Here is a 144,179-nt window from a genome sequence, read left to right on the forward strand (position 1 = left end):
CCACCCAGCGTCCCCCCAAGTCTTCCGATAAAAATGATACCTCATTTGTGTGGGTAAGCCTAGTGCCCGCAACAGGAAATACCCCAAAACACAACGTGGACACATCATATTTTTCCACTGAAAACAGAGGTGTTTTATGCAAAGTGCCTACCTGTGGAGTTTGGCCTCTAGCTCAGCCGGCAGCTAGGGAAACCTACCAAACCTGTGCATTTGTTACAACTAGAGACCCAGGGGAATCCAAGATGGGGTGATTTTTGGGGCTCTCACCAGGTTCTGTTACCCAGAATACTTTGCAAACCTCACAATTTGTCTAAAAAAACAATTTTCATCACATTTCGGTGACAGAAAGATCTGGAATCTGAGAGGAGCCACAAATTTCCCTCCACCCAGCGTTCCCCCAAGTCTTCCGATAAAAATGATACCTCATTTGTGTGGGTAGGCCTAGTGCCCGCAACAGGAAATGCACCAAAACACAACGTGGACACATCACATTTTTCCACAGAAAACAGAGCTGTTTTTTGAAAAGTGCCTTTCCTGTGGAATTTGGCCTCTAGCTCAGCCGGCACCTAGGGAAACCTACCAAACCTGTGCTTTTGTGAAAACTAGAGACCTAGGGGAATCCAAGATGGGATAACCTGTGGGGCTCTCACCAGTTTCTGTTACCCAGAATCCTTTGCAAACCTCTAAATTCGACTAACAAAACACTTTTTCTTCACATTTCGGTGACAGAAAGTTCTGGAATCTGAGAGGAGCCCCAAATTTCCTTCCAACCTGCTTTCCCCCACGTCTCCAAATAAAAATGATACCTCACTAGTGTGGGTCGGCGCAGTGCCCATGACAGGAAATGCCCCAAAACACAACGTGGACACATAAAATTTTTCCACAGAAAACAGAAGTGTTTTTTGCAAAGTGCCTACCTGTGGATTTTGGCCTCTAGCTCAGCCAGCACCTAGGGAAACCTACCAAATCTGTGCATTTGTGAAAACTAGAGACCAGGAGAATCTAAGATGGTGTGATTTGTAGGGCTCTCACCAGGTTCTGTTACCCAGAATCCTTTGCAAACCTCTAAATTTGGCTAAAAAAACACGTTTTCCTAACATTTCGTTGACAGAAAGCTCTAGAATCTGAGAGGAGACATACATTTCCTCCACCCAGCGTTCCCCCAAGTCTCCCAATAAAAATGATACCTCACTTGTGTGGGTAGGCTTAGTGCCCGCGACAGGAAATGCCCCAAAACACAACGTGGTAACACCAAATTTTTCCACAGAAAACAGAAGTGTTTTTTGCAAAGTGCCTACCTGTGGATTTTGGCCTCTAGCTCAGCCGGCACCTAGGGAAATCTACCAAACCTGTGCATTTCTGAAAACTGGAGACCTAGGGGAATCTAAGATGGCATGACTTGTGGGGCTCTCACTATGTTCTCTTACCCAGAATCCTTTACAAACCTCTACATTTGGCTAAAAAAACACTTTATTGTAAAATTTTGGTGAGAAAAACTTCTAGAATCTGATAGGAGCCACAAATTTCCTTCTACCCAGTGTTCCCCCAAGTCTCCCGATAAAAATGATACCTTACTTGTGTGGGTTGGCCTAGTGCCCACTACAGGAAATGCCCCAAAACACAACGTGGACACATCACATTTTTCCACAGAAAACAGAGGTGTTTTTGCAAAGTGCCTACCTGTGGATTTTGGCCTCTAGCTCAGCCAGCACCTAGGGAAATCTACCAAACCTGTGCATTTTTTAACACTAAAGACCTAGGGGAATCCAAGATGGGGTGACTTGTGGGAATCTCACCCGGTTCTGTTACCCAGAATCCTTTGCAAACCTCTAAATTTGGCTTACAAAAACACTTTTCCCTCACATATCGGTGACAGAAAGATCTGGAATCTGAGAGGAGCCACAAATTTCCTTACACCTAGCGTTCCCCAAAGTCTCCTGATAACAATGATACCTCACATGTGTGGGTAGGCCTATTGCCTGTGACAGGAAATGCCCCAAAACACTACATAGACACATCACATTTTTCCACAGAAAACAGAGGTGTTTTTTGCAAAGTGCCTACCTGTGAATTTTGTCCTCTAGCTCAGCAGGCACCTAGAGAAACCTACAAAAGCTGTGCATTTCTGAAAACTAGAGAACTAGGGTAATCTGAGATGGTGTGACTTGTGGGGCTCTCACCAGGTTCTGTTACATTCAATCCTTTGCAAACCTCTAAATTTCGCTAAAAAACACTTTTTCCTAAAATTTCGGCGACAGAAAGACATGGAATCTGAAAGGAGCTAAAAATTTCCTTCCACCCAGCGTTCCCCCAACTCTTCCGATAAAAATGATACCTCATTTGTGTTGGTATGCCTAGTGCCCGTGACAGGAAATGCCCCAAAACACAACGTGGACACATCACATTTTTCCACAGAAAACAGAGGTGTATTTTCCAAAGTGCCTTCCTATGGATTTTGGCCTCTAGCTCAGCCGGCACCTAGGGAAACCTACCAAACCTGTGCATTTTTTTTAACTAGAGACCTATGGGAATCCAAGATGGGATGACCTGTGGGGCTCTCTCCAGATTCTGTTACCCAGAATCCTTTGCAAACCTCTCAATTCGGCTAAATAAACACTTTTTCCTCACATTTCGGTGACAGAAAGTTCTGGAATCTGAGAGGTCCACAAATTTCCTTCCACCCAGCGTTCCCCCAAGTCTCCTAATAAAAATGACACCTCACTTGTGTGGGTAAGCTTAGTGCCCGAGACAGGAAATGCCCCAAAACACAATGTGGACACATCACATTTTTCCACAGAAAACAGAAGTGTTTTTTGCAGAGTGCCTACCTGTGGATTTTGGCCTCTAGCTCAGCCAGCACCTAGGGAAAGCTACCAAACCTGTGGATTTCTGAAAACTAGAGACATAGGGGAATCTAAGATGGTGTGACTTGTGGGGCTCTCATCAGGTTCTGTTACCCAGAATCCTTTGCAAACCTCAAAATTTGGCTAAAAAACACTTTTTCCTAACATTTCAGCGACAGAAAGTTCAAGAATTGGAGAGGAGCCAAACATTTCCTTCCACCCAGCGTTCCCCCAAAGCTCCCGATAAAAATGATTCCTGACTTGTGTGGGCAGGCCTATTGCCTGCGACAGGAAATGCCCCAAAACACTACGTGGACACATCACATTTTTCCACAGAAAACAGAGTTGTTTTTTGCAAAGTGCCTACCTGTGAATTTTGACCTCCAGCTCAGCCGGCACCTAGGGAAACCTACCAAAGCTGTGCATTTCTGAAAACTAGAGACCTAGGGGAATCTAAGATGGTGTGACTTGTGGGGCTATCACCAGGTTCTGTTACCCACAGTTCGTTTTAATGGGAAAACAGGAGTTAGCTTAGCCTCTGGGTTGCAGACTCGTGCCCCCGTCACCCAGTGACTTTTATCGTACTTAGCTTTCTCTGTCTTAGCTCAATTAATTATTTAATTCTTCTAAGATGGCTGCCTTGTTTATAGTTAGGCCACTTGCTATGAGTTCCATTATCAGAGTCACTGCGCTAAGGCGTCAAGATCAAGCACCAAAGACAAACAAACAGTAGGTGTTCACACTTAGGGACTTTCCCTCTCTATACTTTTGAGGGATTGTTTATATTCATTGCCGTCCCAAGCATGTCTGTTATCTATTGTTTGGGAACACACCTACGTCAGGGGTCCTTGTAGATCTGTGTAAATACATTGCACATTAGACTGATAATCCGAGGGATTCAGACCAGAGGGCATCGCCACCATCGCTGATATAGATGCTGCACGTCGTCTTGAGGATGACCCAGTCTTCGTGTCCCTGCAGAGTCTGAGATAGAGACCTCATTCCAAGGTAACAAGGGTTGGGGGCTCCTCTCATGGACATGGCATTGCAGTTTAGGTTTAGCAAACCCAGCTCTCCCTTAGGTACGAGGTTAGGCCTCTCATATTAGGGTATTAGGGCATGTGACATCTCCTATGTCTTGTTATGCATTGCAAGATAGTGGGGGTCTTTGTAATAATGACTCTCGTCTTCATAATTCTGTTTCTTGCATTATTCATTCTCCTAATCATTGCAGCCCATGCAACTTATCGCAAATTGCAGTTATGTTAAATAAAAACTATTGAAACTTTACTGCATCTTTGTCATTGCCTGTGTTTGTATGAGACATGATATATCTGTGAGAAAGGGGTAATCTCCGTTTAACCACGACATTCCCTGAGATGTCTTATTCTCGAGTCCATGCGTAAAGGCTGCCACAAATCACCTTTTACTATTGTGTTTCTGGTGAGGTGCTGCTAGTGAGCAGGTAAGGTTGGAACAACAGTTGCGACTTGTTGTAGGAAAGGCGTAGTAGCCTACAAACAAAAGTACTGTCATCCTTTAACCAGCAGTCTTGCCCAGAACAAGAGTCCAAACTACGACAAAAGAAAATACAGGAAAATATGCTTTTTTGAAGTTTGCAGAGGAGTCTGGGTAAGAAAATGTTGGGGGATCCTCACAAGCCACACCTCCCTGGACTCCTTGGGGTGTCTAGTTTTTAAAAATGTCTGGGTTTGTAGGTTTCCTAAGATTAAGGCTTCACCCAGTACCAAAAACATAGGTGCCCCCTAGCCCCAAACACAGGTAGTTTTGTAATATATCATTTTGATGTGTCCACGTACGTCTGTGATGTGCCAAACATTACAATTGTGAAAAGAAACGCACTTAGGTTATGTGAAAAAGACCCCTCACCCACGAACCAAATTGGTGGTATGCTTCATCATCGGGGTCCAACCTGAGAAACCTAGCGTGTCACAAGTGTGCTGCGATGCCTGATTACAGCGGAGCAGGTTTTGACATATTCACCACACATACTGGTTGGATTTGGCACGAGGGTAAGTGATGGTTCAGTCGATCAAATTGTATTAACAGGAGATTTTACAAAAGTGAAGTGCACTGTTAATAACTGAAAGGCCAAAAAACTGAACTAATGACTCACAGCTCGTGAGTTGTAAGGCCGCGTCAAGGCACCAACCGTTTTACAGTCCATTCCCACACGTTTCGTACATGACATGCACAAGACCATTCACGCCGCCAGCCACGGGCCCAGCACATTACAACACTCGCATCGACAGACAGTGCCACTCAAGGGCCCATCACTTACACACGCCCACATGCCTGATACAGCAGTCACACTAGCTGATGGGAGTGTGTGGACTGACGTTTGGCTGGCACCGCCAGCCAAACACCACTCCATGCACACCGCCAGCCAAGTGCCACCCTCAGCACACCGCCAGCCAAGCGCCACCCCACGCACACCACCAGCCAAGCGCCACCCCAAGCACAACACCAGCCAAGTGCCACCCCACGCACACCACCAGCCAAGCGCCACCCCACGCACACCGCCAGCCAAGCGCCACCCCAAGGACAACACCACCCAAGTGCCACCCCACGCACACCACCAGCCAAGTGCCATCCAAGCACACCACCAGCCAAGCGCCACCCCACATACACTGGCAGCCAAGCGCCACCCCACACACACTGCCAGCCAAGCGCCACCCCACACGCACCATCAGCCAAGCACCACCCCAAGCACATCACCAGCCAAGCGCCACCCCATGCACACCACCAGCCAAGCGCCATCCAAGCACACACCACCAGCCAAGTGCCACCCCACGCAGACCACCATCACTTACATACACCCACATGCCTGATACAGCAGTCACACTAGCTGATGGGAGTGTGTGGACTGACGTTTGGCTGGCACCGCTAGCCAAGCACCACCCCATACACACCACCAGCCAAGTGCCACCCCAAGTACACCGCCAGCCAAGCACCACCCCACGCACACCGCCAGCCAAGCGCCACCCCAAGCACACTGCCAGCCAAGCACCACCTCACGCACACCACCAGCCAAGCGCTATCCAAGCACACCACCAGCTAAGTACCAACCCACACACCCTGCCAGCCAAGCCCACCCCAAACACCCCACCAGCCAAGCGCCACCCCACACACACCGCCAGCCAAGCGCCAACCCACACACACTGGCATCACTTTTTTTGTACATAAACAACAAAGAAACCACTAACTAATTATAAAATAACTACAAATACAAAAGCTCCAACTAAATACATAACAGTAATGCCAACCATGAAACTGAACATATGAAAATATAAAACAGGCAGTTTACGCTCACGGTATTTCCCAATAATGTTTCTTTGTGTAGTAACTTCTAAAACAGCCGGCGACACACAGCCCATACTTTGAAGGGCAATCAGGGCAGTACATCCGTCTCGCCCTCCGAATACCTCTTCGGGCACATACTCTACATTTCTTTGTGGGCAAGTATTTTTGGGGAGTGGGAGGAATGTGATGTGGAAAGTGGTGATCTTTCAATCTAGCCACATCAACCACCACTGCTACTCTAGGAACTCTTGCCTGTTCCACCACAACAAGGCTCTCTATCACTGACTCCTGAAATTTAACAAATTTAACAGGTGAACAATCCTTGAACACAATAAAAGCATTAAAAGTTGCCAAATGAAATAAATGTAGGGCCAACTTTTTATACCACACGTAAGACTTACGAAGAGCAGTGTAAGATTCCAACCTCTGATCTACTCTATCAACACCAGCCATGTGGCTATTGGAGTCCAAAATGCACGCAGGTTTGCGCACTTCGGCAACCTGACCCCAAACAGTCACAGGGAAAGTACTCTGATCATGGATGGTAGATAGCATGTACACACCCCTCCTGTCTGAAAATTTCAGAGCCAGCAGCTCGTTATTCCGCAAGGCAATTCATTGTCCCCTCTCAAGTTTTTTACAGACAAGCTCTCTTGGATAGCCTTTCCTGTTAGAATAGACTGTGCCACAAGCAAAAGTGTCTACTCTAAACAACTCCTTGAACAACTGCACTCCAGTGTAGAAATTACCTACGTACAAATGGTGACCTTTGTTGAACAGTCATCTACCAAGTTCCCACACAATTTTTTCGCTAACTCCAAAAGTGGGCGGACAACCAGGAGGGTCAATACTGTAATCCCTAATAGTGTAGACCTGGAAATTATACACATATCCTGTACTACTTTCTGACAGCAAATACAATTTAATTCCATACCGTGCCCTCTTACTAGGAATGTACTGCTTAAAAACTAAAGAAAGGGACCAAAGACTCGTCCACACTTATCTCTTTGCCTGGAACATAGACCTCTGAAAACTGATCTATAAAATGATCAAGGACAGGCTTAATTTTAAAAAGCCGGTCACAATCAGGGTGATCTTGTGGCAAGGCTAAAGCATTGTCTACAAAATGCAGCATACAAAGAAGAAACAAATAGCGATTACGTGTCATAGTTGCAGGAAATATAGCCGTTGCCATAAAGGGACTAGTAGACCAATAAGAAGCCAGAGACGGCTTCCTTATCAACCCCATCAAAAAAGTCAAACTTAAAAACTTTTTCATCTCTTCCAGATATGTGGGAACCCACTGAGTAGCTCTAGACTGAGGCCTAAGTCTGGCAGCGTTGTCCCTCAAATATTGCTCCACATAAAATTAGTCTGCTCCACAATCTCTTCCAAAAATCATTGTCCATAAACAAGTGAAAGAAATTGACAGGCAAAAAGTTTCCCGTATTAACTCTACACCCTGGGAGACCAGTAAATGCAGGTAACTGTGGCTGCTCCATGTTTGGGGCAATCCAGGTGTCAGGTCTTCTAATGGGAAACCCTTCAGCCCCAGGCTGCTGCACTCTTGTCCTCCTCTAAAATAGGCCCTTCATCTGCACTGAGATTGGCTTCCTCAACAGAAGAATCCTCTCGGACAGAAAACTCACTGCCAGAATCTCTCACTTCCTCCTCTGCCTCAGAAGCAGTCAGTCTCATAATCATGGTCTGAAGATGACTCAAAAAGCATGCCAACATCCTGCTGAGCGGTCACTCTGCAGCTAGCCATGATCCTTACTAACAACAAATGGATTGCCAACAACAACCAGCTCTAAAATAAGTAATAAACAAAGTGTAGCTTTATCAGCAAGAGTTATGTACTAAAAAACTATACCACTCACTTGCCTGAAAAAGCTACTCTGCACAGACACAGCAATCACCAATGAAATCCCACTAAAAAGAAAAAAACAAATTAGACATATGACAACACAAATATTGTGCTCAAATCTAAGGACAATTTCACACACAATACTGCATTTAGTACACTACCTACAAACATGTCATTCATGCATGTCAACAATACTACTACATTACTGGAGTAAATTGCTTTTACTTACCTAAAACATGCAACTATGCAAACCGCATGACAACTGCAGCCAAAACTGCAAGGATCCACAGCAAAGGAAGCAAAAGATTTGAACTAGAACAAAAAGAAGAAATAAACTGTTATAATCACAAATAAAAATACTTCACCACCAAGAACTTAAAAATTGTCCCTGGTGCCTAAGTGGCTTCTGCCCCCCTTGGGGACCGATGGGCCTAAAAACCATTAGGCTGATCTGCCCCCAAGGGGGGCAGAAATGCCCAACAGCTCTGTACCCTGTTTGGGGGGCAACCCTTGCCAAGGGGGGCAAAGGGGTTGCCCCCAGCACAAAAAAACTAAGGGGTAAAATAATTTCCCTCACGTCGTGGTGGCTTCTGCCCCCTTGGGGGCAGATAGGCCTAAAGAAAATAAGTAATGTGCCTCCCTTTGTGGAGCAATGCTTGCCAAAGGGGCTGCCCCCCCCACACATAACACACATACACACAAGAGTCCTGGTGCCTAAGTGGCTTCTGCCCCCTTTGGGGCCAGATGGGCGTAAAAAAATGGGCTTACCTGCCCCCAGGGGGGCAGAAATGGCCAACAGCTCTGTGCCCCCTTGCAAAAGGGGGCACCCACGGCACAAAACAAATAAGGGGAACAAAAAAATAATCCCTGGCATATTGGTGGTTTCTGCCCCCCTTGGGGGCTGATAGGTCTAAGAAAATTAGGCCCATCTGCCCCCAAGGGGGGCAGAAATGGCAAATACAAATTTTCCCCCCTGTGGGGGGACGACCCTTGCCCCAGCAGTATCCCCAAACACACAAAACACACACAACACAATCCCTGGCACCTAGGGGGTCATTACAACCCTGGCGGTCGGTGATAAAGCGGCAGCCAACCCGCCAACAGGCAGGCGGGCCAAAAAAAGGAATTCTGACCCTGGCGGGAACCGCCAACACAGCCCGCCATTTAACACTCCGACCGCCACGGCGGGACAGACAAACAGCGCGGCGGTCACCGCCAACAGGCAGGCGGCAGACAATGTACCGCCCACCCTATCACAACTCACCAATCCACCACCTTTTCCGGGGCGGGAGCCCTGCCAATAAAAACACGGCGGAAACAGACTACGAACGGGAAAACGCTCACCTATACACACTCCACGAGGAAGGAGGACAGCATGGAACCCGAATTAAACATCCTACCAGGTATTGTCTACCTGCTCATCTACCAGGAGTACGAACGCCGGCGCAGATGACAACGGTGAGTACTGCACCTACGACACAGGGGAGGGGGAAGGAGGAAAGCTTACGGGCACACACATGCGCCATACACCCACCCCCCCACCACAAATACCTACACCCCAATGCAGAGCAACAAGTCAGAGTGACACCGCCCAAACCCACCGGAATAATGCAAAGACACAATTAAAATGATCTATAAAATATATGTATAAATAGCTCCATTGAAGGTATGGGAAATATGCTATATGAAAGATACAAAATAAGGAATGAACATAGTCAAAAATATATACATAGGCAATAAGTCCTGCACATTCCGTCAAAGTTCCATAGTCCGTGGGCCAATGTGCACAAACACATGGGCAAAGCCCACACAGGAGACCAGATACCATTGGAGAGAACACTGCTGGGGCATCAGATGATAAAACTACAGGCACCTCAGGGGGAAGAGAAGGGGGGGCACCTCACCCACATGAGTCCACGACGCAAGATCCACGAGGGGCCTCCATGCCCACTGTCCCATCCTGGGGAGTGCAAAGCCACAGTCTCACAAGTCTCTACAGTGGGTGGCTTGCCCACTGTGCCATCCTGGGGAGTGCAAAGCCACAGTCTCTCAAGTCTCTACAGTGGGTGGGTTGCCCACTGTTCCATCCTGGGAAGTGCCAAGCCACAGTCCATCAGATGGATTACCAACTCCACTGTTAATGGAGGAGGCATGGTGCCCAGAGTGCTTCGTGAAGCCCTGCTTGACACAGAACCGGCACTGTCAATGGGCCAGCGGTGCTTGAGATGAAGGGCCCAGCGGAGCAGTGCTTGACAGGAAGGGCCCAGCGGAGCGGTGCTTGACAGGAAGGGACCAGCGGAGCAATGCATAGACGGCGGGGCCCAGCGGAGCGGTGCTTGACAGGAAGGGCCCAGCGGAGCGGTGCTTGAGATGAAGGGCCCAGCAGAGCGGTGCAGAGACGGCGGGGCCCAGCGGAGCGGTGCTTGAGATGAAGGGCCTAGCGGAGCGGTGCAGAGACGGCGGGGCCCAGCGTATCGGTGCTTGAGATGAAGGGCCCAGCGGAGCGGTGCTTGAGATGAAGGGCCCAGCGGAGCGGTGCAGAGACGGCGGGGCCCAGCAGAGCGGTGCTTGACAGGAAGGGCCCAGCGGAGCGGTGCTTGAGATGAAGGGCCCAGCGGAGCGGTGCTTGAGATGAAGGGCCCAGCGGAGCGGTGCTTGACAGGGAGGGCCCAGCGGAGCGGTGCAGAGACGGCGGGCCCAGCGGAGCGGTGCTTGAGATGAAGGGCCCAGCGGAGCGGTGCATGAGATGAAGGGCCCAGCGGAGCGGTGCTTGAGATGAAGGGCCCAGCAGAGCGGTGCAGAGACGGCGGGGCCCAGCGGAGCGGTGATTGACAGGAAGGGCCCAGCGGAGCGGTGCTTGAGATGAAGGGCCCAGCGGAGCGGTGCTTGAGATGAAGGGCCCAGCGGAGCGGTGCTTGAAATGAAGGGCCCAGCGGAGCGGTGCAGAGACGGCGGGGCCCAGCGGAGCGGTGCTTGACAGGAAGGGCCCAGCGGAGCAGTGCTTGAGATGAAGGGCCCAGCGGAGCGGTGCTTGAGATGAAGGGCCCAGCGGAGCGGTGCAGAGACAGCGGGGCCCAGCGGAGCGGTGCTTGACAGGAAGTTCCCAGCGGAGCGGTGCTTGAGATGAAGGGCCCAGCGGAGCGGTGCTTGAGATGAAGGGCCCAGCGGAGCTGTGCTTGAGATGAAGGGCCCAGCGGAGCGGTGCAGAGACGGCGGGGCCCAGCGGAGCGGTGCTTGACAGGAAGGGCCCAGTGGCGCGGTGCCTGAGATGAAGGGCCCAGCGGAGCGGTGCTTGAGATGAAGGGCCCAGTGGAGCGATGCTTGACAGGAAGGGCCCAGCGGAGCGGTTCTTGTCCCGGCGGGCCCCTGTTCAGCGGTTCTTGTCCTGGCGGGCCCCTGTTCAGCGGTGCTCCTCCCGGCGGGCCTCTGTTCATCGTTCTTGTCACGGCGGGCCCCTGTTCAGCGGTTCTTGTCCCGGCGGGCCCCTGTTCAGCGGTGCTCCTCCCGGCGGGTCCTGTTCAGCGGTTCTTGTCCCGGCAGGCCCCTGTTCAGCGGTTCTTGTCCCGGGGGGCTCCTGTTCAGCGGTGCTCCTCCCGGCGGGCCACTGTTCAGCGGTTCTTGTCCCGGCGGGCCCCTGTTCAGCGGTGCTCCTCCCGGCGGGCCCCTGTTCAGCAGTTCTTGTCCCGGCGGGCCCCTGTTCAGCGGTTGTTGTCCCGGCAGGCCCCTGTTCAGCGGTGCTCCTCCCGGCGGGGCCCTGTTCAGCGGTGCTCCTCCCGGCGGGGCCCTGTTCAGCGGTGCTCCTCCCGGCGGGGCCCTGTTCAGCGGTGCTCCTCCCGGCGGGGCCCTGTTCAGCGGCGATCCTCCCGGCGGGGCCCTGTTCAGCGGTGCTTGTCCTGTGTTTCTAGGGAGCCAGACCTGGCCAAGACTTCCCGCTCAGTCGCCATCCGACCTTGCGATCGCGGGGCCCTCCTGTGATGGAGTCCTGGGCCCGTGGGTGTCGTCCGTCACAACCGGAATGGGGCTGGTGGGGCCCTCCTGGGCAGCTCGCCTGCTGCCTGACTTCTCCGCCCTGCTGCCCTTGCCCTCCTTCGCTGAAGCTCTGTGGCCCTTGCCTCCCTTGGATGATGTGTCAGGTGACGGGGCAAGGCTACTGTCCTTGGTGGCAGCCGTCTCAGTCTTGTCGCGCCGGGCCTTTTTTCTTGAAGTCCTCTTCCCAGGGGGTGGGCTGGCTGTCCCCTTGCTGCTGGCCGATGTTCCTGCCCTAGGAGCTGGTGGACTCCAATAGCCCTGCACTATGGTCACAGTAGATGCAGGGCTGGTGGTGGCTGAGGTGCTTTTTTTACTCTTACCAGATGGAGGGGGTGGGTCAGTGATTGGAACGAGCTCAAGGTTGGAAAGGAAAACGACTTGGGAAGGACAGGGAAGGGTAGGTGTAGTGGGTATGGGAGTGGAGGAAGAGGATGTGGTTGTAGGAGAGTCAAGTGTGCTGTCTTTGGGTGCAGGTGCTTGTGACGGAGGTTGTCGTGAGGTTGATGGCTGTTGGGTGGGTGGCTGCCTGCGTTTGTGTGCTTTGGAAGAGGGGGTGACAGACACACTGGGAGAGGACACAGGGGACGTGTAAATGGCAGTGGGGGTGGTGACTGCACGTGTGCGGACTGTAATGGAGGGTGTGCTGGTGATGGAAGTACTGGCTGATGGTGGTGTGCATGCAGGTGTGAGTGGAGACGTCACAGGGAGGGAGGAGGGAGATGAGGAGGTGGGGGACACAGAGGTGGTAGTGACTGTTGGCATGTCTGCATCTGGATGTTGCTTGGGTGAATGCTTGTGGGATCTGTGGTGCTTATGTCTGGATGAGCTGCCCTTGGGTGTAGAGGTGTGTGCAGGCTGGTCTGATGGTGTGGATGGGATAGGCAGAGGAACAGGAGACTGGGACTGGGTGGAGGGAGTCAGAAGAGGGAGGCTGGAGACAGGGACAATGGCTGCCATCAGTGCTGAGGCCAGAGCGTTGAACGATCGCTGATGGGCAGCCTGACCCGAATGAATGCCCTCCAGGTATGCATTGCTCCGATGCACCTCCCTTTCTACACCCTGGATGGCATTCAAAAAGGTAGACTGCCCAACAATGAGTGTCCTGAGGAGGTCAATGACCTCCTCACTGAGGGCAGCAGGGGTAACTGGGGCAGGGCCTGAGGTGCCTGGGGCGAAGGAGATGCCCGCCTTCCTGGGCGAGCGGGGACGGAGCAAAGGCTGAGGGGCTGCTGGGAGGGCGGGGCTGGTGCGCTGGGTGGCGGCTGTACCTGTTGTGGCGGTGGGCACGGATGTTGCCGCCACCGCTAGGGAGCTCCCCTCCGAGGACGTGTCGGTGTCGCTGACGTCTCCACGGGTCCCCGTTGTGGAGCTCCACTCGCCCTAAGTCTCACTGGTGTACTCGGAGTCTGTTGTATGGCCCTCCGGGGCCATGTGAGATGCAGCTCCCTCGTGCGCCAATGCCACTTCTCCTCCGCCTGATGATGCTAATGCACACATGAACAGGAAGATAAAGAAAATGGGGAGGGGGGGAGAAATGAAGACAGGTTGAGTGCATGCATTGGCAACACCGTTGTCGGAGAGGACATACACACAAGCCCCCTGCACTAGGCCGCGCAATCGGGGTACACTACTCAGTTATTGTGACTAGGCCTACAGGTATATGGACGACAAATGCACACATGGGTGAGGCCGGACCATGGATACCTGTACTTGGCACCCTACAGAGGAGGGGGGCGGGGGCACAGGGCCGTGTCTAACGAAGGTGCCTAGCCTACAGAATTCGCCCTGGCCTGGAGATAGCCACAGCCCTCTTCCCCCACCCAGACACCTTCACTGCACGCAAAGATAGCAGAATGTGCCGATACTCACCCCCTTGTGTCTGCTGTGATGTCCTCACGCGCCCATCCAAATCGGGGTAGGCCACCGCCAGGATCCGGGACATCAGGGGGGTCAATTGGCGGCTGGCACCCCTCCTACGTTGGGAGGCCATCCCCAGCAGAGACTCGGCGGTCTTTCTGGTCCTGCGGCGGATGTCCTCCCACCTCTTTCGGCAGTGGGTGCCCTGTCTGTTGTGGACCCCCAGGGCCCGGACGTCCTTGGCGATGGCACGCCAAATGTCAATCTTCTGATGGGCGCTGACCTATGTGACATGTACAGGGTGGTAAAGGAAATCGCATCAGTTTTCTGCCTGGTCAATGTGAGTGGCCCCCCCTCCCCAACCTTGCCATGTGGCACATGCTCTCATCTTTCGTGCGTTGCACTCCTCATTCGCTCCCCTCCCCACCATCTTACATACACCCCACTCAACACAGGCATAGCCCATTCAATGTGCACCCTGTGTACTAACCTGTTGGTCTGGAGGACCGTAGAGTAGCGCATACTGGGGGAGGACCCCATCAACAAGTTTCTCCAATTCTTCGGAAGTGAAGGCAGGGGCCCTTTCCCCAGTCGCAGCAGCCATTGTATCTCCCAGACCGAGGTCACAGCAGCACTTGCAGTATAGGTCCTCTCCTGTGGATGATCAGGTCTCGAGTGATTAATCAGATAGAAAATGGCGGTCACGCCCGCGGCGGTGCGTACCGCGGCGGTGCGTACCGCGACCGCCGGCGCACATCGTCATTGGCTCCTGAGACCCATAGGGTTCAATGCTAACCAATGATGCTTTGCGCCGCGGTCTTCGACCGCCTACCGACACGGTGTGCCACGCCAGCGCAGTGACCTCACATCCCACTGTCACACTTCACAGGTCAGGCAGCCGCCATTTCAAGGGCCCACATGGCATAATTTCTACTGCGTCACACAGGCCTAGGCCTTGCATTGCCACTCATACAAGCCTTTCAATGCATAGCGATTCGTGTACTGTGCAAGCTGTGTGAACGAACCTGTGGGCTGCTTGACTCTGTGCTCCATGTTGTCCTTCCTAGGCACCGTCCGCTGGGACTTGCGAGGAGAAGGATGAATCCTTCAGTGTACCGACCGCTGGTGGACCTGTCGATAATGGAAGAACGACATATCATACTTACATACAGGCTTGACAGAGCAACTATACATGAACTATGTGCCAAGCTGGAGCCAGACCTGATGTCCCCCATCCGCAAACCCACAGGGATTCCCCCTCCGGTGCAGGTTCTGTCAGTACTCCATTTTTTGGCAAGTGGGTCTTTTCAGACAACAGTGGCCATATCATCTGGGATGTCTCAGCCTATGTTTTCTAAGGTTTTGTCCAGAGTGTTCTCTGCCCTGTTGAAATACATGCGGAGCTACATTATTTTCCCTGAGGTGGGCGAATTGGCTACAGTGAAGGGTGATTTCTATGCCCTTGGACATATCCCCAACATCATTGGTGCCATTGATGGGACCGATGTGGCTTTGGTTCCCCCCAAAGAAAGTGAGCAGGTGTACAGAAACAGAAAAAGTTATCATTCGATGAATGTCCAGGTGGTCTGTTTGGCTGACCAGTACATCTCCCATTTAAATGCCAAGTTCCCTGGGTCAGTGCATGACGCGTATGTCATGCGAAATAGCAGCATCCCTTATGTGATGGAACAGCTACAGAGACACCGTGTGTGGCTAATTGGTGACTCTGGTTACCCCAACCTGTCGTGGCTACTGACCCCAGTGAGGAATCCCCGGACCAGGGCAGAGGAACGGTACAATGAGGCCCATGGGCGAACTAGGAGGATCATAGAAAGGACCTTCGGGGTCCTGAAGCCCAGGTTTAGGTGCCTGCATATGACAGGGGGATCCCTAATGTACTCACCAAAGAAGGTGTGCCATATCATCGTGGCCTGCTGTATGCTTCACAATCTTGCTTAGCGACGCCAGGTGCCTTTTCTGCAGGAGGATGGTCCAGATGGTGGTGTTGTAGCAGCTGTGGAGCCTGTGGAGAGTGAAGAGGAGGAAGACAACGGGGATGACACGGACAACAGGGATACAGTCATACAACAATATTTTCAGAAGCACACAGGTAAGAATCACCAACGCCATTTTACATTTACTTAAGGCCTCATGCGTCTCCACTGTCTGTGTTTCCCCCCAGTTCCTGTTAACTGATTTGTGACTTTCCCTTCCCTTTTCAGAGCTGTATGACCCACTGCCTGACTTCAGCTTTGTTTGCCCATGGACTAAAGCTTATTGAAATTGGTATGTTGTCATCACAAAGTAACTGGACATTATTGCACCGTTATGTGTAATACATTTGTTAAGAATACAAGCAGACTCCTGTTATTTTAAGTGCAATAAGTGATTTATTTTAAGTGCCACATATGGGTACATGATTGTAAAACGGTGATGGGTGGGGGTGGAGTAATGTCCATGGCAGAGTCCAGTTCTCAGTCGCACAGGTGCATTGTCCATATGCCTGGGGAAGGATGCAGCAGGGGCAGTTCAAGGTTGGACAGGGTGACAATGTGGGACAGTGGGATGACATCAGGGGGTATCTTAGGCTGGCGGGGGTCTTGCAATCCTACTCTGTCTTCTTGTGAGATCTCAGGTTCCGCTTGCGGGGTGGTTCTTCTTCTGCAGGAGGTGGGGTTCTGGTGGCCTGTCGTTGTGTGGGGCCCTCCTGTCCACTAGCGCCGGCGGAGGTGGTAGGCTGTTCCTGGCCTGGGCTAGTGACAGGGGCCCTTTGGGGTGCCACATGGTCCCGCAATGCGGTGACGATCTGGGTAAGGGCCACGACGATGGTCCCCATTGCGGAACCGATGTTCCTCAGTTCCTCCCTGAACCCCATGTACCGTTCCTCCTGCAGTGCCTGGATCTCCTGGAACTGGGCCAGTACCGTCGCCATCGTCTCCTGGGAGCGGTGGTATGCTCCCATGATGGAGGAGAGGGCCTCTTGGAGAGTCGGTTCCCCGGGCCTGTCCCCCCCTGTTGCACAGCAGCCCTCCCAGTTCCCCTGTGTTCCTGGGCCTCTGTCCCCTGGACGGTGTGCCCACTACCACTGCCCCCAGGTCCCTGTTGTTGGGGGTCAACCTGGGTGCCCTGTAGTGGTGGACACACCGCTGATTGACGTGTCCTGGAGACAGAGGCATGGGCCCGCTGGGTGGGAGCTGTGCTGGTGTTCCCAGAGGGGGTTGGGTCTGGTGTAGCCTGTGGCTGTCTGTGGGGAACCGACTGTCCAGAGGTCCCCGATGGGCCGGGCTGGTCATCTGGCTCCAGGGAGACAGAGCTGCTGTCATCGCTGGGGGCCTCTTCTGGGGGTGGGATGGACATCTCTGGACCCTCCGTGGCGGTGTGGTGGCGTTCGGGTCCTGCAGGGTATAAAGGTATGGTTATTGCTTCTGTGTGTGGCATTTCGTGTGATGGGTGGGTGTCCGTGTACCCAAGTGCAGGCATTCCCTTGTGGGGGCATTTGTGAGGGTGGTTTGTGGGGGTGATGTGTGTGTGCAGTGGGCATGCTTTGGTGATGGGTGTCCATGCTTTGTGGTCGCATGCAGGGCTTGGTGTTGGGATGGGTGGGTTGTGATGGTGAGCCTTTTGCTAGGAGTTGGTGTGATGGGGTGGGGGTGAGGGTGGGGGTATGATTTGGCATGCAGGTGGGGTGGGGGTGGGAAGCAGTAGTGAAGATTTGACTTACCAGAGTCCATTCCTCCGCCTACTCCTGCGAGGCCCTCAGGATGCAGGATGTGCAAGACTTCCTCCTCCCATGCGGTAAATTCTGGGGGAGTAGGTGGGGGTCCGCCGCCAGTCTTCTCTTCCTTATGTCATCCCGATTGCGTGGATGCTGTCCCACCGCGTTGACCCTATCCACTATCCTTTGCCATAGCTCCATCTTCCTGGCAATTGTGGTGTGCTTCACCTGTGCCCCGAAGAACTGGGGCTCTACACGGACTATTTCCTCCACCATGACCCTGAGTTCGGCGTCACTGAACCTGGGGTGTCTTTGGGGTGCCATGGGGTGGTGTGGATGAGGTGTGGGGTGGCGTTTGTGGTGATGAGTGTGGTGCGTGTGGTGGTGTGTGGTGTTTGGTGCGTGGATTCTGTGTGGGTGATGGTGTTGTGTGCCTCTGTGTTGTGGGATTGTCTATTCTGTGCTCTGTCTCTAGCCTTCGTCAATAATTTCGGGTCGTAGGGGTTTGTGGGTGATGTGGATGTGTGTTTTATATTGTGTTGGGTGTGTGGGAGTGGTGTTAGTATGTGTATCAGGTGTGCATGTTTCAAACTGACCAATGTGGCTGAGTTTTCTATGTGTGTGTGTATTTTGACCGAGGCGGTGTGTACCGCCAATGGAATACTGCGTTTGAAAGACCGCCGCATGGATTTGTGGGTCGGAATGGTATGGGCGGATTTCTGTTGGCGTGACGGTGGAGGTTTGTTCATTGCCATTTTTTCGCTGACCTTTGGTGTGGCGGACTTTTGTTGATGTCGGGTTTTTGGCGGTTTGCCAGTTGCGGGTCAGAATGACCGTGGCGGTTTACCGCGGCCGCGGCGGTGTTATGACGGTCTTCTGACCGGCGGTAAGCGCCTTTTACAGCCGAGGTCAGAATGACCCCCCTAAGTGTGTTTCGACTCCTCTGGGGACGAGATCGGCCAAAAAATGGTTGATATAGCCCACGGGGGCCAAAACATATAAAAAAATATTGCCCCTGGGGCAGCGACTCTTGCCTAAGGGTTCGCTTTCCAAAAACATAAGGAAAATATAATCCCTGGTGGTCTAGTGGTTTTCGATCCCCCTGGGGGCAAATCAGCCGAAAAAACGGCTGATCTGCCACGAGGGGACACCGAAACAGGATTTGAAATAGCCCCCCAGGGGAGCGACCCTTGCCCAAGGGGTCGCTCCCCAATATAAAATGAAAAGAAAATCTCTGGTGCCTAGTGGGGATTCCTGCTCCACGAACGCGGGCCCCACCCACGATTATGGAGCAGGAATCCACTGAAAACAGGGACAGGGGGAAAGGAAAAACTCTTTCCTTTCTCCCTGTGTCTGTTTTCCACCCCCAACCACCCCCCAGGAGAAGGACTTACCAGAAACACGTCCTCTCTCCACTCGCACTGGAAGCAAATGGCTTCCAGCGCATCCTCAGCAGCTTCTGATGACATTGGTGCGCTGTGAGCGCGCTGACGTCATCAGATTGCCGAGGGGGGGGGGGTCGGGGTGGAAGGGGAAGCGATTCCCCTTTCATCCTTGACTGGGGGTTGTGGGTGGGAGGCCCATGGGGGGAGCGCTAGCGGTCCTCCCGTAGGTTGGGTGCAGGACGAGCTGGTCTCGTTCCAGGCACATGGCAACCGTGTGCCTGGACGAGACTAGCTCGTCCCGGGTACCTAGGGGGTTAAAAAAGTGACTTTGGGCCTCATTATGAGATTGGCAGTCTGACCATTGAGCCAACAGCCCTGAAGAGAGGAGACCAATGCTGAGCTGGTGGTCTTCCCCCTGACCCCTCTTGTCCCGATTGCAAGGTTTCCACTGGACTGACTGGCAGAAACCTCTGAAATCGGAGGTTTCCGCCCGTCAACCCAATCGAAACTGTGCAGTGGGAGCCGAGGCCACTGTTGTCACACAGAGGGTGCTCCCAGCACCGTCGGAATACACAGTGTCTGCCATAGCAGACAGTGTGCATTCCAAGGGTGCTGGGCAGGGGTGTCCCTGCACTGTCCACAACATGGTTGCATGGCCCCCAATACTGACTTTCTGCCAGTCATTTCATGGTGGGGTCCCGCCATGAAAATGCTGGTGTAAACTGAACTTGTGATCAGAACAGCAGAGCTGAACTCATCGCCGCCATGGCTGACCACAACTCCGACAGCGGTCACCCCGCCGGGAACCATGTTCATGGCAGTGGCGACCATCCCCTGTCCGACCGCCAGGGTTGTAATTTTGTGGTCAGACCTCCTGGAGTGTGGCTGTCCAACCACCACCAAGAATCTGGTGGTCTAAAGGCCACCAGACTCACAATGAGGGCCTATATCTTGCATCTAACACTACTCTTCAGCTACTCAAAAATATCTGAACACATTGCATGCACCCAAAATACACAGACTGACACAGGCACACCATTACATGTTAAACAATGTAGTTGATAACTGGCTCTGCAACATCTACCAGCACAAGTTAGATACAAGAGCCTCGGGTGTGAACTTTATTTATGTCTTTCCAGTAGTAATGTTTGTCAGGTGTGTCTTATTGTTTTCAGGTGATGCTTGTTCCCTTGTTCTTTTCAATTCATAGTTGTATATAGCATAGGCAGAGGTCTCTGCCTACGCTATGTAGAACAATCTTTTACAACAAGATGACAGAGGTAATGAAAGCCACACTTACAAAATGCCTTAATCGTAGTGTTACAAAAATCAGTTACAGGAACATGCTCTTGCTTAACTCTGGGGTGCTAAAATTTTATAAAACCCTCATCACCAAGGTATCATAAAGTAGTACAACCCTATAGAACAGCATATAGATCAATCAGTAGCTGATATTGCAACAAATGAAATACTCTCCTAAAATGTATATAAAAATGTGTTTATTTTTTGTAACCTCAGATAGCGGGATTATTCTGTGTTAAAGGATACATCTGGAATCTCTGTACAGTGTTATTGAAAATGTTAAGGTACACCAACTGAGTGCAGCTAATCTGTGACTGAGAGCTATAGTGAGGGGCTGGTTGAATGCAATTGGTGTACCTACATATTTTCAGTATGACTATAAGCACCTCTAAAACAAAGCTGTCTATACTTTGACAATGTATAATACTGGTCTTAGTGTATAGATGATTTTTTAATGTGGAATGCAGGAGATGGACACATAGGCCCTCATTACAACATTGGCGGTAAATCCCGTTTACCGCCGTGCAGAAGACCGCCAACACACCGCCGCGGCCGCGGAATTCCACCACAGCTATTACGACCCACAGCTCAGAATCCGCCAAAATCTAGACACCCACACAAGTCCGCCACACCAAAGGTCAGTGATAAACTGGCAATAACAAAACCTCCACCGTCATGCAAACAGGAATATGCCCACACTATCACGACCCACGAATCCACGCGGCGGTCTTTCAACCGCGGTATTCCATTGGCGGTACACACCACCGCGCTCAAAATACACACACATCTACAAAACACTACCACATTGGACAATTCCAAATATACACACCTGATACACATACACACACCACTCCCATTTACTCAATAAAGTTATATAAGACCCACCCACATCACCCACAAACCCTTACTACCAAAAATGTTGACGAAGGCCAGAGAGATAGCACATCAAAGACAACACCAGCATACAGAGGCACACAACACCATCACACATACACATCCACGCACAAAGCACCACACACCCCTACACATCACCCCACACATCACAACACACACCACCTCACACATCACCCACACCACCACATGGCACTGCAAAGACACCCCAGGTTTTCTGAGGAGGAGCTCAGGGTCATGGTGGAGGAAATCATCCGGGTAGAGGCACAGCTATTCGGATCACAGGTGCAGCACACCTCCATAGCTAGGAAGATGGAGCTATGGTGCAGAATCGTGGACAGGGTCAACGCAGTGGGACAGCACCCCTGAACACGGGATGACATCAGGAAGAGGTGGAACGACCTACGGGGGGAAGGTGCGTTCCGTGGTCTCAAGACATTGGTTCAGAGGACTGGCGGCGGACCCCCACATCCTCCCCACCACTAACAAAATGGGAGGAGCATGCCTTGGCTATACTGCATCCTGAGGGCCTCACAGGAGTAGCTGGAGAATGGACTCTGGTAAGTCAAATCTTAACTATTACATCCCCCACCCTACCTGCATGCTATCACATACCCCCACCCTCACCCTCACCCCTATCACTCCAACTCCTCACATATGTCCCACTATCACAACCCACACATCCCAACACCAAGCCCTGCATGCAACAACAAAGCATGGACACCCATCACCAATGCATGGCCACTACACATACCCACAGAGACCCCTAAACAATTAGCACACAAGGTCCTACACAGGAATGCAAGCACTGGGGTACAGGGTCACCCACCCATTGCACACCATTGCACACACAGATGCAATAATCATGCCTTTACACCCCTGCAGGACCCCTGCAGGACCCCTACCCAACGTCACCGGACAGGAGGTTCCAGACATGTCCACTCCACCCACAGAAGAGGCCCACAGTGATGACAGCAGTTCTGTCCAACTGGATCTAGATGACCAGCCCGGCCCATCTGGGACCTCGGGACAGTTGGTTCCCCTGACACAGTCACAGGCCACTACAGAGCCTCCCCCCTCTGGAAACACCAGCACAGCACCCACCCAGTGGGCCCATACCTCTGTCCCCAGGACACGTCAATCAGCGGTGTGTCCACCACTACAGGGAACCCAGGTTAACCCACCACCCCAACAACAACAGGGACCTGGGGGCAGTCATAGTGGGCACACGGTTCAGGGGACAGAGGCCCAGGAACACAGGGGAACTGGGAGGGCTGCTGTGTGACAGGGGGAGGACAGGTCCAGGGAACCCCCCTCCACAAGGCCCTCTCCAACATCTTGGGAGCCTACCATCATTCCCAGGAGACAATGGCTACAGTACTGGCCAAGCTTCAGGAGACCCAGCGGCTGCAGGAGGAACAGTATTTGGGGTTCAGGGAGGAACTCAAATCCATCAATACCACCCTGGGCACCATTGTAGGGGTGCTGAAGGAACTTGTGAACACCAGGAGGGACACTGTGGCACAACAAGGGGCCCCTGACACTAGCCTGGACGATGAACTTCCCACCACCTCCGCCGGCGCTAGTGGACAGGAGGCACCGCCACAGGACCACCACACCAGCACCCCACCCCCTGCAGATGGAGAACCACCCGCAAGAGGTCCCTGAGATCCAGGACAAAGACAGAGAACAATGCCAAGACCCCCGCCAAGAAATGAGACCACCCTGATTGTCATCCTTCTGTCCCACTTTGTCACCCTGTCCATCCTTAAACTGCCCCAGCTCCACTTCCTATGCCCCTTTGGACAATGCACCTGTGAGACTAATAGACTGGACTCTGCCATGGACATTCCTCCACCATCACCCCTGACAATTTTACAACCCCCTCCACTATTTATCACTTAAATAAACACCCTTAAATCACAAAACAATCTGGAGTCAGTCTGTGCTTTCACAAATGTTTATTTGCAATAACTGAGGGAAATAGCAATGTCCATTCTATTGTCAACACACCTATGTCACGCAGCTCTAGTCCATGAGGTTACATAGCAGATGTCACACAGTGGGACCCACATCTGTGAAATCGAAAGGGAAAGTGACAAATCAGGGTCCATACACTGGGTGAAAGTGACAGACAGATGAGAGGTAGAACAATTGTATCAGATGTAGGAGGTAATGATGTCTTCCTACCTGTGTCTCACTGGAAGTATTGATGGATCACAGTGTTTCTGTTGTCTATGTCCTCTTCTACTGCCTCCTCTTCTTCACTGTCCACAGGCTCCACAGCTGCCACAACACCTCCATCTGGACCATCCTCCTGCAGAAAAGGCACCTGTCGTCGCAAAGCCAAGTTGTGCAGCATACAGCAGGCCACGATGATCTGGCACACCTTCTTTGGTGAGTAGTACAGGGAACCACCTGTCATATGGAGGCACCGGAACCTGGCCTTCAGGACCTACTTTCTTTCTCCCCCTTTTTGTGGTCTCCCTGTTCTTGTGTGCATTAGCATCATCATGCGGAGGAGCAGTGCCACCGGAGCAGGAGGGAGCTGCATCCCACATGGCCCTGGAGGGCGAGACTACGGACTTCGAATTCACCAGTGGGACGGAGGGCGAGGGGAGCTCCACGGCGGGGACAGGAGCTGAGACCAGCGACACCAACTCCTCCTCTGATGGGAGCTCCCTTGCGGTGGCGGGCCCCTCTGTGCCCACCGCATCTACAGCCGCCACCCCCCCTACCAGCACCGCCCTCCCAGCAGCCCCTCAGCGTGTGCCCCGTGGCCATTCACCCAGGAGGGTGGGCATCTCATTCGCCCCAGGCACCTCAGCCCCTGTCAGCCCTGCTGCACTCAGTGAGGAGGCCACTGACCTCCTCAGATCCCTCACTGTTGGGCAGTCTACCATTTTGAATGCCATCCAGGGTGTAGAGAAGCAGTTGCAACAGACGAATGCATACCTGGAGGGCATTCATTCTGGTCAGGCAGCACAACAGTGAGCTTTTCAGACTCTGGCCTCAGCACTGATGGCAGCCATTGTCCCTGTGTCCAGCCTCCCCCCTCAAACTGCCTCCACCCAGACCCAATCCCCAGTACCTCAGCCTATCCCAGGCACACCATCAGACCAGCATGCACACACCTCAACACACAAGGGTAGCTCTGGCAAACCTAAGCACCACGCATCCCACAGGCACTCACACAAGCATCATACCCATGCACACATACCAACAGCCACTGCCTCCACTGTGTCCCCCTCCTCCTCGTCTCCCTCCTCCCTCCCTGTCATGTCTCCACTCACACCTGCATGCACTACATCTTCAGCCACTATGTCCATCACCAGCACGCCCATCACCACACACAGCTCACGTGCACTCACCACGCCCACTACCATTCACACATCCCCTGTGTCGTCTACCAGTGAGTCTGTGAGCCAACATCCCAAACTACACAAACGCAGTCACACAACCATCGAACAGCCATCCACCTCACGACAGCCTTCAGCCCATGCACCTTCACCCAAAGTCAGCAAACGAACACCTCCTACAACCACTACCTCTTCCTCCACTCCCAATCCCCCTCCATCTGCCCGTCCCAGTGTGTCGAAAAAACTTTTCCTGTCAAACCTTGACCTCTTCCCTTCACCTCCCCCACCCCTTCCGTCCCCCAGGGCCCCCCTTTCCAGGACCCAACCAGCCACCACATCACTGGGAACAGTGGTGCCAGCAGTAACCGGCTCTGGAGTGCACCAAGCAGGAGGGCAGCCAGTGTGCCAAGGAGCCAGGCCAAGGACAGGCCCCCACCTCAGAAACATAAGAAGTTGGCTACAGCCCGGAGGGAGAAGGGCAAAACACCTGCCACCAAGGGCTCTCCCAGGACTAAAGTTGGGAGTGGCAAGACAGCTGCACCACCATCCAAGGTGGGGAAGGGGCAAAGAAAGAAAGGGAAGTCGCTGCCAACAAGCGGTGGCGGACAAGACCCCCACCGGCACCGCCGCCACCAGCATTGCTTCCCAGGACACTGCCGCCACCAGCACCGCTGCCCAGGACACCGCCGCCACCAGCAACGCTGCCCAGGACACCGCCAGCACCAGCACCGCTGCCCAGGACACCGCCGCCACCAGCACGCTCACTGAGCAACCCACCAGCACCGCTGGCGAATGAGCGCCGCAAGCACCGCCGCTACTGAGGCCGCCGCAAGCATCGCCACTACTGAGGCCGCCGCAAGCACCTCCAGCAGCCACGCCACATCATGTGCCAGTGGTACCACTGCAGACATGGCTGCCATCCCCAGTGGTCAGTCGTACGAAGCTGGTGGTCAGTTCCAGGGGCCTGGACAGCTTCCATGTAGGCCCACTGTCAGTGGAGTGTCACATCCACTACCTCTGTCCTTGGCAGGATGAAGCACTCTGGGCACAAATCCCCCTTCAGAACCAGTGGAGAAAGGCATCCACTCACCCAATCCTTGGCAGGATGAAGCACTCTGGGCACAAAGCCCCCTCCAGAACCAGTGGAGTATCACATCCACTACCTCTGTCCTTGGCAGGATGAAGCACTCTGGGCACAAAGCACCCTCCAGAACCAGTGGAGAAAGGCACCCACTCACCCAATCCTTGGCAGGGTGAAGCACTCTGGGCACAAAGCCCCCACCAGAACCAGTGGAGTATCACATCCACCACCTCTGTCCTTGGCAGAATGAAGCACTCTAGGCACAAAGCCCCCACCAGAAACAGTGGAGAAAGGCATCCACTCACCCAATCCTTGGCAGGATGAAGCACTCTGGGCACAAAGCCCCCACCAGAACCAGTGGAGTATCACATCCACTACCTATGTTCTTGGAAGAATGAAGCACTCTAGGCACACAGCCCCCTCCAGAACCAGTGGAGAAAGGCATCCACTCACCCAATCCTTGGCAGAATGAAGCACTCTGGGCACAAAGCCCCCTCCAGAACCAGTGGAGTATCATATCCACTACCTCTGTCCGTGCCAGGATGAAGCACTCTGGGCACAAGGCCCCCCCCAGAACCAGTGGAGAAAGGCATCCACTCACCCAATTCTTGGCAGGATGAAGCACTCTGGGAACAAAGCCCCCTCCAGAACCAGTGGAGTATCACATCCACTACCTCTGTCCTTGGCAGGATGAAGCACTCAGGGCACAAAGCCCCCTCCAGAACCAGTGGAGAAAGGGATCCACTACCTCTGTCCTTGGCAGGATGAAGCACTCTGGGCACAAAGCCCCCTCCAGAACCAGTGGAGAAAGGCATCCACTACCTCTGTCCTTGGCAGGATGAAGCACTCTGGGCACAAAGCCCCCTCCAGAACCAGTGGAGAAAGGCATCCACTCACCCAATCCTTGGCAGGATGAAGCACTCTGGGCACAAAGCCCCCTCCAGAACCAGTGGAGCATCACATCCACTACCTCTGTCCTTGGCAGGATGAAGCACTCTGGGCACAAAGCCCCCTCCAGAACCAGTGGAGAAAGGCACCCACTCACCCAATCCTTGGCAGGATGAAGCACGCTGGGCACAAAGCCCCCACCAGAACCAGTGGAGTATCACATCCACTACCTCTGTCCTTGGCAGAATGAAGCACTCTGGGCACAAAGCCCCCTCCAGAATCAGTGGAGAAAGGCATCCACTCACCCAATCCTTGGCAGGATGAAGCACTCTGGGCACAAAGCCCCCTCCAGAACCAGTGGAGTATCACATCCACTACCTCTGTCCATGGCAGGATGAAGCACTCTGGGCACAAATCCCCCTCCAGAACCAGTGAAGAAAGGCATCCCCTCACCCAATCCTTGGCAGGATGAAGCACACTGGGCACAAAGCCCCCTCCAGAACCAGTGGAGTATCACATCCACTACCTCAGTACTTGGCAGGATGAAGCACTCTGGGCTCAAAGCCCCCTCCAGAACCAGTGGAGATCTGTTACCCACTTGAGAGACTGTGGCTTTGCACTCCCCAGGATAAAGCAGTGGGCAAACCACCCACTGGTGAGACTTGTGAGACTGTGGCTTTGCGCTCCCCAGGATAAAGCAGTTCGCAAACCACGCACTGGAGAGACTTGAGAGACTGTGGCTTTGCGCTCCCCAGGATAAAGCAGTGGGCACACCACCCACTGGAGAGACTTGAGAGACTGTGGCGTTGCACTCCCTAGGATAAAGCAGTGGGCAACTCACCCACTGGAGAGACTTGAGAGACTGGATTTGCACTCCCCAGGATAAAGCAGTGGGCAAACCACCCACTGGAGAGACTTGTGAGACTGTGGCTTGCACTCCCCAGGATAAAGGCGTGGGCAAACCACCCACTGGAGAGACTTGTGAGACTGTGCTTTGCACTCCCCAGGATACATCAATGGGCATGGTGCCCCTCGTGGACCTGGTGTCGTGCACTCATCCGGCTGAGGTGCCCCCCCTTCCTTTCCCCCTGAGGTGCCTGTTTTATTTCGATCTGATGCTCCTGCAGAGTTCTCTCTGTTTTGATCAGGTATCATGTGTGGGCCTCGCCCATGCATTTTGGGCCCAGTGGTACACGGACTATGTAGGTGCAGTACATGGACTTGAATTCATGGTGTATATATTTGTTAATAGTGTATATATATTTTTGACTAATGGATTTTTACTTAGTACAATCATTCAACTCATTTCCTTTTGTCCTTGCTTTCTTCCAGAGGGTTTTGGGGGGTGTAAATGTAATGTATCAACATGTATTTTTGTGTGTGTTCTAGTGGGTGAGGGTGGGGGTAGGGGTTTTGCGTGTTGCGTGTGTGTGTCACTCTCTTTCCCTCCCCCCTCCCCTGTGTCGTAGGTGCAGTACTCACTGTGGTCGTCGCCGCCGGCGTTCGTGCTCCTGGTAGAGGAGCAGGAAGAGAATGGCAGGTAGAATTTGGAGTTCCGCCTCCATGCCATCCTGGTTTCTCGTGGGGAGTGTACAGGTGAGCGTTTTCCCTTACAAGTCCTGTCTCCTCCGTGTTTTTGTTCACAGTGAATCCGCCCCGGAAAAGGTGGCGGATTGGCCTCTTATGATACTGTGGGCGGTACATTGTCTTCCGCCTGTCTGTTGGCGGTGACCGCCATGCTGTTTGTTTGTACCGCCATGGCAGTCGGAGTGTTAAAGTTGCTGTCTATGTTGGCGGTTTCCGCCACGGTCGTGATTCAATTTTTTTTACTGCCGGTCTGTTGGCGGTTTTACCGCCGCTTTAACACCGACCGCCAGGGTTGTAATGAGGGCCATAGTTTCCTTTCTAAATTGCACATCCCGGCCTAATGCATTTGCAACTAATCAAAGATTAACTTAACATAGTTTCAAGGTTCAGATACCTTTTGTCTTTTAATATCTTAATCAAACACCATTATGGTTGCATTACTAGGATGTTTTCTTCCAAACCCACAGACAACAGACGTTGTTGCATTTTGATAGCTGCTATTCAAAAACCAACAAAACATCTGCTGTTTGGGAAGTTTATTGGAGTTCTATTTTCACATGCCACAACCTTAACTGTGAAACATGTCTATCCAAAGAAAATTGTCAGAAGAACTGTTAAAGTGTTCAAACACTGTAATCTGGATGCGATATTTGAGTCTCATAGTAGAGAAATTACGGGATGAATAAGATAGTATGTGGAATGTTAGAAATGTAAAGAATCACATCAAAAACTTGATTACCATCAGGTGTTGTATTTATAATTCAAGAAATTATGTCCCACTCAACCACCATTATTTGCACATTTATTTCCAAAGCTATTTCCTGAAAAGCTGTTCGACAAATGTAAGATAACTATACTACTAACATGATTGTAACAGCTCCCAATTTTTTGTGCAACATTATAGGTGTATTTCATGAACCCGCAGGTGGCTTGAATACTTTATGGGTCATGTTTGAAACCAATGGAAAACTCTATAAAAATTACAGTTATTCCAACTGCTGAAAACCTTTGATTTATGTTGTAAAGTGCTGGTACTAACTAAGGAACTTTGTAGAAACTGACAGGCCCCTGAGACTGAGGATTATACCACATGAACCCACTATACACAGAGGTAAAACCATTCAGTTCATACCTACACAATATTGAAACGTTTCAGTGGAATATTCTTGAACATATGATACCAAACATAGTCCATACATACTGATATATGGTCGCAAATGCACAGTTTGCCGCAGTATACATTTTTGAGGACTGACCTATGTACTAATAGGTCTTTCCTAAAAAGTCTGAATCTTAGTAGGTTGGAACCTAACATGCATATTTATTAATGTCTGATGTACTATGATTTGTTCCCATCACAGGGATGGTAGCCAGCTGGGCATAGTAGACCACCATGTCTATGACTAATTTTGAACAAAGCAATCATTTAGTAATACAGAACATTTACTTAGGAGGAAAATGGGATGTGTTTAATAAAATGAAAAGTTTCTCAAACTTTTTAGGAGTAAGCAGTGGTCCCTTGAACAACTATCTGCTACTAAGAAAAGTTTTTTTTCAAAATTCACAAAGATTCATGAAGGAGAAGCAGTCCCTTGGGACCCCTTCCCATTTGCAAATGGGTTTACACTACCTGTGTGTAGTCAGTAAAATATGAATGGTTAATAATAGATTTTTGGTTTCAAAACTATAATACATACCCAATGGCATTGGTTGTGGAAGGGATGCCTTAAATATGTCCCTTCCAAATACAAATAAGTATGTTTTCCTGTACCTGTTAATTGGATCAGAAGACCTTTTTTTAATTGTTAAATGGCTTAGTATAGTTGAAAAAGGGTTTTACATTTGTAACATTTGCAAACCTCCTGATTTACCAGCTCGGGGTGAGAACACATAAACCCTTTGTACATCTGTCTCAAAGATAGGACACAATATGAAAATACAGGTCTAAAGAAGAATACTAGATTTTTATGTCTAATGGTACTAAGAAATGATTGAATGAAAAAAACTGACTGGATTTCTATTATCCTTTTATAAGACAGTCAGATGGCTTCTGGTTTTTCACCCCTTTACAGCAGGCTTTGGACTGCTATTTGGAAATTAAGCATTAGAATGGTACCATTAGTTTAGCTTTATTGTGTGACATTCCTCACATGCCTAAGTTTAACAGGAAATAATCAGTTTATTTGCCCACCATATTTGGTCAGGTCCCTATTGAAAGAAATAATTTGTTCATGTGCTTATTACAGAAGTGCCTTGCTCAACAATTTGGACGATTTGTTAAGTCACTGTAAACATGGTGTGATTTTAGCCCTGGAGCTGTTTTCTCTAAATGCACAATTGAAGGAATGCTTGTTAGTTAAAGTAACTCTAACTAGTAAGTGGTTGTTCATGGTTTGGTTTTATCAGGTTGCATGGATTGTAACTGTAGCATAGCTGTCCGTAGGATAAGTCAGACAGGAAGAATCAGAACTCTATGTTTGTGGGTTCACTTACGTATCATGAACATACATTTTAGACATGAAAGTCTAGTACGAGAACAAAGCCTAGAGAAAGACAAGAAAGAAAATACATGAAACATTTAAGTTCTTCCTATTTTTCCCTGGATTATGTTGATGTTCTTGTTTAGTCACACGTACCTTTGTTTGTTTTGAGGGCACTAGAAGTAGAGAGTCTAAACTGTACACTGGGATGAAAGACATCCCTGTTTGAACTAGGAGGAGAAAAGAAAGAAGAGTCTATGCAGTTGCGGTCTAGGTGAGGGATTTATTAACTCAAATTAGGAACCACTGTTTCTGACAAGTTAAACTCCAATCTGAAACCACTACTCAATTATTTTCTTTTGACTAAGTGAAAACTTCAGAATTGAACAACTAATTCAAGAACAGGAATTCTTAGATAGGAAAAACAAAGGAAGAAAAGAATAAGAGAGAAAGATTGAGAAATAAAACAGTTTGTAGTCATGTGATGTTTGTAAAGCTCAGTGAGATGTTTCTTTGGCGAATATGCTATTAAGTAAAAATAGCTTACAATTCTAGTAATCAAGTGCAGAAACACTTTTACTTTCACCTAAAGTACAATGTGAACATGAAGTGATTAAACAGTTACATTTTATTTGCTCCAGCATTAATCCAGTGATCTTGTCTTGTTCCAGATTTCTTTCCCTGCTGTACCGTCCCTCAAACACTTACCCTCATACACCAATACCAATACTCTTTGAATACAAAATATCAGAGTCTGTATGGGAGGAGGGTGGGCGTTGGTGGGAGGGGATCTGAGGATTCCAGATTGTGACATGTAATAATGCTGGGTGGTCCGAATTTTGTGGATCTCCATAGATTCCAAAAATTTCCCACACAGAAATGTAAGGAAAGATTGCGATTTTAGAAAATTAAGTTTTTAGGGTATGCTGAATAAGAGAAGATGGTGATCTTAGCATAGAAACTTTTTGCTTTTGGCAGTTTAAGTTTAAATATTAAAACAAACAAAGGGAAAACCCACAAGTACTTATAAACCAGGGGCAAGGTATTTAGAAAAAAACATGGGACCCTCAGGTGAAAAATTATCCAATACAATACACCATAGAAACAGCATCTGGTTTAATAAATGCACATTATTATCCAGTTAGAAATTTAAAACAGACTCCATTGTGTTTCACTGGTAACAGTTTAAATAAAAGAATAATATGCTTTCTTGCACAACATTGTATCCCATTTTTTAAAACTTTGACTATTTTCTTGGTTTCCTTGAGGGAAATCCACAAAAGCATGACATACTCAAAACATCAAAAGAACAGCTCAGCACTGAGGGGGGAAATACCTCAGCAGACTATTGGTCAATATCAACATTAGTGTGCAGTAGCTGTGTGGCAACTTTTATTTAGTTGTATGTCTTTTCACGTCACTGATGTCTCCCACCATTTTCCCTGTGTTAGTTTGGTTTAGGCACAATAATAATCCATCATTTGTCTTGTTATTCTCACCTTACAGTGTACCAAATTCCATGGTATCTTGGGGTTCTGCACCTGAAGCCAGGTTGGTGTGGTGCTTATAACAGCACCTTTCTTGACGGATGTCAAAAAGCCAAATGTCCGCTACTTGCTGTGCTACTATATGCTGCTGCTTTCTAGTTCCCTGATTTCACATATTTTGAGTGTCTTTTCTCAAGTCTTTTCACCCACTTTGTGTCTGCCCCTTCCTCATTAAATCATGGAAATAGGGGACTAACCCCAGGTCTTACTCTCTCTTCCCCCTCTTACCTCACACTCTCTGATTTATTTGTGTATGTTTCTACTAGTAAATTTACAGTCAAAATGTCTGTTGTAGGAGTTTTCCTCACTTATGGAAGGGAGTGGAGACTTGTAAATTCAACTCCTGAGTGGGGATTTTTACCTGGAATTGTTGAGTACCATCCAGTCAGAGGTGAACATGTGTGTGTGGGTGCGTGGGTGTGTGTGTGTTAAGTGTCAAGTAGTAGGATGAGGTAGAATGAGAAAGTGATGCAAGAATGGCTGCTGAAATATTAGGGAGGATGGTTTTAGATTAAGGAGTAAACTTCAAGTTGAGATCAAGTTCAAGGGAGGAGACACAATATGGTGTGGAACATTGTAGCAAAATCGAATGGAAATGAGAAGCACTTTGAGATGGCTTGGTCAAAAAAAGAGTGTTCATAAGACAAAACATCTAGTGAGATATAAATGTTATTTCCTCAAGAAAAACTGGATGATGGGATTGTTTAGAGTATGGTGGGCATTATGCCAGTCCAGCAAAGGCCACCACATCCACCTTCTCAGTGGAAGGCAGCCCGCCAAACTAAGAGATCCCTGCAAGGCATGTTGGGACCATGCTGCCTTGAATAGATCCACCACTTCAGTGCCTTACTTGTAGGCAGTGAAGGAGGTGAAGATATGATGAGTGATTTTAATGTATGTGTCTGGCAAATATTTTGGTATTTCAAGAATGATCTTCTAAAGTAAGAGTGCAGGCTTGAAAAAGCAAACATCAACGGCTTGGGCTTGCATGAAGATATTTCTTTTTATGTGGAAACCAATCAGCAATTTCCCTCTCCGGGAATGCCATCCCTCATGTGGAGGTCACAAGAGGCAATATTGGTTGACAGTTACCTCACCCTAAATAAGGCAGAGTACCATCACAAGACCCTGCTGGCCTTATTAAAGGGATTGAAGGTCTGTGCAAGGACAAGAAAAACAAAGTGGAAGGCTCATCAAAATTAAGGACTTCAAAAAAGCCCTCAAGGCATGGAAATAAGCTCAGATCAAGCCCATATTTATATTTAGTGAGTTATTTGGTTACAAAATAAACCGGAGAAAATCCCTTGTCTATCCCTTTGCCAAGAAACACATTTACATATCAGTGTGGCTATTTTAACATCATTTAGAAAAGAAAGGTTTCATTTGGCAACACAATTAGGGATCAAATTTTCAATTAACTTACAAAAATGCTTTTCATAACATTTTCTCCTACCTATCAAATCACCCACATTAGAATCTGCAAGATGAAAAACTGAACCTTGGTTACTGGCAGAAAATAGTGTGCAAAATTATGTTTCTTCTAAAATTAATTATCTGTTGTTTACAATTTGCCAGTGGCATGCCCTAAGAACTGGTTTAAACAATTTGATGAGCTTCCAGTGTGGTAATTTTAAGCTTTTTCTAAAGAGGATGAACACCAGTTTCTGCAATGGCTGAATCTAATCTTGAATGTTGTCATCAAGATTTTCCCTACAGCAAATTTAAATGCTTAGATTTTTTTCTTAGTCAAAGATACCAAATCGGTTAAATTAAAAGTACAATTGACAAGGTGGTCCTTACGTGAATATTTAGCTCTAAAGTTTAAGGAAGAGAAATACCTCAACTCCTGACTGTAAAACTATTTAAGAAATTTATCAGCAAAGAAAAGAAACATCATTCTGGATTTACATGCTAAAGCCTCATTGTGAATAACAATAATAATAAGATCAAAAATTAAACCTTAAGGAGGAAAAATTACGTGAAGCAGGTATTGTAAGTTTAAGGGCCTCATTACCAGTTTGGCGGTCTTAAAACTGGCAAACGCACGGTGACGGTCGAACTACCCCACTCCTGTTGGTCCGACCACCAGATTACAACCCTTGGAGTTGGACCTACAGGGTGCCACTGCCACCAAAAGGATCACAGATTCCTAACTGGTTGGCGGCGGTCGGAGTTGTGGTCAGCCGTGCTTATCAGAAGTCCACTTTCTACCAGCCTTTCTATGGCTGTTTCATCACCATGGAAAGGCTGTCAGGAAAGAAAGTTCCAGTGGGCCACAGAGGGTCCCCTGCAGTTCCCATGGGCAGTGCAGGTGTCCCCTTGTCAACCCACTAGCAAAGCTCTGCAGGCAGAGCACATTTCAAGCGTGCTCACTGTAAGGAAGCTGAAGCCAATGCCGTGGCACTGTTTCCGCCAGGCTGACCGGCCAAAACATCATAGTATGATGTTTCTACCAGTCAGCCCGGTGAAAACATCCTAATACGATGGGGGGATGAGGCTGCCGGTATGACGGCAGCCTCACCCCCGCAAGTTTGGTAGTCTGATGATCAGACTAACAAATTTGTTATGAGCCCCTAAGTCAGGTTTTGTCAGAAGGGGACATGTGAAAATTCAATTATATGACCGTCTTATGACCTTGACGAATCAGAACACAAAGAATGTGTATAAATAGGATAATTTGCAAAGGAAGATGATTATTTATTTGATTCAAGACTTTCTAAATCAAAAAATGTCATCCAACCTCATTCACCATCTTACATTTACAGAAGTATTTCATATTTTGAGCAGTCTAATAACACAATTCAACCATAGATCCAACTGGGCAAAGAAATCGGAGATGGAACAGATTCCTTGGCTGGTTTGAACAAAATTGACATGGTCATCCATCTTAAACTGAAGCAAAAAGGATTGCTGATGAGACCTACAATTATATTCAATGATCTGAATTATCTGATCCAAGAGGTTTTAAAGACCTCAGGTATAGGTATATGGATTAGAAGAGCACTAATGGGAGAAAATAATCAGATGTTGTCTAATTGGAAGAGCAAGAACAAACTAAAAGTGTGTTTGTGGTTACAAGATTTATCTATGCTAGATTCAAGAGAGAACGTGCCAGTTAATTGTAAAATCAATCTAGCAATATTTCGCAAGGTATGAGAGGATTTTGAGAATTTGTATGACACTGCAGAATTATAAAAGGATAAGTGGAATTATTATATTTAGGGACCTCTTTCTGTATATCCATCCAACTGTCACTTGATTTTAATCATTTTATAAATACATTTTACCATCATGCAATCTTCGGCTTGCTAACAATTTTTTTTAGGGCTATCTACCATATTTTTGACACCATATTTGCTGCTACTGGAATCTTGCCCTTATTTTTATAAACCGGTGAAAGCTATTTTGAACATTTTAAAGATACAGCTTTTGCTACTCTTTTCAAATATGTACTTTTATTTAGTATACATATGTCAGCCTGCTTTGATAAAGGTTCAACTGTATAATTGCATTTATACTTTTGATATTAAATTTAAAAAAAATAGAAGAATGAGGTCAAATCTTTATGCTAGGGGAGCCAGCAGAGACAAAAAATCCTCCACTGGTATATACAAAGCACATTCCCTAAACCTAGGATTGGTTGCTGCTTTAGAGAACCTCTCCTTTTATACCATCTTAAAATGAGGACCTTAGTTCGAATTAATGGATAATATGATGGCTTGTAAGGTTTTTCCTTCCAGGAGACATCTTTTTATTCCTAACACATTGGCTATTTTGATTTGTATTGTAAGGTATTCTCTTTTTTTTTATTGAAAGATGTTTTGTAACTGGGAAACTCTCGTGCCAGACAGAAGGAGTATGTGTCATTCAGAATTGTATGATTTAGTGTTTAATGCCAGCAGGTTGTGGCAGTTTGCTGTGGCTGCTGACAGTGGCAACCTAGATTCCTAACTAAAGGTTAATTCTTACCTTTTCATCACCTTTTATCATAGTTAGGTTTCTATTTCATAATTTTATAAATATGTATGCATAAGTACATAACAAATTCACATTGTTCACACTTGGCTGAAATTGACTGTGGATAGCTGTGGATAGCTGGCGAAAATCAAATGGTGGCAAGAAATAAAATCACTGACATTAAAGAGATTTGTGAACAATGTGCATTAAAACTAGCATTGCTGTTTCTTTAACTAGGGTACATAGTTAGCCTTCAGCTCCCCTGTCACCCTCAAGCTGGGGCACTACTAATGATGCAATTAAATAGGAGTGCAACTACATGGGTGCCAAAAATTAAATATTGGGCAAAAATGCACCTTGACGAGTATGCCCCAATTAATTGAGACAGGACTCTACAACTAAGGCCCATTCTTTTGGGCTATGTGGCACAGGTAAGTGCAACAAGTCACCTTCCTGCGCTACCCTGTGGGAAGGGAAAGGGCAGGAATGTGCCTTATTTATCTGTTACTGTGCATTCATGTCCTTTCACCCTGTGCTGGCACCCTTTTGAGTGCCAAGTGCCAATGCAGGCACCCTTGCACCATGGTGCAAGGGTGCCTGCATTGCATACAGGATTATTTTTGTGCAGACAGTCAACATGTATTGGCACTATACCTTCAACTGAACCATCCTACACACACACACAGACACACACACACACATATATATATATATATATATATATATATATATATATATATATATATATCCACAACGTGTTGTCGAAAAAACCCACGAGAAGCCTCGGAGTTAAGGAAACAACGTACCGTGACTCATGTGCAGTAGCATGTTCATTGAATTTTCAACAGAAAGTCCTGACGCTTTTTGGAGCCTTCGCTCCTTGCTCACAGGTCAAACACATACCCTATTTCGTGAATGGTTTAACATCTACTCATTTCTAAATCCACAAACTAAACATAGACAATAGACTACTACTAACCCTGTAATTTCACATGAAAATGTCAGCCATATTGGGATAGTCCAATTGTATTCTACTATATACTTCAAAAAGATCTAAATATCAAATGAAAACACCGTTAGGTTCCTCATTATAAACAAATAAACAAAAATTATACTACTATATTTCACAAATGATAAACATTTACATTCCTTGTAACACTTTATGGCATTTTTGTATTTTTTAATATACTTATCTATATACTTGCAAATTTAGTTATACCAAGATCTTCCCTGATCAAAAATACGGCTGCCAAATCCTTGATATAATAGCTCTCTGCTTTTCACTAGTATACGTCCATTGTCACAAAATCATACCTATTAACAAAAGACAAACAGAAATGCTCAAAGACAACATTATGGACTCTGAAATAAATCACAAAAATGTCCTAACACATCTTAAACAAACTGTATAATAAACTGCTTCATATTATCTAATGTTAATGTTGTTGAACTACATCTTAACCCACATGGACTGATAATTCCTCATCCTGGTTCAATCCTCCCAGAAAATTTGTTGTATATTTAATTATGAACTTGGACTCCAACCTCCTCAGTTCCTGTTCTCTATTGCCTCCTCGTACTCGTACAGGGATGTTATCAAGTATGCAGAATTTAAGTCAATTATTATCCTTATTATGAAATGTAGCAAAGTGCCTTGCAACAGGATATTATCTATCTTCCTTGGTAATAGCCCTCATATGTTCAAGCACACGTTTCTTCCTTTTATGGATTGTGCTGCCAATATAGGAGTTATTACAGGGACAACACAAGGCATAAACACAATATTTTTTGTTGCAATTTAAGTGCTTTTTGGTAATAAAGGGACCTGTATGTTGTGGTAACTGAATCTCCCGACAGTTGTTACTGCCCTTACACGCTTTGCACTTTCCACAAATGAAAAAACCCTGAATGGGAAGTTCTCTACACTGTTGTGTGGGCTGAATCAAACTTTTACATAATTTGTCTTTTAAAGAGGGACATCTCCTAAAAGTGACTTGAGGTTTTAGTCCAATCCAATCTACTAAATATTCATCCATCTTTAGTATATCCCAATATTTATTCAAAATCCATTTCACATCCCATGCCTGAGTATTAAAAGTAGTAATGAATGTAATGGTTTGATCATTCTTAACATTATCAAGATTTTTTTCAAGATTTTGGGGAACCAATAATTTTTCACATTCTAATGATAATACCTTCTCATAAGTGTGATCTGTAAGACTGTGGGAATACCCTCTCTCCAGAAATCTATTCCTCATGATTTCTACTTCCAAAAGAAAATCCATTTTGTCACTACAATTCCTTCTAGCTCTCAATAATTCCCTTTAGGGGATGCTATGAATTACATTTTTTGGGTGACAACTATTTGCATGAAGAAGGCTATTACCTGCCGTTTATTTGCGAATCAGAGTACTTGTTAATCTCGCACCTCTGACCTGTAACTTCAGGTATAAAAATTCAATTTCAGAGCGATGTATGTGTGCTGTGAACTTAAGATTCATCTGATTGACATTCAACAGTTTTACAAAATCCACAGCTTCATTCTCACTACCATTCCAAATGCAAAAAATGTAATTGATATAATGCACCCATAACACCACGTGCTAATCAAACTGATGGATATTGTAGACCACCTGCTCCTCCCACCAGCCCAGAAAAAGTTCTGCATAGCTGGGGGCAAAGCAGGTGCCCATTGCTGTCCCTTGTATTTGTCTGTAAATTTGATTATAGAAAATGAAAACATTATTGGTTAAACATGTTTGCTTCATTGCATTAATATGTCGGTTGTAAAAACGATAATGATCTTGCTTTAAAGAAATGTTTGCATGCTCTAATACGTAACTCATGTGGATTGCAGGTATACAAACTCTCTACATCCAAAGTTAATAATAAAAATTGCTCATCCCATGGGACCTCATGGATTCTTTAAAAAAAGTCACTAGTGTCCTTAATGAAAGATGATAAAGCTTCAACAAAGGGTTGAAGAAAATAATCAACATATTTCGACGTATTCTCCAACACGTTGTTTCCTTACCTCCGAGGCTTCTTGTGGGATTTTTTGACAACGCGTTTGTGGATGTATTAGGGTTCGCCACCCTGCCTGTGACTCATCGCTATTTGAGAGGCTTTGAATGTAGGCGACGTTGAAGGGTGGATATATATATATATATATATATATATATATATATATATATGAATATATTTACATATTCACTTAAAAAAAAAAAGGTTACAATGGCTCTATAGTTATGTTCTGAATTTATTCGTACATTGCAGTTTTTTAACAATAATTTTACAACAAATGTTACAGTGATATTATCAATGATGTTATAAAAGATGTCATGAGTGCTGAAATATCTGCGGTTATTAGCAGTGCATGGTGACAGCACGAGTTATAGTTATCCTAGGGCACAAGTTATAGAAACTTGAATTAACTAACTATAACTGCTGAATTTTTAAGGTTTTGTGCGAGTACATTCAGAACCTAACTATAATGTCCCTGTAACCTTTAGTATTTTGGGTGAATTTCTATGTTTTTTAAATTCTATTTCCTGGCCATAATGTCCCTGTAAACTTTGTATTTTTCAGGAGAGAGAGAGAGAGAGAGAGAGAGAGAGAGAGAGAGAGAGAGAGAGAGAGAGAGAGAGAGAGAGTGACAGGACCCCACTCCTAGCCAGCTCCCCATATCCTGTGGAAGCCGACATTATTCCCACAAATAGCAGCTCTGTGCTTGTGGGAGCAATGTTTTTATCTGTTTCGCTGCATGCATATTTTGTGCAGGGAAACAGATGAAAACTCTGGTTTCTGCAAGTGAGAGCTGCTTGGTAGCTGTCACTTGCATAAAGTGGAGTGTTTGCTTTAAATTGGCAGGAGCTATCAAAGCTCCCACCAAATCAGAGCAAACAGCTATGAAGGAGGGGAGCGCAGGAGTTCCCCCTCCTGGGGCTTACTGAAGCCACAGGGACCACCACCTTCGGTGAACTTCTATTCTTAATGTATAATAATTTTCATTACTATATGATAATCCAACCTCTACTGCAAAAGGCCTTTGGCCATATGTGGCATTGGTTGGCCAGGACCCGAGGCCAACCCCCTATTAACACCTAGCCTTGCACCATGCACTGCCATCGCTCATGCATAGAGGAGGTTGCCTGCAAGACAGGCATGCAGCCATACCCTGTGGCCAACCCCCCTAATCACCCAACCCCATGCTGTGAACAGCCCTTTGGCCACACATGTCTGGACTAGTCCATAGCCTCTCTTTGTGTGAGAATAGGTGTGAGAGAACGTATCTGGGGTGAGAGTGGCTGTGAAAATGTCTGGTGGTGAGAGTGCGTGCAGCAGTGTTTTAGAAGGTGCGTCAGTGTGTGCGCAGGTTTATAAGTGGGTGCATAATGATGTCAGTGGGTCTGTGAGTGGGTGTGTGAGAGTCCGAGTGAGTCTCTGAGTGGGTATGTTACTGTCTGAGTGGGTCTGTGAGTGGGCACGTGAGGGCATTAGTGGGTGCACAAAGGTGTGAGTGATTTTGTGACTGGATGTGTGAGTGTCTGAGTGGGTCTATGAGTGGGGGTGCGTAAGTGTGTGAGTGGGTGTCTGAGTGAGAGAAAGAGATTGAGAGAGAGAGAGAAAGAAAGAGAGTGAGAGGCAGAGGGAGAGAGAACGTTTTTTAGGCATTGAGGTATGACATACTTAGAATGTGATATTTCTGCAAAATTTGAAATGAAACATGTATTTGACATTTCAAACCAGTAAATCACTTTTCAGTATGAGCTTTAAAGATTTGAATAAAAAACTAAAATTTAGGAGGGATACGAGCAGGGTTGCACCTGGATTCCAAACCTCAAAGAACAGTGTGAAGGTCTGCCACCTTCACACTTGAGCTATTTATTTTTAAGAAATATTTTAGTAGCCCTTTATTGACTATCTGGGACTGTGGGTCCCTGACTATTTTTAATTCATTTTGTGATATGCACTTTACAGGCTACCTGGGACAACAGGGGGAGCTGGGAGGCCTCCCCTGCGGTTCCATTGCTCCATCAGGCAGACAGCAGCTTCAGTAGCAGCTCCTCGCTTGCTGGAGCAAAGCTTTCATCTCTGTTTCCTGCACGCATATCTGCATGCAGGGAACAGAGATTAAAACTCCGATTTTTGACAATGGGACCTATTTGAGAGGTCCCACTGTCAAAAAATTGAGTGTTTGCTGTGACTTGGCTGCAGCTGGCAAGTGTGCAATGAAGCCCCAGCAAACAGCCATGTCCCAAGGGTGGGAACCCCAGGACATAGCAGGAACCGGCACTGTGGGGTGGCAGTCCCCATGGCCATCAGTGGCTTCATGAGTGGAGCCATGTGGCTCCCCTCCAGCAAAAAGACCCCCTGGGAGGCAGTGGTCCCCAGGGCTAAGGGGGTCAGAAACGGACCCACTTTCCATTTTTTTCAAAATGCCCTGTGGAGGTGGTGGTCACCGGGGAAGTGGGGGGCATAAGGCCCCCGCATTAGTGTAGATCATCACCTCAGGGAGGTGGATGTCAGTGGTGCTGTGGGGGAGGCCAATAGGACTCCCCCACTTAATTTATATATGGCCCCGGGGAGGTGGGGGTTCCAGCGGCTGCATGGGAGCAACATGCCCCCCGCATTAATGCTGATCTTCACTCTAGGGGAGTGGCGGTCCCCAGGACTGCAGGAGCTGCCGGATGCCGCACCACATGAATTTCCTTTAATGACCCTGGGAGGAGGTGGTCCCCAGGACTACAGGTTGTGGCTGGGCAGCCCTCCCGGCTACAAATGAATATTGCCCCTGGGATTTGGCCTGAATCTGGTGCGAATCACAGCAATTTTCTTTTTTTTAAAATGTTTCTTAGCCCCGGGTGGGGGTCCCTTTGGGATCCAAGCACTAGAGCTAAGGTGTCAGGGTGTTTGTATCCTGGCCCCTTTTCTTTTCAGTCCAAACATGGCTGACAACACATCCTTGTTGAAGTGTTGTCGGCCACTCAAGTCTTCGCACAAGATCAGGAAGGGGTCATCAGTTCTTCGCCTCCCTATATAGACAAATTTGGATTTCCTCAAATTTCTCAAAAACTACTGAATGGATTTAGGCCAAATAACAAGGCTAGACCAAGAGCCTCCTTTCTGCCAAATTTGGTGTAATTCCACCCAGTAGTTTTGGCAAATCTCTATTGAAAATGAGTGGGGTAAATGAGTTTTGGGACCAGCCCTTTTGCTCGCTGCCCCAGGGCGGATCACCCCAAACCTTTCCAAACAGCAGCTGATGTGAGGAGCAATGTTTTTTGGAAAACCTTGTAAAGATTCATCAAGCAGCACCAAAGTTATTAGCAAAATGAAAAACACTTTTTCTATAGAAATTAGGTCCTAGCTATAACTACATAGTGGCAACCGTCATTAGGTATATGCTTAACACAGCTTCCCTGTTGCGGGAGGCCCGACCATGACAGGTTGACCTTGTGGCGCAGAAGTCGGTGCCCACTTTATTTATCCAAACACTCCTTTGAAGAAAAACTCTGTGGGGGTCATTCCAACCTCGGCGGTAAAATGCGCTTACCGCCAGACAGAAGACTGCCATAACACCGCCGCGGTAAACCGCAACGGTCATTCTGACCCACAACAGGCAAACCGCCAAAATACCGACATCCACAAAAGTCCGCCACACCAAAGGTCAGCGATAAACTGGCGATGACCAAACCTCCACCGTCACGCCAACAGAAATACGCCCATGGCATTACGACCCACGAATCCATGCGGCGGTCTTTCAACCGCGGTATTCTATTGGCGGTACACACCGCCTCGGTCGAAATACACATACTCGTACAAAACACTACCACATTGGCCAATTCGAAATACACACACCTGATACACATACACACACCACTCCCACACACCCAATACAATATAAAACACACACCCACATCACCCACAAACTTCCACTCCTAGAGATTCGTGAACACTCACTGAGAAAAGAGATTCCGAGCACCCAGACGCCCAATTCAATGTCACCCTGCAATTTTAGCACGCACTTCACACAACACAACAATACACATCACCACACTTAGCAACACACAATCCATCCCACACATCACCCACACCACCCCATGGCACCTCAAAGACACCCCAGGTTCTCAGATGATGAACTCAAGGTCATGGTGGAGGAAATTGTACGAGTAGAGCCCCAGCTGTTCGGGACCAGGTGCAACCCACCACCATTGCCAGGAAGATGGAGCTATGGAGCAGAATAGTCGACAGGGTCAACGCTGTGGGACAGCACCCAAGAAATAGGGACGACATCAGGAAGAGGTGGAACGACCTACGGGGGAAGGTGCGTTCCATGGTATCAAGGCACAACATCGCGGTACAGCGGACTGGCGGCGGACCCCCACCTCCTCCCCCAGAATTTACAACATGGGAGGAGCAAGTCTTGAACATCCTGCATCCTGAGGGCCTCGCAGGAGTCGGTGGAGGAATGGACTCTGGTAAGTCTCATCTTCACTACTTCATCCCCCCCACCCCAGCTGCATGCCAACTCATACCCACACCCTCACCCCCACCCCCATCACAACTACCCCTTGCAAATGTCTCACCATCACAACCCACCCATCCCAAAACTTAGCCCTGCATGCGGCTCCAAAGCATGGACACCCATCACCAAAGCATGCCCAATGCACATACCCATCACCCCCCCCCCCCAAAACACTGTCACAACAGCCCCCACAAAGGAATGCCAGCACTGGGGTACACGGGCACCCACCCATTGCACGCCATTGGCACACACAGAAGCAATAACCATACTTTTATACCCCTGCAGGACCCGAACGCCAGGTCACCGCGCAGGAGGGTCCACAAATGTCCACTCCACCCCCAGAAGAGGCCCACAGTGATGACAGCAGCTCGGTCTCCCTGGATCTAGATGACCAGCCCTGTCCATCGGGGACCTCGGGACAGTCGGTTCCCCTCAGACAGTCACAGGCCACAGCAGACCTTCCCCCCTCTGGGAACACCAGCACAGCACCCACCCAGCGGGCCCATACCTCTGTCCACAGGACACGTCAATCAGCGGTGTGTCCACCACTTCAGGGAACCCAGGTTAACCCACCACCCCAACAACAACAGGGACCTGGGGGCAATGGTAGTGGGCACACGGTCCAGGGGACGGAGGCCCAGGGAAACAGGGGAACTGAGAGGGCTGCTGTGCGACAGGGGGGGACAGGCCAAAGGAACCCACTCTCCACAAGGCCCTCTCTTCCATCATGGGAGCATACCACCGCTCCCAGGAGACGATGGCGACGGTCCTGGCCAGGTTTCAGGAAATCCAGCTTCTGCAGGAGCAACAGTATATGGGGTTCAGGGAGGAACTAAGAAACATCAGTTCCGCCATGGTACCATTGTAGTGGCCCTGAATGAGTTAATCACCACATTGCGGAACACTGTGGCACCTCAAAGGGCCCCTGTCACTAGCATGGACCAAGAACTGGCTACCACCCCCGCCGGCGCTAGTAGACAGGAGGCCCCGACACAAGACCAACAGGCCACCAGAAACCCACCCCCTGCAGAAGGAGAACCACCCCGCAAGCGGGCCCTGAGATCCAGGAAGAAGACAGAGTAACATGTCAAGACCCCCGCCAGCAAAGGATACCGCCCTGATTGTCATCCCACTGTCCCACATTGTCACCCTGTCCAACTTTAAACTGCCCCTGCTCCACTTTCCACAGGCATTTGGACAATGCACCTGTGATACTGATAGTCTGCACTCTGCCATGGACAATCCTCCACCATCACCCTTCACCGATTTGCAACCACCCATCCAAATTAGAGCACTTGAATAAACACACTTATTGCACATAAACAATCTGGAGTCTGTCTGTGATTTTAACAAATGTATTAGACATGACAGTGCCAAAATGTTTATTCACATTGTGATGCCAACAAACTGCTGTCACACAGCTGTAGTCCATGGGGAAACAAAGCAGATGTCACGCAGTGGGGCCCACATCTCTGAAATCGGAAGGGAAAGTCACAACACAGTTACCATACACTGGGGGAAAAAGTCAGACAATAGAGAGGTAGGAGTCTTTAGGTAAATGTAATATGCCGGTGCCTACTCTTACCTGTGTGTCATTGAAAATACTGCTCTATTACTGTGTTCCTGTTCTCTATGTCGCCCTCTTCGGCTTCCTCCTCTTCACTCTCCACAGGCTCCACAGCTGCTACAACACCACCATCTGGACCATCCTCCTGCAGAAAAGGCACCTGGCGTCGCAAAGCCAGGTTGTGAAGCATACAGCAGGCCACGATGATCTGGCACACCTTCTTTGGTGAGTACATTAGGGATCCACCAGTCATATGGAGGCACCTGAACCTGGCCTTCAGGAGCCCAAAGGTGCGTTCGATCACCCTCCTAGTCCGCCCATGGGCCTCATTGTAGCGTTCCTCTGCCCTGGTCCTGGGATTCCTCACTGGTGTCAGTAGCCAGGACAGGTTGGGGTAACCAGAGTCCCCTAATAGCCACACACGGTGCCTCTGGAGTTGACCCATCACATATGGGATGCTGCTATTCCGCAGGATGTAGGCGTCATTTACTGACCCAGGGAACTTGGCATTAACATGGGAGATGTACTGGTCAGCCAAACACACCATCTGTACATTCATGGAATGATAACTTTTCCTGTTCCTCTACACCTGTTCACTCCTGCTGGGGGGTACCAAAGCCACATGTGTCCCATCAATGGCACCTATGATGTTGGGGATATGTCCAAGGGCATAGAAATCACCCTTCACTGTAGGCAAATCCCCCACCTCAGGGAACATGATGTAGCTCCGCATGTGTTTGAGCAGGGCAGACAACACTCTGGACAACACCTTGGAAAACATGGGCTGGGACATCCCTGATGCTATGGCCACTGTTGTTTGAAATGACCCACTTGCTAAGAAATGGAGTACTGACAGCACCTGCACTAGACGGGGGAACCCTGTGGGTTGGCGGATGGGTGACATCAGGTCTTCCTCCAGCTGGGCACACAGTTCATGTATAGTGGCTCGGTCAAGCCTGTATGTCAGACAGGTCCACCAGCGGTCTGTACACGGGAAGATTTCTCCATCTCCTCGCATGTCCCAGCAGACGGTGCCTAGGAAGGACAACAGCGAGCACAGTGTCAATCAACCCACAGGTACGTTCCCATAGCTTGCACACTACACGATTCACTATGCATTGAATGGTTTGTATGAGTGTTGAGGAAAGGCCTAGGTATGTGTGACGCAGTAGAAATTAAGCCATGTGGGCCCTTGAAATGGCGGCTGCCTGACCTGTGAAGTGTGACAATGGGATGTGAGGTCAATGCGCTGGCATGGCACACCGTGGCGGTAGGTGGTCGAAGACCGCGGCGCAAAGCCGCATTGGTTAACATTGAAGCCTATGGGTTTCACGAGCCAATGACGATGTGCGCCGGCGGTCGCGGTACGCACCGCCGCGGTACGCACCGTAGCGGGCGTGACCGCCATTTTCTATTAGCTTAATCACTCGATACCTGATCTTCCACAGGAGAGGACCTACACTGCAAGTGCTGCTGTGACCTCGGTCTGGAAGAGTCAATGGCTGCTGCGACTGGGGAAAGGGCCCCTGCCTTCACTTCTGAAGAATTGGAGAAACTCGTGGATGGGGTCCTCCCCCAGTATTCGCTACTCTACGGTCCTCCAGACCAACAGGTAAGTACACTGGGACCATGCTTTGTGGCCAATGCCTGGGTTGAGTCGGGTGGATGAAAGATGGTGGGGAGGGGAGCGATTGAGGCATGCATCAGACGACAGATGAGAGCATGTGCCACATGGCAAGGGTGGGGATGGGGGGGCCACTCACATCGAGCATGCAGAAGGTGATGACAATTTTTCTCTCCCTGTACATGTCACATAGGTCAGCGCCCACCAGAAAGTCGCGATTTGGCGTGCCATCGCCAAGGACGTCCGGACCCTGGGGGTCCACAACAGACGGGGCACCCACTGCCGGAAGAGGTGGGAGGACATCCGACACGGGAGCAGGAAGACGGCGGAGGCTCTGCTGGGGATGGCCTTCCAACGTAGGAGGGGTGCCAGTCATCAATTGACCCCCCTGATGTCCTGGATCCTGGCGGTGGCCTACCCCGATTTGGATGGGCGCTTGAGGACATCACAGCAGACACAAGGGGGTGTGTACAAATACATTCTGCTGACTTTGCGCGCAGTGGAGGTGTCTGGGTGGGGGAGGAGGGCTGTGGGTATCCCTAGGCCAGGGCGATTTCTGTAGGCTAGGCCCCTCCGTAAGGCATGGCCCTGTGCCCCCACCCCCCACCTCTGTAGGGTGCCATGTACAGGTATCCATGGCCCTGTGTCATCTATGTGTGCAGTTGTCGTCCATAGGCTTGTAGGCCATGTCCCACTGATTGCGTAGTGGACCCCAAGTGCGCGGCGTAGTGCAGGGGGCTTCTGTGTCTGTCTTGTCCACCAACGGTAGCGGTAATCCATGCACTCAACATGTCTTTATTTCTCCTCCCCCCCTTTTTTGTGGTCTTCCTGTTCATGTGTGCATTAGCATCATCACGCGGAGGAGAAGTGGCATCGGAGCACGAGGGAGCTGCATCTCACATGGCCATGGCGGGCCATGCAACTGACTCGGATTTCACCAGTGAGACGGAGTTCGAGGGGAGCTCCACAGCTGGGACTCGTGCTGATGTCAGTGACAGCGACTCGTCCTCTGAAGGGAGCTCCCTTGTGGTGGCGGCAACATCCGTGTCCCCCGCAACAACAGATACAGCCGCCACCCAGCGCACCAGCACCGCCCTCCCAGCAGCCCCTCAGCGTTTGCCCCCTGCCCGCTCACCCATGAAGGTAGGCATCTCCTTCGCCCCAGGCACCTCAGGCCCTGCCCCTGTCACCCCTGCTGCCCTCAGTGAGGAGGTCATTGACCTCCTAAGGACATCATTGTTGGGCAGTCTACCCTTTTGAATGCCATCCAGGGTGTACAAAGAGAGGTGCACCAGAGTAATGCATACCTGGAGGGCATTCATTCGGGTCAGGCTGCCCATCAGCGATTGTTCAACGCTCTGGCATCAGCACTGACGGCAGCAATTGTCCCTGTCTCTACCCTCCCCCCTCCAACTTCCTCCACCCAGACCCTATCCCCTGTACCTCTGCCTATCCCAGACACACAATCAGACCAGCCTGCACACACCTCAACACCCAAGGGAAGCTCATCCAGACATAAGCACCACACATCACACAAGCATTCACACAAGCAACATCCACATGCAGACATACCAACACCCACTGCCTCCACTGTGTCCCCCTCCTCCTCGTCTCCCTCCTCCCTCCCTGTGACGTCTCCACTCACACTTGCATGCACAACATCTTCAGCCACTACGTCCATCACCAGCACACCCACCAGAACACTCCGCACCCGTGCAGTCACCACCCCCACTACCATTTACACGTCCCCTGTGTCCTCTCCAAGTGTGTCTGTCACCCCCTCCTCCAAACTACACAAACGCAGGCAGCCACCCACCCAACAGCCATCCACCTCACGACAGCCTCCAGCCCAAGCACCTGCACCCAAAGACACCAGATTTCACACTCCTACAACCACATCCTCTTCCTCCACTCCCATACCCACTGCACCTACCCGTCCCTCTCTTTCCAAATTGATTTTCCTTTCCAAATTTGACCTCTTTCCTACAACTCCCCCACCCCTTCCGTCTCATAAGGCTCCAATCAGCACCTCAGCCACCACCAAACCGGGACCAGTGAAGTGTTGTCCATGGACTGTGGAGTCCCCCACCCTCAAGGGCATCCAGTTCAGCTAGGACCCAAGGCACGGCCAGCCCACCACCGGAAAAGCATCCTAAGATTGCCAGTGCCCGGCGCGAGCGACCAAAGACCCCAGGGACCAAAATCCCTACATTGGCACCGTCAGGAAGTGAGGTGCCACCTGGCACACCGCCAAAGGTGGGAAAGGGCCACAAGCGTGCAGGGAAGGGTGGGAAGGGCAGCACGCCCGACAAGTCCGGCAGCAGGCCAGCTGGCCAGGAGGGCCCCACCAGCCCCATCCCAGGTGTGCAGGAGGACACACACAGGCCCGGTACTGCAGCCCAGGAGGGCCCCGCCAGCCACAGCCCAGCTGCCCAGGAGGGCCCCGCCAGCCACAGCCCAGCTGCCCAGGAGGGCCCCGCCAGCCACAGCCCAGCTGGGCAATGAAGGACCGCCAGCCACAGCCCAGCTGGGCAATGAAGGACCGCCAACTCAAGCACCGCTGAACATGGCAAGGACTGCCAAGGCAAGCACCGCTGAACAGGGCAAGGACCGCCAAGGCAAGCACCGCTGAACAGGGCAAGGACCGCCAAGGCAAGCACCGCTGAACAGGGCAAGCACCGCTGAACTGGGCCCTTCATCTCAAGCACCGCTGAACTGGGCCCTTCATCTCAAGCACCGCTGAACTGGGCCCTTCATCTCAAGCACCGCTCCGCTGGGCACCGCCGTCTCAAGAACCGCTGCACTGGGCCCTTCATCTCAAGCACCGCTCCGCTGGGCACCGCCGTCTCAAGAACCGCTGCACTGGGCCCTTCATCTCAAGCACCGCTCCGCTGGGCCCTTCATCTCAAGCACCGCTCCGCTGGGCCCTTCATCTCAAGCACCGCTCCGCTGGGCACCGCCGTCTCAAGAACCGCTGCACTGGGCCCTTCATCTCAGGCACCGCTCCGCTGGGCCCTTCATCTCAAGCACCGCTCCGCTGGGCCCTTCATCTCAAGCACCGCTGAACAGGGCAAGGACCGCCAAGGCAAGCACCGCTGAACAGGGCAAGGACTGCCAAGGCAAGCACCGCTGAACAGGGCAAGCACCGCTGAACTGGGCCCTTCATCTCAAGCACCGCTGAACTGGGCCCTTCATCTCAAGCACCGCTCCGCTGGGCACCGCCGTCTCAAGAACCGCTGCACTGGGCCCTTCATCTCAAGCACCGCTCCGCTGGGCACCGCCGTCTCAAGAACCGCTGCACTGGGCCCTTCATCTCAAGCACCGCTCCGCTGGGCCCTTCATCTCAAGTACCGCTCCACTGGGCACCACCGTCTCAAGAACCGCTGCACTGGGCCCTTCATCTCAGGCACCGCTCCGCTGGGCCCTTCATCTCAAGCACCGCTCCGCTGGGCCCTTCATCTCAAGCACCGCTCCGCTGGGCCCTTCATCTCAAGCACCGCTAAACTGGGCCTTTCATCTCAAGCACCGCTCCGCTGGGCACTGCCGTCTCAAGCACAGCTGAACTGGGCCCTTCATCTCAAGCACCGCTGGCCCATTGGCGGAAGGGGCAGGCCCGCATCTGTGTCGGGCAGGGCTGCACGAAACACTCTGGGCACTAGTCCCCCTCCAGTACCAGTGGAGACTGTTATCCACTTGAGAGACTGTGGCTTTGCACTCCCCAGGATTGAACAGTGGGCAAACCACCCACTGTAGAGACTTGAGAGACTGTGGCTTTGCACTCCCCAGGATATGGCAGTGGGCAAGCCACCCACTGTAGAGACTTGAGAGACTGTGGCTTTGCACTCCCCAGGATGGCACAGTGGGCAACCCACCCACTGTAGAGACTTGAGAGACTGTGGCTTTGCACTCCCCAGGATATGGCAGTGGGTAAGCCACCCACTGTAGAGACTTGAGAGACTGTGGCTTTGCACTCCCCAGGATGGCACAGTGGCCATGGAGGCCCCTCGTGGATCTGGCGTCGTGGACTCATCAGGCTGAGGTGCCCCCCCTTCCCTTCCCCCTGAGGTGCCTGTAGTTTTCCTATCTGATGCCCCTGCAGTGTTCTCTCCGTTGGAGGCAGGTATCCTGTGTGGGCTTTGCCCATGTGTTTTGGCCCAGTGGCCCACGAACAATGGCTGATGGACATATCGGACTGGACAATTTATGTATATGAAGTTATAGATGTGTGATATATTTTATACTCAGTCTTACAATATAATTCTATATTTATAATAATTTCCTTTTGCCTTTGCATTCTTCCGGGGGTTTGGGGGTGTAACTGTGATGTGTTGCTATGCATTGATGTGTGTGTTGTAGTGGTTGAGGGTGAGGGTGGGTGTGTCGCATATGTGTGTCCCCGTAATTTTTTGCCTCCCCCTCCCCTGTGTCGTAGGTGCAGTACTCACCGTTGTCTTCTGCGCCGGCATTCGTGCTCCTGGTAGAGGAGCAGGAAGACAATGGCTGGTAAGATGTGTAGTTCGGGTTCCATGCTGTCCAGATTCCTCGTGGGGTGTATGGAGGTGAGCGTTTTCCGTTTGAAATGTCTGTTTCCGCCGTGTTTTTATCGGCGGGGCTACCGCCCCGGAAAAGGTGGCGGATTGGTGGGTTGTGATAGGGTGGGCGGTACATTGTCTCCTGCTGTCTGTTGGCTGTGACCGCTGCGCTGTTTGTTTGTCCCGCCGTGGCGGGCGGTGTGTTAAAGTGGCAGTCTCTGTTGGCGGTTTCCGCCAGGGTCGGAATTGCATTTTCTTTACCGCCAGCCTGTTGGCGGTTTGACTGCCGCTTTAACACCGACCGCCAAGGTTGGAATGACCCCCTGTATGCCTTCTGCTTGTTTCACATGTATGCGCTTTTTTATTTAGCCATCTAAGGCCCGTATTTATACTTTTTCTGTGCTGCATTTGCGTAATTTTTTAACGCACAAGTGGCGCAAACTTAGAAAATACAATTATATTTTGTATGTTTACACCGCTTTTGTGTCAAAAAATGATGCAATGCAGCGCCAAAAAAGTATAAATATAGGCCTAAATCCATGAAGGGTTGTTTAAAATCTAAATTCTATCTTTACACACACAGGGGGTCATTCTGACCCCGGCGGTAATTACCGCCATGGCGGAGGTTGGCGGTAGCACTGCCAACAGGCCGGCGGTGCTCCGCCGGGCATTCTGAACGCGGCGGTACAGCCGCGGCCAGAAGCGGAAAGCCGTCGGTGTACCGCCGACTTTCCGCTGCCCGTCGCCGCCATGGGGATTCTGACACCCCCTACCGCCATCCTGTTCATGGCGGTTCTCCCGCCAGGAACAGGATGGCGGTAGGGGGTGCCGCGGGGCCCCTGGGGGCCCCTGCCGTGCCCATGCCAATGGCATGGGCACGGCAGGGGCCCCCGTAAGAGGGCCCCACAAAGTATTTCAGTGTCTGCCTAGCAGACACTGAAATACGCGACGGGTGCAACTACACCCGTCGCACCTTCCCACTCCGCCGGCTCAATTCTGAGCCGGCCACCTAGTGGGAAGGTTGATTTGCCCTGGGCTGGCGGGCGGTCTTTTGGCGGCCGCCCGCCAGCCCAGGGCAAATCTCAGAATCACTGCCGCGGTCTTTTGACCGCGGTGGGGTGTTCTGACGGCGGTACCTTGGCGGACGGCCTCCGCCGTCCGCCAAGGTCAGAATGACCCCCACAGTGTTTTATTTGTGAAACCACTCTCCTTCAAAGCGAAATGCAATATGCCTTCCAATGTTTAAAAAAAATCCAAGTGCTGCTATAGCCAAATGAATACGAGGCAGGTTGCTTGAAATCCTGACATGTTTCAGCTCTACTCCTGAGCCTTGTTCCCGGGTTGCAAACTCTTTCTCCACAGTGACCATGTGCAATTTAAAGGTAAATGAAAGACTATCCTGTGGTGGGACGTAGAGCTTTCAGTGGTCATATCCTTTAAAGCAAGCATTGGAAATTCTAAAAAAAAAAACACACACACATTTTGCATTAGTGAATGTAATGTAATGTCAATATAGAAGTTCATTTTATGTAATCACCACATTCTCCTGATATCCATACACGAAGTCTAAATGCACATAAATACTTGATCTACTTGCAGAGGTGGTAATCCTTCCCAAGGTGTTTATTGGCCTCATTGGCACCTTTACTGTACCAAAATACACAAAAACAAATGCAACTATTCTTTCTTGTGTCCCTTATCCACTACTACTAACCATTTAGATTCAAGTAAAGGCAGTCTTGTTAGGGTGGGAGCTCCCATTAACAGGGAAGCTTTGTTAAGGATTGTATTTTGGGAGCCTGACTTGCCCACTGCAGCTGAAGAAAATAGTACAGAGTCTTTACTCAAATCTAAATGGGTAGTAGCAGTGGGTAATGGGCACAAGAGCGAGACATAGGGCCTGATTGCGAGTTTGACAGTCTGTTGACCGCCATGGCAGCAGTCTGACCACCATCAGGTTGGCAGTCGGACCACCTTATTATGATGCATACAGTTCCATAGACCAAAGACTACTGTGGTTCCTCTGGTACCCCAGGCAGTGCAGACCACTGCGGTGGCAAGACAGGTTAATGAGGCAGTCGGAGCCAGTGTTTCCGCTGGATAGATTATGATGTGGACTTCCGCCAGCGTGACTGTGGTGGTCTAACCAACATGTCCCAGCTGGTGGAAACAAAGATATCGAAGGAAGGAACTCACCTGCAGGCAGTGTCACTTGCCTGTGCTGCCATGGAGCCAATCACAGACATCCTACCGCTGCTGCTGCTCATAGATGAAGCTCAAAATCCATGCTGCCATGAATGTTAAGATCACACACATACCCATATTCAGAAACTCAACAGCAGATCATCTCATAGCCATCTACTTGGTAGGTGGGTTACACTATGTGGACCAAGTACACTTCTTATGTGTCCAAGGTCAGGGTCGTTCACAACGAATGTCCCATACACAGCCACATGACATGACACTCCCTTTGGGCAAGTCACTGACACTGAACTGCCATACTCCACAAAAACACAAATCTGCTCATTCCAGTTTCAGGAACAGTGATGTACAGAACAATGTGTCACACAACAGCAACACCACATCAACATCACACATTATTAAACTGACACCATCACATTGCTCACATGCTATGGACTGTTGTTATATTGAAGGCACATATGTATGGATGTGTAATTTAACCCAAACACACCTTCCATGAAACATCCCCTTGATGGAGCCACGCATATCACCCACATTGGAACACAATGCGAGATCAATGGGATACACAATATTTTGTGAGACAAATATCTAAAGTTCACAATGTAAACAATACCTGCACAATAGGGATGAAGGCATCAGGGGCACTCCAGGAAGGATGCTGGCCTGGGACACATTTTACTTTGCACATGCTCCTAAAACACCATTTGCAAAGGATCTGGCCCTTCATGTATCCCAGGGACAACCGATAATATAATCAAGTGACATGCCTATTTACCGAATGTGTAAGTGCAAGTCAAGAAAGCAAATACAACAGCAACAGCATGGGTTACACATATAGATAAAGTAGTTGCAAGGTACACACATGAAAATGGACACACAGTCATTCAAATGTAAAGAAAGGTAACAATATTGAACACCCTCAATATGTGGACAAACAAATCTCTATCTTGCACACATGAGACAATTGTCCAATCTACATTAGGGGGACAAATCTAACACAATACATGGAGACAATGACCAAGCCAAGATGAAATACTTACCATATCAAACAAAACACAATGCAATGACACCCCAATTGGATTGCCACCCACATATCCATCCAGTGAACATCTACCCTTGCCCTCAGTGACACTAGCACTGCCCATAAAGTCATATGTTACCAACCACAGCAAATGGGTCAGCAATCAGAGTGAAACGCACAACTGTAGGCATACAACACAAATTACTCAGGTACAACATTAAGGTAGAAAAGTAATGGCAAGAAAAATGTGCACCAAAAAAACACAACTTTGGGTTTATTTACAAAAAAAAGATGAAGATCAAAGGCCATTGGCCAGTCCTTATGTAAGTCCAAGCACAGTACTGTGCACCAGTGTGGCTCCAATCACTGTCAGAAAACCTCTACATGAAGGGGCATCAAGTGGGCATGCAGGCACCTAAGGGATCACTCTTGGGTGGGGTGGGGTCAGATTTGGGATGGGTGGTTTTGTGTTTGGGCGGGGGGCTCCTTCTTAGGAGGGATGTTCTTCTTTTTTGGGCTGGAAGGTGTATGGCTTCTTGCGGGGGGCAGGAGTGACAGGGGAGGACTTCGATATGGACAGGCATAATGTGGTCCAAGGGTTTACAAAGTGTTGCACTGCATGCGTAGTGCCACTTTGTAAACATGGCACAGTGATTTCAGCCTTAATGGGCCACATTAGCATCAATCAAAATGACACTAATGTGGCACAAGGAGGCACTAGGTCTTCCTCATTTTGGGCCTCTGGGAAAAATATAGACAACACAACACATATTCAGCATGGGTGAACTGTCAGCCCAGAAATTAATTAACCATAACCAGGTCCTGGAGGCACAACCCATGATAGGATAGTACACCACAACACACCAGTACAACCATCCATCCTAACAGGAACACACACAATACCAAATGCAAGTCTGATTCACCACTCCACTAAAAACAAATATGTGCCGTGGCACATATCAAATAACACATTTGCATGTCTGACACATTTTCTCACATTCCTTTGCAGCGGACCAAGGTTACAGCATCCAGCCATGGGTCATGACCCCTTTTGGAAATCCAACTGCAGATGCTGAGCTGGCTTACAATGAAGGCAACAGAAGGACAGCGAATGTGGTGAAAAGGAACTTTGGCCTCCTAAAATTCAGCTTTAGGTGACTAGGTCTTAAAGGAGGAAGCCTGTTATAGGCACCACCCCTTGTCTGCAAAATTATACTTGTATGTGATATTTTGCATAACATTTGTGTACACACCAATGTCCCCTGGGATGAACAGGTAGATGTTCCCAATGAGGAGGATGATGACAATGATGCACAACAGGAGGAGGGTGAACAACTAATCTCTGCTGCCGGAGCATGCAGAAGAGAACAAACTGTGCACAACTTTTTCTCATAGACACTGTACTCCAAGATACACCATTTACATTTTGCAATAAAATCACTTGAACTTTGATTTCTCATGGCGTATTCATTTTCACCATCACATACCATTTTTAACTTGCCCATATCTCAGACAGCATGAGTACATCACAACAGTTGTAAGTAACTTTTTATCAGAGGCCCAGATTTAAGAGGACTGAGCGCCTCCTTGTGCATCAGTAGCATCATTCTTTTATGCAAATGTGGCCCAATAAGACCAAAATCGATGCACCAGATTTACAAAGTGGCACAACGCATGTATTATGTCACTTTGTAACCCCTTGCTCCACATTATGCCTGCGGCAGGCATAATATATGCTCGGAGGAATACCTCCATTAGGGTGGGCTGCAAAAAGGGTGCAGTGGAAGAGATTCCTCTGCATCATTTTCTGCTCAGAGCAGGCTTTAAAGGGGGCACACCATTGGTTACAATAGGTCCCTCTGTACTGTTCAAAATATTTGGCCGCTAATCCTGAACAGTACATCAATAGCATCAAATATTTTAACGTTATTGCCACCTATCCTGCCGCATTGTGCGTGTAGGAAATTACCCTCTTTTTGGCATAGTTACCCCTACGTTTTGCCTGCTGTCAGTATGCTTTGACTGTTTTCTCTGGATCCTGCTAACCAGGACCCCAGTGATTGTGCTCTATCCCTCTAAATTTGGTTGCTTAGGACTTTGTACACCCCAAAATTGGCATACTGGTGCCCCCATATAAGTCCCTAGTGTGTAGTGCTTAGGTACCCAGGGCACTGGCGCCCCAGGGGTTCCCTATGGGCTGCAGTATGTATTGTGCAGCCCATAGGATCCCAGGCAAAATGTGTCTGCAGGCCTGCCACTGCAGCCTGCGTAAAAAGGTCCATGCACCTTTTCACCACAGATCACTGCACCAGGTCACTGTAAGTCATCCCTATGGTAGGCCCTCCTAGCCCAGAGGGCAGGGTGCAGGGGTTCCCCATAGGCTGCAGCATGAATTGTGCCACCCATGGGAGCCCATGCAAAATGTATCCACAGGCCGGTGTGAGAAAGTAGCCTCTTTCTAGCCTTGTTACCCCCACTTTTGGCCTGTTTGTGAGTGTATGTCAGGGTGTTTTCACTGTCTCATTGGGATCCTGCTAGCCAGGGCCCAGTGCTCATAGTGAAAACCCTGTGTTTTCAGTATGTTTGTTATGTGTCACTGGGACCCTGCTAGTCAGGACCCCAGTGCTCATAAGTTTGTGGCCTATATGTGTGTGTTCCCTGTGTGGTGCCTAACTGTCTCACTGAGACTCTGCTAACCAGAACCTCAGTGGTTATGCTCTCTCTGTACAAATTGTCACTAACAGGCTAGTGACCAATTTTACCAATTCACATTGGCTTACTGGAACACCCTTATAATTCCCTAGTATATGGTACTGAGGTACCCAGGGTATTGGGGTTCCAGGAGATCCCTATGGGCTGCAGCATTTCTTTTGCCACCCATAGGGAGCTCTGACAATTCTTACACAGGCCTGCCACTGCAGCCTGAGTGAAATAACGTCCACGTTATTTCACAGCCATTTTACACTGCACTTAAGTAACGTATAAGTCACCTATATGTCTAACCTTTACCTGGTAAAGGTTGGGTGCTAAGTTACTTAGTGTGTGGGCACCCTGGCACTAGCCAAGGTGCCCCCACATTGTTCAGGGCCAATTCCCCGGACTTTGTGAGTGCGGGGACACCATTACACGCGTGCACTACATATAGGTCACTACCTATATGTAGCTTCACAATGGTAACTCTGAATATGGCCATGTAACATGTCTATGATCATGGAATTGCCCCCTCTATGCCATCCTGGCATAGTTGGCACAATCCAATGATCCCAGTGGTCTGTAGCACAGACCCTGGTGCTGCCAAACTGCCTTTTCAGGGGTTTCACTGCAGCTGCTGCCAACCCCTCAGACAGGCTTCTGCCCTCCTGGGGTCCAGCCAGGCCTGGCCCAGGATGGCAGAACAAAGGACTTCCTCTGAGAGAGGGTGTTACACCCTCTCCCTTTGGAAAATGGTGTGAAGGCAGGGGAGGAGTAGCCTCCCCCAGCTTCTGGAAATGCTTTCATGGGCACATTTGGTGCCCATTTCTGCATAAGCCAGTCTACACCGGTTCAGGGACCCCTTAGCCCTGCGCTGGCGCGAAACTGGACAAAGGAAAGGGAAGCGACCACTCCCCTGACCTGTACCTCCCCTGGGAGGTGCCCAGAGCTCCTCCAGTGTGCTCCAGACCTCTGCCATCTTGGAAACAGAGGTGCTGCTGGCACACTGGACTGCTCTGAGTGGCCAGTGCCACCAGGTGACGTCAGAGACTCCTTCTGATAGGCTCCTTCAGGTGTTGCTAGCCTATCCTCTCTCCTAGGTAGCCAAACCCTCTTTTCTGGCTATTTAGGGTCTCTGTCTCTGGGGAAACTTTAGATAACGAATGCAAGAGCTCATCCGAGTTCCTCTGCATCTCTCTCTTCACCTTCTGCCAAGGAATCGACTGCTGACCGCGCTGGAAGCCTGCAAAACTGCAACATAGTAGCAAAGACGACTACTGCAACTCTGTAACGCTGATCCTGCCGCCTTCTCGACTGTTTTCCTGGTGGTGCATGCTGTGGGGGTAGTCTGCCACCTCTCTGCACTAGAAGCTCCGAAGAAAGCTCCCGTGGGTCGACGGAATCTTCCCCTGCAACCGCAGGCACCAAAAAGCTGCATTACCGGTCCCTTGGGTCTCCTCTCAGCACGACGAGCGAGGTCCCTCGAATCCAGCAACTCTGTCCAAGTGACTCCAACAGTCCAGTGACTCTTCAGTCCAAGTTTGGTGGAGGTAAATCCTTGCCTCCCCACGCCAGACTGCATTTCTGGGAACCGCGACTTTTGCAGCTACTCCGGCCTCCGTGCACTTCCGGCGGAAATCCTTTGTGCACAGTCCAGCCTGGGTCCACAGCACTCTAACCTGCATTGCACGACCTCCTAAGTTGTTCTCTGGCGACGTGGGACTTCTTTGTGCGACTTCGGGTGAGCACTGTTTCACACATCCTTGTAGTGCCTATTTCTGGCACTTCTACGGGTGCTACCTGCTGCTGAGAGGGCTCATTGACTTGCTTGACGTCCCCTCTCTCTCATGACGCAATTTGCGACATCCTGGTCCCTCCTGGGCTACAGCAGTGTCCAAAAACCCTTACCGCACGATTTGCAGCTAGCAAGGCTTGTTGGCAGTCTTTCGGCGGGAAAACACTTCTGCACGACTCTCCATGGCGTGAGGGATCCTTCCTCCAAAGAGGAAGTCTCTAGCCCTTGTTGTTCCTGCAGAAACCTAAGCTTCTACAGTCCAGTAGCAGCTTCTTTGCATCCGCAGCTGGCATTTCCTAGGCATCTGCCCATCTCCGACTTGCTTGTGACTTTTGGACTTAGTCCCCTTGTTCCACAGGTACCCTCGACTGGAAATCCATCGTTGTTGCATTGCTGGTTTGTGTCTTTCCTGCAGAATTCCCCTATCACGACTTCTATGTCCTTTGGGGAACTTTAGTGCACTTTGCACTCACTTTTCAGGGTCTTGGGGTGGGCTATTTTTCTAACCCTTACTATTTTCTAATAGTCCCAGCGACCCTCTACAGGGTCACATAGGTTTGGGGTCCATTTGTGGTTCGCATTCCACTTTTGGAGTATATGGTTTGTGTTGCCCCTATCCCTATGTGTCTCCATTGCATCCTATTGTAACTATACATTGTTTGCACTGTTTTCTAAGACTATTACTGCATATTTTGGTATTGTGTATATATATCTTGTGTATATTTCCTATCCTCTCACTGAGGGTACACTCTGAGATACTTTGGCATATTGTCATAAAAATAAAGTACCTTTATTTTTAGTATAACTGTGTATTGTGTTTTCTTATGATATTGTGCATATGACACTGAGTGGTACTGTAGGAGCTTCACTCGTCTCCTAGTTCAGCCTAAGCTGCTCTGCTAAGCTACCATTATCTATCAGCCTATGCTGCTAGACACCCTATACACTAATAAGGGATAACTGGGCCTGGTGCAAGGTGCAAGTACCCCTTGGTACTCACTATAAGCCACTCCAGCCTCCTACAGCCGGCCAATGCAACCTGCAGGAAAAGGTGCATGTACCCTTTCACCACAGGTCACTGCACCAGGTCACAGTAATTCACCCCTATGGTAGGCCCTCCTTGCCCAGAGGGCAGGGTGCAGGTGCCTGTGTGTGAGGGCACCCCTGCATGAGCAGAGGTGCACCTACGAACTCCAGCTCCATTGCACTGGACTTTGTAAGTGCAGGGAAGCCATTTTATCCATGTACTGGACACAGTACACGGACATTACCTGTGTCTAGCTACATAAGGGTAACTCCAAACCTGGGCATGTTTGGTATCAAACATGTCAGAATCATACCTCAATACTGTTGCCAGTATTGGATGTATGATTCCAGGCACTCTCTGGGCTCCTTAGAGGGCCCGAGCACAATCTTCTGGGGTTTTCTGGGCAGCTAGCGCTCCGGCCACCCATCAGACAGGTTTCTGCCCTCCTGCTGCTTGACCAGCTCAGGCAGAGGAAGGCAGAACAAAAGAGTTCCTATGGGAAAGGGGCGCAACACCTTCTCCCTTGGAAATAGGTGTAACATGGCTTGGGAAGGGTAGCCTCCCCAAGCCACCGGTATGCTTTTTGGTGCCCTCCTTGCATAAACCGGTTTGCACCATCCCAGGGAACCCCAGGCCCTGCTCTGGCATGACACTGGACAAAGTAAAGGAGAGTGACAACTCCCCTGTCCATCACCACCCCGAGGGTGGTACTCAGAGCTCCTCCAGGTGGCCACTTGATTCTGCCATCTTCAATCCAAGGTGGGCAGAGGCATCACTGTAGGAGGCTGGCCTGGTTTGTAGTGAGTACCTTGGGTACTTACACCTTACACCAGGTCCAGTTATCCCTTGTTAGTGAATGTAGTAGTGTTCTAGCAGCTTAGGCTGATAGAGTAAGTTATAGCAGAGCAGCCTAGGTTGAACTAGGAGATATGCAAAGCTCATGCAATACGACTTATAGTTATACAGTACTTATACACAAGTAAAGACAATACTCAGTGTTACCAAAAATAAAGGTATTTATTTGGGTGACACAGTACCAAAAATATCTCAGAGACAATACTCCTTCTGGAGGTAAGTATTATACACAATATATACGCTAGACACCAAAATTAGACAAGTAAAAAGTCTTAGGGCAATGCAAACAGTAGGAAATCCTATAGAATGCAATGGGAGAAAATAGGTCTAGGGGCAACACAAACCATATACTAAAAAAGTGCAGTGTGAATCACAAATTCCCCCCTAGACAAGTGTAGTGTGTGCAGAATCGCTGGGAGAGTAAGAATACAGTAAAGGTAAGTAAATTACCCCAAGCTAGAGCCCAGAAAAGGAGGAGTAAAGTACTGCAAGTTTCCTTAGGACACACTACCCATCGTTTTTTGTGATTTTGCAGCAGCCAACCAAGTCTGCAAAGAAAAACTGCTGGATTATTGGACCTGAAGACCTGCAAAGGAAGGGGACCAAGTCCAGAAGTCAAAAGAAGTTCCAGGAAGGACAGGAGCCCCTGCCAAACCAGAAGAGGGTGCAAAAGAAGACCATGGTTAGTTGAAGACTGCAGAAATGCACCCTAGGAAGATGCCAGTGAGTTCCTGCATCATGCAAAAGATGTCACACGGTGTGCATATTGGTGCAGATGAGATTTTGTGTTTGAAGGTGCAAACAAGCCTTGGATATGGCAAACGTGTGTTTTTCATCAAAATGGCCCTTGGTGGAGCCAGGAGGGACCTGGGGGCCTCAACTCTATGTGAGGAGGAAGAGGGGACTCTCAGCACCTTAGAGAGCCCTCAGGATACCACCCAACACCCCCAGAAGCTGCAGGATCTGGGTTCAAAGGAGGTGCAAAATGCAGTTGATGCAGAACAGCAAAAGAAGGTCCAACGCCGACGGAGAACAACTCAGCGAGTTGGGCATTGGAGGGTGGAGTGCTGGGGACCTGGGCCAGGCCGGTGCACAAAGGAATTTTGCAAAGAGTGCACAGAGGCCTCAAGAGGTGAAGAAGACACAAAACACTGGGGTACCATCATTCTCGGGGAAGGCAAGATCTTACCTCCTCCAAATTGAATCAGCAGGACTTCAGGACAGTCTATGTTGCTACGTTGATGATGTCCACCCTCTGTGTCCTTAGGAGCACGCCTGTCTCCGTAAGAGGAATTCCAGGGTACCGGTCTTTGCCTTGGAAGGTGCCTGCTTGGAGCAGGGGAGTGACTTCATCACTCCACAAGAGATTTCTTCATTCCTTCTGGTGCAGGATGGAGACAGGGAGTCCCCAGAGCATGCACACCATGGAAACTGTTGCAGTTGCTGACTTTGGAGCTTGGGTTGCTGAAGAAAATTGTCTCTTGAAGACACTTTGTTGCAGTTACAGCGTTTCTTGGAGCAGGCTGCGGTTGATCCAAGGTCAGAGGATGCTGAAGTTGTTGCAGAGGATTCCTGAAGGAAATTTGCAAGCAGAATCTGAAGAGAAATCATAGGAGAGATCCTAAATAGCCCTGAGAGGGGAATTGGCTACCTTATGAGGTATGGACCTATCAGGAGGGGTCTCCGACATCACCTGCTTGCACTGGCCACTCAGAGCCCTCCAGAGTGCCCCACACCTTGCAAAGCAAGATGGCTGAAGTCTGGGACACACTGGAGGAGCTCTGGGCACCACCACTGGGGTGGTGATGGACAGGGGAGTGGTCACTCCCCTTTCCTTTGTCCAGTTTCCTGCCAAAGTAGGGGAGAAGGGGTCCCTGAACTGGTGTAGACTGCTTTATATAAGGAGGGCACCATCTGTGCCCTTCAAAGCATTTCCAGAGGCTGGGGGAGGCTACCCCTCCCCAGCCTGTAACACCTATTTCCAAAGGGAGAGGGTGTAACACCCAGCTCTCAGAGATAATGCTTTGTTCTGCCTTCCAGAACCCTGTCTGTGAGGCGGCGGCAGCTGTAGCTGCAGTGTAAGCCTCAGAGAGCTGGTTTGGCAGTATTGGGGGTCCACAGTGGAGCCCCCAGGATGCATAGAATTGGCTCCCAAAAACCAGATTTGGAATGGGGGGACAAGTCCACGATCTTAGACATGTTACATATTCGGAGTTACCATTGTGAAGCTACATATAGGTATTGACCTATATGTAGTGCACGCGTGTGATGGCATCTCCGCACTCACCAAGTCTGGGGAAATGGTCCTGAACTATGTGGGGGCACCTTTGCTAGTGCAAGAGTGCCCTCACACTTAGTAACTTTGCACCTAACCTTTAGCAAGTGAAGGTTAGCCATATAGGTGACTTATAAGTTACTTAAGTGCAGTGAAAATGGCTGTGAAATAGTGTGTGCACTATTTCTAGCAGGCTGAAGTGGCAGTCCTGTGTAAGGGTTTGTCTGAGCTCCCTATGGGTGGCAAAAGAAATGCTGCAGCCCATATGGATCTCCTGGAACCCTAATGCCCTGGGTACCTGAGTACCATATACTAGGGACTTATAAGGGAGGTCCAGTGTGCTAATTGAAATTGGTAAATTAAGTCACTGGCCTACAGTGACAAATTTAAAAGTAGAGAGAGCATAAGCACTGAGGTTCTGATTGGCAGAGCCTCAGTGACACAGTTAGGCATTACACAGGCATACATATTAGGCCACAAACTACGAGCACTGGGGTCCTGGCTAGCAGGATCCCAGTGAGACAGGCAAAAGGCACTGACAGATAGGTTTTTAACTGTGAGCACTGGGGTCCTGGCTAGCAGCATCCCAGTGAGGCAGGCAAAACACACTGACATATAGGTTTTTATCTATGAGCACTGAGGCCCTGGCTAGCAGGATCCCAGTGACACAGTATAAACACACTGACACACACTCACAAACAGACCAAAAGTGGGGGTAACGTTGCTAGAAAGAGGCTATTTTCATACAAAACCATCCCCAAACGAAGGAAAACAAGCCTAACCTTGGCCAGTTGAGACTTTATTGTCTAAGTGGTGAAAAGTGGAGAGTAGATCTGCAATAGAGTGGTTACTCCCTTTATCATCCACTGTATGGTTACTTCCCTGTGGTTATGTAAACCACCATGTTTGGAGATGTTTACCTAACCAACAGTGTGAGTGTAAATTCTCAGAGTTCCTATGAGTATGTTTTAAAGTTGGGCAGTGGGATTGGTCCACTGGGCCTATGTCAAATGCAGGAAATGCTAGACAGGGATGCTGTCTCAATAAAGCCATAGCTGGGCAAAAACTTTGTCCAGATGGCTGTAAGAGAGAACATGGTTGCTGTTTCTCTTGAGTTGGAGCAGGGCAGGGCTGCTGTCCTATAAGCTGCACACCAGGACAGGGCTCTGTCCTAAGTGTTTAGAGGCAGTGCATGGCTGCTGCTCCAATGTTTCTCTGGGAGAGTTAGAGGGATGCTCCATATTTACTAAAGTGAAGTTTTGCACATCTGTATTAGAAGTTCCACAGAGAGGTACTTTTACCTCTGGGAGTCTAGCTCTGGTAGCTGATGGCTTGTGTGGTATGGGTTCCACCCCAGGAGAGGTTTCCCCACCATAGGAATGGTATCCTTAGTGGAAGGGTGGGAAAGGGATACTTTGATACCCTTTTTACCTGTTGGTGGAGAGGGATTCTGAGATTTCAGGCCTTTTTCTCTCCTTTGCTTTTTCATTTCATCAGAAATGAGAGGATGCAATTCCTCAGGGATACCCAGCATGGATGCATGGGTATTAAACTCTACCTCAGCCCAACCTGATGTCTCTAGGTCACTCCATAAGAGACAATCTACAGGTCAGCTAGGTGATACCACCAACTGCTTAGGGCCAGTAACCCCACCCTAACTAAGTTGAACTACAGCTAAGGGGAGAGACTGAGTGGAGTTATTGACATCAGTAACTTGGTATTTCTTTCCAAGGAGGTGTTGTGCAGGTGACACTAGGTTTTCAGTCACCAAAGTGTTACTGGCACCTGTGTTCCTGTGGGCCTGGGCCTCAACACCATTTATTAAGATTGACTACATGTACTTATCCATGTTAAGGGGACAAGCAGGAAATGTGGCAAGGCCAATGCCACCAGGTGTAACAGAAACTGTCTTGGGACTGTCTACCCCAGTTTCTATTATGGTCATAAAAGTGAACCCATCTACACCTTTAGTTTGACTATTGCCAGTAGTCCCACCATTATTATTACTGCTGCCAGGGGCACTAGAGTTTGATGTTTTAGTGGTGGTAGGCTCAGAGGCTTTACCTGTGCAGGACCTATCCCCTGGCCAATGGCCTTTATTTCTACACACATAACACCAAGGCTTTTTCTGATTCTGTGAAGAATTTGAAGAAGATGAAGAAGTTTTATCCCCACCCCAAAGGAGTGTTTTGGACCTGAAGAAGGATCTTTGTGTTTACTTTTATCCCCATGCCTGTTCTGAGATTTTTCACCATCTTTCTTTTTGACATCCTTGTCACCCCCTGTGTGAGCTTTTCTGCTCACTCTTGTTCTGACCCATTTGTCTGCCTTCTTTCCCAATTCTTGGGGAGAGGTCAGATCTGAGTCCACAAGATACTAATATAACAAGTTAGACACACAATTATTCAAGATATGCTTTCTCAGAATCAAGTTATAAAGGCTTTCATAATCAGTCACCTTACTGCCATGTAACCAACCTTCTAGGGCCTTCACAGAACAGTCTACAAAGTCTGTCCAGTCCTGTGATGACTCCTTGCTGGTCTCTCTGAACCTAAGTCTGTACTGTTCAGTGGTTAAGCCCAGACCATCCAAAAGTGCCTTTTTAAGAATTTGGTAATTATCTGCATGATCCTCTCTGACAATAAGAAGTATGTCTCTACCCTTGCCAGAGAAGGATAACCAAAGGGTAGCAGCCCACTGTACAGGAGGGACCCTCTGAACTTTACAGGCCCTCTCAAGTGCAGGAAACCACTTGTTGATGTCATCACCATCCTTGTAAGGAGGGACAACCAGTGGTGCAAGTGTCTCCTATATAAGTACCATAGAGCCCTCAAAACATGTACATCATTTGTACCATTTCCTGAGTTACTGAAAGCTACGTCTGGCACACAGTGCTGTCAAAAGTTCTGTGACAAATATGTTGGCAACAGGCATGCTAATCAGATAAACAGCAGCTCAGACACATATCATGATTGACATCAATGTATATGTGGGCATGCTTTCCTTTTCTTAACACCCACCATTCCATAGCAGCACATGTTGACACTTGTGGAACAATCAACTCATTCTCCATCCTCAACATAGCATCAGACATGGGGGGTTATTACAACTTTGGAGGAGGTGTTAATCCGTCCCAAAAGTCACGGTAAAGTGACGGATATACCACCAGCCGTATTACGAGTCCATTATATCCTATGGAACTCTCATCTCATTGGTCACAAAATACATTTCATCATTGCATTGTACACATCAGACCCTCTCACACAAAACCCTGGAATGACACACATGATGCACAAGGTGACACTTACTGGCTGCATTGGGGTCTTCAAAATGGGACACTTCTCCAGTGGTTTAGGATGGAGGTCCACCTGCAATACATGACAGGAAAATATAGCTTAGTGATTTTTGGACATTTCTGTGCATGGGGGACAATTTCACATTCAAGTTTTTAAGCTGAGTAAGAAAGACATCTTAGTGGTAGGTCAGAACAGCTGGCAAGCATTAATAATTTGTATGTGAGATAAAGGGCCAGATAATGGAGACCCTGGCGCCACCAAACCATCACTTTCCCTGACACTCCTGTGGTGCATTTCACTGCACCATCTGTACATGGATTTGCCATGAAGCTGTTTTGTTGCGTTACACCTCCATGTCTATATGGAGCAACATGACACAGAATTCTGTATCAGAGGGGCATGCAATGGTTGTTGCAGTGGCCGTCCCATTGTAACACCCATTGCTTTTGACCCTGTCCCAGATCTTGAAGACATCTTACTCATTATCAGCGCTAAAAGAATAGCAACTGCCCCGTGGTGGTGTGAGCATAGTAAAGTGTTCAGGAATGCATTGATACATCCTTGTTTCTTGTTTCTAATATGTGTGTTCCATTTCAAGGCACACACTGAGAGCTAAAATTCCATGGCAGTTTACTAATGTCCATGTAGCTGTTCCTTCCTGCACATTAACTGAAAAACATTACAGATGTCTTGCCAACACTGTGTGGGAAGCCATTGTCGCCATAGTGACCATTTATGTCCAAGAAGGGATACTAACCTGTGCATATACACTTCCCTCAACACAGACACACTTGCACTGTGATCCAAGTATGCCTGTGTTGGTGCAGGCTTCTACGTAATGTGCTAGTGCTGCTGCAGAAGCAGGCCTGCCCATACTGTCTGTAAAATGGGGCAGGCCTGTGGTACAAAATCAGCACATGTGTGTTAGATAATATAAACATTATGGGGTGTATGTGATGCACAATGTACACAAAGAGGAATGTGTGAGTAGTCTGGACCCAGGGACTTGCTAATTAAAAGACACAAAGGGGAAGATTTAAGGAAAGTGGTGCTGCACCTAGTACCTTGCAACTGTCCTCGTGCCCCTTAGCGTCCCCCCTTTCGCCCACCATGTGTGCTCTGTATGAAGTATACGACGAACAATGGTGTAAAGGAGGGGTCAATTGCATCGTTTTATTTAGATGCAAATGATGTACTCAGTAGGAGTAGCACCAAATATGTTGCACAACTCCTGCAGAGTACATAGGGACCCATCATATACAATATTATGCCCCCTTTAAATGCCAGCTCCGAACAGGCATTCAAAGTGCAGGTAAAATGGTACAAGGGTATATAAAAGAATTTCCTGCCCCATTTATTTTGTCCCCCTTTCAGGTGTAGGCCCCCTCCCATACATGATGACTGATGCAGCCTTCATGTTATGAAAGGCTTAACAAAGTGGCGTTATGCATGCATGTTAATTTGGCGAAGGGGGAATATGACACTTCATCCCTGGCTTAGCGTCATTTATGAATTTCACAATGGCAGTGCTAAGGTGGCGCTAGGGACAGGGAATCAGGCCCAAAACAACTTATCCTGACCCTTGACAAAACATGCTGCACTCAACCTTATGTCGGCCTGTCATGCTCATTCAAATAGGGATGCTGCTATGCAAATGGGGTACTTACCAACTGGTCCACCAATCTGAATCCCCAGGTGATCCAGTAGATCTTGCTCCGATGCTATGAGGTCAGCCCAACGGTATTTCAACTGGTGGTCCAAATATTCTGCATAGGTGGTGGAGCACCTTGCCCCACCACAGCTTCTGTGCCTCTGTGGGGTAGCCCTGTATTACATGGCCACCCAAAACTAGCATCCTGGGAAGGTAATGCTGCACAAGCCAGATGAACCCTCCCAGATCATCTGCTATCATCTTCGTTGCTCTCCCTTTCCCAGACATTATGCGGTATCAGCACACTGCAAATGTGAAAGCCCAAAAAAATAAACATATTTAACTACCTCACCTAACCCCAAATACCCCAACAAACTATCCTACCCTTAGGCAAAAAAAAACACAATAAAATGACAAATACAGGACAAAAAACACTACAAAAGACTGAGGTATAAGACAAAAAGCACACAACAGCAACAGGACACAGCACAAAGCTCTCCAACAGCACTAGTCCATCACCAGATCCACACACCCTCACACAGTCACAGACCAAAAAAACTGTGAAATGAAAGTGACAGTGAATTCACTTTACCATGTATCAGCCAGGAAGCCATGTTTCATCACTTCCTGGGCCAGTACATCACGTTTTCGGATTTGCGTTTTTTTTTTTTTTATGCATGACGGTAATGCAACAATTTTTGCCCATTGAGGCTGACAAGGCCTCAATCTTGAGATTGACGCTCAGGGACCAGGCGACATTTTTTTGATTAGCAAAATATGAAGTATTGGTGTTTGTGTCAAAAAATGTGATGCATAGCGGTCATGCGTGGTATATGCTCCCATGAAGCCTGACAAGGCCTGTGGACTTGCAATTGATGCGCAGGGACCAGGTGTCATTTTTTGGGCATAGCAGAGTATGGAATATTGCTGTTTGCATGGAAATTTCCGATGCATAACTGGAATGCATGGATTTTGTTGGAAAGTCTGACACTGCCCCCAGATTCACATGTCATATCACAGGAGCTATGCATGTATATAATCAGCATGGTATGGGTAACAGTGTGTGCATGTTTGTTCATATCTTAACAGTAACATTGGTGTGTGCTACCATTATGTTAGTGTGTGTGTGTGTGCGATGCATTCAATAACTGGTACCATTTGCATATGTGCATGTGTTGCTAGACTTCGTCCACATAAATGTTACTACATGTGTACTAGGAGTGTACATATGTGATCTAACACATACCTTTGGATCTAACACATTATAAAGTCTGACTCCCAAATGTACATACAGCAACGATGTAGTAGATGTGAAGGGCTATGTCCAATACATGGTAATGCATGTGATAAACATGAAAATCATACTCAGAAGATGCAGTGGACTACAGCTGGGTTGATTTCATGTTACCCCAATCAAAGTGAGTGCATGTGTGTCCACACTGAGCTGTGCTGCTAGATTCAGGCTTCATGATACTCTGCTACACATGTGACCAATAATTCCTCATGCACCTATGATGCAGGAGATGGTGTACTCACATGTACCAAAGAAGGATGGCATGTGCCATGTGTGTGGAAAGACATGTGTAGTGCTGTATGTGTAAGATTTACGACAGAGGTGTGTTGATGGGATATGATACCTCACATATCTATCTTCTTGCATGGACACATGTTGGACTTTGTTAAATGGATGTGTAGCCATATCAGTGCCATCTATGTTTCTGTATTTTGGAACACATCTGACGGTTATTTAAGTATGTTAATGATCATGGGATACAAATGCATTTGTATTAGTGGAAATTTGACTTTTGTGCAGACTCCAATACACAATAGCAGGCCAGTGACATTTAAGAGTCACATGTGTGCAGAGATAAGACATATGTGTGCATACCACACACTAGGTACTTACAATTGACCACAACGTATTTGTTATGACTGTCACATACAATAGCATATAACTGTGTAACAGGTTTGTGGTCAGGCAATGATGGCAGATAAGTCATCATTACTACTGTGCAACTTTTTATGCCCATACAAACCCATAGTTGCATGTTTTGGTGCAGATTTACGGTGCTCCACTCTGCTCAGTCCACTGTGCACATGCATCAGGCCCCTGATTGTGTTAAGAGTCAATGTAGGCTCAGCATTGGGGTCAGGGGGTGTTGGGCGGGGATCTTGCCTCATCATGATAGCTCTTCAGCAGAGCAATGCGTAGTCCCCTGCAGACTTACATATTCTCATTTGTGATCAAATGGCCTGGGATTTTCATTTTCCTTTGGGATATTTGATGTCGGGCTTGCCCTGTCATGTACAGAGAACTGACTACTTGTACATGTAGGACATGTCTCTTCATTTGGCCTGGTCTGACAGACATGGTAATACAGTCTTAGTAATTTCCATTTGCAGCTTGGTTAGGGGTTGCAACTCTAGTGTAACTTGTAATTTGTATACAACCTTGTGTAGGAAGGTAGACTCTTTCTAGCCTTGTTACCCCCACATTTGGCCTGTTTGTGAGTATATGTTGGGGTGTTTTTACTGTCTCACTGGGATCCTGCTAGCCAGGACCCTAGTGTTCCTAGTGGAAACACTATTTTGTCAGTGTGTTTGATATGTGTCACTGGGACCTTGCTAGCCAGAACCCCAGTGCTCATAAGTTGTGGCCTATATGTGTTCCCTGTGTGGTGCCTAAGTGCATCAATGAGGCTCTGCTAACCAGAACCTCAGTGTTTATGCTCTCTCTGCTTTTAAAATTGTCACTGCAGGCTAGTGACCAATTTTACCAATTCTGATTGGCACACTGGAACACCCTTATAATTCCCTAGAATATGGTACCTAGGTACCCAGGGTATTGGGGATCCAGGAGATCCCTATGGGCTGCAGCATTTCTTTTGCCACCCGTAGGGAACTCAGACAATTCTTACACAGGACTGTCACTGCAGACTGAGTGAAATAACGTCCATGTTATTTCACAGCCATTTTACACTGCACTTAAGTAACTTATAAGTCACCTATATGTCTGACCCTCACTTAGTGAAGGTTAGGTGCAAAGTTACTAAGTGTGAGGGCACCCTGGCACTAGCCAAGGTGCCCCCACATTGTTCAGGGCAATTTCCCCAGACTTTGTGAGTGCGGGGACACCATTACACACGTGAACTACATATAGGTCAATACCTATGTGTAGCTTCACAATGGTAACTCCGAACATAGCCATGTAACATGTCTAAGATCATGGAATTGTCCCCCCAAGCCAAATATGATATTGGGGTGCCAATCCCATGCATCCCCGGGTCTCCAGCATGGACCTTGGGTACTGCCAAGCTAGCTCTCGGGGTTTTTTTCTGCAGCTACCGCTGCTTCCAACCCTCAGACAGGTTTCTGGCCTCCTGGGGTTTGGACAGCCCAGTCGCAGGAAGGCAGAACAAAGGATTTCATCTGAGAGAGGGTGTTACACCCTCTCCCTTTGGAAATAGGTGTTAAGGGCTAGGGAGAAGTAGCCTCCCCCAGCCTCTGTAAATGCTTTGAAGGGCACATATGGTGCCCTCCTTGCATAAGCCAGTCTACACCAGTTCAGGGATCCCCCAGCCCCTGCTCTGGCACGAAACTGGACAAAGGAAAGGGGAGTGACCTCTCCCCTGTCCATTACCACCCCAGGGGTGGTGCCCAGAGCTCCTCCAGTGTGTCCCAGACCTCTGCCATGTTGAATTCAGAGGTGTGAGGGCACAATGGAGACCTGTGAGTGGCCAGTGCCAGCAGGTGACGTCAGAGACCCCTCCTGATAGGCTTTTACCTGGTTAGGTAGGCAATCCTCCTCTGTGGGCTATTTAGGGTCTCTCCTGTGGGTTCCTCTTCAGATAATGAATGCAAGAGCTCACCAGAGTTCCTCTGTACTTCTCTCTTCAAATTATACCAAGGATCATCCGCTGACTGCTCCAGGATGCCTACAAAACTGCAACAAAGTAGCAAGAAGACTATCAGCAACATTGTAACGCCTAATCCTGCCGGCTTTCTCAACTGTTTCCTGGTGGTGCATGCTCTGAGGACTGTCTGCCTTCACCCTGCACTGGAAACCAATACGAAATCTCCTGTGGGTCAACGGAATCTTCCCCATGCTAACGCAGGCAACAAACTTCTGCATCACCGGTCCTCTGGGTCCCCTCCCATCTTGACAAGCTTGGTCCCTAGAACACAGGAGCTGGATTCAAGTGACCCCGACAGTGCAGTGGTCCTTCTGTCCAAATTTGGTGGAGGTAAGTCCTGGCCTCCCCATGTCAGACAGTAATCCTGTGTACTGTGTGATCTGCAGCTGCTAGGGCTTCTGTGCACTCTTGCAAGGATTCCTTTGTGCAAAGCCTAGCCCAGATCCCCAGCACTCCGTCCTGCGTTGCTCAACTCGCTGAGTTGACCACCAACTTCATGGGACCCTCTTTTGTTGTGCTGAAATGACCACTATGCTCAGATTTCCTGAATGCCTGTTCAAGTGCTTCTGTGGGTGCTGCCTGCTTCTAGATGTGCTCTCTCTATTGCTTAGCACCCCTCTGTCTCCTCCTCCAAGGGGCCACCTCCTGGTCCTTCCTGGGCCCTGGCAGCACAAAATATCTTCAACTGCAACTCTTGCAGATATCAAGGCTTGTTTGCGGTCTTTCTACATCCTCCAGCACACAGTGGGACATCTTCTGACCAAAGTAGAAGTTCCTGGCACCTTCCATTGTTGCAGAATCTTCGGCTTCTTCCACCCGGAGGCAGCCCTTTTGCACCTTCATCTGGGGTTTAGTGGGCTCCTGCCCCCACTGGACACTTACGTGACTCTTGGACTTGGTCCCCTTCCTTTACAGGTCCTCAGGTCCAGGAATCCGTCTTCAGTGCTTTGCAGTAAGTTGTTACCTTTGCAGAATCCCCTATCTCGACTTTGCTGTCTTTCTGGGGTAGTAGGGGAAGTTTACTCCTACTTTTCAAGGTCGTGGGGTGGGGTATCCTGGACGCCCTTAGTGTTTTCTTACACTCCCAGTGACCCTCTACACACTACACTAGATCTGGGGTCCATTTGTGGTTCGCATTCCACTTTTGGAGTATATGGTTTGTGTTGCCCCTAGGCCTATTGTCTACTAATGCATTCTATTGTGTTCTACAGTGTTTGCACTACTTTTCTAAGTGTTTTACTTATCTGATTTTGGTTTGTATGTATATTTTGTGTATATTACTTACCTCCTAAGGGAGTATATCCTCTGAGATACTTTTGGCATATTTTCACTAAATAAAGTACCTTTATTTTTGGTAACTCTGAGTATTGTGATTCTTATGATATAGTGCTATATGATAGAAGTGGTATAGTAGGAGCTTTGCATGTCTCCTAGTTCAGCCTACGCTGATCCTCTATAGCTACCTCTATCAGCCTAAGCTGCTAGAACACTACTAATCTACTAATAAGGGATAACTGGACCTGGCACAAGGTGTAAGTACCATCAGTACCCACTATAAGCCAGGCCATCCTCCTACAGAGCTGCAGCCATGTGTGAAGACAGCAGATTTGTGTGACAAGTGTGTTAGAATGTAAATAGGGAGTGGGACATAATCTGCCTACATTCCACCCAGTCATTCATTTGGTAGTGCATTCTCACATTTTATTGTTAAATCCTGGCTATGTGCCATATGTATGGAGAGTGGATCAGCACCCATTGCTGCTTCATTTGTCTTGCAACCCTTAGCGCACTCCACAGCCAACATGTGAGTGCTATATATGAGGTACAGCACACCATGTGGCAGGGTTGGGCCCAATGGTAGTGCCAGAACAAAACGCAATTGATATATGGTGCAGACTTAGGCTCAAACTTTGGTTCCTAACCCTGAGCAGTAAATGAAGGTCCATTGATACCAATGGTCCCCCCCTTGTCACATGTGCTCAGTGCTGAGTATCAGCTATCTGCCTGAGATGTGACATAGTTCAGTTCCTATTTTTCTAATGCCCCATTTGGAAACAGCCCCTACAATATGTATGCCCCCCTCGCATACATCTTGCCAGTCCTGGGTATGATCTGGTTAAAGGGGTAGGAATATGCGCAACGCCCTCTTAACGCAATATATATTTTTTGTGGTTCGTGAATCTAGGCCTTTGAGAGCTACGTGGTTATGGGTTATGTGACACTGATGTGTGGCATGGAGGCGCTAGATCCTCTTACATCACAAACTATGTTCCAACCTACCTTGTAACTGTTGTATTTCTTTCCTTCTTTCTGAGGTATGTGCAACATTCCAATTGTATATGTAGTGGAGAATGAGTAGACCATGGACATTCTGGTGTAAAGTGATTTATTAGTGATATTTACAAAGTGATATTATTTGTACAGTGTCTAGGTGTAGTAGGTCTGTACAATTTGTTGTCTCTTGCAAACTCCAACAGCAGTGTTTTATAGTTCGTCCTTTAACTGTGCTGCACCATTGTCATCCTCCTACTCATTGAGGACATCTACCAGTTCATCCCTGGGAACATTGGTCCGTATTCATATGTCATGCAAGATAGCACATACAAATATAATCTTGTATACTAGGGGTGGTGTATACAACAGGCTTCCTCCTGTCAGGGCCCGGCACCTGAACCTGACTTCTGGAGCCTAATTGTCCTCTCCACCACAATTTCTGACCTTATGTGCTCTTCATTGTAAGCACGCTCTTACACCATTGTCAGGATGCCAAAAGGAATCATCACCCATGGCTAAATGCTGTAACCTTGGTCAGCTGCAAAGGAATAAGAGAACATGTGTTGGTAATGCATATTTGTGGTCTCGTATGTTCTATTGCAGATGTTAGTTTTAAGTGGAGTGGTGACTCAGACTTGCTTCTGGTATTGTGTTCCTGTTTAGCAGTATGGTTGCATTGGTTTGTGTTGATGAACATTACTATCATGGGTTGTGGCTCAGGGACCTGGTGATTGTCAAAATAAATCCAAACTGACAGTTCAACTATGCCAAACATATTTTGTGTTATTCATATTTGAGGCTGTGTCCTATTGTTAGTGAAACCTACCACCTCCTTCCACCACAATGGTGTCATTTGTATTGACACCATGGTAGCCCTACAAAGCCAAGCTTAGGCCTTCATGTTACCATGTGGCAATACGCATGCAGAGTGACACTTAGGCCCTCATTATGACATTGGCGGTAATAACAGCTGCCAAAAGACCGTTGTTTCGTCTGCCATCCATCAGCCGGATTATGAGCATAGGTGGATTTCAGCCATAAGGATGGTGGAAATCTGGCTGTGGTATTGCCGGCGAACGGCGGTAAGGTGGTGCTGCTGCCAGCAGCACTGCCACACCAGTAGATCGCAGCAGACTTTCTCATGATCCATGACACCTCCTGGCTGTGTTCTGCTGACGGACTCTGGTGCTGGCAGCAGCGCCCCGTCCCGTCTCCTGCCGGAGGACCCCTTCACAAAAGGTAAGTCGGGTGCTCCAACAGGGGAGGGGGTTGTTGTGTGTGTGCGTGGGTGAATGCGGGTGTGTCATACATGTTGTCTGTGTGTGCATGTATGGATGTGTGAGTGTGTGTATGTTGTGATGTGTGCATGTATGTATGTCAGTGGGTGTGGATGTGTGTGTGAATGGATGAATGTGGGTATGAGTGTGTGTATGCGTGTGTACGTTGGTGAATGAAGGTGTGTGTATGTCGTGGGGGGTCCGGAGAGGGAGGGAGGTTGGGGGAATCCTGAGGAGGGGGAGGTGGCGGGGAAGACCCCCATCAGTGACAGGGAAGGAATTCCCTGGCACTGATGGTGCCTACCGCCATGGTTTTCGTGTCGGTAAGGATGCCACGAAAACCATGGCGGTAGGCGGGGTCATAGTCCTGTAGGTGGGCTAGTGACGGCCGCCTGGCTGGAGAATGAAGTCTCCAGCCCGGCAGTTGTTAAACCAAACCGCCAATGTCATAATATGGGGAAAAGTACTGCCAGCCTGTTGGCAGTACTTTTCTTTATTTTATCGCCATCCGCTGGGGTCATAATGACCCCCTTAGTGACCCTTTGTGGCAGATGACAGTTGTGCCAGCCGTCATGTGTACAATGGTGTGATTCACACAATTGGAGGAGTAGCAAAATAGGCGCAGTGGAATCTCCAAGGTTCCTATACATGATTTATCACAGACACTTTCAACACATGCACAGTGCAGGCGTTGGGAGGGGGCACACCATATTTTTGCATGGGTCCCTATGTACGGTGCATGAAAGGTCAGGTATGTTCTCAATTCTGCTACAGAGTCTTACTAAGGCATCCATTATCCTGACAGTATTGTACCTACTCTGCACCATGGTGAGCCATTTCTGGTATATGGTATATGGTGCACACATGATGGTGTTAGGGGGCACTAAGGGGCGCATGTGAAGTGGCATAGGACTAGGTGCTGCACCACTTCTCATTTATCTGCTCCATGGTATTTCATGGCTGGTGATACTGAATTCCTATGTGTGTGGCACAATGCAGCAGAGAGATTAAGGTGCACACCACAGGTACGTCAGGTATGTGCATGTGATATGTAGTTGGTAATGGCTACACTTGGGTGGCAATTGGTACTGGTGCCACCAAAGGCTTGAACACCATTGCAAATGTGGGGCTGTGCCTATGTGTGACTTTTATTTTTACATTAACATGACCTATGCCATTCACATAGCTGAGCTATTCATTGTTTGGTGTAATGTATGTGGGATCTGTATTTAGTTGTCAACTAGTGGACACTTGTAGTGGTTTGAGCCCATGTTCTGTATACAAAGGGGACATGGCTCCACCTGTCCTTCATGTGGTATGCCAGTCAGGTTGTGGCTGTGTTATGTACTTATGGGTGTATGTGTGTGAGATGTGCAATGAATGTGGTGTAGTGTGGCATGGGGCATATGCGTTGTTGTATGTGCAACTGTGTTTCCCTGCCCATGTGTGCTTAGTGTGGTGTATGTCTTGTTTGTCCTACAAGGTTAGTGTGTTGTCTGTGTACTGATTGGTATGGTGGCTTACCTACTAGTAGCCCATTGCCTTATTGCCCATCCTCGAACCACTCATTGATGGTGGTATGCCGCAATATGTAGGCATCATGGACGCTGCCGGGATATTTGGCTAGGATTTTTGTGAAGAGCTCACGGTGGTTGGCAATAGTCTGCACATTTGTGGAAATGGCATGTTTGCGGTTCCTGTAGAGGTATTCAATTGCTGCATGTGCCACAAGTTGGACATGGGTGTAGTCCATTACACCCCTCACATGTGGGAACCCAGCAATTAGGTCAAAACCTTGCTTGGTCTCCTGCTGCAGTTGCTGGGTTTTGGGGAAGCAGATGTTTTGGGGTGTGAGGTGGATGATTGCATCCAGAACCTTTTGTAGGAAGGCCCAGAAGAACGTCTGCGAGATACCAGCCACTTGTGCGCTAGTTGTCTGAAATTATCCTGACGCCAGCATATAGAGTACAGTGAGGAGTTTGGTCTTGGGTGGAATATTTGCTGGAGTTTCCACCCTTGCAGAGATGTCTGACGCTATGTGGTGCAGAAGGCTTATAAAGGACTCCTGCTTCAGATTGTAGGTCCTGATGACATCTTGTTCCCTGAGCCCAAGAATGGTTGTATGCTATCGAAATATCCTCCCCTGCCTTCTGCGTTGCTTTGTGGCTGCTGTGGTTGTGTTTGGGATTGCTGTGGTGGTGCTGGATGGACCTGTTGTCATTACTGTTGTCTGCGGCATATGCCATGCTGGAGCATTAACAGTTCCATGTTGTCCAGGAGGTTGCCAATGCTCCTTCTGTGTGCTCTACTTAAGTAGTGGTGTGGGGGCCTCATTTTAATGCCTGCTCTGATCAGGCGTTAAAATTTGATGCAAATCGGGTTTAACGTAATTTTTTTAGACCAATTCCTTTCTGTGCATCGTTTTAGCATTGGGGTGTAAATATGGTAGCTAGCGGGCTAGTGTCATTTTTTGGAAGGGAAGCCCTGCCCTGCATATCATTGTCGCAAACCAATGCGAGGTGGGTTGGAGCTCCTAAAAAATGACGCTAACTCAGATATTTTTAAGCCAGACAGGTCTAGCATCAAAATACAAATGTGGCAGTAGGTAAAAGCTCAATACATTTTGCTGTGAATGGCAGGCTCACACTAAGGCACATGCGTTTCCCTGGTCAGAGGAGGAAACCTTAAAACCCAACATATTAGAAGACACAAGAACACACATTCAGACCAAATTTGTAGGGCGAAAGAAGGCAAAAAGAGAGCCACTGTTAGAATTTGGCCTAGGCCAAATTTGTGTAGTCATGCTACATGGAACTCTGTGGAGTGACCAAAAAACTCTGGCGCCCTATGCGGAGTGCAGCGAGTGGGTGGGGTTTCCTGGTGTGTCTGTTTGCATTCCATTTTACGTCAAAGGTAACTTGGAGTCAGTCCTTGCATTCAAAGTAATGCGCAAATGGCTCCATTCAGTTTGCATGGGCACAGCCATTTTGTATCTTACTCTGTTCATGGTGCTGGGTCTGTTTTTTTAATCCCTCCTCAATATTCTCAATCCTCCACCCCCCAATTAATCTATTCCTCATTTTTCCCCTCATTTTTAATTATTATAGTATTAATGTGTGTTTTGTGTCTTTGTATTTTATGTTTTTTTCATTTTTTTTATTTTGTGTGACTTTTTGTATTTTTGCTTATTTTTCCCTTTCCTTTCTTATTCCTCCTTCCTTCCTTTCGTGTTTCTTTCCTTTACCCAACCCAGCGCCATAGCAGAGTAGTGTGACACAGAGAGTAGCAGTGCCAGGCTCATTCAAACAGCCAGCAGCAACAGCCGCCTTCCTTGTGGACAGGGTGCAAACCTGGGAAGTTTTCTGTGAGGTGGAAGTAGCAGCACTTTTTGTTTTGTACAGCACCACCTCCTTTCCATGCTGGCAGCAGGAGGCAAGCCTGGAGGTAGGTACCCTTTGTGTGAGCTTCAGCAGAATTGAGAGAGAGTGCACAGGTGTATATGGTGTACTAGGCACATCCAGCTCACCACGCAGCAGCTGATACACCATGGGTATATATCCTAGACTGTAAGCAGGACCTACTCGCCGTGTGAGGTGTCGAGATTCCTGGACTCAATGATTATTTGTTCTGTTTGTATACTACAATGCTAACTTTTTTTCTGAATAGGATGCTGCTCATACTCAGAGGTAATTTACAGTTAGTTTACGCTATGAATATTATTATGTGATCCAGTTTGAGCCAGGCAAGTGATCGATGCTACTACTTTTGGTGCTCACTTGGACTGATTATTTAAGAAGCCATTGCAGGCTCCTCTGTCCTGCAGTCACCATAGTGAATTAGTGAGTTAGCATTCTCGCTGACTTTCTTTACGTAGCTCGTACAGTTCCAAGCAGTTTCACAGTGATGTGTAGTCATAGTATGGATCTATGCATTGCGAACCAAGATTGAGTTGGTTGATCTTGGTGGTTGAGAAATGAGAATATAATCAAAGATCATTCATTGCAATGCATTAGTTGCCACTGTAGTTTTTGTTAAGGAAATTTAGAATAGGGATTTAAGGATTAGTATGCCAACTCAATGATTTTTGGTACTAGTACCATAGGCAATTTGATTTAGATAAGTACAGTGGTACTTCGTTTGCTAGTTATGATAAGTTTGTGGATATTAACTGTACCACTAATCTATTGGTTTATCCTTGTTATTTCTTACATCAGCACCCAAAGGCAAGAAGAGGGGAATCACTGATACAGTTCCAGGAAGAGATGGGGATGAAACACTGGCCACCAGTGCCACTGCTGAGGACTCTGCTCAATCCAGTAAGTCCCATTATTTATTATTATTTTTCCCTTACTTTTACCTTCGCACACTATTACATACTACTTTTATTATTACCTTGTTTATTTTTTTCATACTTTCTCCTTTTTTCCAATTCCCCTATCCAATTTTTGTTTGATTCCTGTTATGCCTGCACTATCTTTTTTTGCTTATTTCATGTTTTTAGCTGACTTTTTCTGATCTGTACTAGTCTGTAGATTTCTTCTGCTTTGCTGGCCCTCTTTCCCTCTCCCCCATATGTCTTGTGCTACTGTAAGACTGAGAATATGTTTTTTGCACTTTACTGTCTGCTGTGAAGATTACAGGCCCAGGTAAGCTAGTGTTACAAATGCTATTCCATGTATGTTTGTTGAGAAAGCATTCTTTTTCTTGCTCATGCTCTAACATTTAACGAGTGAGTGGCCATGGTCATACACCCCCCCAACTCACATTGTTGTGCTGTGTAATTTATACAATATTCCAGCAATTCCCATGACAGTGCAGCATGGCTGAAAAGTATGGGGTCCCACTGCATTTGCCACCTAACACCATAAGTCATTCATTGACCATTATTATTCCATCCCTATATTGCACTTCAATGATTCAGAGTTATCACCATCATCATCATAATCATAGGCTGCATCTCCTCCCTCATTATTAAAACAATTTGTTTGCTTGACTACCTGGCTTTTCTAACATTGTGAACCAACTAAATGCCCAGAGTGATATTTTTTTATAGAAGATACTGCAGTGCTAACTGAACTGTAGCAATGCATTATTTCAATGAGAAATAATTAAAAAGTTCCATGGTGGCACTGGCATTGGCATTCGCAGTCCTGACAGTAGAGTTCATCCTCAAAGTCAAGTGGTTCACCCAGAAGTTGGTCAGCAAACACACTTGGTTCTGACCGGTACCTTCTTCCTCCTCCTGTAGGTTTCGGGAATGGTATAGTCATGTGGTGTAAAAATGCTGGTTCATTTTGATCATGGGTAATCTCACCACATTTTGAGGCAAGTGACGGGTCCTTCTTACTGTAACAACTGTGTCAGCTGCACTGAACACACGTTCACCAGACAAAGCAGGCTACAGGATGAGCCAGATACTTTATTATCAGCCTGCTGAGTTGTAGCCATTGGCACATCTTCCCATACTAATACACCAATGATTTATAATCCACATAGACCTCTTTTGGGTCATTCAAATGGAACATGCTCTGAAGTGTAATTTGTGCTGCCACTTGCTTGACCTCTTTTGCCTTAGACTCTGCACTGGGCATAAGACCTGTCATTTGAAACCAAGCCAATAAAAAGGTTGTCTCCGATTGGTCTGATGCTGTTGTTGCCAGTGTTCCTGCTCCTGATGTTGGCTGCTGTGAGACAAGACTGCCCTCTCTGGAAGTTGAAGGTGTCACCCCAGAATTGTGGAGTGTGACTGTAAGATCCAGCTGTTCTTCTTCCAGTTATCCAGCTTGCTCAACAGTCCACCTCTTGTATTTTGAAACATCCCCTTCAAGAAAGGGAATGAAAATGGGAAGAATGTTTTTGTATCATAGATCAAGTAGGGTGGCACAGATGTACTCTTTGGGCAAGATAATGTCATTTTGCAGCCTTGAATTACAGATCAAGCGATAGCTTAGGCTCTCAACCAAGGCATGTGCTTAGGGGTTTTCATTCACACCTCCTGGTGCGAACATTTCAGATACCTTCCTTAGGTGCTCCTGTAGCAGATGCAACAGTGGGATAGCCTGGACCATCGTACTGTCCTCCTTGCTAACTTCCCACATGAAAACCTCAGAAAGGAGCAGGCATTTGACTAGGCCCCATTTGTCCGCATGCATGGTCATAGCTTTCCCAAATGTCACCTCCTCTTTGAATGACATAGTCATTAATCTCTCTGTAATGCTCAAACAGACGTTGCAGCATTAATTAGGTTGAGTTCCAACGTGTTGGCACTTCCTATATCAGGGCTTTAACTGGTACACTGTTTGCATACTAAATAATCCACAACTGCTTCCAGGCTTTAAAAGAATTGCTGGAATTAGTGCAGATTTGTCTGCAGGAGGTCAGTATGTTGCTGGCAATGTCTTCTTTTTTTAGAAAGTCTTGCACAACCAGGTTGATGCAGTGTGCCAAACACAGGACCCTGAAATAGTCACTGTCTGCCATTGCCTTGACTATGTTACTGCCACTGTCCATGGCAACAAATCAAATGTGGAGACCTCTGGTTCCCAGCCATTCAGGCATCTTGCTATTAAATTCATCCAAGATGTTTGCAGTTGTATATGAATTCTACATGGCGAACATGGCTACTGTTGCATGGTGCAGAGCGCTCTTGAAAAATTCTTCAGCAACAAGATCTGTAGACAGCCATTATTTTACCCCACAAATGAGATCCAGTGTGCAGTGATGTACATGTAAACAGTAGCCTGACAACTGGTCCATATGTCTGCCATCAGGAGTATAGTGTGGAAAATACTTTGCTGCAAAACTAGTCCAACCAATTGCAGCACATCATAATGCAGTGCTGGAAAAGCAACCCAGGCAAATTAGGTCCAACTTGGAACCTTCCATTTCAGGCAGATGGCTACCACAAATTCTAAGAATCCCACTGCTTCCACAAAAGAAAAGGGGAGGAGGTCCAGTGCTAAAATGTTTGCCAGTTTCCCATTGTACAAACATGCCATTGGGTGGATGTGGTAGTACGGTCCCTCCTACTTAAAAATGCAGTAATAGTAGCCAGGATTTTCTTCTTTTCTGGGGCCACTGACGAAGGCAACTTTCAAGAGGAAGGTGATGGTAGACTCAATGTGCATTGTGGTGCAGTCACCGTATGCCATTGTGTCTCGATCTGACTCTGAGTCTTCCTGTGTCATTGAGAGTTTTCCTAGATGGATGATTCTTTCACACTGCTTGGGACAGAGCTGCTTTGCGTGAGGATAGCACCCTATTCTTTCTCACCTTCCACTGTGATTTGACCAGTTGTGGCTGATGTTTCCTAACTCCTCACCTTCCCCACTGCAACCACATTCAGCAAATTTTAAGGTGCATTTTCCACCGGAATGCATGATGTTTTCTCATAAGGGTCATCTGGCCTCCAGTACCTTAACGTCAACCAGGCTTACTTTGACAAACACACGTGTGGCAAATGGAACCTATTCCAATGTTTTCCTCCTGTTTGTTAAACATAAAAAAGTCCCAAACTGGGAAGGAGTACTTTCTTAGTGCGCCACTGCCAAAGCCTGAAGAACAACTGAAGGTCAGTGGAGTGTGTTAATTGCCTATCTGCAATGCATACTTCTACTGAGGTAGGGGTTGGTGCAGGTCTCAGCTGGGGCCTTAGAAATATGGGAGCTGGCAGTGCTACCTGTGCCACATCCCTAGGAGCAGGTTGGATAGCAATAGCAGGCTCCTCGGTGCCAGCTTCCACAATGACTGACTCATCTTCATCATCCTCCTCATCATCCCCTTCCATGATTCTACGGCTACCTGGAACTTTTCTTTTAGCCTTGCCTCTCCTGGCATCCCCCGGACTCTGCCAGGGTCCACTCCATGTCCCTTTCAACTTCATCAGCTGTGGTGCTTCGAGAAGATGGTGAAGTTGTACCCTTCCTTTTTTTTGCTGAAAATCTGTGATCCATTGCTTTAAAAGATGAGGTTCCTGCTTGCCAGGAAGCTCAATCTCCTGTTTAGCTCCAACTTCTGGAAGATCTACAATTGCTGGCTGCTGTATACTTTGCTTTGTTTCCTGAAATGATTGATTACTACTTTGCGAAATGGACAAATCAATTTCAGCATCACTGCTGGTCAGCGTTGCCATGATTGCAGTGCCTCCTTCACTGACAGACATGGTCTTGTGCTTAGGTTGGAGCGGTGCTGTTGATGCAGGAGAGCTGCTCCCAGAATCCTTTCTGGGGGCTGGTGGGGCAGGCACACATCTTCTGAAGAAGGTTGTACTCAGCACCCCACTGGTAGAAAGCTGCTTCTTCTCACTGATCACTTTCTTGAAAGCAACTTTCTTTGGAGCCATTTTAAATTTCTCATTTGGCATTTGCACTAAACTGAACAAGCGAAAGAGATTGGAAGACTGAGAGCGCTGTACAGGCCTTCTCTTTGACAGTACTGCACATGATGTGACATCTCTTCCCTTCTGCACTTAAATGTAACTAAGCAAGGAAAACATGTAGTTAGTGAAATGTGGCATTGTTGCAGGTTGAAATAGTACAGAGAAATGCAATATTAGTATGGTTGGTTAATTATGTAATAAAAACCAATGTTTTCAAACAGTGTAAAGTCAAACCATACCACAAGATTTCATTTTAAATCAGGCAACAAACCATGCAGATTTAGCTCTTTGCTTTACCTCCATTTGTGTTAAAGGAGACACCTATGGTAGTCAGACAGAGGTGCATGGGTAAATGGAATAATCCTTAAAAAAACCTATGGCTGCAAGATGGTCCAGGGGAAATCAAATAATCATTAAAAAATAATTATGCTGCTGATGTGTCTGCAGTGAGCCACAGCTAGTATGCTAACGAGGAAATGGAGTTGCTATACACCTAATGAAACTGAAGGTCCAGGGGAAAACGAATAATCATAAAAAAAATCATTATGCTGCTTATGTGTGTGCAGTGAGTCACAGGCAATGTGTGTTGTTATACGCCTAAAGAAAATGAATGAAGCAGTGCGGCTGTGCGCCTATTGCGGACGGATGGATTGATGGATGGGTAGATGGATCTAGGTAAAATGCAGAATTAAACATATTGAATGAATAAAACATTAAAACATTAAAAAATTAAAAACAAAAATTTAAAAAAGAAATAAAATATTAAAATGAAACCATAAAATAACAAGAAAATTAAAAGAAAAATTACAATTAAAATGAAAGAATAATTAAGAAGTTAAAATAAAAAAATAAAATACAAAACATAAAATTAACAAAAACATATATATATATCTATATATATATATAAATTCAAATTTTTATAAACTTAAATTGAACAAATGACCCATAATTGCCTATGTTTACATGGGAGGAGAAGAAAGAAAAAACTATTGTGAGGAAAGGACAAAGGAGGTGCAGAAATGCAAAAAAAGAAAGGAACTAATAATCAATCTTCATCAGAATCATATTATTTAGTATATATATACTACAATGACTCTCATGCATATCAACATTACACTGGTATCACATCAATCCATGCAAGCGCATGGCAAGGCACTTTGGTTGGATGCACAAAATGGCTGCCAGACACATCGTCAAACAACGACAACAAAGAGCAAGGAGGCATGGGGAACAAAGAACACATGCAAGCTTATGGCGAAAATACACTGGCTGAGTGCACACAATGGTCATAAGCCACATGATCAAACAACTACCACAAGGAGCAACGAGACATGGGGAACAAAGAACACATGCAAGTCTGTGGCAAAAAGACACTGACTGGATGCATAAAATGGCCACCAGCCACATGGTCAATCAAAAACAACAAGGAGTAAGGAGGCTTGGGGAATACAAAGGAACACATGCAAGCCTATGGCAAAGGCACACTGGCTGAATACACAAAATGGCCACCAGCCACATGGTCACGCACCAACAACAAAGAGCAAGGAGGCATGGGGAACAAAGGACACATGCAAGCGTATAGCAAGAAGACATTGGCTGGATGCACAAAATGGTCACATGGTCAAGCAACAACAACAAGGAGCAAGGAGGCAAGGGGAACAATGAACAAATGAAAGCCTATGGCAAAGGTACACTGGCTGCATGCACAAAATGACCACCAGCTACATGGTCAAACAAAACTTACAAACAAGGAGGCATGGAAAACAAAGAACACATGTAAGCCTATGGACATAGACTACACAAAATTGCCCCAGGCCACACAGCTTTGACAACAAAGACGAACAGTGGACAATGAGAAACACACACACACTGGCCATGAGGAGGCATGGTGGTAACACTGAAGAAAACAGTAACATTACTCAGCAATGCAAAACACAAAAATTAATTGAGGTATAAAAATTTCACAACAACACGTATCCTCCTATGCCATCAAATATTACCACTCAACATACACACTTTTTGCAACAACAAAAATGAACTGCAAACAATCTTCACCATTTTAAATTTAATCCAATGCCATTCCTGTCCTAAATGAAGTTTTAAAAACATATACCACTGAAACATTTATTCATGCACTGATGACTACCAGTGATAGGCCTACTGGCTAGATAACCCTTTGGGAATCTAGACCACATAGCAAATTAATATTGCAAATGTTACAAACATGTAGAAAAGGTACTGGGCTGTGCAACAATTTTCCTTTACAAAAGATAAATAATCAATGAAATGCAAAATAAATAATAACTAGGTCCATACTTAAACTCTAGCCCACCCACTACTATAAAATGTAAAAATCATATTATTGTACAAAGAAATGCTGGTGCATGCCCAAGCAAAAAAACAACACCCTTCCAGAATAGTTTTTGAACTTACTTGGTTGACTTCACAAAAACAAAAGTCCTTAAATCCAAAGGCATATCCAGGAGACAAAGAGAGTGATCCTTCTGCCTCAAACTCCAAGTGAAAAGTGACCTGGAGATGAACAAAGCATTGGGAAGAGGCTGCTGGATAGGAACAGGAAGCTGGAGGCTCTGGGGCACTTCTTTCCTGTTTGAAAAAAAAGCGTCTTACACTAAAAATCAACTTGAAGGGTCCATTGGAGAAGAAAATCCATTAAAAACCTTTTTGACTAGATTTAGAAGCATCTCGAGTAGAAAATCCACTCCAGGTACATTTGTTCATGGCACTGTTTGGGCCACAAGTCTGTCCATATGCAGCGCAAGAGAAAATTAAGGTGGCCATTATGAACATGGCATTAAACACCGCCCCGCCGGCAGTAAGTACCACCAACATGCTGGCGGTCCGGATCACCAAATAATGAAGCCAATGAGAAACAAGTAGCGGTCCAGCCACACACTGCCATCTTTATAGTCCAGACGAGGATGGAGAAGGCCGCCCACAGGCTGGCGAAAAGGTCCTACCTGCCCACCAAATAAAGAAACACAAGACCCCCAGCAGTTCCGGGGTGGCAACCACCTCCAGGCAAAGCTTGGAGGAAACAAACAATATAAAAGGACACCCTCACCGGAGGCACACACAACACGCCGAAGAAGACACGGAGAGAGAGTTGGAAATAATGCCAATGCTGCCCCTTGCCATATACCTCCAGGACTGTGACTGCCGACGAAGATGACGACAGTAAGTACTGCAACCTAGTAAACATGGGAAGAAAGGGCACAGTTACACATCCACCCCATCCCACCCTGCAACGCACTCCCAACGCCTCCCACATCCCAAGCCAAACATACCATAACAAAATGTACTTACCAGACACAAGCCAACAAAGACCTGCACCAAAGTACACACAGGTACACACCACACCCCCACAGTGAAACGCAAAAAATGTCACTATATTGTGGCAACAGCACTACTGGACAATGATATTTATTTGTCAATTAAAAACTAATGCCCAAATAAGGCCATTGGCCTGTCTATCTGTAAATCCCTGAAGGGCCACAATAGCCTGAACTTGACTCCCATGTGGAAGGGGCATCAATAGGGCAGCCAGACACCTCAGGGAACAGAAGGGGGGTGGTGGGGGTGGGGGCTTATGTCTGGAAGGGGGGGCTTCAGCTTAGGTTTGGGAGGTGGAGGGGGTTTGGGCTTGCCCTTGGAAAGAGGGGCTTGGCTGGGGGTGGCAGAGGGACCTCGGGCAACATGGGGTTCTTCCTCCCTAGAGAAGGAGCACAGGAATGGGAAGGGCAGACTAGGGTGGACTTGGACATGGAAGAGGTGGACTGGGCAAGGAGATGGGCACGTTTAGGGATGAGGCGAGGTGGGACAGTGGGTTTGAACAGGTCGATACGGGAGAGGAAAAGCTTCTTAGGGGCAGTTGGAGGGGATTTGGAGGCAGGTCTGGGAGTGCAGGTTGAGGGAGTGCTTGTATCAGGTGTAGATGTGCCAGACATGGATGCAGGTGCCTCTAAAGGATGCTGGTGTGTGGTGGATGTGTATGGTGTGGATGTCTGCAAATGTTTGAGTGTTTAGGGAGGAGGGGAGGCGGACACAGTGGGACAAGACAGGCTGCCAGTGTAAATGGATGTTGTTGGTGTGACTGCAGGTCTGGTGAGTGTGCTGCAAGTGTCTGTCAATGTAGTTGTGGTGAGTGCAGGTATGGTGTCTGGGGTGCATATCTGGATATCAGATGTTGTGGTGACTGTATGAATGGGGGCAGCAGCAGTGACTGAGGGTGCAGTGCGTGTGGTTGTGCATTGTGAGGTGACAGACAGGGTGGAGGGGGAGGTTGACACACTGGGGGAAGTGGATGTTGTTGTGTGTGCTTTTGTATGTTGGGTGTGTGCCTGCCTCTGGTGGGAAGTGTGGTGTTTGTGTTTCTCTGTGTGCTTCTTGTGTGTTGATCTGTGTGCAAGGCTGTCTGTATGTGTACTTAGGAATGGGTTAAGGGAGTGGGGTGCTGGAAGGGGTGGAAGTGGTAGGAGGGGAAAAGAAAGACCCGGGACACTGGCTGCCGTCAAAGAGGAGGCCAGAGCCTGAAAAGATCTCTGTAGGCCAGACATGGCACCATGAATGCCTTCCAGGTATGCATTGCATTGCTGCATCTGGGATGCGAGTCCCTGGATGGCATTCACTATGGTTGTCTGCCCTACAGAGATGGTTCCCAGGAGTTCAATAGCATCCTCCGTGAGGGCAGCAGGGCTGACTGGGGCAGGGGATGAGGTGCCTGGAGCAAAAGAGATGCCCTACCTCCTCGGTGAGCGGGCACGGGCATGGGGAGCAACTAGGAGGGTGGTGATGGCATGGGGGTGACAGAAGGTGGCTGAGAATGGGTGTGCCCAGTAGGGTCCGCCACCACCAGGGAGCTCCCATCGAAGGAGATATCAGAGTCACAACCTCCAGTGGTAGTTGCCTCCCCCTTGGTACATCCCTCGCCCTCAATCCCACTGGTCCCCATGGCGTCGCTCGACTCTGCCTCCTTGGAACTGTGGGCTGCTGCATCCCCACTCACTGGTGCCACTGCTCCCTCGCCAGATGATGCTGATGTACACAAAGGACACAAAAGCACAGGGAGGAGAGACAAAAGAAGGAAGAACTTTGTCAAAAACTGAATATATGTACATCTCTGGCCCACATACACTCCCATCCAGCTCGCACACCTACACGCAGCACCTACATCATACGTCATGATTGTGCCCTGACTACTGGCCATTACCCGAGAATACACCACATAACCCACATAAAACACGGACCTTGTACACTGTGTGGAGTACACCCATGAGAGACCATGCCCAGCCAATGAACTTACAAGTCCATGAGGTGGCAAAGCATACCAGCTGACAGCAAGGGGCCCCCCGGGACTATTGAGACTGCCCAAACTAGCCCTCGCACCATTACAGGTACTTTGAGGGGGCAGGACTGCAGGAACACACTGGTCCAAGTGCCTGGCACTAGAATGCATACATAACACAGAACCAACATACATCCATCTCAGCAGTATCTCAACAGTGTAGGTACTCACCCCCTTGTGGCTGCTGTGCTGCCTTCAAGCGCCCATCCAAATCCGGATAGGCCACCGCCAGAATGTGGGACATTACGGGGGCCAGGGTCCGATGGGCACCCCTTCCTCGTTGGGATGCCTTCCCCAGCTGGGCCTCTCTGGTCTTTCTGGCCCAGTGCCTCAGGTCCTCCCACTGCTTCCTGCAGTGTGTGCTCTGCCAGTTGTAGACCCCCAGGGTCCACACCACCTTAGTGATAACTTGCCACAGGCCTTTCTTTTGATGGGTGCTGACCTGCATGGGACACATAGAGCAAAAAAACAAACGTAAGTATGTTTGCACTGAAGACAGAGAACAAGTCGTTCCCTATGGAACGGACATTTTTGAAAAGCAAGTTATCAACTCACATACAGTACATGCCAGACAGTCTACAGCTGGGAAGTCACACATCGAACCCACATGCATACAGACATCCGCCACAATCCCGCACATCTAAGGATGACAGATGCCAACTCACCTGCTCCTCTGGTCACCCATATAACTTGGCAAACAGGGGTAGGACCCCGTCTACCAGCTTCTCCAGCTCCTCCGCAGTGAAGGCCGGGGCCCATTCCCCTGTGCCGCGTGCCATCTCAGGGACCAGCATCAGGACACAGCAGCACATGCAGTGGAGTACTAGCTTGCATGGGAATCAGGAGTCAAGTGTCAAGGGTCTGATGAAATGGAATATGTACCGCGGAGGTGTGCTCCGTCACCGCCAGCGGCAATCATGACTGGCCCAGGTTTCCCATTGCCAACCATGTAATCCAATGATCAGGTGCACGGCAGTGAACACCGTCTTCCGCCATAACAACCAACGCCAGCGGAATGAAGTCACTTCCACTCTATCATACCTGGTTTGCAGGAGGCTGACATTTTGCTACCACCTTGTCACCATAGCCTGGCCAGGGGCCTCATCCAGGTCCTCAAAATCTCCACCCTCAGTCAGTTACTGACATGAATCTAAGACCCTCACATGTACCCATCTTTGGAATTGTGTCCACACTGGGAGGCCATTATGACAGAGTTAACTAAGCACACATATGCCCGATGGTGTAGTTCATACTTTGTGTCTGTGTGTGTTACTTACGTGTCACATTTACAAAGATACAGTGACATCATATTATGCAAGTGTCTGTTTACACTCAATATGTGTTCTTTCCTCCCCCACAGGTACAGACCCATGTGGAGAGGGAGGGTGCCATCTGTTTACAGAACCATGGTTGATTTGGAATCTATGGAGGAACGTCACATCATTGCCACCAACAGACTTAATAGAGCTACTGTCCATGACCTCTGTTCATAAATGGATCCTATACTGAAACCAGCTAATCAGAATCCGCATGCCATCCCTACAACTGTGCAAGTGCTATCTGTACTTAATTTTTTGGCTACAGGCTCATTTCAGGTGACAGTGGGCTTGGGTGCAGGGGTCTCACAGCCAATGTTCAGCCTTATCCTGTAAAAATTCCTGGATACATTTGTCCAACACCTGCAAACATATGTCCAGTTTCCCCAAAGGGCTGAACTCCCCACTATCAAATCTGGATGTTATGCTTTTGCTAACATCCCACATGTTATAGGTGCCATTGATGGAACTGACGTAGCTCTCAAACCCCCAAGAGTGAATGAAAAGGTGTACAGGAATCGGAAGAACGATCACTCCATGAATATACAATTGGTGTGTACTGGTGACCAGTACATTTCACGTGTCAATGCCAGGTTCCTAGGCTCAGTCCATGATTCCTTTGTCCTAAGAAACAGCAGTGTACCACACTTGATGGAACAACTATAATGGGAAAGAGGATGATTCATAGGTGGATGTGTATGACACTGGATCTTTACATTGCTGACAGCCAGCCTATGTGCATGTAAAGTCAGTTTATTAAGGTCCTGTGTCTCCCACTTTTGCAGGTGATTCTGGCTACCCCAACTTGCAATGGCTTCTGACACCTGTGAGGAATCCCAGGACAGACGCAGAGAGGAATTATAATGAGGCCCATGGACGTACTAGAAGGGTGATTGAGCGTACAATAGGTCTCCTAAAGGCAAGATTTTGTTGCCTTCATCTCTCCGTGGGATCCCTGTGCTATGTCCCTGACAAGGAGAGTACAATGGTGGTGGCCTGCTGCATGCTGCACAACTTGGCTGTGAGGAAAGCTATCCCCCTTCTGGAAGAGGAGGGTGCTGTCCAACCAATCCAGTAACCTCAGAGAGGGGATGAGTGTGATGGTGAGGAAGAAGAGGGGGACTATATCAATTCCTGGAACCAGCTTGTACGTCTATACTTCCAGTGACTGTTGAATGATTCTGATGTCTTCACTGCATAGTTTCAGACTGACTCATGTAATTGGTAATGTGGTGTCTATAGTCAGTGACACTGTTAACTGATGACTGAAGTGGCATTTGCCACGTAGGCCAATATTCTGCATAGTGTGACATACTTCAGACACTACAGTGAGTTGGATCCCCTCCTGCAATAAAGGTATGATTATGTTATTGACTGGCTTATGCATACACACACACAATTGGTATCTCATATTGAAGAGGGACATACAATTTGAGTGCATAGGTGTATTTATTAAATGCCAAAATATACATATTTTGTGGGACAGTGATATGGAGGGGGCACATAGTGCATATCCATAGTCAGGTACATATGCTCAGCTGTTGGTAGCACTGGGTTTCAGTCCATTTGGTCATTGGCAGATGGTGTGATGGCATGTCAAGAGAGAGCACAATGGCACACAAGGGAGACAGTTCTGGGCAGAGTCACTTCCTAGCGGTGGGCTTGGTCTTGGCTGGTGTTTCAGTGGCATGTCTGGGTCTGAGGGCACGTTTGTGAAGCTGTGGCTGTGCTGCAGTGGTAGGGGTGCTGGTTTCCTGTGCAACCTCTGTCAGTGCCACCAGTCCAGTAGCTTCTGCAGATATAGAGGGCAGGGCAGTGTCCTGGCTGGTGGTGGGGGCTTGCAGGTGGGTGGAGGACTCAGGCTGGTTGTGGTACTGGTGCTGCAGCACCCCTGCTATGGAGGCCTTGGTGTCATTGAGCTGTTTCCATTGCTCCATTGACTCCTGGTGGTGTGCTACCTGCAGCCTCTGATTCTGCTTCAAGGTGGCCAGGATCTGGCCCATCCTGTCATGGGTATGCTCCCAGGACATCAGATATCACCTCCTGCGCTGCTGCATCCATCCTTTTGCCACCCCGTGGGCCACTGATGCCCTCCCACTGGCCCTAGCCCCCTGTGCCTGTGTCCCCTGCACAGGCCTGGCAGTCCCACTTGCACTGGGCCCTTCATCATCCTGCCTGTTGGTTGGTGGAGACTCTGGCCTTTGTGCATGTGGTCCGCCAGTACGTGGCTGGGAGACACTGGTGTGGGATCGTTTAGCGAGAGCTGATGATGGTGGCTGGGTGGTAGGGCTGTCAGTGGTATCCTGGGTGGGGCTGCTGGACAGTGACAGTCCAGGACTGTGGGATGGGCCAGGGTATTCCTCAATTTCCAGATATCCCTCTGCTCTCTCCTGAGTGGGGTCTCTCTCTTCATGTGGGGCACTGGCACTCCTTGGCGTTTCCGTCCGGGTGGCATGGGTGGTGGTGCCTGGGAGGGGTGAATGGACATGTGGGTGTCAGGTACTTTTTTGGCAAGTGATGCACTGCTCTGCCCTATTTTGTGCTTATATTCCCCTGTCGTGGAATGCAAGGTTCCTTTCTGTAAATCTCTTTGTATTTTTGTGTGGGGTGTAGGTGCATTGTGGGTGCTGTAGTGCCACTGGGAATCCATGCAGTGGTAGGTGACTGTGCACATGGAGCAGGATGGAGGTCTGTTTGTGGGATAGTGGGTATGCAGGGTAGTTGGATGTGGGTGTTATGGTCTGGCTGGGGGTGTGGTCCTGGTGGGAGCAAGAGGGGTGGGGTGATACATGCAATATAGGTGGGGTGGATGTTAAGGGATTGTAGTTGACTTACCTGAGCCCAGTCCTCCAGTGAGTCCAGTGAGACCCCCCCAGGTGCAGGATAGCCAGGACCTTCTGCTCCCGGTCAGTGTATTCGGGGAGTGTAGGTGGGGGACCGCCCCGGTCTTTCTTACAGCAATGATGTGCCTGGATGCCATTGATCGAACCTTTCCGCACGGGTCGTTCCATCTCTTCCGGATGTCATCCCTTGTGCGTGGATGGTTTCCCACTGCATTGACCTTGTTGACTATTGTCTGCCATAGTGTCATCTTCCTTGCCACGGGTGTCTGCTGCACCTGTCCCCAGAATAGTTGTGGCTCGATCCTGAGTATTTCATCCACCATGGTCCTTAGCTCCCTATCTGTGAAGTGGGGGTGCTTAGGGGGTACCATGGTGCGTGTTGTTGGTGATGTGTTGTGCGTCTATTGGTGAGGGTGCTGTTGTGTGATTGTGTGTTTGGCTTATTAAGGTGTTTGGGGTTGGTATGTGTTTTGGTGGTGTATTTGTGTGTGTGACTTATGTGATGTTGGGTTCAGTGTATGCGTGTTGTGCTGACAATCTTAGTCGTGCTATTGGCAATGCAAAGAATTGTAGGGTATGTGTGTGGATGTTTTATAGTGTTGTGGATGTGTGGCAGGTGTGTGGATTTCAAAGTTGCCAATGTGTGCATTTGATGTTGGTGGGTCCCATTGCTGGCCATGGCGGTCCGTACCGCCAATGGTCATTCGGCATCCACTATCTGCCATGCTGATTTGTGCTTCATTATTTGGTCGGTGGAGGATTTGTCTGAATGACGGTGGCAGTGGCGGGGTGGGGTGTACTGCCTTTCTGCTGTTGTATGTTTCTGCCCTGGAGGTGGGTGGCGGTTGCAGGATTTTTGGAGGTTTGACTTTCTGGCATCATTATTCAGCGGTGTCCAATCTACCACCACTGGCGGTCTTCTGTTCACCGTCAGCACAGCGGTTGGCGGTAATTACCGCAAAGTTCATAATGAGGGCCTAAGTCTTGATTACGGAGCCGTAAGTAGCTTGCTTGAATGCAAAGTCTAGTGGGTGTGACAGGAAGCAGTGTATTGAAATCCAAAGTCTTGCACACGCTCCTTAGCAGCTCAAGAGTATCGTGGTGCTAACGAGTGAGTGCCAAAACCATGTTTCAGATTTCTGGAACTCTGTGCTACTCCTCATAGTGCAGAGTGCCAGAAATCCAAAAACTCCACCGACTGAGTGGAGTTCTCCACCCAGGCCTAGTTAGAACTATGGGCTATCTTCAAGGTGGTCCAGCTTGCAACCACTGAGAACCCACAAGCAAGGTTTCTGCACCTTCCTACCCCACACAGGTGCTCTCTCAGATGCCTGCCATCCCAGCTGTTCCTGCACTAGGTTATACCAATCTGCTGGTTATGATACAGCAAGCCACTGGATCCATGGCTTTGGGGTCACCAGATCGGCAGGCCGAGATGATTCAAGCCCCAGGCCAGGTCAGCACTAGGGTTTCCCAAGCTCGACCCCCCTCTTCCGTCATGTTCAGTGGTTCAAACCCCAGCAGCATGGGGACCATGTACTCCAACACATCCAGTAGAGTGCTCTCAGACAATTGGGAGGTTCATAGCAGCCCTGGGCAGTGACACCACCAGTTAGGGGGAGGAAAAAGGTTCCCAGACTTCCAGGGTCTGACTTTGATGTGTGCCCAGGCAATAGAAGAGATAATAGAAAGTGAGCTTGAGGGTACCTTCCCACCAAGAAGAACTGCATGCATCACCAAGTGAAGTAGGCAGCCCAGGCGGGAGTTAGAAAAAAGGTGTGGTATAAGGAGAGAGAGACAAATAACTCTTATCTTGGAAGATAAGAAGGTGAGGCCTTTTCTTGACCATTTTGCCACCTTCAGGCCCTCTGGAAAAAAAGAAAGGGTCAGTATGATAGACCCTGGCCAGAGGGGGATACTTCGAACCAGAGAATACAGTCACTGAAGAATGCATCTAGCTTGAAGGGGTTGATCCCTAACGGAGCTTGCCCTACATGCAGGACTGCCTGAGAAGATGGGAGCGCTACATTGAGGGAAAACCACCAGAGACGCTCCAACCCAAAATATGACCATTGTTACAGAAAGGCACATCGGGAACCGTCTATGTGCAATGGGCACAGATGGGCAAAGAAGAACTCAGGACCAAACTTCCACCATTGATGGACGGGGCGGGAAAATGGATCTTCTGTTTTGAGAAAAACACAGCAGGAATAAACCTGGCAACAGCAGATATCTAGAGCCTGCTCAGCAGCCTCATCAGAGAGGAGACTAACACAGTGTTTCCCGGGTTGCATCCCAGCAGTCATTCTGACTAACACTGAGCATCATGGGATCGCATTCAATTCAATCCTGGTCCAGATATGGACGGACCTGAGGAAAATGTTCCCTGACTGACCGGATGTAGGATAATTGATGGTGCTGAGCATGAAGCCTGGGAAACCATGACTGTCTTTCTAGACAGAATGAGGGAACGATGGGGGACAAAAGACAGGACAGCCATAGACCGACATGGGCCACCAGGTTACATTCTTTTACAACATCCTCAAAAAAGGGCTGCCACCGAAATACAGGGAGGACTTCACAGAGTAGTAGGATTAGACACTAAACCTTGGTGAGAAATGCAGGCCCACATACTGCACTACTACAGAAAGAAACTGGAAAAAGACAGGGAAAAGCAGGAGAAAGCCCAATGAGACACTGTTAAATTAAAATAGACCACTCTCAAGGGAGCCGTATTGGCCACAAGAGTGAAAATGGCAACAGTCTTGAAGGGAGCTCTGCCTCACAACCTCAGGGGGTTTCTACCCACTTCTAACAGCAGAGGTGAGGCAGGCTGGCAGCTGTCAGACCTCAGAGAGGGCTACTATTGCCACAGTATGGGCAACATGGCTGACCAATGCCACCTAAAGGTCACCTAAAGGCATATAATGAGCAAGGAACGATAACTCTAGGCCATTCCCCACAAAATTCCCATCCACAACACAAAGGCATTCTTCATTCAGCCACAGGGAAATCAGGTAGCCACAATACCACCACAGCAGGGATCAGGTGGTAGGCCAAACACATGGCAACAGCAACAGCAGATAGGGAACCCAGCCCAACAAAGACCCGGTGCCACAGAGCACCTCTCCAACACCCTCTGGTATACCACAATAAAAACAACATTGCATGATAGGGAAGCACTCTATGACCTTCTAAAAGCAGCCCAAAACAAAGATTCCAGAACAAGGGAGTTAGCAAGACACCTAACTTCATTAGGGTGAACCTTATTGTGCACCATGTGCAGGGACTAAGAGGCGCATACACGTGGTCATCATGCCCCTTTCTTTTGACATCGCTCTATGCACATGAAGGTCAAAAGGTTCAATCCGCATCAGTAAAGCACACACACACACACACACACACACACATTAGGAAAAATAGTTAGAAAAAAGGAATAATCCCACAAAGATCACCCTATAAAAACAGTTTCCTCTGTTATGGTGAGAGGAGAGGGCCAAATGGCCTGAAAAATAAAACTCAGGTGATCCACAACTAAAACACTCACGGCTCCCTAAAAATAGTTGCACCAGCTGGAACCGATTTCCAAATAAGTGTACAGAACATAAGTTAAAAAGAAAGGCAGAGCAATCTCCCGAGACTAAATAATGATGTATGTTTTTCTAAAGCTAACCTACAGACCACAGTTTTTATCCAACAGGTCTGCAACCCGAGGCAGGAGTGCACCACCTTTACAGCAGCCTGCCATCACTTCAGCTGCGACTTCCAGAACCCCAACAAAACCCAACTGGGGGAGACAAAGACCACAGACTGTTTTAGGCTGTTATTTTCAGACATTCTTCTGCAAACTTTTTTTCTAAGGGCAATGACAACCCGGTACCACAGCACTTTTGCCAAGAGCGGAGGCACCCCCAATCACAGGGAGACCTCAGATGTTTTCCCAGGAAACCATCCTGAGACCATCAAAGTTCCGTAAGCTATGTATTTTTACACCACTGTATACCCTCTGTTTGCTGTGGGTGTAGCTGCATCCATCCCTAGCCACAAATATGCGTTGTCTCCTGGAGCCTATCTTGACATTTCTACAGTGCTTGTGGAGGAGCCTTTCCTAAATCACTTACTAATGTTAGTATTCTACACGCTCTCCACAGCTCACTCTTACACAACACATGGGGGGACATTACGACCCTGGCAGTCAGTGATAATGTGGTGGTAAGTATAGCCAACAGGCTGTCGGTACTTACTGACACATTATGACATTGGTGGGTTGGCTGAAGCCAACCTGCCATTGTACCACTCCGACCGCCACTGCGGTAACAGCTGCCAGGCTGGAGATATCCATCTCCAGTCCGGCGGCTGCCATTGTTCTGCCTGCAGGATTGTGACCCCGCCTACCGCCATGGTTTTCGTGGTGTTCGTAAAGCCACAAAAACCATGGCGGTAGGCCACATCAGTGACAGGGAATTCCTTCCTTGTCACTGATAGGTGTCTCCCCCCACCTCTACAGTTACCCCCTGCCCCCTACATCCACGCCCCTTCACACACACATGCATACACACACTCATTCACACATACATACACCCATGCAAACATCCAATCACACACACATCCGCACACACTTCCAAACATACACGCAGACACTCATTCAATTTCACAACATACACACACTCACACGTCCATACATGCACACACGCATTCAACACTCAACATACACCCGCATTCAGGCACAAATACATTCAAACACACCCCCACACACACACACAACACCCCTCTTCCCTGTCGGAAACCTGACTTACTTGGATCCAGGGGGTCCTCCGGCAGGAGATGGGATGGGGCGCTGCTACCGTCAGCAGCGCCCGCAAGCGGAACACCGCCAGGTCGTATTATTTCTCAAGATATGGCTGGCGGCAGTCTACTGGCGTGGCGCTGCTGGTGGTAGCAGTGCCACCTTACGGTCATCAGCCGGTATGGCCACAGCCGGATTTCCACCCTTCTTGTAGCGGAAATTCAGCTGTGGTCATAATATGACAGACGGCTGGTAGCCATGGCGACGGTCTTTTGGTGGCAGTCGCAGCGGTGGGAGGTGGTTTTTACTGCCAATGTTATAATGAATACCATGGTGTCAGCAAATGACTGCTGTCAGCACCCAGACATTGACCGACTGTGTTATGTCTGTTAACAGATACCACACGCCCTAGGTTCAGATAGGCTTTATTTATCCCAGAATATAGCCTCCAAAAAAGCAAAATGTCTCATCCTTTTGTACCTAAGTAGGATTTAGGTCAAGCTACAACCTAGCAGAGTGGAACCCCCATAGGGTGCTTGTAAATATCACTCAATATGGGACCAAGCTAGACAGGATGCAAAGGTGAGGCACTGTTGGGGAGGACACTGTTTGACTAAGAGACTTTCCAGAAAATAGGTGATTGAAGGTAGCAAATCCACTGCACCAGTCCACAAATGCGTCCACTCCCAACTCCGTCTGTGGTTCCAGGGTGGCCCTTGGCATGCCTGGAGCAGTTTTCTTTATAAACAAATGAACCCCAGACATGAAGTTTCTGTATAGGGCCATCCACCTTATTGATACAAGTGGAAATTATTCTCATTGGGGAGGATTGAATACCAGCATAGACACCCCATGTCAGGACATCTGGCATACTGAGCTAGATAGGTACATGTGGTTGGAAGGGAAGAGGCAACCACTAACTGTATGGAAACTTACACTGTATTCCTTGTGTTTCAAAGGCAAAGAGGTGATCCAGCTCGGCAAAAATTAGAATTGTGAAGCAATGCTGCATGTATCAGACATGCACTGAGGCATTTCCGTGTTGATGTGCTGATGGATTTCTACTGGCAGTGTGGAGAACTTGCCTTTGCTCAGTTCGTCCCCGGGTGGCAAGGCCTATGATCTCTTGTGACCATACACACCTGACGCGGGTCATCCCTGGAGAACTGTCTGAGTTGTTCCAGCATCCACTACAGACGAAAACAACTCTGTTGCATTAGGCTCGAGAAACAAGAACTGTTGAATATTTTAGCTGGGTGTAGTAAGGTAGCCTCTTTCTAGCCGGATTACCCCCACTTTTGGCCTGTTTGTGAGTATATGTCAGGGTGTTTTTACTGTCTCACTGGGATCCTGCTAGCCAGGACCTCAGTGCTCATAGTGGAAACCCTATTTGTCAGTGTGTCTTATATGTCTCACTGAGACCCTGTTAGCCAGGGCCCCAGTGCTCATAGGTTGTGGCCTGAATGTGTTCCCTGTGTGGTGCCTAACTGTGTCATTCAGGCTCTGCTAACAAGAACCTCAGTGCTTATGCTCTCTCTGTCTTTAAAATTGTCACTGCAGGCTAGTGACCATTTTTACCAATTCTAATTGGCACACTGGAACACCCTTATAATTCCCTAGTATATGGTACCTAGGTACCCAGGGTATTGGGGTTCTAGGAGATCCCTATGGGCCGCAGCATTTATTTTGCCACCCATAGGGAGCTTAGACAATTCTTACACAGGACTGCCACTGCAGCCTGAGTGAAATAACGTCCACGTTATTTCACAGCCATTTTACACTGCTCTTAAATAACTTATAAGTCACCTATATGTCTAACCCTCACTTAGTGAAGGTGAGTGGCAAAGTTACTAAGTGTGAGGGCACCCTGGCACTAACCAAGGTGCCCCCACATTGTTCAGGGCAATTCCCCTGGACTTTGTGAGTGCGGGGACACCATTACACGTGTGCACTACATATACCTATATGTAGCTTCACAATGGTAACTCCAAATATGACCATGTAACATGTCTAAGATCATGGAATTGTCCCCCCCATGCTAAATCTGGTATTGGGGTGCCAATCCCATGCATCCCCGGGGCTCCAGCATGGACCCCGGGTACTGCCAAACTAGCTCTCTGGGGTTTTCACTGCAGCTACCACTGCTGGCAACCCACAGACAGGCTTCTGCCCTCCTGGGGTCTGGGAAGCCCAGTCCCAGGAAGGCAGAACAAAGGATTTCTTCTGAGAGAGGGTGTTACACCCTCTCCCTTTGGAAATAGGTGTTAAGGGCCTGAGAGGAGTAGACTCTCCTGGCTTCCGGGAATGCTTTGAAGGGCACAGATGGTCCCCTTCTTGCATAAACCAGTCTACACCGGTTCAGGGATCCCCCAGCCCCAGCTTTTGTGTGAAACTGGACAAAGGAAAGGGGAGTGACCATTCCCCTGTCCATCACCACCCCAGGGGTGGTCCCCAGAGCTCCTACAGTGTGCCCTAGACCTCTGCCATCTTGAATGCAGAGGTGTGAGGGCACAATGGAGGCCTCTGAGTGGCCAGTGCCAGCAGGTGATGTCAGAGACCACTCCTGATAGTTGCTTACATGCTTAGGTGGCCAATCCTCCTCAGAGGGCTATTTAGGGTCTCTCCTGTGGGTCCCTCGTCAGATAATGAATGCAAGACCTCATCAGAGTTCCTCTGCATCTCCCTCTTCGACTTCTCCCAAGGATCAACCGCTGACTCTTCCAGGAGGCCTGCAAAACTGCAACAAAGTAGCAAGATGACTACCAGCAACATTGTAGTGCCTAATCCTGCCGGCTTTCTCGACTGTTTCGTGGTGGTGCATGCTCTGAGGTCTGTCTCCCTTCACCCTGCACTGGAAGCCAAGAAGAAATCTCCTGTGGGTCGACAGAATCTTCCCCCTACTAACACAGGCACCAAACGTCTGCATCACCGGTCATCTGGGTCCCCTCTCATCTTGACAAGTGTGGTCCCTGGAACACAGGAGCTGGATCTAAGTGACCCCGACAGTCCAGAGGTCCTTCTGTCCAAATTTGGTGGAGGTAAGTCCTTGCCTCCCCACACCAGACAGTAATCCTTTGTACTACGTGAACTGCAGCTGCTAGGGCTTCTGTGCACTTTTGCAAGGAATCCTTCATGCACAGCATAGCCCAGGTGCCCAGCACTCTGTCCTGCTTTGCTCAACTCACTGAGTTGACCACTGGCTTCGTGGGTACCTCCTTTGTAGTGTTGAGACGACTGACGTGCTCAGATTTCTTGAACCCCTGTTCAAGTACGTCTGCGGTGCTGCCTGCTTCTGCATGGGGTCTCTGTGCTGCTGCGTGCTCCCTCTGTCTCCCCCTCCAAGGGGCGACCTTCTGGTCTTTCCTGAGCCCAGGCATCACCCATTTTCTTCATCCCCAACCTTAGCAGCTAGCAAGGCTTGTTTGTGGTATTTCTGTATGAACACAGCTCTGCATCCTCCAGCATGCCGTGGGATATCTTCTGTGCAAAGTAGAAGCTCCTGGCATCTTCTGTTGTTGCAGAATCTTCATCTTCTTCCACCTGGAGGCAGCCATTTTACACCTTCATCCGGGGTTTAGTGGGCTCCTGCCCCCCTGGACACTTTTGTGACTCTTGGACTTGGTCCCTTCCTTTACAGGTCCTCAGGTCCAGGAATCCATCTTCAGTGATTTGCAGTCTGTTGTTGTCTTTGCAGAATCTCCTATCACGACTTTAGTGCGTTTCTGGGGAAGTAGGGTAACTTTACTCTTACTTTTCAGGGTCTTGAGGTGGGGTATCTCCGACACCCTTACTGTTTTCTTACACTCCCAGTGACCCTCTAACACTACACTAGGCCTGGGGTCCCTAAGTGGTTCGCATTCCACTTTCTTAGTATATGATTTGTGTTGCCCCTAGGCCTTTTGCATCCTATTGTATTCTACAGTGTTTGCACTACTTTTCTAACTGTTTACTTACCTGATTTTGGTTTGTGTGTATATTTTGTGTATTTTACTTACCTCCTAAGGGAGTATATCCTCTGAGATATTTTTGGCACATTGTCACTAAAATAAAGTACCTTATTCTTATGATATAGTGCTAAATGATATAAGTGGTATAGTTGGAGCTTTGCATGTCTCCTAGTTCAGCCTAAGCTGCTCTGCTATAGCTACCTCTATCAGCCTAAGCTGTTAGAACACTAACTTTTTCAACCCAAGCACTGCATCATCTACAAGGACATGAAATAAAATGGCCCCCAGTTGGTGACCAGACATTGCATGTCATTGCTGCTGATTCTCATTCTTGTGCTGTTTTTGTGTTGTTTCCTACAAGTGGGCTTTTCCTGCTGTAAAATTGCGGTCCTCAAATTAGGTAGAAGGCAGGTAATTAGGGAACAAGTAGGAGACCCAACAGAAACATGCGAAACCTCAAAAAATGTGACTGTCATGAAGTATGGGGTGGATAATGTAGTTGAAAATTCAGCCAGAGGGTGGAATGTTATTATTGATAAAAACAATGTCAATGTCAATCGCTGTTGTCAAATCCACCCGATGTGACCTCCTCATCAACATAGAGTCAGAAATACTTGGTCAGGCAAGCCCTGCAACCTAGGCCTGAAGCAAATGATTGGCAGATCAAAAATGGTGTGACAGGTAGCCCGTAGACAAACGCACCAAAAGGAAAAACCCAGATCAATCTCTGAGATTGGCAGTGACACCGAAATGCTCCCAGAAGATTGGCCCCCAATAAAACACATTTGACCGGAGGGGTGCGCGTTCCCAAAACACCATAAAAGTTAGATGTCACATAGAGTTAAGATCACCCAGCGAATCAGAACACAACACATAGTGAACACGCTTTCCCCATGCCAGACACCTGGACATACTAGCCATTAGCCCGCATTTTGTCCATGCATGGTCGAGACCACCCTTGCACACTTTATTAGATGGACAGATTCATGACTCCATGAATAGACCAGGATTCCTTTCTCCAAAGAATGCATAGAATTGCTTTATGATGCTTTGAGAAATATATATAAGGGTTCTCACAAAGAATGTGCCTCAAGACAGTCATCAGACTCAAAGTCTGTACTGCTCTGTACAACTGCATTTAATTAAACCAGCTGTTTCTGTTTTGCCAAACACTTCTTGCCTTTCATTTGGTTATGGTGAATCCACATTCGAGCATGTTATATATGTTAGAAACTCAGAATACAATTTACAAAAAAGCACTGCTTCTAAAATTGCCCTACATATTTAAAATCAAAAATGGGTAAGTCAGCCAATGTGTATATATATATATATATTTATATATATATATACATTATGATTATGAGGGACACAAGGAGATTATGAGGGACACAATGTTGCTGATATTCCAATTCTTACCCTCCATGAGGTATTGATATATAAACTACAACACTTTTTTTTACAAAAGAACTTCCACTAAATCATTTGGTCACACAATAAAGAAGAAAGAATGGTTTAACAAAGATTGTTCAAAGGCCAAACACCTACTGAAACAAGCTATTGTGTCCCGCTCTCAGGGGGCGATTAGAAAAGCCAGATTAGCCTATTATATAGCCATAGCACAGGCCAAGAAAAGTCAGGACGAATCAACTTGGCAGAACTTATTGAATGCTGCCATATTGAATAATAACATGTCCTTTTGGAAAGTACTATCTGATAGACAGACAGGGGGAAAGAATATAATTTGCACCCACATTCAACCTGAGAGCTTGGTCAACCATTTTGCTAAACTTTATGCTATGCCATGTGATCCTTCTCCTTGTAATTTCCATTCCCAACAGCTTGCTGTAGTGAATCCAACATTCGGCAATCTGGGGATGGAAGCGTGTAAAAAAGATGACTACATAGTCTTTACTTAGAGGAGTCATTAGCCACAATTAGTTCCTTGAAATCCTCCAAAGCTCCTGGCCTAGATAAGATACCAGGGGACCTATATAAGTCTGAGCCGGTGATTTGGTCTAGTTATATAAACATGTTATGCTACGCAATAGCAGTGGGGGGCTTAATACCCAGTACGTGGAAAGGGGCCGAAATAGTTTATATCTCTAAAAAGGGAGTGGTGAGTTCACCTGGCAACTATAGACTGATTAGCCTTATTGATAATCTTCAAAAACTTTTTGCTAAACAACTTCTGGGAAGGCTTACAGATTGGGTTGATTCCTGTTACGAGATGGCCCCACTTCAGGCAGGCTTTCGCCCCAAAAATAGCACTATGGATCAGGTTCTTAGGTTGGCACTCCTATATTGGAAATATGTAACACTTGCGAAACACAAATTGTATGTTGCCTTTGTAGTCCTACGGTCTGCATCTGATATGGTCCCTAGAAGGAAATTATGGGATGTTTTATACAAAATTAGTATTCCACTAAACATACTCCACCTCTTACAAAGATTACACGAGGGCACATACACTCAGGTGAGGTGTGGCAACCAGGGTAAATTGACAGACCATATTGCTATTCAACGGGGGGTTCATCAAGGGTGTGTTTTGGCACCCACCTTATTAACTTTATACATAAATGAGGTGGTACAAGCTGTGTCCTTTTCCCAAAATGATGCTCCATCCTTGAATAATCAGAAGCTTCCTATATTGCTTTTTGCAGATGACTCTCTCCTTATTTCTAAGACCCCAATGGGTCTCCAGATCCTGGTGGATAAGTTCATGACCTTTTGCAATGATTATGGACTGGAACTAAATGCTGGTAAGACCAAATTAATGGTATTTAGATCTTGTTCAGATAAGAGATTTACTATCACTCCAGCTGGGGCTCCTCTGGGGGAGGTACATTTAATAGATTACATGTGTGTGAGGATATCTAACAAACTACTTTGGGAAGATCAGATCAACAAGAGTGTATCCCTTCTTCAACAAAGATCTGGGGCCATTCTGCATTTTTATAAGAGCATAACTACAAAAGCGGTTTCTCCGGCCATTAAGATTTATATAGCCAAAACACAGAACGTTGCTACTTATGGCGCTGAAGTGTGGGGCTCTTGTAAGACTTTTAAATTGGCAGTGGGTGAGAACAATTTTGACAGAGCATTACTCACGTGCCTGGGCAGTACCCCCTTGATACCCTTTTTTTTTACTCTAGGTTTTAATCGCATCTCTGACTTGATAGCTGTGAAACCACTACTCTTTTGGGTAAGAATTTGGATGACTCCCCAACGTGTTAGCTACAGGGATTCTCTTTCTGATCTTTTGAACAGACCCAATGTGACATCAATTTCATGGTTCAGGCATGTTTTTGAATGGTTTTGTACCCTGGGCTTTAGGAATTATTGGGAGAACCCACAGGATTAGAGAAGGCCCATAAATTGTTTTTGAAAAAAGCATATTGGTCTCATGTCAGTAATAATTACATCCTTGGTTTATCACACCGACGATTGACCAATACCTTTCTTGGTTTTACATGGTACCCAGAGTTTGAGCCCTTTTTAGATCTCATTCTCAATATTTTGGGGAAGAGTTTGTATGTTCGTTTCCGTTATGGGTGTTTACCACTACTGGCTTTTGGTAATAGCGGGAGGCTAACGACGGAAACTAGATTATGCCAATTTTGTAAATCTGTTCTGTAAACAGTTGAACATTTTATGTTCTTCTGTTCAGCGTACACCCTTCCTCGTCGCAAGTGGATTCACCCAGCTTGTCAGACATTGGGTTTAGGCAATTTGTCACAGTTCTCAGGATTTTAAAGAGCGATACTTCTGTTACTCTGATTCATACAGTTAACAAGTTTCTTGAGGCCACATGGTATATACAAATGCATTTTTTTAAAACTGCTGTAGTTTTGATTTAGGTATGCTCTGGGTGATGCGCTGATAGATTTAATTGGTTCTTATTTTTAATAATGAATGATGTTTTTACAGTTGTTACTTATTTTTTATGGATTTTACTGTACATGTATTTATATGAATTATGTGTTTTCTCTTTGCTTTGATGGTTTACAACCAAATAAAGCTTGTGTTAAATTATATATATATATATATATATATATATATATATATATATATATATATACACCATTACTCCATCCTGGGAGCCCCCAACCTTACAAGGTGGCTTGGGCTAGTCGGGGATGGATATCCTGTTTGTTGAAACATGTGAAAGAAAAGGCATGCCAAGGCCCAACTGTTAAAAAATCTCACGTTATTTATTTTCAATATCAATTAGCAGCATGCTAAGTCTCCTGACGCGTTTTGGCTTCCACAATGCAGCCGTGATCACAGGTGAGTCAGTTCACAATACATAATAAGCACTTTTATATTCAGGCTGGCTCATAACTGTAGTACTTGACAAGTGTCCTTCAATTAACATAATGCACCATAATTAATCATATATATATATATATATATATATATATGCAAAAAACAAAGGAGAATTCTGGGAAGTTCACAATTTTAGGTGGAGAGCTGCTCTAGTAAGGAGCACCCTGCAACACCAGCGACACTCTAGATTTTCTCACCTCAAATGTCTGCTTATCTAGCAATATATATATATCTATGCATACCTTGGTATTAACTGACATGAGCAATAAGGAATGTGCAGAGAGATAGCAGGCAGCTCTAGAATTGTAAACAGTAAATCTGGATGTTCAAGCAGGGGCAACTCCAAATAAACCAGTGGTGAGTTTATGGAAGAATCTACAGTTACTAGAAAAAATAAGGAAAAGAGAAATTTCACGTTGGTGGGAGAGCGCCTCCCTAAAACAATATGTGCAAGTGGGGTGAATCCCGAGGGATCTGCGTATTATAATTACACTCACATATGAGAACCCCCACCCAGACCTCTTAATAGAGTGGGCTGATCATACTGCCCAAAGTTACTTAAGAATGCTGCATTTTTAATCAAGTATAGGGCAATTGAAAGAACTGAGATATTACAGAAGTTGAAGGATATCAATGCTGCTATGCAAAAAGATACAAATAAAAAAGTGTCAAACTTCAAAATGGAATTGAAGGAGTGTCTTTCTAAGTATGAACAGAGAATCAAATAAAGAAGAAAAGTGTACAAGGTCTTCTGGGATTGTTTGGATTATCAAAGGGGTGAAATATACACATTTGCAAGGAGATTTCATACAATCTAATGGCAACAAATTAAAGATAGGAATGAGACACAACAAGACCGCTCATTTTGTGACTTCAGCTCAGATACATGCTCTGAATTGGATCAGGAAGAAGCAACAAAAGGCACAGGAGAATTAGCACTGTCTTTCGTGACAAACACATTTTGTTTGATACAAAAGGATCAAAGAGACCAGAGGGTGGACCACAGGTCCCAAAGAGGGTGAGGAAAACAGCGAGGTAGAGAAATCAAAGGAGGGGAGGACAGGAAAGAATAAGAACAACAAGGAGAATCCTCCAGATGCACAACTTGGACCAACTGCAAGTAACAAGAAAGGAAAGCAAACAACAGAAAACTATAGCTAATTTGAGTGATGCAACATTAACTGAAGAGGACAAAGAAGTACTGGAATTGGAACTTTCATATTGCTATAAAAGTCAATTAAATTATCATCTAAGTAGAATTGATTTATACAAATTTGTTTGGAAATTAAAATGAACTAAAGTACATGAAATGAAATAAAAGAACTGGCAGGATGGAATTTTGAACCAGGATAAATTAGAGTGTGTGGGCACATCTAACCTTTTGGTATCGGATATAGAACTCTTGAAAGCTTCGTTGGAACTAGAGGAGGAGGTGAACCTGGGATAACTCAGGAATTGATGACTGTACATTTGGATGAACAACTGGCCATGATAGATATGCAAGCAGGAGGGAATACAACCTTTTGTCCTAAATACAAAAATTTGCCACAGATTCAAAAAGACAATATAGATGTGTTTTCTGAAAATGTGATAAGAGAGTTAAGAGATTTTAATTTTATGTCAGCGAAGAGGAGAATATTTAGAGACCAAGGGGAGCACAAGATATTTAGAATTTTGGACAAACTTAAGAAAATGGACAATGTTATAGTGAAGCCCTCAGATAAGAGAGGGAATATTGTACTATGGACAAGGAGAAACATCTTAGAGATGCTTACTCCCAATAAACTTACATCCCTTGCTATCAACATACTTCAGTGGAGGAATGTTTACAAGTAAGGGAGGGATTCAAAGACAGATTGGATCACTGGAGAGAACGGGAACTCCTGAGCTGGGTTGAGTATAACCTTTTGAAACAGGAACACCCTAAGTTACCAGTGTTCTATTTAATACCAAAGATATCCAAAAATTGATATACATCACCAGGAAGACCTATAATCTCAGTCCAGAACAGTATTTTTGAAATTGTATATAAATATATAGATTACTTTCTGAATCACATTGCAGCAACACTCCCATCTTACATTCAGGACACCACTGACTTCCTACAACATATTTTTGATATAAAATGGGAGAATTACATGTTAATGACTCTGGAAGTGATCATGTTGTATACAGGCATAAGGCATAAGGGTGGGTTGAATGTCACGCAACATTATTTGAGAATGAGGCCTATAAAATTTGCAGCGCATAATAAAATGCTGTTAGAGATGATGCAATGGTGTCTTACAAAGAATATTTTTCTCTTCAATAATGAGATGTTCCAACAACTCTGTGGTACGGCCCTGAGAACCTGTTTCGCCCACAGGTATGCTAATTTGCATATGGGCTGGTATGAGGAGCAGGTGCTCGAGGGCCATGCCATAGATCACTGGTCTAAACACATCATAGAGTGGTTGCAGTTTATTGATGATGTCTTTGTGCTACGGAAAGGCACTGAGGAGGAAGCCAAGCAGTTTATATCTGAAATTAACAACAACAATCTTAATCTGCAATTTGTAGGCAAAATGAGTAATACCTCTATCGAATTTTTGGACGTACAGGTACAAGTAGGGAAGGAAAGGTTGGAGACCACGAAAGCCCACAGTGGTTAACACTATTATCCATGTTAATAGTTTCCATCCGGCCCCCCTAGTGAAAAGTATTCCATTTGGAGAATTTTTTAGAGCCAGGAAAGTTTGCAGTATAGAATAAGATGATGATGGAGTAGAAGTGCAAATGATAGAACGTTTCAAACACTAGGGGTATTCAGACATGATTCTTACAATAGCCTCGAAGAGTGCAAGGGCATAAAGATGAGACAGTTCTTTTTGATGTCTCCAAGGCTAAGAGAAAGAAACAAGAGAATCAACCTCACAGATTTATCACTACATATAATCTTGAATCAGAGAGTATGAGGCATCTTACCTAAGCACTGGAACCTATTCAAAGAAGATTCAATGATAGGCTCACTAGTACCAAACCACCCACAGTTAATATACAGAAAATTGAAGTCACTAAGAGATCAATTGGTGAAAAGAGACATGGGAACACAACAAAAACAAAAAAACATGGCTAACCCCCAGGGATAGTGTACAAAATGTAAAGCTTGCAAATATGAAGAGAATATGTCTGAGATCAGGACCCCATTTAGGAGAACTATTAAAATTAGGGGTAGCATTACTTTCAGAACTAGCTTAGTTGTACTTATTCTCAGGTGCCCTTGCAAGAAAACGTTTGTCGGAAGCACTACCATACTAGAACATTGATGCATATTGCAAAATATTAGAGAAATTATAAATAACAATAAGAGTTATCCAGTGGCTCACCACTTTGAGAAAGTTCATCATAGCCCCATTGATTTGCGATACAGCTGCTTAGTACATGTCCCCAAGAACAGGAGAAGGGGATGGAGAAAAATAACTCTGTAGATTAGAAACGTAATTAATATTGGATTTGGATACTATGGAGCCACATGGCTTTAATTGAGATGAGGAATTGCACACATGTCTAGGGCGACACCTGCAATCTTCAGGCATTTGAACGGGTGCCATGATTGTGTATAAAATGTTCCATAAAAGTGAGAACGAATAGGGGAGATGTAAAATGACATTTAGTTTTTGATTGTTTTATTATTAACATTTCACTGTGGTGCCAAGTAGTCATATTTTTTTTGGTCCGTTTTGTTTTAAAGTTTGATTTAATTATGGTTAACTTGTCTTCTGTAAGAGCTAATATAGGATTTTTTCATGAAGTGAACTTACATTGCTGAGTTGAACCATGGCATTCATAGCACTAAGGCACTTTCCATAATCAAATATACACCTATAGTGGAGTGAATAAGAGATTTAGATCTCAATTATAAAGGGAACAATGAAATTGAATTCTGTAACCAATCAGTATGATTAATAGAAAATATATCGATAATATTTAAAATACATATTATCAACCATAATATTTTATAAACAATGGTTGAGAAGTAATCAGACCATTCAGTTATGATCATGCACACCAAATGTGAATTGTATGTAGTGCAGTACAAAAAAAAAACAGGAATTTGAGTAAGTAAAGCCCATCACATGATGGATCTAAATTTGGTGAAATATGCAAATTGTTCCCAAAAAAAAATTAATAGTGATCACTATTATGAAGGTATCGTACATTTTAATTAGGAGAAGTTGCTCCTATGGCATAATGAATTGTTGAAAATTTGTACTGTGCCATACATAGGGCATCAAAGTTAGTGAATATAACACACTACAAGATGGCAAATGAATTAGGTGGAGTATAATCCCTTATCAGTCATTTGTTTTCATGAACTAAGGTATCTGATGCAATAAATGGAAGATAAAAAATAGTGCCCAGTGTTGTAAACAAGATTATAAGAGAGCAACTGAAATGATTGAAACAGTTTTTCTTTTTTTGCTCTTTGTAATAATACATTAATTTTGGGATCTGCAAGAAGAGTGCTGCTCTCTGATTTCGCTACTGGTGGATCAGGCACAAATATATAGAGATTGCTGAAAGATTCTCTAAGCCAGTGCTTATTGTTGAAGGTAGAAATTAATAAACCCATCAATGTTTTTTTCATTTGTGGGAAATGTAAGACTTGTAAGCACAGTGAAAATTGAAAGGAAGTTACATTTCTGGTGGTTTTGAGACCAATTAGCATTCGAAAACATGTAACTTTCAATTCTGATTATTGTATATATGCCTTAAAATGTCCTTGCATTAAATTTTATGTGGGTAGTACTATCCATGCAGCTAAGAAAAGAATATAGGAGCATATGAGGGCTTTCAAGAATGATTATAAATCATATCCAGTAGCAAGACATTTTAAACTATACCACGAGCAGAATATCAATAAATTTACATTTGTTTTCTTAGACAGGATTTGCTAAATGAGAGAGAGGTAATAGAACCCTTGAATTAAGAAAGTTGGAATCTTGACTGATTAGTGGCTTGAAAACTATGCATCCTATAGGATTAAATGAGGATGAGGAATTAGCCATAGCTGTTAGCTGTCTTTAGAGCAATATGAATTACATGCTTTATTGAATTAATCTTTTATTTATTGTCAAGCTGATTGTATTTTTATGCTTTTTTAGGTGGATGTATTAAAATTCGAAGGGCCTTGTAAATTATGGCACCAGTGGATGGAAAATGATGAGAGGCAAAAGAGCTACTGTATCCTTTATAACTCTTGGTGAGAGTTGTAGAGTATTAAAGAAATGAAATATATACCACTAGGGTATTGAGATGTATGGAGTCCCAAGTATTTTCAATAGAGTATCATGTAGACAAAATTAAATGTGTTACAGTATTTGTAAGCTAATCCACTGTGGCAATTATATATTGTTTTATACCCACTGGGTTTTATTTTATATGAGTTATGAAAAATGGGTGAGGAAGTAAACCCCTGTATAGATAGAGTATCTTGTAATTAATATCTTGTTAATAAAGGGTAATTAAAAGAAGAACGATTGGGGTTGTAAATATACTAATAGATCGAAATTGGAACAACTCACAAATGATGAGGATTGAATATTTGTAAATATTTGTAAATGTTATATAACCTAATCATGATAGTAATCCATATTAATCCATGTAATCCAACTTTAAAATCAATTAATTACGATGTATACAGAGATAATTATATTTAAAGAGGACTGAAAAACATGTTCAGCAATGGCAGCAATAATTGTGTACGAAGAAGGAAGTTTGCGGAGCCCATCGTTTATGTTGTTTGTTGAATAATGTGAATATAAAGAAATGAAGGTATGGACAATGTGGAATACGTGTGAACAAGGAAACAACGATTTCCGAAACACGTTGGGTGGATATTTTGATGCCAGATTAAATATAGCGGATTAATTATAACCCAAGATGATTGTGACCGTGACAGTTTATTCTTCCTTTCAGGACTTCTATCTTTGGGTAGAAGAACAATGATTTATATATATATATATATATATATATATATATATATATATATATATATATATATATATATATATTTTATATTTTTTGTGTTTTGCCGACCTGCAGCCAGAATGCTGGTGGTGCCACAAATGATGCTACCACTAACACCTACACACACAAAAGGTCCTCACTCCAAATAAGATGGGTCTGGCACTCAGGGTTGTGGAAAAGGCAATTTTAAATAAAGAAGCATCAGAACAGAATGATTTTTTACTGGCAACCCAGCCTTTGTCAACCTGCATATATCCACACCACCTCCTATTAAAAAAACAAGAAGGACAGCACTTTGTCAACCTGTGAGGCACAATCTTGTCTTCGCATTAAAACCCAACATATAATTACACTTCTACCAACAGTGTGTGTGATCTTTATGATCACAAAACATTAACTTTGCAATTTATCAAAACCAAACTGGATACAATATTTTTTCTGTGCTATTAGGGTGGCATGCATTACCTGCATTGCCCTGGGGACAGCCACCTCCCTGGGGCAAGTCCTTTGACATTAAAGGGGGTCATGTGCCCCCCCACAGACCCATGGACTACCACATCCCTTGGGCTATTTACTTAAATTAAGGGGTGGCGCATGGCACCCCCGCTGTCCCAGGACTGCCACCTCCCCGAGGCTACTTACTCAAATTAGGGAGGCCACCACCTCCCCCGTGCTGCAATAAAAGAATGAAGGGGGTCCTTTGTCGACTCACAGCCCTGGGGACCACCACCTCCCTGGCACCTACTCAAATTTGGTTGTGGGCCAAGAGGCTCACATCGTGGATCCACAGATGGGCCTAGGGACCACCAGTCCCCAGAACCAGCTCCTGCTATGTGTCAAAGTGCCCACTTCTGGGGCATCACTGTTTGCGCTGACTTGGCAGGAGCATAGACAGCTCCCGCCAAGTCAAAGCAAACACTCCACTTGCAGAAAGTGACAGCTATAAAACAGCTTTCACTTGCTGTGAGCAGAGGTTTCCTATGTTCCCCTTCCCTGAGAGATGAGGGCAAGAAAACAGAGGAAAAAAATTGCTTTTGTAGAAAGGGATCTGCATCTTTAGCCGATCCCCGTGTGCAAAAGCAATGCCACCTCTCGCAGGAGGCAGGGAGCTGGCTGGGAATGCAGGGGCCTTTGGGCTCCCCTTGCAGAATCCATTGCACACTGGGAGACCTGGGGGGCACCCAGGACAGATGGCAAGGCACCAGGGAATGGTGTCCCCTGGTCGAGATTGGCCAGTTGGGAGGGGCACATGGCCCCCCTCCCTGCTAAAATATAAATATATTAAGGCCGGGGATGGGGTCAGTTTGCTGAAATCGGCCAGGGGAAGTAGGCCACGCAGTCCCCCTCTGTAGAAAAGTACCATCTTTCTTGGCATGTTACCCCCATTTTTACCTGTTTGTCACAATGTTTTTGCCTGTCTCAATGGGATCCTGCTGGTCAGGACCCCAGTGCTTGTAGTTTGTGGCCTGATGTGCGTGTTGTCAGTAGTGCTCAACTGTGTCACTGAGGCTCTACTAGCCAGAACCTCAGTGCTTATGATCTCTCTGCTTTTAAATTTGTCACTATAGGCTAGTGACTTAATTTACCAATTTCAATTGGCACACTGGACTCCCCCTTATGAGTCCCTAGTATATTTTACCTTGGTACCCAGGGCATTCGGGTTCCGGGAGATCGTTATGGGGTGCAGCATTTCTTTTGCCACCCATAAGGAGCTCAGACAAACCCTTTCACAGGACTGCCATTGCAACCTGTGTGAAATAGTGCACACACAATTTCACAGCCATTTTCACTGCACTTAAGTAACTTATAAGTCACCTATATGTCTAACCTTCATTTACTGAAGGCTAGGTGGCAAGTTACTAAGTGTGAGGGAACTCTTGCACTAACAAAGGTGCCCCACGCAGTCCAGGGACAATTCCTCGGACTTTGTAAGTGCAGGTACGCCATTACACACGAGCACTACATATAGGTCAAAGCCTTTATGTGGCTTCACAATGGTAACCCCGAATATGCCCATGTAAGGTGTCTAAGATCATGGAATTGTCCCCCCATTCCGAATATGGTATTGGGGAGCCAATTCCATGCATCCTGGGAGCTCCACCATGGACCCCCAGTACTGCCAAACCAGCTCTCTGAGACCGGCACTGCAGCTACAGCTGCTGCCACTTCACAGACAGGGTTCTGCCCTCCTGGGGTCTGAGCAGCTCAGTCCCAGCAAGGCAGAACAAAGCATTTCCTTTGGGAGGTGGGTGTTATTCCCTCTCCCTTTGGAAATAGATGTTACAGGCTGGGGAAAGGTAGCCTCCCCCAACCTCGGGAAATGCTTTGAAGGGCACAGATGGTGCCCTCCTTCAATAAACCAGTCTACACTTGTTCAGGAACCCCCAGTCCCTGCTCTGGCACGAAACTAAACAAAGGAAAGGGGAGTGACCTCTCCCCTGTCCATCACCACCCCAGGGGTGGTGCCCAGAGCTCCTCCAGGTTGTCCCAGACTTCAGCCATCTTGTTTTCCAAGGTGTGGGGACACTCTGGAGGCCTCTGAGTGGCCAGTGCCAGCAGTTGACGTTAGATACCCCTCCTGACAGGTCCATATCTGATAAGGTGGCCAATCCCGCTCGCAGGGCTATTTAGGGTCTCTCCTGTGGGTTTCTCTTCAGATTCTGCTTGCAAGTTTCCATCAGGAATACTCTGCAACCACTGCTTCATCCTCTGACCTCGGATCGACTGCAGACTGCTCCAGGAACCGCAGTCCAGCAACTGTAACAGCAACAATGTCTCCAGAAGGGCTTCTTTTCCTCTGCAACTTCAACTCCAGCCAGCTACTGCAACAGTTTCCATGGTATGCACGCTCTGGGGACTCCCTGTCTTCACTCTGCACCAGAAGGACCGGAAGAGTGACAGAGTCACTTCCCTGCTCCTGCAGGCACCTTCTAAGATGACAACCACTTCTCTTGGACTCCACTCTGGGTGACAAGCGTGCTCCTTAGAACACAGGTGGTAGACCCCTTTGACACAGACTGTCCTAAGGTCCTGCTGTCCAAATTTGGAGGAGGTAAGAGCTTGCCTTCCCCGATTGCGACAGTACCCCTGTGTGCTGCGTCATCTTCACCTCCTGAGGCCTCTGTGCACTATTTGCAAGAATCCTTCATGCACAGCCTGGCCCAGGTCCCCAGCCCTCCATCCTGTGATGCTCAACTTGCTGAGTTGTCCTTCAGTGGCGTGGGACCTTCTCTTGTAGTGCTGCAACAACCATAATTTGCACCTTCTTTGTCCCCGTGCCATGGGACCTTTGTGGGTGCTGCCTGGTCATCAGTGGCTTCTCTCAAGTGTTGGGAGCCCCCTCTGCTTCCTCAGTCTGAGTTCAAGCCCCTAGGTACCTCTTGGGTCAAGGCAGCGCCACTTTGATGCAAAACACAACTCTGTTTGAACCAAGGCTTGTTTGACGAATCCAGCACCGAAACTCACCTGCATCCAACTTCTCTCCGTGGGACATCCATTGCATCATGGAGGACCCCGTAGCCATCTTCCTTTAGTGCATTTCTGCAGTCTTTGTCCAACCGGGGACTCTTCTTTTGCACCCTCTTCTAGGTTGGCATGGGCCCCTGTCCTTTGTGGAACTTCTTCCAACTTCTGGACTCCTCTCTTTGCAGGTCTTCAGGTCTTGGAATCCACCATTTGTTGTTTGCAGTCGTGCTTGGTTCTTGCAATAACTCTAATCATGACGTATAGTGTGTCCTAAGGAAACTTGCAATACTTTACTTCTACTTTCATGGGGTCTGGGGTGGGGTATTTTACTCAACTTTGTGGTTTTCCTACTCTCCTGGGTGATTCTCTACACACTACACTTGTCTAGGGGGGAATTCGTGATTCGCATTCCACTTTCTTAGTATATGGTTTGTTTTTGCACCTAGACCTATTTTCTCCCATTGAATTTTTTAGCATTTCTTATTGTTTGTACAATCTTATGTCTCATTACCTACCTTATTTTCGTGTCTAGTGTATATATTGTGTGTAATTCTTACCTCTAGAAAGAGTATTGCTTCTAAGATATTTTTGGCCTTGTGTCACCCAAATAAACTACCTTTATTTTTGAAACACTGTGTATTGTCTTTACTTGTGTATAAGTACTGTGTAACTATAAGTGGCATTGCAGGAGCTTTGCATGTCTCCTAGTTCAGCCTAAGCTGCTCTGCTACAGCTACCTCTATCAGCCTAAGCTGCTGGAATACCACTACATTTAACTAATAAGGGATAACTGGACCTGGTAGAAGGTGTAAGTATCAAAGGTGCCCACTACAAACCAGGCCAACCTCCTACACCCTCTCTACTAAAAAACAAATATATATTCAGGCCCCGGGGACATTATCATAGAGGGGAGGGGGCAGTGCGGACCCCACATGGAATTGCAGTAGGCCACAGGTGATGGGGCCTCTGGGACCAAAATTGGCCAGGGGAGGGGGCAGCAAAGCTCCCCCCCCACAAAGGCTATTTACCCAATGAGGTAGCACTTACTAACTAACCAGTAGAAAGTACTCCAGTTGGAGAGACTTTTTGTGCAAAACCGTGGACCTTTGTTGGATAAACGAGCAGGTGAGCTTCAGTTCTGGCCATGATGTTCATTTCACAGAAATTAAACCTCAACAGAAAGCACTTACAAATATAGACATAGCAGGTACCCCAGCTGAAGCTCCACACCTGGAAGGGACCAATTATCCTAACTCATGGGCTTGGTGAAAGCAAAGCAAGTGTGTTTACTTCACAATTCCATACTGAAAAACAATCTGAAATCCTTTGTGGAGTTGAATGTATCTTTCATCTATTGGGTCACAATAAGACACTCTCACACCCACTCTCACACCAACCTAGACCTTCTCATATCCACTCTCACACCCAAACAGACACTCTCACAGCCACTCTCACACCCAGAGACACCCTCTCACATGTATTCTCATAACCAGAGAGACAGGCCCTGGGGCCAACTCTCACCATGAATTGCCAAAGGCTATGCGCAGCATGGGGTTTGGTGGTAAGAGGGCCTGGCCGCAGGGTGCTGAAGGCCATGCATGGCGGTGGGTGGATTAATCTATTGTAATAAAAATAATTTTATGTTAACAAAGAAAATATAGATGTTCACTGTAAAAGCTAAAGGTTACAGGGACGTTATGGTTAGGAAATACATTTTAAAAAACATTAAAATTGACTTAATAAAAGAAAGATTACAGGTATGCTATAATATAGAATTTACATGCACTAAACCAGAGAAATATATCAGTTAAATTTATTTCAAATAACTATAACTCGCACCCTAAGGTAACTATAACTAAAGCCCTCGCCATGCACTGCTAATTACCCCAGATATTGCAGCACTCATGACAACTTCAATAATGTTATTAAAAATATAAATTAAACATTAGCAGTCAAATTATAAAAGAAAAAAGTGTGCATGGCGGGGGAGTGAGTTTAAGGTAACTTAGGGCATGAGTTATAGTTACTTGAAATAATTCTAACTATACCTACTGAATTTCTCTGGTTTTATGTGAGTAAATTCAGAAACTAGGCAGATCCTTCTCTGTTTATGAGATCAGTGCTCTCTCAGTCTGGGTTAGAGATATTCCAGACAGTTATTTTGGCCTGCTGATGGAATTGTGGCATGGTGCCAGATTTAGTTCAAGCTAATCACAGTAGTATGATATGCTTTGATGGTTGTCATATACCAGATTGTTGAGGAGATTTATTCACATAATCTGTTGTGGGTGCTTCCCATTGTATTTCTTTGGTCCTGATGATGACCCCTGGCAATTGATTTATCCTTAGGGTCGAAGCATCGACAATAATTTACTGTGGACTGTAACTCAGAAAAAAGCAATTTAAGACATGCAAAAAATGTGTGCTACTCTATTTTGAACATTAAATGAGTTATCAGCCACAGCTTTACATGTACATATTTGTAAATAATCACAGGTTAACCTTTTCACCCATTCACTTTTGTAGTGCGTTGTCAGCATATAGGAGCATCTCATTTTAAGGATGTTATATTTATCTTCGACATTATCAGTGAAATCTGTTTTTTGATGTGTTCTTTTGCTAATAGGGACGGATTTACATACATAAAAAATATAAAAAATGAGTAGAGATAATTAACAAAGAAATTGAAAAAAAATGTACACAAATAATTTGGAAGTACTCTACCTTTTGGGTGGGTAGATTTTGCTGTGGAAGTCAAGGCTGACACTTCCCCTGCAGCAACCTTTTTTTTTGTTTTTGGATCGATTTACCCTGGTCCATGGGTTACAGAGTTGCCCCCTTATTGATTCACATATGACCTCACATATGACATCACTCATGACATGTTCTATGACATAATTTAGGACATCACTGATGACATTTAGCAATTGTTAGTTTCTTTCCCCTAGCTCACAGTATCACATCCAAAACCCTAAACTGACCAGGGTAATAGATGTTATCGGAAACCTTGAACATGACACTCTGATTCCCAAGGAATCTGATTAAACAGACCAACTATTTTGTTTGGCCACTCTCGCATGCCCAAAGTAAACACAAGAAAGATAAGAAAATACATTTTTTTTTTTTAATTATTGGAATGATCATATTCTTGCATAAAACATTTTAGGCTGCGATAATCAGAAGGAGCAGACATGTTACTGTAGTCAGCATTATTAGAAGTGTAAACAATAAAAACAATTCAACTATGGCATTTGCTACTAATGTTACCTAACTGTTATCTGTATCTAATACTTTACTAAAGAGAATATAGCGGGACTATCCCTCTGCCAGATCTGTTAGGATAGTGTAACCCCCATAGTTTGGTCCTAGATGTCAGGAAGCCAGTCTCTGTGTACAGGTTGTCTTCCTTGCAGGATGGAGGTGAGAGTCAGCAGGGCTGCACCTGAGTCACAGAGCACAGAGCTTCCATGATCAGCTGGCATGAAGTGCTCCTCTCGAAAAGTATAGCACAGGCTCTGTTTATATAATAAAACTCTCTTTTCATTACTCTGGACAAAGGTGCAGAACTGCTACTGTGGTTCACTTAGCACAAACAGGTTGTCTCCTCACAAGCACAGAAAAATAAAACAAGGCATCAAGTTGTAATTCTATGTCCCTGGACTGAATGTGAAGATTACAGGGTGACAATGGCTTCGAGGAATAAATGTTCATACAGCATATTCTCGTGTCAGAGGAAAAATGTGAAAAGCCACTATTTAGTAAAGATGTCAAGCTAAAGCCAAAATTGAAAATGAAAACCTAATGTCGACCATGCAACACCCTTCCCTTTGTCGGAATGAGACTACTATAGAAGAAAATAATATTACGAAGAGAATATAAAAGGTAAAATGCAAAATAAAATGCTTTCATCATTTAATAATCCAAGCAGATACTGAAAGCAAATAAAAATGCCAATTAGAAATCCACACAAGCTAAAAAAAAGGAATAACATTTTTTTTTAATCAAAAGAGCCAATTCAAAAGCGTTTAGGAGGCCCAAAGGTAAGGGCTGTACTTCTGAAGCCTGTACAATGTCCATACAATCATTGTGGTCCAGGAAGGAACCAGCATCCACAGACAACAGATACACAGAGGCCTGAAGAGCAAATTTCAAGGAACCACCATGGCCAGTACCAGACAAATAGGAAGACATCATTATCTGAAGTACAGCCACTGAAGAGAAGCCACACACCATAGAAACTGGAGGCAAAGCATCTACCTAAAGCGGCGCCTGTAACTCATAGTAAGCATCTTGCTGCAATGGTAGCAACACAGGACAACACTTAAAGTTCACCTTCAACGGGTACACTAACAGATTCATGTCCATAGTCAGTGCCAATCGTGTAACAAGACATAAGTCTTGTGCACACTCGAAAGAGCATCACAGGCAGTGAAACACAGGCTGTAGACCCCTAAAGCATGTGGGCCAGAGGACAAAAACAAGTTATCATTAAGTTCCTGTAAAAAGGACACTTCAAAGTACTGGATCAGGCATTCATGACACAGTATGACGTGTGACAGTTCCATCACCATCTGCTTTGCTGTGAAACATCCATTTGGAATTATACGAGGCTGGCCTGGGTTATAGTGGGTACCTTGTGGTACTTACACCTTGTGCCGGGACCAGTTATCCCTTGGGGTAGTAGGGTAACTTTACTCCTACTTTTCAGGGTCTTGGGGTTGGGTATTTTGGACACCCTTACTGTTTTCTCACAGTCCCAGTGACCCTCTACAACCCCCCATAGGCCTGGAGTCCATTCGTGATTCGCATTCTTCTTTTGGAGTATATGGTTTGTGTTGCCCCTAGGCCTCTGTCTACCTATTGCATCCTATTGTGATTCTACATTGTGTGCACCACTTTTCTTACTGTTACTTACCTGTTTTGGGTTTGTGTACATATAACTTGTGTATATTACTTACCTCCTAAGTGAGGGTATCCTCTGAGATACTTTTGGCATATTGTCACTAAAATAAAGTACCTTTATTTTTAGTAACTCTGAGTATTGTGTTTTCTTATGATGTTGTGCTATATGATATTAGTGGTATAGTAGGAGCTTTGCATGTCTCCTAGTTCAGCCTAAGCTGCTTTGCCACAGCTACCTCTAACACCCTAAGCTGCTAGAAACACCTCTATTCTACTAATAAGGGATAACTGGACCTGGCACAAGGTGTAAGTACCACAAGGTACCCACTTTAAGCCAGGGCAGCCTCCTACATTGGTGGTGCAGGGGTGGGATAAGTACTTGTAACTGCTTTACCACTTTGTTGCTTTTCATAAGAAAATCATATACCAAAAAGTTCAGTATATGTACGTTGAACAAAAAAAGTTCACTTTTCTGCTCTAAAATGTTTTACTAAGTTTCTGAAAAGTTCTAAAAACTTTTAAAAGTTTTCTAAAAGTTTGAAAAAGTATTTTCTCTGTACTTTCAAAAGTTCTAAAACCTTTTCTCTCTCTGTATTAAAACCTTTCTATCATGTCTTCAGTAGAGGTCACTCCCAAAGTTGTTCAGGCAACTTATGAGACTTAAAACTACAAAAGTTTGAGGGGTCTCTGCCTGGATAGAGGTTTAAGCATAGTTAAGAATCCAACAAAAGAGATTCTCTTTAACCTGCTCTTAGAGGATGACCAGAACCAGTCTGGCCCATCTCAGGAAAGAGAGGAAAATGGTGAGGCTTCCCAGTCAGACTCAGAGGAGGTCCCTGAGGATGCTGGGGAGGGCTCTTACAAAGTCCTGCCCTCTAGCAGGCCCCCTAGTGACACTGGTAGTGGGAGAGGTTAACACATTAGTAGGGCATCTTTCACTCCTAAAAGCCAGGTTACTAGGATCCAGCCAGTTAGGGACAGGCCTCTCTCTGCCAGTTCCCAACCCTCCCACCCTGAGGATAACTTAATGGAAAGGGAACTCAGAAAGCTGAGGTTGGAAGAGACCAGACTGAAGCTTAAACAGCAGCAGCTGGCCTTAGACAGGGAATCCCTGGATATAGAGAGAGAAACAGAGAGGTTGGAGTTAGTTTCCCATGGTGGCAGCAGCAGTGTTTCAGATACTAATCCTGTTAGAGAGCAAGATTATAGAAACCTACATAAGATAGTCCCCCTTAAAAGGACGGGGATGACATTAATAAGTGGTTTGCTGCGCTTGAGAGGGCCTGTATGGTACAATTCGTCCCTCAAAGGCAGTGGGCTGCTATCTTGTGGCTATCGTTCACTGGAAAGGGAAGGGATAGGGTCCTTACTGTCAGAGAAAGTGATGCCAATAATTACAAAGTTTTGAAGGATGCACTCTTGGACGGATTTGGCTTAACCACTGAACAATACAGGATTAAGTTCAGACACCAGAAAAGAGTCCTCTCAAGACTGGACAAATTTTGTTGACTGTTCAGTGAAGGCCTTGGAGGGTTGGTTACATGGCAGTAAAGTATCTGACTATGAAAGCCTGTATAATATTATCCTGAGAGAGCATATTCTTAACAATTGTGTGTCTGATTTGTTGCACCAGTACTTGGTAGACGCAGATCTGACCTCTCCCCAAGAATTGGGAAAGAAGGCAGACAAATGGGTCAGAACAAGAGTGAACAGAAAAGATCATACAGGAGGTGACAAGGATGGCAAGAAGAAAGATGGTGAGAAATCTCAGGATAAGCATGGGGTTAACGGTAAAACTAAAGATCCTTCCCCAAATCCTAAACACTCTTCAGGGGGTGGGGATAAATCAACTTCTTCTTCTTCTTCACAACCCACGCACATTAAAAAGCCGTGGTGCTATGTGTATAAAAATAAAGGCCATAGGCCAGGGGATAAGTTCTGCCCAGGTAAACCCCCTGAGCCTATCACCACTAATACATCAAACTCTAGTGCCCCTAGCAGTAGTGGTAATAGTGGTGGGGCTGCTGGCAACAGTCAAAATAAGGGTGTAGTTGGGTTCACTTATGGGTCCATAATAGAAACTGGGGTAGTCAGTCCCAAGACAGTTTCTTTCACACCTGGTGGCATTGGCCTTGCCACATTAGCTGCTTGTCCCCTTACAATGGATAAGTACAGGCAGGCAGTTTCAATAAATGGTGTTGAGGCTCAGGCCTACAGACACAGGTGCCAGTATCACTTTGGTGACTGAAAACCTAGGGCCATATTTATACTTTTTGACGCAAAACTGCGCTAACGCAGTTTTGCGCCAAAAAAATTAGCGCCGGCTAACGCCATTCTGAAGCGCCATGCGGGCGCCGTATTTATTGAATGGCGTTAGCCGGCGTTAGCCGACCGGCGCTGCCAGGTGTGCGTGAAAAAAAACGACGTACACCAGGCAGCGCCGGCGTAGGGAAAAATGGCGTTTGGGCGTCCCAAAATGGGGCAAGTCAGGCTGAGGCAAAAAAATCGTCTTAACCCGATTTGCGCCATTTTTTTTGGGCTCCCAGACGCCATTAACATGACTCCTGTCTTAGCAAAGACAGGAGTCATGCCCCCTTGCCCAATGGCCATGCCCAGGTGACTTATGTTCCCTGGGCAGGGTCATTGGGCATAGTGGCATGTAGGGGGGCACAAATCAGGCCCCCCTATGCCACAAAAAAAATTAAAAAAAATACTTACCACAACTTACCTTTTCTTCCCTGGGATGGGTCCCTCCATCCTTGGGTGTCCTCCTGGGGTGGGCAAGGGTGGCAGGGGGTGTCCCTGGGGGCAGGGGAGGGCACCTCTGGGCTCATTCTGAGCCCACAGGTCCCTTAACGCCTGCCCTGACCCAGGCGTTAAAAAGAGGCGCAAATGCGGGTTTTTTTGCCCCGCCCACTCCCGGGCGTCATTTTTGCCCGGGAGTATAAATACCACACACATGCCTGGGAGTCATTTTTTAAGACGGGAACGCCTACCTTGCATCTCATTAACACAAGGAAGGTGTTCACGCCAAAAAATTACGCTAACTCCATGAACTTTGGCGCTAGACGCGTCTAACGCCAAAGTATAAATATGGAGTTAGCTTTGCGTCAAATTTGCGTCGAAAAAAACGACGCAAATTCGGCGCAAACGGAGTATAAATATGCCCCCTAGTGTCTCCTGAACAACAAATCATTGGACAAAGGTACAAGATTATTGATGTCCATAATTCCACTACGTTTCTTCCCTTAGCTATAATTCAGTTTAGTTGGGGTGGAGTTACTGGCCCTAAGCAGGTGGTAGTATCACCTAGCTTACCCGTAGACTGTCTCTTAGGTAATGACCTAGAGGCCTCAGGTTGGGCTGAGGTGGAGTTTAATACCAATGCAGCCATGCTGGGTATCCCTGATGAATTGCTTCCTCTCATTTCAGCTGAAATGAAAAGGCAAAGGAGAGAAGAAGGCCTGAAAACTCAGGATCCTTCTCCAACAACAGGTAAAAAGGGCATCAAACTATCCCCTACCTACCCTGCCATTCAGGATACCATTCCTGTGGTAGGAGAAACCTCTCCTGGGGTGGCACCTGCACCAAGGGAGCCATCAGCTAACACAGCTGTATTACCTGAGGTAGAAGTACTTCTCTGTGGGAAAACTAATATTGGTGAGAAAAGTACACCATTTTAGTTGACATGGAGCATCCCTCCAATCCTCCCAGAGAAACTTTAGTGCAGCAACCCTGCACTGCCTCACAACACTTAGGTCAGCAGCCCTGCCCTACTGTGGAGCTCATAGGACGGCATCCCTGCCCTGCTCCAACTCAAGAGAAACAGCAACCCTGTTTTCTCATACAGCCATATGGACAAAGTTTTTTCCCAGCTATGGCTTTACTGAGACAGCATCCCTGTCTGGCATTCTCATCACTTGATATAGATCCAGTGGACAATTCCCACTGCTCTAAACTAAAACATACTAATAGGAACTCTGAGAATATAACTTCACATTGTTGGCTAGCCAAAAAACTTCAAAAAGATTGGTTTACATCCCCACAGGGAAGTAACCATATAGTGGATGATAAAGGGAGCAACCAATCTATTGCAGAGCTACTCTCCAATTATCACCACTTAGACTATAAAGACTCAACTGGCCAAGGTTCACCTTATTGTCCGTCGTTTGGGGGGGGCGTTGTGTAGGAAGGTGGCCTCTTGCTAGCCTTGTTACCCCCACTTTTGGCCTGTTTGTGAGTGTATGTCAGGGTGTTTTACTGTCTCACTGGGATCCTGCTAGCCAGGGCCCAGTGCTCATAGTGAAAACCCTATGCTGTTGGTGTGTTTGATATGTGTCACTGGGATCCTGCTAGCCAGGACCCCAGTGCTCATACGTTTGTGGCGTATATGTGTTCCCTGTGTGGTGCCTAACTATATCACTGAGGCTCTGCTAACCAGAACCTCAGTGTTTATGCTCTCTCTTTGCTTTAAAATTATCACTACAGGCTAGTGACTATCTTCACCAATTCTCACTGGAACACCCTTATAATTCCTTTGCATATAGTACCTAGGTACCCAGGGTATTGGGGTTCCAGGAGATCGCTATGGGCTGCAGCATTTCTTTTGCCACCCATAGGGAGCTTAGACAATTCTTACACAGGACTGCCACTGCAGCCTGAGTGAAATAACATCCACGTTATTTCACAGCCATTTCTCACTGCACATAAGTAACTTATACGTCACCCATATGTCTAACCCTCACTTGGTGAAGGTTAGGTGCCAAGTTACTTAGTGTGTGGGCACCCTGGCACTAGCCAGGGTGCCCACACATTGTTCACAGCAAATTCCCCGGACTTTGTGAGTGCGGGGACACCATTACACGCGTGCACTACATATAGGTCAATACCTATATGTAGCGTCACCATGGTAACTCCGAACATGGCCATGTAACATGTCTAAGATCATGTAATTGTCACCGCTATACCATTCTGGTATTGGGGGGACTATTCCATGCATCCCCGGGTCTCTAGCACAGAACCCGGGTACTGCCAAACTGACATTCCGGGGTCTCCACTGCAGCTGCTGCTGCTGCCAATCCCTCTGTAGGAGGCTGGCCTGGCTTATAGTGGATACCATGTGGTACTTACACCCTGTGCCAGGTCCAGTTATCCCTTATTAGTAGAATAGAGGTGTTTCTAGCAGCTTAGGCTGATAGAAGGCAGCTATGGCAAAGCAACTTAGGCTGAACTAGGAGACATGAAAAGCTCCTACTATACCACTTATATCATACAGCAAAATATCATAAGAAAACACAATACTCAGAGTTACTAAAAATAAAGGTACTTTATTTTAGTGACAATATGCCAAAAGTATCTCAGAGAATACCCTCACATGGAGGTAAGTAATATACACAAGTTATATGTACACAAACCCAAAACAGGTAAGTAACAGTAAGAAAAGAAGTAGGGCAAACAATGTAGAATCACAATAGGATGCAATAGGTAAACATAGGTCTAGGGGCAACACAAACCATATACTCCAAAAGTGGAATGCAAATCACGAATGGACCCCAGACCTATGGGAGATTGTAAAGGGTCGCTCGGACTGTGAGAAAAATCTAAGGGTGTCCAAAATACCCCACCCCAAGACCCTAGAAAGAAGGAGTAAAGTTACCCTACTACCCCAGAAAGACACAATAGTTGTGATAGGGGTATTCTGCAAGAACCACAAGCACCAGCAAAACACTGAAGACGGATTCCTGGACCTGAGGACCTGAAAAGGAAGGGGACCAAGTCCAAGGGTCGCGATAGTGTCCAGTGGGGGTAGGAGCCCAGGAAACCTCGGATGAAGGTGCAAAAGGGCTGCCTCCGGGTGGAAGAAGCAGAAGATTCTGCAACTGCGAAAAGGGCTAGGAACTTCTCCTTTTGATGGAAGATGTCCCACGGCGTGCAGCCAGTGTGGCAAGGCCAATGCCCCTAGGTGTGACAGAAACTGTCTTGAGACTGACTACCCCAGTTTCTATGATGGACCCATTAGTTAACCCAACTACACCCTTATTTTGACTGTTGCCAGCAGTCCCACCACTATTACCACTACTGCTAGAGGCACTAGAGTTTGATGTATTAGTGGTGGTAGGCTCAGGGGGTTTACCTGGACAGGACTTATCCCCTGGCCTATGGCCTTTATTTTTACAGACATAGCACCAAGGCTTTTTAATGTTTGTGGGTTGTGTAGAAGAGAAAGAAGACGATTTATCCCCACCCCCTGAAGAGTGCTTAGTATTTGAAGAAGGGTCTTTAGTTTTATCTTTATCCCCATGCTTATCCTGTTATTTCACACCATCTTTCTTCTTGCCATCCTTGTCACCTCCCCTATGAACTTTTCTGTTTACTCTTTTTCTGACCCATTTGTCTGCCTTCTTTCCCAATTCTTGGGGAGAGGTCAGATCTGAGTCTATCAAATACTGGTGCAACAAATCAGACACACAATTGTTAAGAATATGCTCTCTCAGAGTGAGATTATACATGCTTTCATAGTCAGAAACTCTACTGCCATGCAACCAACCTTCCAAGGCCTTCACTGAACAGTCCACAAAATCTGACCAGTATTGAGAGGACTCTTTTCTGGTGTCTCTGAACTTAATCCTGTATTGTTCAGTGGTTAAGCCAAATCCATCCAAGAGTGCATCTTTCAAAACTTTGTAATTATTGGCATCACTTTCTCTGACAGTAAGCAGCCCATCCCTACCCTTTCCAGTGAAAGATAGCCACAAGGTAGCAGCCCACTGCCTTTGAGGGACCAACTGTACCATACAGGCCCTCTCAAGTGCAGCAAACCACTTATTAATGTCACCCCCCTCCTTGTAACGGGGGACTACCTTATGCAGGTTTCTAGAATCTAGCTCTCTAACAGGATTACTATCTGAAACACTGCTGCTGCCACCATGGGGAACTAACTCCAATCTCTGTCTTTCACTCTCTCTATCCAGGGATTCCCTGTCTAAGGCCAGCTGCTGCTGTTTAAGCTTCAGTCTGGTCTCTTCTACCCTCAGCTTTCTGAGTTCCCTTTCCATTAAGTTATCCTCATGGTGGATGGGTTGGGAATGTTTAGACACAGAGGAAATGTGGAAGGTTTCAGAGGGAGACCTGTCCCTAACTGTCTGGACCCTAGTAACCTGGCCTTTAGGAGTGAAAGGTGCCCTACTAATGTGTGACCCCCTCCCACTACCAGTGTCACTAGGTGGCCTGTTAGGTGGCAGGTCTTTGGAAGAACCCTCCCCAGTCTCTTCAGGGAACTCCTCTGAGTCTGACTTGGCACCCTCCCCTCCTACCTCCTGTTCCTGGGATGGGCCAGACTGGTGTTGGTCACTTTCTAGGAGAAGGTTAAAGAGAAAGTATTTGGTAGTATTCTTGTCAATGCTTAAACCTCTTTCTATGCAGAGACCCCTTAAACTTTTAAAGTTTAAACTCTCCTAGGTTGCCTGAACAGTTTTGGGAGTGAGCTCTACTGCAGACATGATAAAAAAGGTTTAGGACAGAGAGAGAAAAAGTTTTAGAACTTTTGAAAGTACAGAGAAAAAATGTTTTCAATCTTTTTGAAAACATTTAAAAGTTTTCAGAACTTTTCAGAAACTTTGTAGAAAGTTTTAGAGAAGAACAGTTAAACTGTTTGGTTCAATGTGTATATATTGAAGTGTTGCGTGGGCTCTCATTATCCTAAATGAGACTACTGGATTTCTAGGTAGCAGGATCGTTCCTGATGTGGGGGACTGAGTCTGACCCACTTGGAAGTACCTCTGTCACTCTAAATCCGGTTTTGCTCCGGCTAACTAGCAGTGCCTCATCTCTCCCATGGGGAAGGGATGATTGGGCAGCCGAACGCATGACATCTTGGGAACTTTCCAGGGAAGTCGTGGTCACTCAGGTCCCACCCAGCTCTCTCATTTACAGTATGATCTCATATACAAATGACAAAGGCAGTTTGAGTTTTATTTATATATTGCTTTTAATAAAACACGTGCATTTTAGATAATAAGGCATGAGCCGCAATAACCAAAACCATACAACACAGTAGGATTGAAATAGTCACGATGAGAGTGAAACATAAGAACAACGCTATCATGAGGTTAATAGATTCTATTCTTTCTCTCAGTTAGTTCTATTTCGAGCACAGCATGTTAAGCTAATAACTTGCCTTTAAGATTCCCCGGGAAGCCATCAACCCTCATAATTGAGCAAAGGCCTGTGATCTGGTTCAGCATCTGCAACGAGGCAGTCAGCGTCTAGTTGTGGTTCCCTGGTCGGAATCTCCCTCTTGCGTGTATTAGGACAAGGAAGTGTTTTTATAACTAACATGTCAGTGTGATCACAAAATGTCCCTACGCAAGAATGCCAAAGACTAAACTCCTACCACGTCTATCGGCAATGTACCAGACTGTATCCTTGACCAAAGCACAGAGTGAACAAGAATGTGTTATTGAAAACTCCAGTGCTGAAGTAGGCTAAACAGTGTGATATAAAAAATAAAACAAGACCGTAGAACTGGCTATTTGAAAAATAACAGTACAAATCTGAATAAAAAGCATTTAGAGCAAAGTGCACAAAGGCTCTATGCTGCGAGCAAAGGAATAAAAGACATCCAGGGCAAAGTGCACATAGGCCTAACGCCTGAAGCTAACACGCAAAGGATACATAAAACTGACCACACTACACCCTCCCCTTGTCGATAGCAAGTGGTTCTAAGCAAAAACGAAAATAAAAATATGCCCCAGATGTAAAAATATACAAAATACATTTCGACAAGTCCAGAGGACACCAAAGCATAAAACTAAATTTAAATTTGTAAGCATGTGACGGAAAGCCAAATCGCTACAATGTCAAATTAAAAAATAAAATATATATATTTTTTTTAAATGGAAGCCACGGAAAGCAGGAGATCCTCCACTTCGACAGAGGTCAACAGTGGAAAATCCACACCAAATACTATCATGGAGCAGGTGTGTTCCAAAGCCCCAGAACCATCCAAGGCGGCACCCCGTGCAGGGCCTATGAATGAGACAATACCATCTTCCTCCAGGAAGGGAATCTCGTAAACTGCCTCACGAAGCAAACTCAACCGCAGTACACAAGTCTGGGAATGAGCCCTAATGGGGAACATCAACAGATCAGCATCAACCACTGTGGGGTGTTGTAGTGAGAGACAGAGAGACAGTGCATGTTCAAATGAGCACCAAAGGCACCGAAACACGGGTTGCACACAATCCAAAACTGGTCGGAATGTCAGAGACCAGTCACACTCCAACTGTCCCAGGAGTGTTGCTCCAAAATACTGCATCATGCGTTCACGACACAGCTGCGCTGACGGTAGCGCCACTATTGGGTCTCGTTGCGGTGGGACAGCCATTGCGGAAGAACAATAGCAAAACACCAGCCAATAAAGCCAAAGTAATCGGAAATCCCCCAAAAATGCTTCCGAAAATAGAATGAATAGCCGAAGGTATCAAACCGAATATAGAAGAGAAGGTATGAGCAAAACCAACACCAACGGCTTTGAAAAAATGTGCAATTCCAGCAGTGCTGGACGCATTAAATATTAAATATACGTCCCACGAGTTCACCAAAGTGGCTCGGAAAGTTAGTATTTAATAGGGACTGTATTTCTGCTGATGACCTCGCCACCTGAAGTGCGTAGGGCTCGCTTGCAGATGTAAGGGCCACATGCTTTTGAAACAATAGAGCCTTCAGTCCACCCAACTTGTCGAAATTCACCTTGGATGTAGCAACGTGAGGACAGATGTCCGCTACCTCCCTAAATTGAGTGGGGGGAAACAACACATTCCCGCAGCACGTAACGGCCTTGGTGACAACGACCACGTAAACTATTCCGGCACGCATGCCACAACAGGCTTCACTGTTAAGAAGGACGTAGCTGCCATTTGAAATAACCTGGAAAGTGTTTTTAATCACGGGGACTGGAACTCCCTTTAGATAGCAAGCCAAGTTCGCAACCGAGGCATTACAGGCCCCATGCAAAGACAGCTGCTTACAAACCATCGAATGGCTGACAGAAGTTCCGCATTCACTACCGCTAAGAAAAACCTCCATCATACCATTAAGACATCTGTATAAAAAGGGAAGCTCCCACACCTCATGTATGTAACTGTCTCCCAATTTCTCATATCTGCCCACCGGAATATGCTTCAAACAAGAAGTGAATTGCAGAGTGGAAATAGGCAAATGTATAACCCCGTGTATCAACCACTCAGCTGACGGAATCTCAGCTACAGTAAAAGGCAACTTCTCCAACTTTTCAATATTTAACATAACATATTTTGCTTCCTTTTTAGCCATTAGCTGTTGATGTGTCAAATTAAAGGAAAAAAATATCTCCCTGGCTCGGATGGGCTGCCACGGAACGCGACCTGCTTTTAATGTCCGTAGAGTCCAACCCAACTGCATAATGGACCGCGTTTGACTCTGCCCATGATATAAAGAAGACATATCTGATCTAATAATGTCTATAGCAGAGGAAACAATGTTATCAATCGTATATACACGGTCAGACAGGGTATGCATCCCATTATCCACAACAGATAATGCTTGTTTCAAATTCTCTTGATCTATCTGCCTCAACCGGACCGCCGCCTCCTGTTGTGAAAATTTCCATATCTCATTGTACACTTCATACAGAAAACGTTTTTTCTGGGGAATTCTTGGACCTGACAAAAATTCTTGCAAGTCAGTATGATTATACAGTAACGTGAGATGTGTCTTAACTGCATCCAGCGTGGATGACTTCAACCATTGTTGACAAAGTTTCCCCATGCTATATGTAGTAATTATATCAGCATGTTCTGGTGATATGTAGCGAGGGTCTGCCCTACTAGTCCTAAACCCCCAGAAGAGGTTACAAAACGCTGATGACACCCATTAGTGTCTATGGGCCACAATAACCACCCGCCTGGACGTGTCAATGAAGTGTTAAGCGTACCATTCTGGACCCAGTCTGTAAGCTCACCAAACGTGGCATTAATATATTGCTGCCAATTTTTCATTTTGGAAGGGACACGTATGCTAGGCAAAGTCAAGTCTCTAATTGTTGCTAAGCCCAAACAGCTAGTCTGTTGTACAGTCTCATTTAAGAAAATCATTTGGACAGGAATAATACATGCCCTAAACAATGTGTCCCTACCCCGCATTTGCCAATTTTTCGTTCCCCAAACACTTTTCAAATCAACAGTTTTGGATCAGTATTCATACCCCTCAACCGAAAGTTTGGATACAAACAAATTTGAATACAGTACTTTAGTATCAGTCAATAACATCTGCTTATTAGCATGCGGAGTAACCTTAAAATAGTAAGACTTAGCACTCTGTTGGCGATGCCCAGAAAAATATGCAAATTTATCAGAATACGTTTTAGAACTCCCCTGTGGAGGAGTCGGGCAATGTTCCCATTGCATATACTCAAACATCGATTTAGGGCAACTAGCTTTATGAATAAAGTGGTGTCCATAATAATTGTAACAAAACATGTCACCATATCTCCAAACTGGTAAGCATCTTCATTTTCATAGACAGTATAATACTGCAATTCTGTCAACATAGAATCAACTGTCTTCACATCCCAATCATCAGATACAATGCCTGGTATTACTATATCATTCATTAATAATTTGAGAACATACGGTATTTGAATTATTTCCGTGGGACCATATATATCAAACATTACTCTATCCCACACAATCCCATCCGGAATTGGTACAGCAGAAATGTTCACAAAGGACAAGTCTCTTCAAACCATATGTGATGAAAAATGTGGTTTCAACGCCTTCTCCACGTGCTCAATCTCAGATCGTTCAGGTAGAAAATGACCATGTATCACCAGAAAAAAGGTAATAACAAACCCCAGCCATAGGAAAAAAGTCATCACAGTCATGAAAAGCCACAGATAGTTCCAATGAACAACAAAATATGTGTATTTGAGCCAACACAGCAGCTTACGTGGACCCAGGGCTGGTGTTGAAGAGGACGAAGAGTCCGACACGGTATCATCATTGGTATTAAAGCAGCCGGAGGCAGTTCTCGCAAAGGGTGCAACCGTAAACAAAGGAGCAGATTGTGGCTCTCGCCGTGGTACGCTGTAGACAACACCGTCAGCAACATCAGTAGTCACAGCAACTTGATCAAAAGATTCCAAATTATTCGCCGTTAGTGGAACAATCGCAAGATCAGCTTCCACCCTCCCCAAGCTCGGAGAGGGAACAGCTTTGGTGCAAATCAGCTGCAGCGGAACATCGTCCCCAGTAGTGAGAGGGATTCGGGAACTACTGGGCGTTCCTCTTGGTCTGCTGTGCAGAATCGGCCACATGTTGTAACTTGACATTGTCGATGGAAACAAAGCGATTTCCTTTGCCCCCATGCAGCGGCGGCAAAATCACAGTTCTTGTGCCGTGGATCCCTAGTACAGGGACTGGCACTCGATATGAAGGGCCAAATTATTTTTTCACTGTGACCTTTTCACGCACAAGATCCCCAATTCTGGGAATCCAACCAGTAGGCGTTAATGGTTCATCCTTAATTCCTGTGGAGGCAGCACTGGCAGAATAGTTATCTTCACGGAATTGTTGTAAATCCTGCAAAACAGTGACACAATCATTTATGTCAATGGGCGTATCTGCCATCTCCACACCAGGACCATCTAGATCAGGAACATACATTTGTTTTCCAAACAGGCACTCATATGAAGTACGACCCCCAGGGACCTTATAGGCAAGTTATTAAGTGCTCTCTGTACTCCATACAGGTGGGCTAGCCAACTACGACCCGTACCTATAACTCTGGCCGTTAAGGATTGCTTTAAATCGCGATTTAAACGCTCCACGACAGAATTTCCCTTGGGATGAAATGGAGACGAGAACTGGAGTTGGACCCCCACCGAAGCCATGGTGTCCCTGAATGCTTTAGAGGCAAAAGCAGGGCCCTGGTCCTAATGAAAAGCCGCAACTGCATATGTATCGACAAAGATGCGCAAATCTTTAATAACAGTTCGAGCGTCAGCCGAGCGCTGTGGCCAGACCCACACAAATCTGGAGCACGAATCTACAGCTACCAATATATATTTGTATGCACTATCTGGTGTCAGCGGACCACAATGATCCAAGTACACACACTGTAAAGGTTTATTCGATATCAGAAGGGGCGTCTGCTGCGGGCTTCCAGCCGTGAAAACTTAAATTTGTTGACAGATGTCACAACAAAGGACATACTGCTTTGTCTCCTTATAGAGACCAGGCCACCAATAACGAGCCTGTAAGAGTGAAATTGTGGCAGCCACGTCTGCATGTGCAGATTCCGCCTCCTCATGTGCTGCAGTAATTAATCGAGGTTGCTCAATTTTATTAGGCATCTCACGTACACCAACGCCTGGGATTTTAACCTCAGCGTTCAGCATACCACCCATGGAATAGTGATATTTGGAAGGGAATCCTTTAGGATATGGCGTGCCATCAGCCGTAGCCTTTATGGCAGCCAAAATCTCTGTGTCTGGTTTGGAACTCGAACGAGTTACTGCGGCTACAGTGGCAACTGCCACTGCCGATTTCGCAGCTTCATCAGCCAAAGTATTCCCAGCAATGTGTATTCCAACGCGCTGGTGTCCAAGTGTATGCACAACATGGACTTTAGGAAGCTTTTCCTTCAGATCCGCAACCTTCCCCCACAGTAATCTGTGTTTTATGGTGTTATCCTTGGAATATCTGAACCCATTCAACCTCCAGTAATGTAAATATACATTGAAAGACTGAACACAGTAATAGGAATCACAAACAAGCAGTGTAAACTGTGCAGGATCCGTATGCTCTAATGCTAATAACAGAGCCTTCAGCTCAGCCAACTGAGCCGTACAGTCTCCCAAGGTTTGTGTATAAGTATGTTGGGGGCAGAACTTCTCCCCCTCCATATAGCCGCTCACCACCGCACATGCAGCAGAATACTGTTGTTTAGTCCCAACCGCAGGTTGCGCAGAGCCATCGGTGTACATGACCACCTGATATTGATCAATAGGCAATGTGCCAGCGGGAACTGGGTACTTCATTTCATATTGAAGAAATTCCTGAGTCTGCAGTTTAGGGTCAAATTTGTAATCTACATCAGTGGCCGTCAAAGACGTTGCCCATTGTATCCATCGCGGGTGTAATGCTTTCGAATTAGGAACACTCGCTTTGGTAACAGCTTCTAAAGCCGGAATCGGGGAAATGACAATAATGCGTTGGCCCTGGGCAAGAGGACGTTCCTTAATCACAGCCATCTGTACAGCAGTGAGAATTTTCTCAGTTTGTGCAAAACGTTGTTCTGCAGCAGAATACAAATGGGACTTGTATGCTATTGGGACTGTCTCACCCTCATTAAAGGTGACATATGTAAACCCAACGGCCCCAGCTATAACCCTGATGACCAGATGTGTCTTATTGTCCCGTGTGTGTAAATGCTTTACCGTTAAGAGATCAGTTTGCAAATCTCGAAGAATATGTGTATGCTCAATCATCCAAAATCTACTCGAAAAATTTGGGCGAATCACCTCGTATAATGGCCTTATACGTGTAGCATAATCAGGAATGTAAGTTCTGCCAAAATTTAGAAATCCCAATAACGACTGGAGTTTTCTAATAGTATTAGGAGGTTGCAACTGTGCACATTTTTCCAAAAAGTCTGGCGCTAAGCTCTTGCCCTCATTCGACAGCTCATATCCCCGGAAAATGACGCTGAGGAAGGCAATTTTTGATTTTTTAAAGTTAAATTTGTAGCCAACTTCGGCAAATCCCACAACAAAGCGGGATACCCGCCTCAAATGTTGTAGTAACTTGTCATCTGTCAGATATATATCATCGACATATGACAAAGCTTCAGGGTCCAACTCGTGCAAAATTTCAGTCACACGAGACGAAAACAGTCCTGGGCTATTCTTATACCCCTGAGCAAACGACAAAAAAAATTCTGAGAGCCAAACGCACTAAAGCTTGTAAAATCCCTACTTTCGGGCGCTATATTTTGGCAGAAGAAACCATTCAAGATACCTAAAGTTGTTTTGTATTTCTTACGCACAATATTATTCATGAGCGCTGCGCTGTGTGAATTTTGTATTGCATATGTGCGTATATGTCCATTTAAATGTCTGTAATCCACCACTATCCTATAAGAATGGTCCGGTTTAGCTAGAGGAAATAAGGGATTATTCATAGGCGAGACACAGGGTGCAATAACTCCCTGGTACTCCAATTGTGTAAGCATTTTCCTTACTGATGCCCTTGCTTCAAATTTTATAGGATATTGCGGTTGCGGCTGAGGTTCACCCTTAATCGGAATTACATGATAAGGTGAATCCCTATCCCACCCCACATGATTTCTATATAAGGCGGGTGCCTGTGGCAGAGCCCTTGTATTACTATAGGACTCTGCAAGTTCTCCCGGAACAAGTGGTGAGAACGAAGGTGTAATAACCTCCTCCTCAACTGGACAGTCACAAACAAAGCCTGGGGGCCAATCCCGTTCGGCCAGCAGAATGTCATACAATTTGACTACATGATCCCAAAAGATGGCGTTTATAGTGCGCTCAATGTCCCCTTCTAATTGCAAAGTTACTGTATAAACTCTATCGGGATCAGAGACACGCATATCTGCCATTTCGACTTGTATGAAGTCATCAGTTGGTTTCACCTCCAGATGCTCTAGAAGATTCCGGCGAACTATCGTGACCTCTGCCGCGCTGTCTAACAGTGCTAACGCCCATGTCTTGTTCTTCAAGAGAACTCTCATCTTGTGTGGCATGTCTAACTGAGACTGCCACCACCTTCGTCTTTTTAAACTGCTGTTTTTGTTGGGTCGGTTTGTCTTCTTTCTTGACAGAAACCTCCATTGAGCGTTGTGATTCATGTCTCGGTTTCACATACTCTGTTCTCCGCTCTGACTGCCCACCTCTCTCATTTCTCTGTTCCGATGAGTCCTGAAAGGAACGAGATTGGTGTGTATCAGTATATTGATATCTATCAGGCGTCTTCAAATTATCCCTATTTCTGAGATTATACCTAATCTGCGGGGTCTCCGATCGCGGAGATTCTCCCCTTTCTTTTTTAGGTGTTTGTTGTTTTTTCTCCCAGCGCTTTTTAGTACCCTCAGGTTGCTGTTGTTTAGGAGTATTCTTACTATTCTTACCCTGAAGCTGAGGTTTTTGCGGTCTAGCCCCTAGGCTATCACGACCGATACTCTAATATGCTTCCGCTATTATTCTCGGCAGCTCCCGCTCCTGATCGAGTTGCGGGACGTCACGAAGACGCATACGCACCTCTAGTGCCACTGCCTCTTCTTTTAGATTACTCAGTATGATGGAAGAAACCGTGGCAAAATTGCCAATCAGTTGCATCCCTAGATCTAAGGCCAGGGCAGCCCCATATTCATCTTGAATTTGTTTAAGCACTTCCGGTAAATTTGCTAATGTCGGGGTACCGTGTGCTGTAGTATAGAGCGCGGCAAACACTGTGCCCCAAGTATTACAATGGTCCACTGTAGGAACCATACCAAACGGCAAACACATCGTTAATATTCTATGTTTATCCTGAGGTCCTGTATGGGGAAATACTGCTTCCAGCGTATTAATTTTTTGCGCCAGCCAAAATGGAGTTTCCTCACGTTTTGCCGCTACTTTACCCATAACTGAGTGTACAGTGGCCGGATTGAGACCTGGAACCACTGCATGTGGTTGCGCCGGAGCAGCAACCGCTGGATTTATGTTGAGTGTCTGCATCACAAATTGTACTAAACGTCTATATGTAGCCGTTAATTCTGTGTATAAACGACGAACTTCAGCCACCGTTAGGTTAGCAACCGCTGGATGTGGTGTATAAGTAGCCAATAAAGGCCAGGTAGGACCATCGTTACTTAGTGGTCCTAATCGAACAGGTGCTATGGCGTGGGGTACGGCGCCATCAAGCCAATTATTATGTTCTTAATAAGATAGAGGTATCTCTAAATATGCATATGCCCTGTATTGTCCAGGGACATTAGCAAGAGTGTAATCGTGAAACGTGTTTGAATTCCCATCAACTGCTGGAAATATGACTAAAGGAATAAAAAAGTTCTATTCTATAAGCTGCATGGGCGTCCACCACAAACGTGACCGGACCCCCCTGGTTCGTCAGACCATGTGCTATCAGATGTCCTGTGAGCGGGTGTCGCATATTAAGTGCGATGTTCACTATCTGGGGATTCGCCATTATGAAAACAGCACTAGGTCAGAGAAGGCACACCAATATCGGGGTTTTCCTTTCAGAGTTCAAGCTTGAACAACCGACGACAAAATAATAGGACGTACCTATATTGTGGTGGTGGAAATCCTCAGCGCCACGGATGTCTCCATTAACGGAACCAAGGAGTCAATACATATATGAGACCGAGAGAGTCAGCCAGACCCGAAAATTAGAGCCAGACCAATCGTTGGCAGCGCCATGTCGCGTGGGCTCTCATTATCCTAAATGAGACTACTGGATTTCTAGGTAGCAGGATCGTTCCTGGTGTGGGGGACTGAGTCTGACCCACTTGGAAGTACCTCTGTCACCCTAAATCCGGTTTTGCTCCGGCTAACTAGCAGTGCCTCATCTCTCCCATGGGGAAGGGAAGGGATGATTGGGCAGCCGAGCGCATGACATCTTGGGAACTTCTCAGGGAAGTCGTGGTCACTCAGGTCCCAACCAGCTCTCTCATTTACAGTATGATCTCATATACAAATGACAAAGGCAGTTTGAGTTTTATTTATATATTGCTTTTAATAAAACGACTGCATTTTAGATAATAAGGCATGAGCCGCAATAACCAAAACATACAACACAGTAGGATTGAAATAGTCACGATGAGAGTGAAACATAATAACAACGCTATCATGATGTTAATGGATTCTATTCTTTCTCTCAGTTAGTTCTATTTCGAGCACAGCATGTTAAGCTAATAACTTGCCTTTAAGATTCCCCGGGAAGCCATCAACCCTCATACCTGAGCAAAGGCCTGTGATCTGGTTCAGCATCTGCAACGAGGCAGTCAGCGTCTAGTTGTGGTTCCCTGGTCGGAATCTCCCTCTTGCGTGTATTAGGACAAGGAAGTGTTTTTATAACTAACATGACAGTGTGATCACAAAATGTCCCTACGCAAGAATGCCAAAGACTAAACTCCTACCACGTCTATTGGCAATGTACCAGACTGTATCCTTGACCGAAGCACAGAGTGAAAAAGAATGTGTTATTGAAAAATCCAGTGCTGAAGTAGGCTAAACAGTGTGATATAAAAAATAAAACAAGACCGTAGAACTGGCTATTTGAAACATAACAGTACAAAGCTGAATAAAAAGCATTTAGAGCAAAGTGCACAAAGGCTCTATGCTGCGAGCAAATGAATAAAAGACATCCAGGGCAAAGTGCACAAAGGCCTAACGCCTGAAGCTAACACGCAAAGGATACATAAAACTGACCACACTACAGAAGTATTTGGTATATGTTTTTCTCATGAAAAGCACCAATGACTAAATGGTAAAGCAGTTACAAGTACTTATCCCACCGCTGCCACCAATGTAGGAGGCTGGATTGGCTTATAGTGGGTACCTTGTGGTACTTACACCTTGTGCCAGGTCCAGTTATCCCTTATTTGTGGATTAGAGGTGTTCTAGCAGCGTAGGCTGATAGAGGTAGGTATAGCAGAGCAGCTTAGCCTGAACTAGGAGACATGCAAAGCTCCTACTGTACCACTTATATCACTTAGCACTATATCATAAGAAAACACAATACTCAGAGTTAAAAAAAATAAAGGTACTTTATTTTAGTGACAATATGACAAAAGTATCTCAGAGGATATACTCTCCTAGGAGGTAAGCAATATACACAAAATATACACACAAACCAAAATCAGGTAAGTAAAACACTTAGAAAAGTAGTGCAAACACTGTAGAACACAATAGAATGCAATAGGGAAAAATAGGCCTAGGGGCAACACAAACCATATACTCCAAAAGTGGAATGCGAACCACGAATGGACCCCAGGCCTAGTGCAGTGTGTAGAGGGTTGCTGGGAGTGTAAGAAAACACTAAGGGTGTCCAAGATACCCCACCCCAAGACCCTGAAAAGTAGGAGTAAAGTTACCTTACTACCCCAGAAAGACAGTAAAGTCGAGATAGGGGATTCTGCAAGGAAAACAACTGACTGCAAAACACTGAAGACGGATTCCAGGACCTGAGGACCTGTAAAGGAAGGGGACCAAGTCTAAGAGTCACACAAGTGCCTGGGGGGGCTGGCGCCCACTAAACCCGGGATGAAGTTGCAAAAGGGCTGCCTCTGGGTGGAAGAAACCAAGGATTCCGCAAAAACGGAAGGTGCCAGGAACTTCTCCTTTGGTCAGAAGATGTCCCATGGCGTGCTAGAGGATGCAGAGTTGTTTCCACCCAGAAACACCACAACCAAGCCTTGCTAGCTGCAAGAGTCACAGTTGAGGATTTTGGGTGCTGCTGGCGTCCAGGAAGGACCAGGGGGTCGCCCCTTGGAGGAGGAGACAGAGGGGGCGCTCAGAAATAAGGAGAGCCCATGAAGAAGCAGGCAGCACCTGCAGAAGCACCTGAACAGGCACTTAGAAGATCTGAGGACAATGGTCGACTCAGAGCCACAAAAGAGGATCCCACGACGTTGGAGTCCAACTCAGAGAGTTGGGCAATGCAGGACAGAGTGCTGGGGACCTGGGCTAGGCTGTGCACAAAGGAAGCCTTGCAAAAGTGCGCAGAAGCCTGAGCAGCTGCAGTTCACGCATTACACACGTTTACTGTCTGGCGTGGGGAGTCAAGGACTTACCTCCACCAAATTTGGACAGAAAGGCCACTGGACCGTCAAAGACACTGGGATCCCACTCCTGTGTTCCAGGGACCATGCTCGTCAGGATGACCTGCGATTCCGTCGACCCACAGGAGATTTCTTCTTGGATTCCAGTGCAGAGTGAAGGCAGACAGCCCTCAGAACATGCACCACCAGGAAACAGTCGAGAACGCCAGCATGATGAGGTGCTACAATGTTGCTGGTAGTCTTCTTGCTACTTTGTTGCGGTTATGCAGGCATCCTGGAGCAGTCAGCGGTCGATCCTTGGCAGAAGTCCAAGAGGGAAGTGCAGAGGAACTCTGGTGAGCTCTTGCATTCGTTATCTGGTGAGATGCCCACAGGAGAGACCCTAAATAGCCCACAGAGGAGGATTGGCTAATGAGAAAGGTAAGCACCTATCAGGAGGGGTCTCTGGCGTCACCTGCTGGCACTGGCCACTCATAGCTGTCCATTGTGCCCTCACACCTCTGCATTCAAGATGGCAGAGGTCTGGGACACACTGGAGGAGCTCTGGGCACCTCCCCTGGGAGGTGCTGGTCAGGGGAGTGGTCACTCCCCTTTCCTTTGTCCAGTTTCGCGCCAGAGCAGGGCTGGAGGGATCCCTGAACCGGTGTAGACTGGTTTATGCAAGGAGGGCACCATCTGTGCTCTTCAAAGCATTTCCAGAGGCCACGAGAAGCTAATCCTACCAAGCACTTCACACCTATTTCCAAAGGGAGAGGGTGTAACACCCTCTCTCCGAGGAAAACCTTTATTCTGCCTTCCTGGGACCAGGCTGCCCAGTCCCCAGGGGGTCAGAATCCTGTCTGAGGGGTTGGCAGCAGCGGTAGCTGCAGAGGAGACCCCGGAAAGTTAGTTTGGCAGTAGCCGGGGTCTATGCTGGAGACCCGGGGATGCATGGAATTGTCCCCCCCAATACCAGAATGGTATTGGGTTGACAATTCCATGATCCCAGACATGTTACATGGCCATGTTCGGAGTTACCATGGTGACGTTACATATAGGTACATATAGGTATTGACGTGCACGTGTCTAATGGTGTCCCCGCACTCACAAAGTCCGGGGAATTTGCCCTGAACAATGTGGGGGCACCTTGGCTAGTGTCAGGGTGCCCTCACACAAAGTAACTTTGCACCTAACCTTCACCAAGAGAGGGTTAGACATATAGGTGATTTATAAGTTACTTAAGTGCAGTGTAAAATGGCTGTGAAATAACGTGGACGTTATTTCACTCAGGCTGCAGTGGCAGTCCTGTGTAAGAATTGTCTGAGCTCCCTATGGGTGACAAATGAAATGCTGCAGCCCATAGGGATCTCCTGGAACCCCAATACCCTGGGTACCTAGGTACCATATACTGGGGAATTATAAGGGTGTTCCAGTGTGCCAATCAGAATTGGTAAAATTAGTCACTAGCCTGCAGTGACAATTTTAAAAGCAGAAAGAGCATAAACACTGAGGTTCTGGTTAGCAGATCCTCAGTGATACAGTTGGGCACCACACAGGGAACACATATAGGCCACAAACGTATGAGCACTGGGGTCCTGGCTAGCAGTATTTCAGTGACACATATCAAACACACTGACAACATAGGGTTTTCACTATGAGCACTGGGCACTGGCTAGCAGGATCCCGGTGAGACAGTAAAAACACCCTGACATATACTCACAAACAAGCCAAAAGTGGGGGTAACAAGGCTGGAAAGAGACTACCTTCCTACAGGAATACCAAAAACAGAAACAAAATAGCAATTACCAGGAATAGCACTAGCAGAATTCCTCCAAAAATGCTTGAAAATAGGAAATGTACAAAAGACTGAATCACTTCAAGTACAATTTGAAATGCCGAACACAATCCAGACCGATTGTTTTAAAAAACGTACACCACTCCAGTGGTGTTTGAAGCAATAAAAAGGTGGTGCACAATTTCACCAAAATGAACCAGCAAGTTAGTGCTGAGGAGTGATTGTACTTTTGAAAAAGAGCAGGCAACTTGGAGCTCAAAGGTTTCTCTGGCAGATGTCGGTGTCATGTCTTTTTTACACAATAAGGCTTTCAGTAAGCTTAACATCTCAAAGTTAATTTTGGAAATAGGAACTGAAGGCCACAAAGTAATTTTCTCAGCTGTGTGTTTTGGATGCTATGAGATAATCATACAGCAAGTCCCCACCTTGGAAACAGTTACACTGTAAGTGACACCTGGCTTCATTCCACAGCAACCTTGGTCATTCCGAATCATTTAACTCCCATTAGAAAATAAATGAAAAGACGGATTTAATCAAAGAAATGGGAACCACATTCAAATAACATGCTAAGTTGGCCATGGACGCATTGCATACTCCATGCAGTGCTATCTCTTTACACAGTAGTGAATGACCCAAAGAAATTCCACAGTCATTTCCAAGAAGTACCTCTCTGTGTCTACACACACACCAGAGACTAAAAGGGAAAAAAAAAGGTCTTATGTAAGAATTTACCACATATCTGTTTGATTTGCCTACTGGAAAATGTTTCAGCCATGATGTACAATGAAACATAGAAATTGGTAAAGATATCAACCCGTTAATTCACCATATATCTGAAGGTGGTTCAGCTACTTTGAGGGGCACCTTTCTTTGCCATGACCTGTTGGATACGTGATAAGGCAAACAATTCAGTCACATTCAAATATTTTCTAGGAACTCAGATTTTACAACCTACAATGTCCAGCTGTAGCTGGCTGGCCTGGTTTGTAGTGGGTACCTTGGGTACTTACACCTTATACCAGGTCCAGTTATCCCTTGTTAGTGAAATGTAGTAGTGTTCTAGCAGCATAGGCTGATAGAGGTAGCTATAGCAGAGCCAGTTATGCTGAACTAGGAGACATGCAAAGCTCCTGCAATACCTCTTATAGTTACACAGTACTTATACACAAGTAAAGACAATACTCAGTGTTACCAAAAATAAAGGTAGTTTATTTGAGTGACACAAGGCCAAAAATAACTTAGAAGTAATACTCCTTTTGGAGGTAAGTATTATGCACAATATATACACTAGACACCTAAATAAGGTAAGTAATTAGACGTAGGATGGGCAAACAAAAGGAAAGGCCATAGAATGCAATGGGAAAAAATAGGTCTAGGGGCAACACAAACCATATACTAAGAAAGTGGAAGGTGAATCATGAATTCCCCCCTAGACAAGTGTAGTGTGTAGAGAATCGCTGGGAGAGGAAGAATACAGCAAAGGTAAGTAAAATTCCCCACCCTGGAGCCCAGAAAAGCAGGAATAAAGTACTACAAGTTTCCTTAGGACACACTATCAGTCGTGATTAGAGTTATTACAAGAA

This window comes from Pleurodeles waltl, chromosome 8 (genome assembly GCF_031143425.1).
Source record: "Pleurodeles waltl isolate 20211129_DDA chromosome 8, aPleWal1.hap1.20221129, whole genome shotgun sequence".
Classification (NCBI taxonomy): Eukaryota; Metazoa; Chordata; class Amphibia; order Caudata; family Salamandridae; genus Pleurodeles; species Pleurodeles waltl.